We start from the raw sequence: 109,051 nt of genomic DNA, 5'->3' as shown, positions 1-109,051 counted from the left end.
GTAAACATCCTGTTTCTCTAGTTTTACCTCTCATTGATTTTCTAACTCCATCATGTTTGTTAGTTGGCTTCTACTAAAAGGAAGAATTTTCCTTCTCCCTCATTTATTTATCCACATTATTTATATTAGTAAAGACTCATGGGTTAGCATTTTATTCAGTTAGTTATACTCTGTTACTATCATTATGTATTTTGATGCTCAAAAATGCTCCAATTTGGCCAGTGGGATATCCTTTAAGTAAGCTCCTCTGTCCTTTCACATATTCCCATTATTCGGATGTCCATCATCCTTACATTCTGGTGCAACAAGATGTTCCAAGCTTGTCTGGTACTTTCCCTGTCCTGACCAAGGATCTTTGCAAAGCTGCCAAGCAGCTCCTAAGTTCCTCCGTTTCCTACCCGCAGGCGGAACCTTAGAGTCTCGGGCGTGGGCCGGAGAACAGCTCAGCGGACCAACCTTTTCCGGTTGCGGCCGGAAGTCTCGGAGAGGGGCGACTCTGCGTCAGGTGACTGGAGTTCGCGTAGGAGTGATCCGAGGTCCAGGCCGATCCACTGACTGGGCGGACAGACCCGCGGAGCAGCCGACTGACGGAGGAGCTCGGCGGCGTTAGCTGAGCAGCGGCAGGTACCTGAGGGGCTGGTGCGGGGAGCAGCTAAGGGCAGTCGAGGTTGAGGGACACGGGCGGGGGACCGGGTCCCGCCTTCACCGGGCCACGGGCTGCGACACCTGAATCCAGGGGCTCAGAGACAACAAGCCTGGCTCCGCCTCAGGCCCTCCGCCCCAGAAGAGAGGTCGGGCTGGCATGTGGTCTTCCGTCCAGTGATTACAGTTTGGGGAAACTGAGGCTCCGAGAAGGGAGAAGGCTCCTTACGAGCTCTCCTTTCCAGGCAGGGACTCACTATAACTCTCTTTCTGTCCCCCGCTGGAGGCCATTTCTCTCATGTGGATGTGTTTTTAATAAGTTTGCCCCGAGTGGAGAGGCCGAGGCCGGTAAGCGTGGTGAACAGAGTTGGGCTTTGGGCGTAAGAGACCCAGGTTAGAGACTTCGCCGCCAGCAGCCAATTGTGCGTTCTGGGCCAAATCCCTTTCTTCTGCTGGACCTCAGTTTTCTCATCTGTAAAACAGGGCAGTGCTTCTCAAAATACCGTTCTCACACCATCTGCTTTGGAACGCCATAGGGGTGCATGCTTTCCCATGGGGGATTCAAATAAGACCTCTGATTTAAAATGTGGGTCGGAACTTGGGAAACTGCGTTTTGAACAGTATGGCTCGGGTGTCTTGTACATGCTGATGTTTGAAGCTCGCGATGTTTGAAGCCCACTGATTTTAAGTGTTTTCCTGCTGTAAGGACGAGATATCCATTCTTTGCTTTGAGGCAGCTGGAGCCTGTTCAGGGTCTTTGAAAGAACTGGGTGTTTATCCCAGGAAAGAGAGCAATGAAAGGGAACTGTCTTTAACAACTGAAAAAATTGTTATGGTGAAGAGCAATTCATCTTTGGGGTTGAAAAAGGCAGAACTAGGACCAATAGATGGATTCTACAGGAAGACAAGATTTTGATTTAATAGAACGTAATGCTGGTCAGAGGTGACCAGCAATGGAATGGGTTGCCTCCTAAGGTAGTGAGCTTCCGGCTATAGGAGGTATACAGGTGTTAGATGGCGGTCCTTTCCAATTTGAAAGCTTCTGATTCTGAGTAATTATTTTGAATCTTTCTGGAGCTGACTTCTTTTTTCTGCCCTTTTTTCTTGACACCTCCATTCCCTCAGCCTACATCTTCTTAGAAGTAAGGCGGTGGGTCTGAATGTAATGTATCTTTTGTCATCTCTTCCTGATTGTCCTGTGAACCATCCTTTTCAAGGACTTTGGAATGGCCCATCAGATAAAGACGCCTTAAAATGATTGCTGAATGAATAACCAAGCAGGGTCCCCACACCGTCCGTTTATAGCTTATTTTCTTAGAACAACTTGGAAATGCCTCTGAAGGAAGACTTTGTATTTGATCAGGAGAAGCCAGTGAACTCTTTGGATCACAGAATTGGATCACAGTCAGAAGGGTCCCTGGAGGTTGTTTAGGCCAGCTTTTCTTCCCTGGGACATAAGTCTCCCTTAATCCTCTCTCCAGCAGTGTGTTGTATAGATGTTGTGTCTACCAAGGGGATTTTTGCAATCTATGGTCTAACATTCCATCCAGCGTTTAAAACCGGTCCTTTTGTGGACTTGACATGTCAGTTCATCCTCGTTTATGGGTTATCTGCAGGTAATGCTTCTATATCCTATATCTTTAGTTTTCTAATCAAACATCAAAACTCCTATTTTGTGATTTATAAAACTCCAAGCAGATTGCTACTTCAAAGCCTGTTAGGATGCTTACGTTGCCCTATGGAGCAAAGATTCCATATTATGACCCAATTCTGCTGACATGCTTCCTACCCCCCAAAAGGTTGGGTTTCAGCCAAGACTTTCTGTCAGTGTTTATATTCCTGCCTTGTTTGTGTTTCCTACGATGTAAAAAAAATAAATTGCGAAATTCTTATTCAGGTATCATCCAGGTGCTAGGTAAAATGATTTTAATTTGGCGGTGTTTTTAAAACTTCTCAATCTGAAAATTTCTTTTTAAGAAAGTACCTAAACAGGTATTTACATAGTGCAGTCTTCAGGCCGCTAATCTGAAGAGACGCCTCCAAAAAAAAGTGTTCTATGGTAATAATAAGATTGTAAAAAGCTATATATCATTATCCCTTTTTGGAACTTCTCAGTGTATCGTACCACATTAAAGCCACTGAGACATCTGCAATAAATAAATGTGCCTAACCTTATTTAATCTAGTGTTGCCAAACTTAATTGATGTGAAGCACTTTTTTTTTTTTTTTTTTTTTTTTTTAACTGAAGCGCACATTGGCAAATTCTGACCTAGAGCAGGAGTCCACAAAATTTGGCCTGTGGTCCAAATCTGGCCTCACTTCCTGTTTTTGCATAGTCTGTGAGCTGGGACTGTTTTTCACAGTTTTTAATGGTGGGGAATACATCAAGAGAAGAATAATATTTTGTGATATATGAAAATTATAGGAAAATCCAATTCCTATAATTCCATAAATAAGGTTTTATTGGAATACAAATTCCAGTGTCCGAAAGTAAGATCTATACTCGTTAATTTACATGTTGTCTTTGGCAGCAGAGTTGAGCCATTGCCCCAAAGATCATGTATAGTCCACGTGTCTAAAGTTTTTACTGTACGGTGCTTTACAGAAAAATTTGCCAGCCGCTGACCTGCATCACATATGTTTTTAAACTTGTTATTTTGAAATAATTTTAGGCTTGCAAAATGAATATACAGACTTCCTGTATACTCTTCACCCAACTTTACCTAATGTTAACGTTTTACACAACCATATTAAAATTACCTAAACAAGAAATTTAACATTAATACTATACTAACTATACTATATTCACATTTTGCCACTTGTCCCACTAATGTCCCTTTTCTGTTCCAGGATCCAGTCGAGTTTCCCATATTGCATTTAGTTGTCAAGTCTCCTTAGTCGCTTTCAACCTGAGATTGTTCCTTGGTCTTTTTTATTTTTCATGACTGTAAACTTTTTTTTTTTTTTTTAAGATTTTGTTGGGAAAGGGGAACAGGACTTTATTGGGGAACAGTGTTTACTTCCAGGACTTTTTTCCAATTCAAGTTGTTGTCCTTTCAATCTTAGTTGTGGAGGGCACAGCTCAGCTCCAGGTCCAGTTGCCATTGCTAGTTGCAGGGGGCGCAGCCCACCATCCCTTGCGGGACTCGAGGGGTTGAACTGGCAACCTTGTGGTTGAGAGCCCACTAGCCCATGTGGGAATCGAACCGGCAGCCTTCGGAGTTAGGAGCATGGATCTCTAACCACCTGAGCCACCGGGCCGGCCCCAAAGAATAGTAATTTTAACTGTGAAAGCAATTTATGTTCGTTTTAGACATTTTGGAAAATGCAGAAAAGCTCCCGTTTCTTCCCACCCAGCACCTCTACCTCCAATTGCTAAAGAGAGCCTTTATTATAGTTGCTTTATTTCCTTCTTGTTTCTCCCCCACTGGGTACATTTTTAATGGTTGAAATCATTCACTATACATAGATCTAGAGCTTGCTTTTTTCTGTTAACATTTTAATGTTAATGTTTCCATGTTTTTGCCAGCCTCTTTTGTAAGTCATCTAATATATTTACTTAACCATTCACTTATTCCTTAAATCTTATTATGTAGATATAAGTACATAATAAGCACTCAGCATGTTCTTGATGGAAATCTAATTTTTCTTTTTTAATAGCACAGATTAAAACAAAACCTTGTAAAATATACCTAACAGAATTTACCATTTACCATTTTTAAGTTTCAATTCAGTGGCACTAAGTACATTCACAATGTTGTGAACCATTGCCACTATTTTGTTTCTAAGATTTTTCATCACCCCAAAGAGAACCTCTGTACCCTTTAAGAAATAACTCCGTGTTCTCCCCTTACCCTAGCTCCTGGTAACCTCTAATCCACTTTCTGTCTCTGAATTTGTCTATTGTAAATACTTCCTGTAAGGAAATTATGTAATAGATGACCTCTTGTGGAAGTGTAGGGATTTTTCCCTCAATTTTTCTTATTTTGGTAAAGTACACATAACATAAAATTTACTATCTTAGCCATTTTTAAATGTACACAATTCAGTGTTATTAAGTATATTCGTATTGTTGTGCAGCCATTACCACCATCCATCTCCAGAACTCTTTTCTTTTTGCAAAACTGAAACTCTATACCCATAAAATAATAACCCGCCATTACTTTCTCCCCCTCAAACCCTGGCAATCACAATTCTATTTTCTGTCTCATCTTGACTACTCTGAGTACTTCACGTACGTGGAATCCTACAGTATTTGTATTTGTCTTTTTGTGAGTGGCTTATTTCACTTAGCATAATGTCCTCAAGGTTCATTTATGTTGTAGCATGTCAGAATGCTACCACATTCTGTAGAATTTCCTTTCTTTTTAAGGCCGAATTGTACTCCATTGTATGTAGACACCACATTTTACTTATCCATTCATTTGTTGATGGACACTGGGTTGCTTCCACATTTTAGATATTGTGAATAATGCAGATATGAAAGGGGTGTACAAATATCTCCTCGAGACTCCACTTTCAATTCTTTTGGGTATATACCCAGAAGTGGAATTGCTAGATCATACGGTAATTCTATTTTTGATTTTTTGAGGAACCGCCATACTGTTTTCCACAGCAGCTGCACCATTTTACGTTTCTGCCTAAAGTGCGTAAGGTTTCCAATTTCTCCACCTCCTCACCAACACTTGTTATTTTTCTGGGGTTGTTGTTGTTATTGCTGTTTTTTCTCTTAATAGTAGCTGCGATACTGTGATTTATAAGATATTTGGTCTTTATCCAGAGTTGCTGGCTCACAGCTCAGAAAACTTGGGATTTCCTAAGTGTGGGATGGGGTGTCTTTTGTTATGCTAATGATGTGACTTTAGGAAAGCACCTCAGGATGGGAGCTGATTGCCAGTGGAGCCAACCATGTGATTACAGGGTTGGAACTTTCAGTCCCACCTCCAACCTGGGGGGAGGCGGGGGATGAAGATTGAGTTCAGTTGCCAATGGCCAGTGACTTAGTCAATCATGATTAATGAAGCCTCCATGAAAACCCAGGAAGACAGCTTGTTGGTCCTTTTTTAGAGAGCTTCCACATTTTGGAACCAGAACTCTGTGTGCCATTGTGTGGGGGCCTCAAACCAGGCCCCAAGCTCCGTGAGGACAGAAGTTCCTTTGTTTGGGACCTTGCCCTACGCATCTCTTCATCTGGCTGTTGATTTGTATACTTTAATATACTTTGTAATAGATAGTAATCTAGTGAGTAAACGGTTTTCTTGAGTTCTGTGAGTTGGTCTAGCAAATTCATTGATCCAAGGAGGGGGTCATTGGAACTTGTGATTTACAGTTTGTTGGTCAGAAGTGCAGGTTAAATCCTGGGCTTGTGGCAGGCGTCTGAAGTGTGTGGGGGGGCGGTGCGAGGGGGGAGCAGTCTTGTAGGACTGAACCCTTAACCTGTGGCATCTGATGCTCTCTCCGTGTAGTGTGAGAATTGAGTTGAATTCTTGGACACCCTGCTAGTGTCCAGAAATTGTTTGTTGGTGTGGAGGGACCTGCCCCCACGTTAGAATTGGGTCCGGGAAGCCTATCAGTAGCCATCCTAATTGGTGTGGGAGATATCTCAGTTTTGATTGGCATTTTGCTAATTAGTGATGTTGAGCAGCATCTTTTCACGTTGTTTTTGGCCATTTGTATGTCTTTGGAGAAATGTTTGTTTAACTCCTTTGCCCACCTTTGAATCAGATTATTTGTTTTTTTTGTTGTTGAATTTTAGGAGTTATCTGTGTATTCTGGATATTGAGCCCTCAGCTACATGATTTGTAAATATTTTCTTCCGTTCTGTGAGTTGCCTTTTTATAGTGTCTTTTGATGCGCAAATGAAGTCTGTTTTGTCTATTTTTTCACTTGTTTCCTGTGCCTTATCACGTCTTATCCAAGAAAACATTGCCAGAAATGTAGTTTTTAAAGTCGGGAGGTGGCTTCTGACTTAAGATTCTCAGAGGTGGCCCTAAATTGCTGCATGGCTAACGTGGACCCAATTTCTCTACTCTTCACATCAGCTGGGGATGACATGGATCTGTCTCTTCATTTCATTGATTAGTGGGGGCAAAGCACCACCGAGTGGGTGCCCTTATACCCCAGGTGGCCTAAGCACACGCAGAGATCCGAAGCAACAGGCCATGCCTGCCTCTGTGAAATGGACTAGGGGCCAATCTGCCCTGGGACCAGTCCCTACATTGACCCCTGTGGTAGTCTCTATAGCACCTGACTGTTTAATATCCGCACTCAGAGTTACTCCTCAGAAGCACCTTGTGGTTTAGGCATGTGGCGTTTTTTTAAAGATGGATAGCTCTCTGAATATTGGAGTAGATCCTGGGCAAAAGCCCAGGAAACTTGTTTTTTCTTAACAATATCATCTCTGCAAAGCTATTTTTCAGTGTGAGGTACTTTTTTAAAAATAGCAGTTAAATTCCAGTTAGACCATGGACTCCTTGAGGGCAGGAACCAGAACCTCGTCTGATTTATTTTCCTTATTGAGCCTAGTTCTTGGCATTCTTTAAATGTTTTCCAGACTGCACTAACAGCGTCAGGTGGCCTGGGACACCAGCCTGATTTTGATTTGTTAAAGTCAATATTAAAAATCATTCAAAATGGTGTCATTTTGGTTTCATTATTTTTGGCCATGGTTGGTCCATCTTACATATCCTGATGGTCCTCCTCTTGGAAGGAGAAGTGAGGTCATTGTTTTGTCAAGTATATGCTGGATGTTATTAAACTCTGAAACGTTTTCTCCTTATTTAGTTAAATCTTGTTGACCTTATTCCTTTTCTTTTTATACTGTACCTTCAGAGTATTTTAGAGGTCTTTAGCTCAACCTCAGGTAAAATCTGTAATGAGAGTTTATTGAATCTGAATTAATAAGGATTTAACTGACTGTGAATACAAAAACAAAACTCATTTTGAAAACTTTTCTGATAACAGAGGAAGGGCAGGCACAGTTAACAATTACCCCGTCTGCAGGTGAAGATCCTGCCTTAGCGAGTGGCCGAACTGAGTGTCAGGCTAGGTGCTCTGATTGTTCCTTGCGCTGTATTAGACTAGAAATCCACAGCTCTTAGCTGGGATCTGTCCAGTCCGAAGATCTTTTCTTTAATACTATGTTTTACCCAGTTATATTGGTTTGAATTAGAATTGGCAAATCCCCATCGTTCACGTACATTTATCGAACATTTACTTTGTTAGGCTTTGTGCATGTGGCTCTAGTAGGTGTCTAACTAGTGTAAGTGACTTTAGTGAATAATTTATCCTCTGTGTGAGTAGCGTTATCTAATATTAGAGGTGGGTACCAATTTGGGAAAACGCGACCTTTTTCTGGTTGCAGATCCCTGATCTTTTTTTTTCTTCCTTTCATTTGTTTAAGAGTTTGGGGCAATACTTTTAAAAAAATTATTCTAAAACAGTTATGTAAATTTCCAGTTCTGAAAAACATCACTGAAGAATATCTTGTTCTTTTCAGATACTGATTTCCCACCCCTTCAGTGGGCTAAATTGATTCATATTGAGTTGTACAGTTGTAAGTACTCCTGGGCATCAGACCCATCAACCCACCTACATTTATGAGGTACTCTTGAGGTGCCTGGCCCTGTTGAGTAAGGCACCTGGAAGGTGGGTCTGAGTTTGAGGAGACAGACACATGAGCAGGTCACTGAGGTCCTGTCAAGCACATTGGCTTGGGAGTTGGGAAGCTTTGCCTCTGACTGGCTCTGTGACCAGGGGCCAGTGACCTAACCACTCTGAGCCAGGGGAGGCGAGCAATGGTATTGTGGGTTTACCTCAAAGGCAGGCTGTAAAGATTAAATGAAATAATCCATGTGGAGGGCCGAGAGTGTTGATGTTATTGACAGAGATAATAAAGAACGGGTGCCTCCAGATTTTAACACTTGGGGGGAAATCTGATTTGCCTGGCTGAAGCTAAGCGTGTCCCATTCCGGATTTCCTCATACACGGTTCTGATGGCTCACCTACTATGCCTTCAAGGAACGATGCTCATTCAGAAAGGGAAGTCGTGACTCATTCATTCAGCACATTCACCAAGTCCCTGCTGATGTCATAGCTCTGTGGGGCATGTAAAGAAGAGACCTTACGGGGACGGGGTATTAACAGTTCTTGAGCCCTTCACTGTGTGCCAGGTACTGTGCCAGTCCCTTACTGTTCTCTTTCTTTAATCCTTACAGCTATCCTGTGAGTACAGCAAGGGCTCAGAGAGAAAATAATGTCTGAAGTCACAGAGTCAGCAAGGGGCAGAGCTGAGATTTGAAACCAAAACCATCCAATTCTTCTGTGCCATGCTAGTTTTTAAGGACAAAAGTCCTAAGTAAAAAGTTAAGGAACATTTTTAAGGCAATTATATAGGAATGACAAAAGGCAGCCTCTTCGATGACTCTTAAAAGCTCGTGCCAGGGCAATCCAAATCCTCTTTGCCCCTTTCTTATGAAATCGGTTAAGCTTTAAGAGAAAGCACTGAAACGTAAAACAAGAAAAAACCCTTTCAATTCAGAAATGGTGGAAGAAAATGTGACCAAGTAGGCACAGCTGACCCTGGAATTCCCCCACGAACGTGAAGGGCATTAGGCCTTTTTCTCCCTGTCTCAGTCGCAGCCCTTTCTGCCCTGCCACCGCCATGTGTGCCCTGGGCTCCAGCCATACTGAACTTGACACACTGAATTGTCCACTTGTCCTGTGTGCCGCGTCTGTGTCCTCCCCCGCATGCTCGGCCCGCACACACTCCACACGCCTCTGTCAGCGGCCAGCACACTGGGCTGCTTTGCTCATTTACTTGTCTGTGTCCCCTTTAGACTTGAATCCTGTGTCTCTGTATCCTGAATCCCTGGCCAATAGGATCTTTAATCCTTCAAGATAGGAGAGGGGTTAGTTGAACAATTAGGGAGGTTAGAGAGTACCAGAGAAAAGGACCAGTGTAGCCCCCAGGAAAAGAGGTCCGTCTTCTCAACCTGCTCTGTCCTCCTGGGCCTGGAAGGCCATCCCTGCCCTTGGTTCTGTGTTTGAGGGCCAGGCCTCTGTGAGCTAGTCTCGGGACCTGAACTCCACACTGGCTAAACATTTAGAGCCTCATTTCTGGGTGTTCCAAGTTCCAATCGACTTACTCAGATTTCTCCCCACCCCAACCTTCTGTGAGTGTGATGTAGACGTTCTTGGAATGTGGGTCCCGTCTACATGTGCTCCAGTCACAGCTGAATGAGCAGCAGACAGGTGCAGACACACCCCGGTTCTTGGCGTGTATGAATAAGCATGTGCCCAATGGAACAAGACCTCTGCTGGGTCCCGTCTCGGATCCTGCCAGTCATTTATCACCCAGATTTGTAATCCACAACGAGGATTAACATTTCTTGATGCCTCTGTACACCCCGGTCCAGGAATTCTTAAAGGAGAAGAGAAGGCAGATTATGAATACCTGCAGTTCTCTAGAACCTGAAGATTTCTTCATGAGGGCGAGTTCCCTGGTGATTCCTGCAGGGATATGGAACTTGCACGTCCTCTCCCTGGCCCAGTTCCTGTGAGGTGGGACAGGCCAGCTCTGGCAAGGTAATAGGAGGAAGGGTGCTGGGTCAGTTCACTTTAGCTTCCAGGCTCTGTATTCCGAAGGGATCGTGAAGCATTGCATTCATCATTAAGCCTCTGCCTTAGCTCCAGAACCACATGTGCCACCCTGGACATCTCAAATTTAGGAATGTTTTTGGAAACTAGGTGCGAACTGGTTTCATAAGTGGTAAGCTCTTTCCTGGATGGACCAGGTGATGGCTGATCTGAGAGCTCAGTAGACTTGTTCCTCACCTCCCAAGTTTGTCTGACCTCTCCGTAGTCCCTGTGGACGGCAGCTGGGGGTTGTGTATTCCGAAGTACAGGCCCTGAGGTTACTGTGCCTCCCAAACTCTGTGCTGTGTTGTATTGCTTTGTGCTTTTGGTAGCGTTCTCCCCTGTTTGAGAGCTGGGTTTCCAAAACACTTCCTCAGAGAATCATCTGGAATGGAAGGTGGGAGACACTTATTTAAAGATACCAGTTATTGGACCCTGTCCAGGTCTAGATTCTATTTAAATCCCTGAGAGGGTCTAGGAACCAGATACCGGGGAAGGCTCCTTGTTTAGGAAAAACGGGCAAGTTTGATGGAGTCCCTTGCTAAGAATCCATGTGTCTTCCTTAGCTCCCGTTCTAGACTCCAGAACTTCAGCTTGGCCTTGCTGTTCTCTCTGACCAGCCCCTCCCCCTGGCCGTGAATATAGTTGGTACTGGAGCTGTTGTTTGAATGCATAAATGGATGAGTGGTGAGTTTGCTTTGCACTCACTTCAACGAGCACAAAAGTTACAGCATTGCACAATGAATTTGAAGGAAAACAAAGACCAGGTGTTTAATTTTGTAAAGCTGCACGTTGAAGGGGTAACCTGTAAGAGTGAAAAGAGTCCTGGTGTTGTGTTGAAAGTCTGGGTTTGGCACTGCAGATGGCCTGGCCTTGGGCAAATCCTCTAACCTTCCTGGCCTGATGTCCTCCTCTGTAAAGTGGCGTCAAAAGTGGTAATAGATGGGAATGTTTTGAAAAGTAGAAAGCAGCTTCAAATCAGGAGTGAAGAATAGTCAGGGGAGGGACGGGCACAGAACCAGCCATACGGTTGCTGTTTGGTCAGGTCCAAATCCTTAGGCTCTACAGGGACCAGGAAAAAATTTTAGTAGGATGGCTCCTCAGGCATGCTCAGGGCCTGCTTCCCTCTGTCTGTTTCCTGAGCCCACCAGGGTCCTCTCTCCTCCGAGCCACTGTCCCAGTCCTGTTGGGCCCATGAGGCTGTGGCCACAACCTGACTGTCCCCTTATGCCCGTGGGTAGGAGTATGCACCATGCAGAGCCTTGTTGGGTCCAGGGAGTGGAGAGGCAGCCGACCAGGACAAGTGGCATATATGTGCGTCTCCCCAGCAGCAGCTCCCACCCACCGTGCTGTGTGCTTCAATCACTGTGTTACCGTGTCTCCCCGAAAATAAGCCCTAGCCGGACAGTCAGCTCTAATGCGTCTTGTGGAACAAAACTTAATATAAGAACCAGTCTTATATTATATTACATTATATTACAAAGACCAGGTCTTATATTATAGTAAAATAAGACCAGGTCTTATATGAATTTTTGCTCCAAAAGATGCATTAGAACTGATTGTCCAGCTGGGTCTTATTTTCGGGGAAACACGGTACCTCATAAGGCCACAGGAGCAGCCTTGTAGGAGGCATGAGCACCTGACTTCTCAGGTGAGAAAACCAATTGAAGCCATCAAGGTATTTACCCTAAGCCACATGGCTAGTTTGTGGTGGAGCCAAAACTTGAACTCAGAGCTTTTCAGGATTGGAGAAATTTTAAAAACATGTACTGTCACTGTTCTGTCTGATTTCAAAATTAATACATGTACTAATGTCAGTTTTATGAATGGGGAGGACTTAGAAAGTATGTCACTACCTCTAAGCTCCCACCAATACAGAGATAATCACTATTAACAGTGTGGTGTGTTCTTCCACATTTTTAAAGACATTCAATAATATTTATATTCATTATTGTAACAAGTGTAATATTATACATACATTTTACAATTTCCTTTTTTAAAAATGTTATTATAAAAGTAATACCTGCTTGTCACTAAATATTAAAACGGAGTAAGAATATAAAAGTCAAAGTTCCCCAGCCCTTATAATCCCAGAAAGAACTGTTGATAGTTCAGTGTGTGCCTTCCAGACATTTTCTTTGCGTATGTATGTGTGTACATTCATTTGTATACTTTGTTTTTACTCATTCATATACCTACTCTTTTGCAACCTGACTTTTAGAAATAATACCTTTCATTGTGGGATTTTACAAGCACACACACAAATAAATGAATACAGCGAATCCCTATTTGTCATCCAGCTCCAACAGCCATCGGCTCCATCAACTTTCCTGTTCTTAGTTCATCTTTTCTCTCCGCTTTCACTTTTCCCCCTGGAGTGTTTTAAAACAAATTCCAAACGTCTTATTCCTTCACTAATACTTAAGTATGTATTTCTAGCAGATGAGAATTCTTCAAAAACATTGCACAATACCATTATCATACTCAGCAAAATTAACAGTAATTTCTTAATATCAACTAACATCCAAGCTAAATCTAATTTTTGCCAGTCATCTCACAAATGACTTTTTATAGTTGGTTTGTTTGAATCTGGTTCCTGTGAGACCCTCACACTGCCAGTTGGTTTGTCTCAAGTCGCAGTGTAGAGCTCCATGCCCCACCCACGCTATTTAGTTTTTGGAGAACTTGGATTATTTGTCTTAGTAAAAGTCCCACACGGTGGAGTTGCTGATTGCATCCTCCTGGAGTTAACACACGCAGCTATGCCTCCTGTTTTCTCTAAATGGGTAATTCATTTTAGAGGCTTGGTCAGAGTCTGTTTTATTTTTAAGGCAAGAATTCTTCACTGTTGGTGCTGTGTCAGGATTGTCAAGATCGGTCCTTGCACCTGACTTTATGGTTGTCTTTCCACATCTGTACACTCAGTCCTTCGTTTTAAAAGATTTTTTTTTTTTAAGAACAACGTGTTGGGTACTTGAGCTAGAAGAACAAAGACAGGCCATACTGTGGACGTCACAGGCAGCCCCCATCCTGAGGAAGAGAGCAGATGTGTATGGAGAGGAGGAAGCATAGGGTCCTGGGGAAGGGCCTGGAGCCGAGGCCAGCAAGGCACGGAGCTGTTGGCAGCCAGCTGTCCTTCTGGGACATTACGTAAAATGATGTAACTGCGTGAAAAAGTGGCAGTGAGCCGCCCTCCTCTCCCTGCTGTCACTGAGCTGCTGTCGTGGTGGGGGATGCTCGTGAGCCCAGAGTCCTGAGTTGGTGGGAAGGCTTCTTGGTCTAAGAGGACTGTGGATTTGGGGTCCTTGCCTCGTACTTTGGAAGCTGAAGTCAGGGTGGTGGTCTTGTGCTCCACTGGTGAGTCCCAGACTTGTGGGGGGGGCTACCTGCTTTGGAGAGAGTGGGTGAGGTGACCTGGAGAGACACAGTTTCAGAGCTGGAAAGGGCACCTAGGAGACCATATAGTCCAGTGCCACAGTTTCTAGATGAGAAAACTGTGGCCCAGAGAGAAGAAAGGAGGTAGGTTCCCAAAAACACCGATCGGCTGGGTCCAGCATCCAAGTCTCCAGTTCTCTGACGGGTAGCCAGCCAGCATTCCCTGCTTGGAATTTCTGAAGTGTGAGGGTGGTCAGATCAGGCTCTTGACAGATTCTGAATCTGCCCCCAGGATTTCTGAGTATCCTTTGGTGTTGGTCTAGTTCTCGTTGTTTGGCGCCTGGTAGGTTCTTTAGTTTGGAGGTGGTAGTGAACAACAGCATTGGTGGCTGGCCCGGTCTGTGTGGGCACAGTGGCTTAAATACAGACCAGATGTCGTGGGTCCCAGTCTCAGCTCCACGTTAGTCAGGTAGCCAGTTTCTTAAGGGGATTGGACCAGATCAAGTTTGCCCAAAGCCTGGTATGAATGGGCCAGCCAGATGGTTTCAGGTGGTATGAGGATAAGAGAGGTTTCGGGTGTAATGAAGGAAACTTCATTACATGTATATTTATCTTTCACTTACAGTAAGTAATACTGGTTTTCTATTTTCAGCAGTGTCAAAAGTCTCCTTTTTAAAGGTATTGAGGCTAAAAAGTTGATAGATTTAGACAAAATAAGACAGGAGGTATGCTAACCTGGCAGAAGGCGGAATGTAAAAGATTTCAGTGTGGAACACATTGGACCAGATGACTTTTCTGGTCCTTCCTAGCTTCCAAATCTTTCAGAGTCACATATACTTTATATTCCGGCATATACTAGTCGTAAACTTTCTGGCCTGAGCAGGGTCACCTGCCAATAGAGAGGCTGTCCAAAGTTAGAGGACAGCCTGTGAATGTTCATTTCGGTGGAGCATATATTTATCACCTCGGGTGGTTATCTGGGAGAATGGAAAGACAGTGACACAGCGTCCCAGGTCCTTTTTAGAGTTGTCTGGAGGCTGCTTTGTATTGGTGCAGTTTGTGTATTTGCGTGGTACATTCTGGGCTGTGTCTGTGGGAAGTTTATGAGTCATTGCTATCTGGGTATTGCCCCATGACTGTCATCCTCTGCAGCTCCTGGGACATCTACTCAGGGGTTCAGTCATAATCTGAACTTCTAGAGCTGAGAGAAGATGGGGGTATAGGCATGGAAGCCGGGGGCAGTGGGCTGCAGAAATGGGCAGTCAAGGGTTCTCTGCCTTTCAGGATTTCCCCTGAGTGGGGAGAATCTTCACTCAAGAGTTTGCTGACAGCCAAAGATGGCAAGCAAGGGGCCCTCGGCCTCTGCATCCCCTGAGAACTCCAGTGCAGGAGGGCCCAGCGGCAGCAGCAATGGTGCTGGTGAGAGTGGAGGGCAAGACAGCACCTTCGAGTGCAACATCTGCCTGGACACAGCCAAGGACGCTGTCATCAGCCTGTGCGGCCACCTCTTCTGGTCAGTACCCTGCTGCCTCCCCGAATGGCATACTGCCAGATTTCAAAAGCTCGTAGCCCTGCCCAGCTTTGGAGGTTGCCCACCGCTTTGGGTCCTGATACACTTGGGCCCAAGGGCAGGCAACCTGGGTCCTCATCCCAGCTCTGCTGCTGATGAGCGGAGTGACCTTGGGCAAATCCTGTCCCCACCCTGGGCTCCGTATCCCCATCTCTAAAGTAATAACACACCATTTAGTGAGCACTTACTAGGTGCCACTTACTGCGCTGAGCCGAGCGGCAGTGTAGCACGATGCCTGTGAGCGAGGACTGGAGCCGGACTGCCTTTGCCTTGTTAGTAGTCCCGACTCGGCCACTTTTCCTGCTGGATGACCTTGGGCAAGTACTTGCACACACTCTGCCTCATTTTATAGGTGGCTTGTGAGCATTAAATGACTTGAAACAGGAGGTTTAGAAGAGCGCTTGATAAATATTGTGTTAGCCATGAGCCTAATCATTGTTACCACATTTTACATAGTAGATCAAAATGAAGTGGCCGAGTCAGAGTCCATTCCAGCCTCAGGGGTTACAGAAGCCCCTCCTGGCTCTTGAGAATCTGAGTGAACGTTGAGATCTTATTTATTTTTCTCTTAGTTTTGAGCTGGACCTTGAACGGTGAATTGGGGTAATAGGAGGCTGAGAATGCCAGGTAAGGCAAAGAGTGTGTGCCACCCCAAGGCAGGCAATTTCTAGGGACCAGCACTGTTGGGTTCATCTGAGACCCTGAGGCTACTCTGTACCTCAGATAACACCCTGAGTGGGTGCTGTGGGCTGGGCAGTGTTAGATGGTTAAGGGAGGGTTAGGCCAGACTCTCAAACGCAGATTTGACTGAGTAGGACACAGAGCTATTGGATAGTAAGTGGTGTGAAGAAAGGATCATTTAAGCAATATTTAGAGGAGTTTAACTGGGCAACAGTGGAAATGATAAGTTTATTGGTAAATGAATAGAGTGGGGCAGAGATTTTTGCCCTGGAGGCTCTTGCCCTAATCGTTAAGTTTTATGCAGAAACTGTTGTCATCAGCCCTCTCCTAGAAATTGGAGATACTCCAGTTTTACGATTGAGGTATCATAAAACCAGGACTTGAGATGAGTGACAAAATTAAGTCAGGGTATCAATGGAAAGAACACAGATTCTAAAATGAAACAGATGCTTCTAATTGGAGCGGCAAATCTGCTATTGTCTCTGTTCCCCAGTTTCCTTATCTGTAAAATTGCACTTCCTCAAAGGTTAGTGTGACTATCCAATGACATTAACAAATGTAAAGCTATTCAGCCACAGCCTGGCATACAGTAATTGCTTAATAAATGGATTGATCATCATTATTGTTATAATCCTGAACTTTTCCCCTGAGGAATAATTGCCTCTACTTCTCCGCACCTCCCCCCCACACACACACACACACTGCCTTTGCGGGAAGTAGCCAGTGGAGATCTGCCATGATTTAGGGTGTCGCTGGCTCAGTTTGGAACGGCATGGCAAGGTTAATATTGGAGTCAGATGTCAGGTGTCTGTATGTCCAGGGAGATCGTGTATCTAGATTGTGAGGCTAAACTGTGGTTCAGGAATTGGGAAAGGAATTATCCTCTGAGTTCAAATTTTATTTAGCTAGAGGAGACATGTTGTTTGAGGGACAAAACCATATCCACGTTTTCCACTGTCCTGACACGTAGTAGGTGTGCAGTAGGTATTTGTTAGTAAAATGAATGAATTGAGAGACAAAAGTTCAAAATCTGGCATTAGAGTGACTTTTCCTTCAATTCTGTAAATGTCATTTTTTTGCACCCAGTGCTAGAAGGGACAGTAAACTGTAAGTCAGGAGACTTATTTTTTTAGTCCTGGTGTCACAGGAAAATCATTTCATGTTTCTGAGCTTGGTTTCCTCGTTTGAAAAGTGAGATATTGAGTCCCAACCTCTGTAGTGTAACTCACTCAGCTGAAGGTAGCCCCTTCTGCCAAGCAGCACCCCTATCTTTCCTGTTACTTACAGGTGTTTTTACAGTATATCTGAACTTGGAAGCTATTACTGCCAGCCAAGCTCTCAAGGCTGCGGACAGCCTGAAGATTTTGTTAAGCTGGATCTATATCCACACGTTCCTTGTGAGTCCGAGGAGGCTATGAACCCACTGAAATTGACTCTAAAATAGTCTGTGTGTGTGCATGCGTGCGTGGACAAGAGCATGAGAATGCCCCCATGAATTTTTCTGCACCGAGCGGCCTTAGCTTTTGTTGGATTCTTTCAGAGGTTGACCTGTAAAGAAGCTGGGTCTCGGATGGTCTGCAACCTGGGGGTCTTCACAAGCAGTGGGATTCCAGGGGTAGAGATTGACATCTTATCTCCCTGGCCTCATTTTTCCTGTGACTTTAGCCCAGGCTTTTCTAATTTCTGGCACCAGTGGTCCCCCCAGACCCTCAGTGGGGTGGCAGTGCCCCACAGTTTGATCCTGTTTTCCCACTTTTATGCCCCCACCTCAGTGTTTCTACTAATGAAAGCGTTTTTCTTCCTTTCCCCCTTTCTTTTTCTCCTTGATGGCTGGTTGCCCTGGGGACTCTGACAGTTGGCCGTGTTTACATCAGGTAAGGTGCATTTCATTTTACTTTGTCTTTCATCAGCTGTGGTTGCACAAGACACCCCTGGTCTCAGGAGACTATAGTCAGAAACTGCAATCTCCCCTGCTTGTGGGCTCATTTGCTTGCTTTCCCCCCACCCCCATTATAAACTTGTTCACTGACAGCACTTGATGAAACAAGGGGTCAGCGTAATACCAGGATGGTCCTGACTGCTACCCATGGCCTTTGTGGCCTTGGTACGCCACTCCCTCCCTGGGTCTCAGTTACTTATTTGTAAATTGGATTGGATTTGATAGGATGTTAGGTTCTTAGTTTTGGGATTGTGCCTCTATAAAAAGTACTGCCTATCTTATCAATAAAACCCTTAAAGGTCTTGAAAATGTTAAGAGGGAAACTTTTTTGGTCTCAACAGAGAGCTTTTGTGAGGGCGGGGGAGTCTGTTTTCCCAGTTTTAGATTATTGTAAAAACCAGTAAGTATCACCAAGACTCAGCTGCTCTTTGGTGAGACAGTGGGGCCTGGCGTTCATAACTGGCTGTGAATAATCACAGAGCTGGCTGTCTCCACGGTTGTTGGCAGTAGAGCCCCACATAGTATGTGGTTTAGGAATGACGTTCCAGACCGGGAGAGCCTCGGAATCTGGATGGGAGAAAGTGGGGGAAATTAGAGGGGTTCCTGCTACATTCGGGGCTGTGCACGCTGACCCCAGTGGAACCTGGTGGAACATATCTGCTGTAAATTTATGAAGAGCACATGACATAGAAGTTTTGGAGCTTTTGACAGTAAGATAAAGGAAATAGGATGTAAACTCATTAAATGCTGCCTTCTTGGCCCCGAAGTCCTAGATTCACATTTATATAATAAACTTTGTATCATTGGGTCTAAAAATTAAATTTATATTCCAAGATAAATGTTGAGAATATATATATTAAATTATTTAATGTCTACAGAGACACTACAGGTAACATGTTTTTAAGAAAGTTAAACAAAATGTTTTTAATATAACGAGTGAAAGGGCCTGAGAAATCCAAACCAGGATTCTGGTGTTTTTAATATTGGAAGAAGTAGTGGAATGCAAAAATCAGTGAAAGCACATAAAAAACACTAAGCAGATTTAGGTAATGAGCAAAATCTATACTTTAGCACATTGTAAATCACTGGAAAATGGTCTGCTTATGTCCAGATGCTACTGTCTGGGATACAAAGTTGTTGAGGAAATGCTGTGAAAATGAGAAAACACCGAAATAAGTATCTGACTGCCAGGGTAATAGAACTGGTCCATCGGAGAAGGTGGAGATGTAAAGTTCATTATACCTACACCCACAGCCTAAACTGAGGCTGGGTTTGCCAAACCCTTTGACATAGCTCCAGGCTTGCAGTTGCTTCCTGCTGTATTGCTGGGAGCCCCTAGAGAGAACGAAGCATGAAGAAGCTTTTAATTATGATGGTATTTAAAGGCAATTTTGATTTCACTACTAGTAAATATTTATTGAGTGGCAGGAGCAGGAGTCAGAGAGTCGGGTGCCTTGAGGTACTCCCTGCTGGTGCTGGTGTTTCCAGTTTAAGGCCTCTGGTCTGTGTTCTGCTGGCTCTGACTGACTGCTCTGTGGTGGGCTTGCACCATTCATGAGTTTTTCTCTCTTGCTTGCAGTGGTTGGAGACCAGACCTAACAGACAGGTGTGTCCAGTGTGCAAAGCCGGGATCAGCCGAGATAAGGTCATCCCCCTCTACGGCAGGGGCAGCACTGGGCAGCAGGACCCCAGGTAAGGCCGTGGGGAACCTCCCACACCCACTCCGCCCCTTGGACATGAATTCACTTCCATTCAGCACTGACTCACCCATCCCTTTACTTAGTGCTGGTAGACCCTCAGTTCTGAGGCAGTTGGGATCCAGATGGGAGCCAGCCAGGAGGGGAGGGGAGCCAGATTGCCGCTTGCTGAGCTGTAGTGCAGCTCTCCACTGAGCATCTGCCAGTGGGCAGGCAATGTGCTGGGCATGGCAGCACACAAGGCATCACAGTGCCATGTGTGTGAAGTACTGTAAAGAGCAGTCTGGGAAGCAGGTTCTAGCAGGAGAGTCTGCAAGGAGGGGTTGTTGCAACAATGATGTATGAAGTATGGGGGGAGGAGAGGACAGGGGGGTTGTGAGGCTTTGTGGAGTTTGAGATTTCTGAAAATGGAGGTGTGGGTGGGTCTAACATTCTGACACAAACACAAGTACTGAGAGCCCTTCGTGGTGTGACACACACACATACCCCATCTCACCCCCTAAACTCCCCAGCACTGTCTCGGACCTACTCCCACCCTGCCCTGGGCCCAGACATATTGGACTTCTCTTAAAGGGACTTACCCTTTCACATCCATGAGCCTTTCTTTGTATTTGTTTTCCTTCTGCCTCTTCTGCCTTCCCCAGCTCTTCCCACCACCTCCTCAAACTTCTCCTCATCTTTACCTTCTCCTTGAAGTGGCCCTTCTTCCCCACATTAGTTGCTCTCACCCATGCTCCCACCCCATTTAGTTTATACTAAATTCTATTAAAGAGCTCCTTTCCCACACTGTATTGTGATTGGTTGTAGCTTCCTTTAAACCATGAACACCTCAAGCGTAGTCTGTTATCAGTCTTAGTATTGGTTTCATCCTGCCTTGTGCATGATGGGTAATGAGCCCTCAGTCCAATATTTGTGGGATGGATGATGGATGGGGCCGGGACCCAGAGACAAAAAGCATAGTGTGGATACTTGCCCAAGAGGACTGGGAGATAAAGCTGAAGTTAATAGGGACAGATCAGAGAGACCCTGAATCTCAGCCCCCTCTGCTGACAGGCCATCCTCTGTTTCAGTTTGGATTTGGGTTTTTTATTTTTATATCCATGACCCCTGTATCACACAGGTCCAGGGAAAGGTGTCTGGCTGGCATTCATAACCAATGTGAGTGGGGCTCTCTGAGAGGAGTAGGCTGAATGCAATCTGATGAACATCTTGTAACAAACTGATTTTCTGCTTGGTTTTCCATGGGTAGGAAAAAACAATTGTAGGCAGAGCAAAGAGTTATTTAGTATCTGGTCTATTTTGGCATAGGTCCATCAGCTGGGCAGGAAAGGGGGTGTGGCCCTGGTGAAGAATCCCCACTCTACTTGGGGAGCAACTCAAAGCATTTTGTCATAGACCTATTTTACACTTTCTGTTTCAGAGAGAAGACCCCTCCCCGTCCTCAAGGACAGAGGCCAGAGCCGGAAAACAGAGGGGTGAGGAAAATTCTCAGAGAAGCTTCTAGAAATGAGCCCACGGCTTTAGAAATTTCTCTCTTGGCCCTATATGTTTTCCTCCTTGATTATAAAACTAAAGGGAAAATTGTAAAGTATGGAAAAGATGGGGGAAATAGAAACATTTTAGTCTATTTTCCTTAGTATTTTTCTATAATTATCTATACACATAGAAATTTTATAGATCTATTTATGTATGTGTATTTTATAGATAAATATGTATATATACATATCTTTATTTAGTTTTTACAATATTTGGCTCCTGTTTTGTAACTCTTAAAATTTTATTCATTCTCTATGTAAGTGCCTTCTGTGTGTCTGGCTGCCATTCTAGGCACTAGTGAGCACAGCAGCAAAGATCCTGCCTTTATGGAGTTTACATTGTCAGAGAGAGGGAGATATTCAGCACGTCAGTCATATTTTACGTGTCTGTTTAGTGTCCAATATATAGACTTCATATAATTTATTTAATCTACTGTTGGACATTTAGCTGTTTTTCCCCCCTTTTTTTTACTGGGATAAATTCTTAAAAGTAGAATTGCTGGCTCCAAAAATTTGCACATTTAAATCAGATGTTAGTCTTTAAAAAAATTTCTTGTTAAAATATTAAAGAAATTTTGGGTGGCTGGTTAGCTCAGTTGGTTAAAGAGTGTGGTGCTGATAACACCAAGGTTGCCGGTTTGATCGCCCCATGGGCCATGGTGAGCTGTGCCCTCCTTAAAAAAAAAAAAAAAAAAATTGAAGAAATTTTAAAAGCAAAATATTTACTTACACTACTAGAATCCCACAATTATCTCTTTATTTCCCCATCTTCTCTTCATCTGTATGCCTTTATGTATCCATTGCCATTTATTTATTTATTTTTTTTTTTCTGCTTTAAATTTTAATTTTGGCAGTATTTTCCATGATGGTCTGTAGTGTCCTCTTTATTATTTTTGAAGGCCACATTCCATTGACTATTGAAGCATTATAATTTAGGTTTTCCGTATCAAAGGACCTTGTATTTACTTCCAGATTGTGTTATTATAAATAGTGCTACAGTGACCATCTTTGCACATATTTTTTTTTCTCATTTGAATTATGGCATTTCCTTAGGATTCCCAGGGATAGGATTATTGAGTCAGGGATCTTGATAGAAATTAAGGGTCTGATCTCCAGATTACCCTCAAAAATATCAATGAACAGTTGTCAAATGATTATTATATGAAAATAACTATATACACAGGGTTTAATATGCACACTCTCGTTTAAGCTTCACATTAGCCATTTAACAGAAGAGCATACTGAGACCTAGTAGGTGAAGTGACTTGTCCAGGACCTCACAGACAGGCTGAAACGCACATCTGGCTGTTACTGAGATCCCTGCTTTTGATGACGAGGCAGTAGCACTTTACCCTTCACAGGCTCTGGTTCCCAATGGAGTATTAGCTCCTAACCCAGGAATCAGAGGCCCCAGGAAGTCACAAGCCCAGGCCTTGATAAATGCTGTGTGTACCTCTAGCATTTGTAAGCACCTGCAGCCACCAGTGATGCTTTTTTCCTACTCTGCCCCAGGAACATAAACCCACCAAATGTGAGGACTTGCAGGATTGTATAGACGTTTTGCTAAAACGGAGGCCGGGGGTTCAGTCGTGGGGATTGCACTGAATGAAGTAGTAGTTCCTGATGAAACAGTTGCACCGTTCTGGGTAAGGCAGCCTTAGTCCCAGGAGCCCACCGACTCTCAGCCATGCTGGGTCTGAGTGGGAGGCATTTCTGCATTGAGATGGAAACTGGTTGTTTTCCTTCATGTAGGTTTACCCTCGTATTAAATTGACCGTGAAGCTTTATAGTAGGTAGTGCCGCCCAGCAAGAAGTTTGGAGTTGGATGCCAGTCTGCTCAGTACGAAGTCGGGAGCAGTCACTTGCGTGACTTGTGAAAGACGCACAAATGAAGGCTGTGGAGGGCAGTTGACCCAGTCATTTTTCTTCTTTTTATTATTTTTTAATAATTTGTTCTAAAGATCTCCCAAGGCCTGTGAGGGAGGAGAGAAATATTTTGTAAGATGTGCACAATAGTTAAGAGCATGGGGCTTCGGATCACATTGACTTAGTTTTAGACCTAAGCTCTCCCCGCTACTCCCTTGGTCAAGTTAGTTCATCTCTCTGAGTCTCAGTATGGTCATCTGTCAAATGGGGTGATGCTAGTGTAAGAATTGTGACTCCTGTATCCTACTGCTTCACATGGTGCAGGCAGAGTTAGCACTTAGAAAGTGGGAGGTACTTATTCACAGTATCACGATGCCCATGGAGTCTTTCCATGTGAAAGACGACTCGGTGTAGAACGTGTGTAGGGGAAAGCGCAGGATGGCACACCGAGCTGCCGACAGCCGGAGGGGAGGGGTCGTGAAATGGAGGGTGCGTGAGGAGTCCGCTAACTTTCCTCCAGTTATTCCTGTAGTGTGTGAATGTCTTATAACAAACGTGTATCACTTTTATAATCAGAAAAAAGGTGTTTTGAACTTTTAAACTTCTCTGTAACAGTATTAAAAGAAAGTTTTAAGGGAAAATGCTTCCCCGTCTCTTGTCCACATAAATACATAGTGTCTTGTCATGTGCTTGTCACCATGGTGTTCAAACAATTTCATCTGATAACTCGGTCACGGAGCTCTTCTATGTTGCTGCATAGTCAGTGTAATGGTCTTTAGAGAGCATGGATCAAGATTTTCATCATGACCTCCATTGTTGGCTAATTAATTGGAGTTGCATTTTTTTGCTATCACCAATAATGTGTAGCTTGTACTGACGTTCCTTTGTAATTTGGTATAAGAGGTATTGCTAATTTTGCTGTTGTAAAGCATGTAGAAAAATTTACTGGCTAGCAAATTTTGGGACTCTGGGAAAGAACCTGGAGCTCTAAGAACCCTGACTTGCGTCAACAGAGTGTTTTACTTTTGGTCAGAGCCAGTTCCTTCTGGCACTCGTAACTCCTTAGATGGGACCCTTGGAGGCTAGAAGGGGAGGGCAGCCACCAGGATTTCTCTGTGTTGGAGTCTAAATGGGAGGAAAAGGTTCGCCTTTGGAAACAGGTGGCGAAGGGTAGGAAGGAGAGGTGGGTACCACATATAAGGTGACGTGTTTAACAGGTGCAGGAGAAACCTGCTTGTTCTACTTAATTGCATTTTTTTCTACACAGGGATTTCAAGGATTTGGATTTGGAGATGGTGGCTTCCAGATGTCTTTTGGAATTGGGGCATTTCCCTTTGGGATATTTGCCACGGCATTTAACATAAACGATGGGCGGCCTCCTCCAGGTGAGACCCTGCTCCCTTGATAATCCTGTTTGAAGGCTCCTTGGAATCTGGCAGTGTGTAGGTTTCAGAGAATTGTTACTACATAGATAATCAGCCTTTTCAAAACATGCTACTAAACTTTTCCGAGTGCAGATAGTCACGCTGCTGATAATGTTGAGAGGGCTTTCTCTTACAAACTCAGGGTCCTCATGATAAGCCTACGGGACAGACGTGTTAGCTCTGCTTTGCAAATCAGAAAATGCTCAGTAATGTTTCCCAAGACATACCCCAGGCCCATAAAATGAAAAAGTGTAAACCATACCCAGCTGAGGAAAAGCTGAGTCCTGCACATGTACCCCCAACTTTGACCCTTGGGGGCCAGAGGGGCAAGGTGACCCACAAGGAGTCAGGACCGCTGTATTCTCTGGCATATCTGTCCAGCTTCCCTCAGGGCACATATGTGGCTGGTTCCAAACCCTAACCCTTTGGGAACTCTGCCTAAGCCTGCCACCTGCTGCTACCTTTCTCCCCCCACCAGCTTGAGCGTGCCGGCTGCATTTGGTGTAGAGCAGGGCAGTGAGCTGGGTACCCTGTCCTCTTATCACAGACTGACACCCAGGATCCTTACCATGGAGCGTGCAGAGCTGCCGAGGGCGGTTGAGCTCTGCTTGCAGTCGCTGGAACCTCATATCTGCTAGCACAGTAAAGACCAGTGCATGGTTCTTGGCCGGGAGCTTATGCTCTAGGGACAGTAACCCACTCCTGGGCCATCCTAGTTGTCCCCTGCCCCCACCCTGGTGCTTGGCACATAGCAGGCAATCAGTAAGTCTTTGTTGACTGCCTGCCTGCATGAAGCCATCCGAGCACCTAACGGGAGTAGTACAGCACCGGGAGGTCTCGGAAATAGCCTTCCTCACCTCATCTGCCTCAAAGGTTTCTCCTCTGTTCACGTTTTCTCTGAGGAAGGAGACCCCAAAGGGCAGGGCATGCTCTGCTGTGAAGGAGGGACAGGGCCCCACGGAGGCAGCAGGAAGCTGCCTGGTAGCTTGCTTCCTTCCAGCCAGGTCCAAGGCTCACCTTGGGTTGCCCAGGTAAACAGTTCCACAACCAGGCTGGACTCTGGATTATTTTATCCTCTTGCCACAATCACAACTTTACCTTGTTGTGTTTGGTACAATTTGCCCAGCGGGATGTAGATTCTATTCTCTTAACTCTCCTTCCGCTGTAGTCAGGACAGGGAGCTCTATATGGTGGCTTTTCTCAGAGCAGAGAGGCGTGGAGACCCAGGTTCTCAGCCCACTGCTGCCCCCAGTTTGCTAGGCAGTGAGCGAGACAGGACATTTTTCCTCTCTGGGCCGTGGTTCTGTCTTCTGGTAAAGGAAGGCCCTCCATCGGGGCTCTCTGAGACCACTCCCAGTGCCAGCATCTGGAGACTCCGTGCCTCAGAAGGCAGTGTGCAGAGAGGCGGGGAGGACAGCTGTGGGGCTTTGCGACCATCTGGTGATCACCTCAGACCTGCGCTTCAGTGTCTTCTTACAGAAACGGGGGATGATAACACCCACCAAACAATAACGTGTGTACAAAACACTTAGCACACAGCAGATGCTTAACAAACTGCAAGCATCTGCTGCAGTTTTATACTTTATTTGCACCTGCAGGCCAAACCCTCTTAGGATAAATTAGAGACCTTGTCGTCATGGTTATATTATTCCACATGTTTTCATAAGTCCAATTTTGTTTTGCCTGGTATAATCTGCGGTTCGGAAATCTTTTTAGTGTGAAAGATTCTATTGTAAACAGATGAAGGTTCATGCTCTCGATTTCTGGCCCGAATGGGCAATGTGCATAGCTGCAGTATTCTGACAGCCTCTTTTCTCCCTGTGTCTCCAGCTGTCCCCGGAACGCCCCAGTACGTGGACGAGCAGTTCCTGTCACGCCTCTTCCTGTTTGTGGCCCTGGTGATCATGTTCTGGCTCCTGATTGCCTAATACCGGGCTCCCGGCCTATGTCCAGGGCAGGACCTCTGGACTGGTGACACGCCATCCCCACTCGTGATGTTCAGTTTCCTGGCTAATTCTGACCCATGGAATCAGTGGGGTCAATAACACATCAAGGAGTCTTGCTTCTCCATCTGAGATTTGGGGCTCAAGACCAGCTGTCTAGGACCCTGGAGTACGGCCACTGCCGTAAACACCTTGCTATAACCTTAGACCTCGGCATTGAGTCATCTCATGGTGATTCCATGAGATCCTATCCCAGCCAGCTCAGCAGATCCGGACTGCACAGAGAGGAGGCAGGAAGAGAGGAACTGTCGGTGCAATTCCACCTGAGTTTAATCTTACAAAAACAAAAGGATGAACCAAATGGTACTTATTGCAACCTTCTTTCATCTCTGAAATACCCCTTGGTAAGTGGCCTCCGAAGTGAGTGAGGCTCCTCATGCAGAGAGGTTCCTCTTCCAGATCCCAGTGCTGCTCTGTCCTATTTCTTCCCCTTCCTCTTCCCCTCCTTCCCCTCCTCTCTGTCCTCCTCCTCCTCCTTCTCAACAGAGATGCAAGAAATTGCTGTCCTATAAAGATGATAATTGCAGCAGCTGAAGCTGGAGTCGCTTCATGAATTCACCAGAGACCCAAAGATCTTTTATTGGCTCTGGGCTGCACTCAGTGTCTTTGGCCCCAGAGAGTGGCTTGAATGACCTCCTTGTTTCCTGGCATAGATGATCTCTGGAGACATGTGGCTTCGTTCACAGATTTTCCATCAGTTTTCCCCCCAAACTATGTACATCTTCCGCTCTGCTGGAGGGCACACAGCCTAGACTACTGCTGAAGCCGGGACTGACTGCTGCGCGTTAGGAGAGACCTGCATTTGGGACTCTGGTAGGATTCAGAGCTCTGATGCAGGAATAACTGCACAAGCATCCTGTCCCCAAGGCTGCAGAAGCTCCGCGTCCATCTTCAAGACCCGCCAAAAGGAAACGGGGGGCTTTGTCAAGGCAGTCGGCTGCATGTTGAAAACCACCTTCCTCAGAAGCCAAATTGTCCTCAATGAAGAGGCAGGAAAGGGGGAAGACCCTAATTTTGATGTGGCTTGATGGGCTCCCCTGAAAACGTGTGTGTGTGCTAAAACCAAGGAAGATGTGACTCCAGAGCAGGCAACCCCTGATGATTTATAAATCCAGGCAGTGGGCCTGGGGAGCCTCAGCACCGTGATATGATGGGGTCTTCCTGTGGAAATCATTCTTCCCAAGCCCTTGATTTGTTTATTGATTTCATAAGCTGCTTCTCCAGATCTGACTGAGGGAGCGTGGTGCCAGGCAGGAGGACAGTTCACTTGGTGGAATGGCTCTTGCTCTGCCTGTCAGGCCTCTTCCTAAAAATCCAGCCTCTTCTCAGAGACCTGAGAGTGGGAGGAGATGGACTTCCTATGGGGCCTGTCATTTCACTAGTCCACACTGTTTCTGGCTTACCCCCAGCAATAAGCCAACAAGTGGTAGAAAGCCCCACCTCGTGTTCCTTTCCAGATATGGCTCTGCATAGCGTGTGGAAACCAAGGCGTTATTGTCCAAGATGAGGGCAGCCCCTCTCCACAGCCCTTATCCTTCCCCCCTTGTACCTGTCAATGCCAGAGTTCAGTGTTTCAACAGACAAAATATTAAGTATTGAATAGGTGGTTTGTTTGCCGAATCGATTTGGTAGGAATAAGCCACCAGCTTTACAGTATGCCTGATGGATTTTAAACATCCTTGGGGGCACCCATTCAAGAGTGCTCTTTTTATCACCTAGAAATCCCCAAAGTTTGAGGGGTCCCTGAAGTTTGTCAGCTTGAGAGGATTGGCGGGATCCCTCAGTGCAGTGGCTCCACCTAGTGGTGGGAGAGAAGACTTCAGTCAGATGGGCCCAACAGAAATGGGTTTCTAGAAGATTAAAAGAAGGGTTGTGGGTAGGAAGACAAACCACTTGGACTGTACAATGGAGTGAACCCAGGAGAGCTCCACCAGCAAAGGCATCCCAGGAAGCTGTTGGCAAAGTCGTGTTGGCCACATGCCCTTTGATTTTGAACTTTACAGGTCTTGACTCATCCTCTGCCAGGAGCTGGAGCAAGAGAACCAACTTGGGATTGCTGGCCCCGCCCCGATACGGAGCCCCCTTCCCACGAGCCCTCTGCAGGCTCACCACCTCACCCCTCTGCCAAGGCAGTTTTCCCTTCTTTTGTGTGTGTTTTTTATGTTCTTGGCCTCCACCCCGCTCCTGCCACTTTTGTGGATTAGGACCAGGTCCCAACCAGAGTCAGAAAATGTCACCATATACAGTGGCACTACCTTAACCAGTCACTAATTTTCACTGTTGTGAAAGTGATTTGACTTAGAATTAAATGGTTTTACATTACTGTGAGCTGTGGACTTCTTGTTTGTGTCATAGGTCAGGGGGGTTGGGTTGGGGAGTAGTCACACTGGTCTGGCCTCTGGGAAGCACCTGTGTCTGTGGAAATGTCACACTAGGATGAAAGTCTTCAAACAGCCGTTGATAATTAGAGATGAGAGGTGTAGGCTGGAGGCCTGGCCTCGTACAAAGCTCTGCCCAGGGTGTGACCTGTCTGACAGGCAGCCCCAGTCCTGACAAGTATGTGGAATTCCTGAGCTTGCAGGCTGCCCAGTGGAGCTTAGCTTGTGGCTGATCAGAGCCTTGAGGACAGTCACAGGTTATTCACTGTCAGCGTCTCCTCCGTGTTCCATGACAGGGCAGGTGGGCCCCTGGCAGGGGGTGCTTCTCCAGGAGGCTCATCAGGAGCAGAGTGGGAGGTAGAAGACGGCGAGGTTACACATCTGGCCCAGCCACAGGCTCCCCAGGACGCCAGAGCTGCAGGTCCTCCCTCTGAAAGGAGCTCTTTTGTCCCCTCTTACACTTTGACCTAATAATTAGCAAGTTGATTACTGCCAAGATATAGTAGGAAATGCAAAGGTAAGGGAACTCCAGGAACTCAAGCCCAATAAGAAAAGAACAGGGTTTTTGTTTCCAATGGAAAACAAAACACATAGAAGCAGAATAGGACAATAAAGCCTCCACAGACCAATTGCCCAACCCCAATAATCATCAGCTCATGTCCACTCCTCTTTCCTCCCCGTGCTCACCTGCTCCTTCCTCCCTACCTGGACTGTTTTGAGGCAAATTCTAGTCATATGTCATCTATAAAGTATTTCAATATGCATCTCAATAAGGATTTTTTTAAAAACCAAAATACCATTCTAGCTACCTTAAAAAATCAGCGATAATTCTTTAATGTCATATATCCAGTCGTTCAAAATTTCCTAGTTGTCTATAACTTTTTTGTGTAGTTTGAATTGAGATCCACATCAGATGTATACATGGCTATTAGATGTCTCTTAAGTCTCTTACATCCACAAGTTCCATTTCCATCTCTTTCCTTTCCCTTGTAGTTTATCTGTTAAAGACACCAGTTCATTTGTCCTGTTGAGTTTCCCACAGCTTCAGTTTTGCTATTTGCATCACTGTGGTGTTAACAAGCTCCTCATACTCTTGTATTTCCTGTAAATTGGTTGTTAGATCTAGAGGCTTGACCAGATTCACGCTTGATTTTTTTTTTTGGGGGGAGGGGTGAGCTTATTTCCTAAATGGTAGTGTATACTTCTTGTTGCCTTGTATCAGGAGACACATAATGTCTGGTAGACCCTCTTTGTGTCGTTAGCAGCCCTTACTGATCATTTTCTAAAACAGCACTCACTACTGTCCAGTAGAATTTTCTGCCATGATGAAGATATTCTCTATCTGAACTGTCCATCTCAGCCACCAGCCACATGTGGCCGTCAAGCGCATGCAGTGTGGCTAGTGGGCTGAGGAACTGAATATTTCTATTTAAATGTAGCTACATGTGGCTAATGGCTATGGCATCGGACAATGCAGGTTGAGATTAACTCATAGGGGTTGCAAAATGGTATAATTGAAAATAACAATGTGCTAAGAGTTTTAAAACAAGACTGCACTTCTGGGCAGAATGGGACAACAAAATTACAGAGAACATGGGGGTACTTGCAGGTAGTTATAGGAGTGACAGAGTGGTAAGAGGGCAGAATGTGTTCAGGAAAAAGCAGAGTCCTGGGGTGAATGGAGTAGAGAGAGATACCACAGAGTGAGATGTAGTTAGCTCATGAGGGCCAGGTTTGGCCTTTATTTCGTAGACAATGGAGCTATTGAAGGTTTTGAGCAGAGAGGTGACAGAAACATAATTTGGGGAAATTTATCAGTCCATCTTAGGTGGGATGATTCAGGGAGGGGAGAGAGACTAGAGGCCAAAGACTGGCTAAATTTGAAGCAAGCGGTAGTGGCACTGAGGTCTGGCTGGGGACCAGTAGATCAGTTCTCTCAGGATGGCAGATCCTGAACTTGAAGGTGGTGGTCAGGGTTCAGGTTCTATTTCCAGGGAGTTGATTGTGAGTCAGTCGAGGATCTGGTCTCAAGCCATGGTCAGGTAAACTGGACAATGGGCTTGGGTGTTGGAAACCCAGTAGGTCTTTTTCCTGCCCAGGCCTTTTCTGTCCTCCAGAAGTCTCCCTCAAGTTCACAAGTGATTTTGGAATGTTTAGGGGTCCATATTGAAAAGACATCTCTTCATTATATCATTTCTTCAGACTGCTGTGCTCTTCCTTTACATTTCAATTTGCATTTCTCAGAGTTACCTGAACTTTCTTGGGAGGAACTAAGTGGAAGCACACCCTCCTGGTGAAGACCATGAGGCTGGAGGGAAAGAAGGGGGATGAGAGAGAGTGAACAGGCAGGAGACAGACCTGGGTGCAGAGGGAGAGGGAAGACACCTAGGGGTCTTGGTTCCAAGGATACCAGTGCCTGGGTGTCTGGGAAAATACAATGGAACCTCTTTACAAGTAAATAACATCTCCACCCCACCCCACCCCCTCTTTTGCTAGCCATGAGGTGGCTTGGCAGAAGAGTTCCCTGGGTCCCCGTCACTTTAATTCAGTACACAATCTTACGGTTACTATTTATAATCATAGCAGAGATTTCCTCAGAAACTAAAGCCGACTGCTGAAGAGGGTTCCCAGGAATTAATAGAAGTCAGGCACACTGCCCCCACCGCTGCCGCCGCCCCCTTTCACCACCCCCACCCCCACCCCCAGCGTTTTCTGCATGTTCAGGACATCAGGAGCCACCTGCCACACCCAGAGGAGAAAAATCTGACCTGCATCCGGTTTGGACTAAATGGTCAGGGCAGGAAGAAAGAGAATTGCACTCATACTTGCTTATTTCAGTGCTGGGACCAGAGGCAGCTGGGTTGACCTTTGTCCTTGGTGGAGGCGTCATGATCCATTTCCTTGGGCCCCATCCCTGTCCTTTCCTGGTCATTTGGACACTTTTCCCATGACCTAAATCTGATCTAAGGAAATGAGTTCCCAAAGATCCAGCATAAGAGAATCAGATGGGAGGGACCTCAGGGACCAGATGATGTGGCCAACCCTTCATCACATGGAGGACCCCAATTCCCTGCCAAGTCCATGGGGGGGGATGGTTCTCAGGGCCCCTCAGCCAGCTAGCAGCTTCCAGAAACCAGTGTGCTGTCCTAACTCCTCGTCCAGTGCTCCCTCTATAAAGAGGAGCCCACGGGGCAAATCCAGTCCACAAGTGTGTTTCCTTTGGCCTGCATGGCATTTTTCGACTTTTTGCATGTTACCAACATTTTTGAAAGTGGGAAATGTCACCTAAATATCAATTTGGGGCTTGTTTTGAAAAACTGGAAGATCTGATGTGCTGAGTTCATGTATCTACCTACTTGGCCTGGCTAAGGAACTGCCATTGAATGGTGGCTGCACCACCTCCATGCCATCTTTGACCTAGAGATTACCTACTGAGTGTCATCTTAATGGCGCAGAGAAGTGGCATCTCTGAACTGGAAGCTTCTAAGAAAAGTCCACCCTCAACCCCCACCCAACCCCCTCAAGCTATTTTGTGGGGTAGACCTTGTTTTCCCATATTCATATTCTTGATTCCAGACATTCTACTTTAAAGAGCTTTAGACTGGGAGTCAGGAGACCTTTCCATCCCAGCTCAGCTCCCAATGAGCTTTGCCATTTTGAGATAATCGAACTTGTCCTCTCTGGCCCTCAGCTGTCCCCATCTGTAAAATGGGTTGAGGGTCCTCTGTGCTGAGGCCTCCGGCCTGCGCAGAATCATCCTTACCAGCTCTGGCGGCCACGGAGGCAGAGCTCGCACTAGGGGGCGCCAGGGCCACCGCAAAGCCCAGGCGAGGGGCGGGTCCGGGTCCCCGGGGCGGGACGTCGGCAGGGTGGGGCGTCGGCGGGCGGGCCCTGGTGCCAGGTGCGGTTTGGTCCTACCCGGGTCCCGTAGGCGTCGCATCCCGCTGGTGCTCGGGGCTGAGGTTCTCCAGCGCCCGAGGCGACGGCGGGACCTGAGAGGAACTGCTGCGGTCCCCGCCTTCCCCTCCCGATTTCCGCGCCCCCGGGACCATGGCCGCGCAAGCCGGTAAGGAGGGGCCGCGCTATCCTGTCCCGCCGTTACCTCGGAAGCTGGGGCCCTGAAGGGAGCCGGCGGCCTCGGGGGCGTTCGGGTTGAGTGAACCCCCATGGGTCCCGGGTCCTTAGGAGGAGAATTTGGGGAGTGAGCACCGCGGAGCCTCGGAGGTTGTGGGGCTCCGGAAATTGGGGAGCCGAAGTTAGAGACTCCAAGGGGCATGCGGGTGGGGCGGCTTCCCGCGAGTTGAGGTCCCCGGGAGGAAGGGATGCTGGCTCTGCCAGGGGACCAGCGTTTTTTGTGGACCTGGCGGCGACCTGGCAGGTTCCCAAATTAAAACCCTTTCTAAGGAGAGCATTTGAGAGCTCGCTTCCCAGCATGTCATCAGCTTGTCTCAAACTCGCATAAAAATTCTCCAAAAGAAAAAAAAAAAAAGAAAGAAAAAGAAAAACCTTTCCAAAGAAGCTGAGGGGTGTGGGTTCACGTGAAGTTTGGGTGTTTTGGAGTATAGGGATTGCGGGATCCTCAGCGTTCGAGATAATTGTGAGGGGATGGAGAGTGACCCCAGCTTCTGAATTTGCGGTGAAACATGGAGGAGAGTATCCCTGACAGGATCCAAGATGTCTCGCAGATATCTTGGTGCCAGCGGTCCCCTGGGTCTTGGGGCTCTTTGCAGGAAATAGGTGAATCTGGGCTCTTCTTGGGGAAGGTAGGCCCCTTGGGATTATGGGCCCTCCCATGGCAGCTGGGTCCTCCGTTGTCGTCTGTCGGACAGAAGAGGAATGTGACCAGACACCTCCTGGAAGAGTGTTCCAAGGGCGCAAGGGTAGCTTCGGGGTTAGCTTAGCTGGACCTGCCAGGCCTCTCCCAGTTGCCTCCCACACCACCCTGCAGGTTCCTGCCCTGCTCCGTTGTCTCCCAGCAACAAGGACTTTTTGTTGCTTGTGTTTCCCAGCCACCTGTGTGAGTGGCCCAGCCTCTAGGTGACCAGGGTCAGCGTCCAGAAGCTTTCTAGAGGTGGCAGGAGGGAACAGTGGAGGAGGGAGGCTGTCCTGGATATGTGCCCCCACTTCCTGGCTTTCAGCCTTTAGACAGTCACTTCCTCCATCCTGAATACAAGGACCAGGCCACGAGTGGGTCACTTCCTCACCATGGGAGTGTGGGATTTTCTCCTTATTCTTGGAGGGCTAGCGGTAGAACTGTATCCTGTTCCTTCCTTTTATTTTTTTTAGCTTCCAGAATTCTTCAGCTGACATGATTTCTGATGACTTTCTAACCTCTGTGTAACATAGGTTCCCTGTCTTGAACCTCGATCCTCAGAAACTTCTAAAGGGTCTTAAGGGTGCAGGAGTGTGGATTAGGTTTTCTCTGAGTGAACCCAAGGCCGGCTAGAGGCATCAATCCTTGAGATGCATTAGTTGATGCATTCTTCCATATGTATATTTGTTGGGTACTTCTGTGCCATATATTTATTTAGCCAAGCACTGTGGACGATAGTGATGAACAAACAGACAGTGCCATTTGCCTTTGTGGTACTTACAGTCCTAGAGATGGACGGTGGGTAATTGAGGTAACAAATGAGATAAATGCTATAATAATTAAACAATTGAAGTAAGCGTTATAAGAGTGCCCTCGGGGTGAGGAAAGTGAATAGGGAATACTTTCCTTTAAAAAGCATACTTTTTATGCTGACCCTTAAGGCTAAGTAGAAATTAGTCCAGCAAAGAAAGGGCAAAGAACATTCCAGGTTGAGGGGAGACCCTGAGGTAGGAAGGCATGTAGTACCTTTGAAGAGCTGAGAGAAAGCCAGTGTGGGGAGGAGGCTAAGGCTCAGAAATCACTTGTTCAAGGTTCCATAGCCAAATAAATGGCAGTGGTCAGAGTTCATATTTTCTAACTTCAAATTCAGTGCTTCATCCTCTCTGTATCACAAACACCAGAATGAGGTTGCCCGTGGAATCAGAGAAGGAAGTGGGACTTAAACTTTTACTTGTTCTGGCCAAACTGTTCCAAGACAACTCCGATGCCTGTGTAACAGGAGAATCAACAAAGAAATCAAATATTTACTGAGTGCCTGTGATGTCTAAGACATTGGGTTGAGACAGGTTTTACCTCTTTTTAACAGATGCTAGAGCCAGGAGACACTTGAGATAATGTAACTCTCCTCATTTTACATATGAAGAAACTGAGGCCCAGGGAGGAAAATGAATTTGTGCAGGATCGTTCAACTAGTGGTAGAGCCGGGATTAACCTAGGACTTCTCCAGCGCTCTTTCTTTTCTTTTCTAACTTTTTTAACTTTTTTGAATTAAAATTTATTGAGGTGACGGTGGTCAACAAAACTACATAGGTTTCAAGTGTACAATTCTGTAATACATCATCTATATATTGCATTATGTGTTCACCACCCAGAGTCAATTCTTCCATCACCATATACAGAGGGTGCCAAAAAAATGTATACACATTTTAAGAAAGTAAAGAACTGTTAAGATTGTAATACTCAATATATACCGATAGCAAAAGATGACTACAAGTCACGTTTGGCTTCTGCAATTACAAGAGGTGCTCAGAGTAGTTACCATCAGCGTCCAGACACTTCTGATGACGGCGAACTACTGCTTGACTTGTTTCTGTGCGAGGCCTCAGGATCTTCCCTTGCGCACATCACACACAGCACCATGCGTCTCAGACTTACCACGAATGCGTGCAGTTGTTAGGCGTGTTGGAGGTTCTGTTGCATACTCACGCCTCCATTGTCATACTTTCACAACGTTCTCGAGTTTCCATTACCACTTCAAAATGGTCTTGCGTTCCTCCAACTACAACTGTGCTTCTGCCATTTTCCTTGACTGTCCTGCCTGTTGCGTGGTGATGCTAGCATTCATTTGATTCACGCCATCTTTTGAGCAAATGTCATACTACACTGCTACCATAATTCAGTTCAACTTCGAAAAGTTATACATAGATAACATTGCTTAAAATGGGTATACATTTTTTTGGCACCCCTGGTATTTGACCCCCTTACCCTCTTCTACCATCCCCACTCCCCCTTTACCCTCTGGTAACCACTAAACTGTTGTCTGTGTCTATGAGTTTTTGTTTCTTTGTTTGTCTTGTTCCTTTGCTGCCTTCAGTTTTATATCCCGCATATGAGTGAAGTCAGTTGGTTCTCGACTTTTTCTGACTTACCTCACTGAGCATAATAATCTCAAGATTCACCCATGGGATTGCAAATGGCAGTATTTCATCTTTTCTTATGGCAGAGTAGTATTTCATTGTGTATATATACCACACCTTTTTTATCCACTCATCTATCGAAGGACACTGGTTGTTTCCATGTCTTGGTCACTGTCAATAATGCTGTAATGAACATTGGAGCACATATATCTTTACGGATAAATGTTTTCAGATTTTTGGGGTAGATACCCAGGAGAGGGGTTGCTGGGTCATATGGTATTCTATTCTTAATTTTTTGAGGAACCTCCACACTTCCTTCCATAACGGCTGCACCAGTCTGCATTCCCACCAACAGTGTATGAGGGTTCCTTTTTCTCCACAGCCTCTCCAACACTTGTTACTACATATTTGCCTTGTTGATGATAGCCATTCTGACTGGGGTGAGGTGATATCTCATTGTGGTTTTTATTTGCAGTTCCCTAACAGTGAAGTTGAACATTTTTTCATGTATCTGTTAGACGTTTGTGTGTCTTGTTGAGAGAAGTTTCCGTTCTCCAGCGCTCTTTCTAATATTCCAGGCTGCTTGAGGCATACAGGGTCTGCCACACAATAAGCCCTTAATAAGTACATATGGAAATGAATAATACATGGTTTGTGCCTTCGAGAAATTCACTGTCTGCTTAGAGTAATTAAGAAAAAAAGGATAAATCAAGAACAGCTATATGAAGTCTGCAGGTGATAATATTGTGGAATTTCAAAGGTGAGGGAGAACTCTGTTCATACACTCATTCTACAAGTATATATTGAGTTCCTACTATGTGCCAAGCACTTTTAGGCCCTGGAGGATACATCAGGGAACAAAGCCCAAATCGCTTCCCTCATAGGAATTATGTTCTGGTGTGGAGAGATAGGCGATGATTAAATATATGAATATCGTACATCAGGGATAAATGCTCTAAAGAGAAATAAAGTAAGGGCACAGGAGCAATGGGAGGTCAGGGAAGCTTCTCTGGTTAATGACATCTGAGCAGAGAATACAAGCAAGGGATTGAGCCATTTGGATGTCTGGGTGAAGAACATTTTAGAAGAAAAGAATGAACAAAGGCTCTGAGCCAGGAATGTGCGTGGCATATTTAGGAATAGCAAGGTGCCCAGGCTGGCTACCAGGTTTGGTCAGGGAATGCTGCTTGAAGGAAGTCAGATTTGAAAAGTCTTACGTCGGTTAAAAAAAGGACTGAGGGCATGATATCTTGCTAGGGAAGAAACTGGGAGTGGAATTCAAAGCTGGGCAAGTTTCAAGGTCTTCGCCAGGGATGTTGAATTGATACATGTGGGAGAGTTGTGGGAAGTAGAAGGTAAGGCCGAGGGTGGGGGAAGCCACACTGTGGAGGGCTTCATGCGAGGCGTGTGGAATTTTCCAGTCTGCAGTAGAGACTGTCATGGGCAGGGCAGGGTGACTTGGATAGCCCTGGATATAGGATGGGGGGAGCAAGGTAGGGTCCAAGAGGACCATAAGGTTTAAAGCTGACTGGAAACCCACCAGGTTCAAGAGGCTGTATTAAGCTTTCCACATTCCTGATGGGATTTCTGCATCTTTTGGAGGCTGGGTTGATTCCCAGTCTAGGGCTAGCTTCTCGACAGTGCAACCGGGCGGGGGCATAGGGAGGGGTGAGGCATCACTGGCCTTTCAGTGAGAAGACCTGGAGCTGTACCCGTCTCTGGCAAGTCTATCTTCTCTCTGACTCTAGACCTTTCTTTATCCAGTAGCAAGAATTACACTCTTTTACCTATTAATTTACATCCAACAGTAGCTAGATCATGAACCATCGCTTGGTTTGTATACCTTGAGCGTCCACCCTGGGATTCTATTTGGTCAGGCTTTCTGCCTGTAATTTATTTTTCCAGGAAAGAAAGTCTAAAATGTAGTTGAAGACATAGACTTTGGGGTTAGCGGACCTGTGGTCTAATCCCAGCTCGGCCACTTGTTGGTTGAGCATTTCATGTTCCTCTTCAGTGAAATGGGAACAATAATAGTCCTTCAATACTCGCCCTTACCTCATGGGATCTTTCTATTTGATTCTCATTCATGCTTGCATAGTGCTTAGGACACTGCCTGGCACATAATAAGGACTCAAAGTAGTTAAGAGTTTTTTTTCTCTGTCATTGACAATGGGTAGAGAACTGCTGTCTGGGATATATGAATTGGTTAACCAGTTTTCTGATAAAGAGATTCTTTGTAGGCCTTCCTCTCGATAAGAAATTGCGAACTCATTCACAGCTAAGTCAACTTACGGTTGGAAAGGAAAACCTGAGTGTCCTAAAGCCACAGGAACCATCTGTCTTTCTGTTTTTCTACCAAGTATCTTATTACTCTGCCAAGTTTGCCCTGCCCCCAACACCTGATTTATCCCTCGCTGATATTTCTGTGTATATCCTTGACCCTCACACCCCAGGAGTTCTCACCAAGGACTCCAGCAGTTCGTGGCGGCCTACTCTGTGTCTTGCACATGGGCACATAGAAAACATTTGCCGAATTTGTTTTGAAAACGTTCTCTTCAGAATTTAAAGGTTAGTGTACTCAGCTCAGCCTTTTCCCCGGCCAACCCCCTGGATATGCATGAAAGACAGAAGAAAAGCTACTCACAATTCTAAGTGCCAGGTATCGTGGGAGGTATATTACATTATTTCTCTAATCTTCTTGGTAATCCTGTAAGGAAGTGGTATTATCCTCTTATTAAAGATTAAGGCACAAGCTCAGAGAGGTTAAATAATTTGCCTAAGGACACAGAGCCAGGTTTCAAACCCAAGTCTAACTTCAATTCTTCTGCTTGACCCTTACAGATTTTTCCTAGTAAATTAAAGTGCAGAAGAAAACAACAGCAAGGATGAAACCTTCTGAAATGCCTCTGTCTGTGCCTTAACCTGAAAAATGAGAGGCCCCTGGTTTGGTGTCACAGCCTCTCAGAGCTAAAAGGAATAATTTGATCCCTCCTTTTGTAAAGGAAAAATCTAAGGTCCAGAGAAGTCCAGAAGCTCCTTTAAAAATCAGCCAGGGGGTGGCCTGTTAGCTCAGTCGGTTAGAGCATGGTGCTGGTAGCACCAAGGTTGCGGGTTCGATCCCCGCATGGGCCACTGTGAGCTGCGCCCTCCTTAAAAAAAAAAAAATCTAATCTTTTTTCCTTAGACACTCCCTTTGGTAATATTTGGTAAGCTAGTGAAGAGGAAAACCCTTTGGGATACAGGGGAGAGTATCTGGAGGAACATTAGTCATTACTATTAGTCTTGTTGATAGTCACTTCATTAAAATGTGATCTTTTCTCTCTTGGCTGTTTCCCGCCAGTTGCTGCCCTGCCCTCTGCTTCCTGCTTTATCCTGGAACAAGTGGGATTTATACACCTGACCTGCCAGTTCCCAAGAGGCCCAGCGGTTAATATGCTTGTTGTTTTGTGCTACACTGAATTGGCTGGGTTTTGTTCCTGGTTCTCATTGTCTAGTGGAACATGAGAAGCACCAGAGATTTTTCTTAAATGAAAGGATAGGATCTGTGCATGTTGGTTCAGTCTAGGCTTTATGGTCTCATGAGCTCTCAGCCCTTGGGGATTTCTCACAACTTTGAAGTCTGAAAAGGACTAGTTTGCAGAAGCTCAGCTCTCAGACCAAGATTAAGGTGAATGGTAATGTCTTGTGGGAAATGCACTGGCACTGAGCTGGGGTACCAGGCCGAGCCCTTCCACTGAATAACTGTGTAGTCTTGAGCAAGTCTTGCCTTGTCTGAAACTGCATTGGGTAATAAAAATGCAACTGATGGGGTAGTCTCAGAACTCGGGTTTGAGCCCCTCCCAGACCCGCTTTCTCATGGTTAGAAAACTTGATTCTCCTTCTCCAAGCCCATTTTTCCTGCAGAAAAATGAAAGGGTTGGATGAGAGTAGATGATTTTTAAAGGCCCTTCCAACCTTACCATCCTGCCATTCTAGTGCCTGCCCAGTGGATTCACAGATTGGCTGAGGATCACATCATCAATTATTAAGTTGGGAGAAAGCAGTGTATGTAAACTGAACGTATTTTGTACCTGTATCCAAAAGATCCTGAAGGTGAGAACCTTTGTAATGAGCCATTTGTTACAAGGCTTACCGTGTTTGCATTGCACACTTCCCACTTAAAAGCAACAAGTTCCCATAATGAAGGCACAGTTTTCTGATTATTAAACACCTAATAAAGGCCCCTTATTGTTTGAGGCTGCTGGGGACATTTACTTATTCAAGCTCCCTTTCTGGACTCTGACAGTCAGTAGCCACTGTTGATAAGTCTGCAAATACGAGAGAAAAACACAGTAGAGGGAGAGAGTAAACAGCCTGGTACGATGAGATATTTTCCTAGAGGAAGAATGTCCCAGGCAGACTGGGCTGGACTCTGTGTAAGATTGGTCTTCCACTAGACCTCACAGGAATCTCCATAGACTTTGTATTATTATATTTATCTTACATTTCTAGAATGAAAGTTGTAAGAGCTAGGATCATCAGCTTTCAGGGCTATGAGAGAGTTGCAGAGACCAAGAGTATTCTTTTGAAGAGTGTCTGGGCTTGGGAGGCTGAAAGCTCTGGGTAAATATGTTTGCTCGGGTGCAACATGATAGATGAGGCCTGTGCATCTACATGTGACTTTACCTGTAAGTGGTCACCTGGGAACCAGAACACTTCTCGTGGAATCATCCCTGCCGACCGTTGGAGCTTATCTTTGAAAATTACTGGCAGTTGGCTACAGCTTTTCAGTTGGATTCACCGCACAAAGGAGTGTTTATTCTGCACCAGGCGTTATGCTAGGCCCTGGAGATCTGAAGGTTTTCAAGATGCAATCTTTGCCCCTTAGAGCTGGGAGCGGGCGGGAGGGCAGAGAGGGAGGGACCGAGGGAGACAGAAATATACTGAACTGTAATTACAGAGCAAATAATATAAAATACTTATAGACAAAGTAAAACAAACACTGCCTGCCTTTGGGGGACCATCAAGGAAGGATAGAAGTTTGATTGGGGCAGAAGGTGGGTAAAATATTCTAAACACAGAATAGCTTGAGGTGTGACTGTTAGGATGTAAGAACATGAATGTGTGTGGCAAGAATAGAAAATAGATCAAGCTGTGACTAGAGCATCCCCTTGTAAGGGGTGATGAGATGTAAAGGTTCTTTGGGGCCACTCTGAGGAGGGCCAGGGACCAGTCGTGGGTCCACTAATGCTTTGGAACTGATAATAGTTCCAACTTTTAATAGTGTGAGGAGTTTTCACTCCTGCCACAGGACCTTTGCACATGTCTCTCCCCCCATCCCAGTCTCCAGTGATCCTTCCCTCCTCCTTTTTGCCTGGTTAATTTATGTTCATCCTTCAGAACTCAGCTTGAAAATTACTTCCTTTCAAATGTATGGTGATGGAAGGAGAACTGACTCTGGGTGGTGAACACACAGTGGGATTTATAGATGATGTAATACAGAATTGTACACCTGAAATCTATGTAATTTTACTAACAATTGGCATCCCAATAAATTAAAAAAAAAAAAAAATTTGTATCTTAGGAAAAAAAAAAAAGAAAGAAAAGAAAATTACTTCCTTAAGGAATACGTGTTTGCTCTACCCCACCGCCATTTTCCTGGTTATGAACGTGATCTCTCCATACCATTTGGCCCAATTATAATTAACATAATTATGTTATTATTGACTCCCTGTTCTATGTATAATCTCGCTCTTGTTTGCTGCTCTTTCCCCAGCACGATGTTAGACATGTAGTCGGCGTGCAGTAAATATTTGCTGAAAGATTAACTGAAGCATGTCCATTGAATTTAGCAATAAGCGGTCACTGTTGACCTTGGTGAGACGGTTTCAGAGAAATGGTGGGGGTGGAAGTCAGTTTGCAGTGGAGTATGAGGTAAGTGGGAAGTGAGGAAATGAGGGCAGACAACTTTTAAATACATGTGGCTGTGAAGGGGGAAGCAAGTGTGGTAGCTAGAGGAGAAAATGGCGTCCAGAGTTGTTGGTTGTTTTTTTTCCAATGGAAAAGACTTGAACTTGTTTAAGTGATCATTGGAAGGAGTCAGGAGAAAAGAGAGGGGTGGTGGAGATAACTGAAAGCGCACCTCTTCTAAGAGGTGGGATAGGATGGAATCCCCCACAGAAGTGCCATGCTAAGCAGTTGAGCCTTCGTTCACTAGACATTGGGGAGCCTGGGGGAACCAGCTAATGAAGAGAAGCAAAGACCTGAACCAGGGCTGCGGTGAAGGGCGGGGAAGGATTGGAGAGACATCTGGGAGGTAGAACCGGGTGGATGTGAGAGGAGAGAGTAGGGGTCTTGATTTTTGTGCCCCTCGTGCCCAGCACAGAGCAGGTGCTAAATAAGTGTTGAGTGGCTTGGAGTTTCTCAAGACTGGAGAAAACAGGGCAGGCTCTGAAGGACCCAGCAAGAACCAGTTCTCTTGAATATCCTCATAGTGGAAAGTCCTGATCCTTTGCGTGTTTTGGAAACCCCCCAGTCTTTCAGAGCCAAGATGTTGAATTGTCGAGTAAGTGGGTGGTCAGGTTAGAAACCGTGCCTTTTGGGTTAAAAAGTAAAAACAAGAAACATGGTGTGGCTTCACATAATGAGATTTGCTGGGGTGGGGCGTGGTGGGTCACAGACGGACTCTGAAAGCCCTGCAATGTAAGCGTTCCAAACATGTTTCACACGGGTACCTCCAGAACTTGGGAGATTCGTTTGGACGTCTGTGTTCATTAAAACCCTCTCACTAGTTCAGTGTCTCGCCCACTGTCCATAACCCAGTTGAATGGGTCTCTCGGGCTTTCTGCCTTGGAGTTTGTGAGGAGGATGGTGCGCTCTCAGGCCTCTACCACCCCCCAAACAAAAAGGCCCCTCGTGAGAGTCTGAGAATTTGAGATCTAGGAGGTGAGGGGTATATATATATGCCCTCTCACTGGAACTAGAAGAGACGAGCGGGTGGATGGAAGCTTTCAAGCCTCTGCCAGCTAACTGAACTCTCTCGTGGGTATAAGGACAGCTTCTGCGCCCTGGCTGCCCCAGAATGCTGCTGAACAATCTTGAAGTGCCTTGGGCTGTGCATTGTCTATTCATGGCCCCTGTGCCTGTGAAACGGGGGATTGGTGACTGTCACTGTGCCTGTGGCAGTCTAGAGTTACCCAGAGAGAACAAAGCTGCATACACGGAGCACACAAGGGAGTCTTGTAACAACCTTGTCCCGCTTTCTAGGGCTGAGGCAGGTACCACAGCTTGATCTCAGCTGCCCTCTTTATTTCAAGAAGTTGGCATCTGAGCCACCCAGGAGTATTGTGTTTTGTCCCTTTTGGAGGGACATGGACCGACTCGGTGCTATTGTCCACGCTAATATCTCAGCCTACATAGCCCTTCCCCAGCCTTTCTCAGCCTTTGGTAAATCTTCACCATCTTTCAAGGCTCAGCTCAAGTGTCAGCTTCCTCTCCAAAGACTTTCCTGGCTCCCCAAGTGGACCAAGTAGGAATTAACGTAGTGGAGAGAGGGATGAGCATGGGCTTTAAGAACGAGCCAGACTTGAGTTGGGATCTGAGATCTGCCACTTGGCCTGGCACCCCTGGCCCCAAGTTTCAATTCTCCCGTCTGTTAAATGAATACAATAATATCTGTCTCACAGGATTGTTTGAGAATAAAATGAGATTGGGTCTGGGAAAGCACCTAGCACAGTTCTTGGCATATGGGAAGTATTCATTAAATGTTTGTTCTTTCCTTGCTATACCTGTAACTTCTTTCTCTGAACTAAAACAGCACTTCACTTCTACCGCTGGAAGGACATCTAAGCGAAACATGACAATATGGAAGAATTGTTTCTTTTCCAGTGCATTTGCTCCCTGGGGAACAGGGATGTTATCCAATAGTCCCCAATGTAGAGCTTGTAGAGGACTCATGGGTCCAAGGAGAGGACCCTGGACGAGGTGATGGCAGGTCTGCACAACCAGGACTTTTGAGGGATAGGAGAAGGAAATCACGTGATTAGCCCAGAGAGGAGACGTTCCTGGGTGCTGGTTGGGAATAGTTGTTAGGAAGGGCTGACCTGAAAAGAGACTTTGTTCATGTGTCTACTCAAAACTGGAAGCAAGGACTGACACTTCTAGAAATGGCAGGTTTTGTTGCAGTAGCAAAAAGAATGATCAGAACCATGTTGTAAAAAATGGAATGAGACTACTTTGGAGGCCATGAATTCCCGGGCCCTGTGGCCGTGAGCAGGCCCCATAAGTGCTTACCAGAGAGATCTTGTGGAGGAGGGAATTGTGCATATAGCAGGCCGTTGTCCCAGCCCTTTCAATATGAGGGTCTGTTAACTCGAGTCTTATTCCACACGGTAGGACTCCTGTCCCTCTGCCCCATGCTGCTTCCCGCCCCTGAATCCCTTGGTTTTGTGTGCAGGTGAAGATGCCTGGAGGTGTCGCGGCTGTGGGGACCATGTCATTCCGAGCCAGAGGCGATACAGGACTGTCAACGAAGCCTGGCACACCTCTTGCTTCCGGTAAGTAGCTCTGTCCTGTTTTTGCCAGTTACAGGCCAGGAACTGTTTCATTTTCTGGAAAACAAAAATAAGCTTCTGCTGGGAGACTTTCCATTTCAGTGGGTGTGGGGTGGGGAGAGATGTGCCAAGGAAGAGCCCGTGAGCAAAGTGAAAGTGGAACAGCCACAGATGGGTTTGGTACAGGTGGGGTGGGGGGATGGGAGGAGGCCTTTCCAGGGTGTCCCAGCACCCTCACTTTATAGGTGAGGAAACTGAGGCCCACAGTGACTTTCTCTTGCCCGCACCACTGATGACGCAGGTGCCGTGAAGGTTGTTTTTCAGTGCAGTTGGCAAAGCCGTCTCTTCACTGCAGGATGCCTCCCTAGTTTCCTGCTTTTTGTTATTAACTTTATTGTAGCACTTACTGTTTTGAAGCAGCTTGGTTTCTTGAAAATAACACCAACTTTAAAGTCAGATTTGTTCCTGTTGTCTGAGGTTGTTTCCTCATCAGGAAAATACAGATGTTAAGGATCTATCTCGTAGACTCACTAAGATTGAATGAAATAATAGGCCAATATATGCCAAGGGCCCAGCCCGTGGTGAGCCCCCACGGGATGGTTGTTCCTTTCTTCTGTGAGATTGGAATCCTCAAGAGTGGGAGCTTGTCTCTGCATTTTCCAGAACATAAAACAGTGTCTGGCCTGTAGCCATGACTCACCAGAGGCTGGGTGGGCATGTGGCCCCCGCAGTCTGAGTGGTGGGGCTGTGCGCCCATCCCGAGAATGAGGCAGACTAAATAGGCACTACTTGCTATAGATTCCAGCTCCCACACGTAGCTCTTGCTGCAAAGCATCCCCTGTACTGATATCAAGTAATTTAATTGACCTTTAAGCACTTGCCTTCCCCCCTCCTTCCCGGAACTACATGGGGGGGTTGGCCGGGAGAGCGCTGGCCTCTGGAAGAATTGGAGAAGAACCAGCCTTTTCTGCCCTTTCAGCTCTAACTCTGCTCTCCAGTCTTCTCTGGATCCTGCCTTCGTTCCTCCTCCTTTCACCCTCAGGGAAGTTGATTTCTACCTTTACTGTGCGTTTTAGTTAAGCAGAGTATGAGAGCTGTAAAGCCTTGGGCTAGCATTTCAGAGCTGAGGCTAACCAGCAGCATCAGAATCAAGTAAATTTCCAGGCTGCGGCTGGCCTTGGCATCTAACCCATAGGGTCATATTTGTTCCTGCTGTTTTCCTATTTGTATGAATATTTCCTATCCAAAATAAGCAGGAGCTGGTAGAACAATCTAATCTTTGGAATTTCTGGATTCTCTTATAACCAAAGCACTTTAGGGACCACCTACTTATGATATAACCCCTTCATATCAGAGATGAGAAGCTTAAAACCAGAAAAACAAAAAGAGTTACACAGACAGGCGTGGATGACAGGAGGTGATCTTAGAACTGAAGTCTTGGGTCATTTGTAGGCCTGGGCAGATGCTAGCTTATTAGAGAGCACTGTGTGTGTGTGTGTGCGTGCGTGCGTGTGTGTGTGTGTGTGTGTGTGTGTGTTGCAGTCAGAGAGAGAGAGACAGACAGAGCAGGGACATACACACAAATACATGCTTGTAAAGAAGTTAGGCACGTTATTGTGGCAGATAAGAGTGCAGGTTATGGATTGAAACTGTCTGGTTTCGAATCCTGGCTTTGCAATTTATTAACTGGCCTTAGGTGACTTTCCTGAGCTTCAGGCACCTCCTCTATAAAATGAGAATAGTACTCATCCCACGAGGTTGTTGGGGAGAATTAGGTGTGCTGACCTGTATAAAGTGCCTAGCGTAGCACCTGATACATAAAAAACCCTTATAATCTGTAGCTGTCACTTGATATTATATACTTGCTCATGCATACATTTATTTCTCTTATTACATACTCATTGGCCATTTGATGTGGAGCCTCTGGAATTAAATTTAACTTTGAACTACCCTGGCACAATTAAACCAAAGATAATGCCTGTGGGGGAAGTAGAGCATCTCCAGGTTCGGTCTCCTACTTACGGCTTTTCCTCAAGTACATTGTCTCTCTAATCCAGCTCTATTGAAGGCGCGATCGCCTTATTCCTGAGCTTTCCCACACAAACTGGATGACACGGAGCCTGGTTTGCAGCCTGGTCCTTTGCCCTGGGGAGAATGGCTGCTTTGCAGCCAATCTGACTTTTGCCCAAACGGGAGTAAAATCTTCAGGGCAGGAAAGGACTGTACTTGTCTGACCCCAAAAGTAACCTATGTGGTGTGGAACATGAGGCGTCAGCCTGAATGGTCTTTTTTTACAGTCTCTCCCACCCCAGCTTATCTGTGATTCGCTGATGAATTCAGAGTGACTGGCTGCAGGCCTGCAGGACGCTCCCTTCATGCCACCCAAAGAAATTCATTCTTCGTGACTCCCTTGCAGCCTCGCTGTTACCCAGCTGGCCTACAGTTACAATAAAGGAAATGACTTTTCTTATCCCTTCCCCCACACCTTTGTTTTCCTAGTCACAGGCTGGGGCTGGATATTGAATGGAGAAATTGCTGGGGTTTGGCCCAAAGTCCTCCCCTCAGCTTCTCCTTGTATTACCCCAGTGCCTGTCTGTAGCCACATCCGTAATCCTGCCTCTTAGAGCCTTCCGCCAGTTTCTAGGTGCCTGGGACAATAGGAAGCCACTTAAGGCTGGAACCATAAGTGGAGGCCAGCTGACAGATCGCCTGGAAGTAGCCCAGTCTGTAACTGTGCTGGTGCAGCTGGGCACCTGGCCAGGATCCCTCTGATCTCTGGGCACCTGGCTGACCAACCCTCCTGTTTCCTCTCTCCAGCCTCACAACAGGCCTGTTTGGACTCTGAAGTTCCCTGTAGCTTTCGCTTTCCTTGAGCAGTGCCATTGGTTCTAGAGCTGGGGCCATTCTCTCTGAAGCTCTCTGGAACTGGCTCTCTCTCCTTGGGGGAGGCCGGGAAAGGAGCTGGACTGCATGTCATTTGCAGCTGAGGTTCAAGTGTGCAGCTATGAATATTGACCTGGCCTGGTGGCATGTTGGCAAACCAAGGAACCTTAACAAGTTTTCTGATGATTGAGTTCTCACCCTCATTAGAGGTGTTTGGCCCAGGAGGAGGGGCTGTGGGAGGAGGGAGAAGCTGTCTCTGTTCCTATCTGGGGCTCTGTTTGCTTGACCTGGTTCCTAATAGCATTGTCAGAGGGAAAAAACCACCATTCTTAAGACTCCTGGGAAGTGTCCAGGGCCTCCTTTCTCAGGATCATAAACACGGACTAGTTGAGCTTTCTCTTTTGAAAAGGGATTTCTCATGCCTGTGTTCTAGAAAAGGGGTAACGCAGACAGAAAGCCATTGTCAGTTCATCAGACAACAGACCATTTCCGCCAAAGTTGTGACTCCAGGAAAGTCCAGTGAAGAAATTACACACGTGGCCACCAGAGACTGTGGTGTAATAGGCTGGCTGATGACAGTGTTTTCTGTGACACTGAAAGCCATGCTCATTTTCTCACCCACACCCCTATCTAAACCTGCGCGATAGAAGCGTAATTACAGTAATAGGTTCCATTTATTGAGTGCTTGCTCTGCATTAGACACTGTCCTAAGCATTTTACATGTGTTACCTCATTTAATTCTTATAACAACCTAATAACTGTAGAACTGGTCCTAACCTATTTTACAGAGAGGGAAATGGAGGTTACCTGCTCACGGTCGCAGAGCTAGTCACAGAGCTGGGATTTGAACCCAGGGATTCTGACTCCTTACCTAGAAGAGTCTCTTCGCATTCCTGAATATGGGCATGTCACATAACTTCCCTGAGGCTCTGTTTCCTCTTCTGTAACTTCAGGGTGAAAACACTCGCCCTGCCTGCCACATACTGGGTGTCAGATAACACTGAAGTGTATTGGTTCATGAACTCTCAAGTGTCAATAGAAGTGCTGTTAAAACGTCTCCTGGATCTCTGGCTCCTGGCGTGGGAGTCAGTGGATCAACCCTGCCATCTGCTGTTGATGTTGCTGCCGCATTTATTGACCCAAACCTTTGATTCTGGTTTGCTCGTTTGTCTGGTTTATCTCTAAGGAAACAGCCAGCCAGCAGGTCATTAAGTCTAGCTGTTGGACAGGGGGCTGGGGCCTTCCTGACAGAGGAAGGGAAGGACAGACACCTGGGCCTTCCTCTGCCCCCACGAGGGACTCCAGCATGAACACAGAGTAGGATTCCTGGTATGTAGCAGCAGCAGCATGTAACGTGCAATGTGTCTTAATCCTGCTCTGTTCTTTGGGAGGAGAGAACTAAGACCCTATAGAAGCTCCACAGGTGCTGTTCAGCGCAGAGATGGAGAGGCGGGGGGGGGGGGGGGCAGGGGTGGATGATATTATTTATTAAGCATTGTTTAGCGAGCTTCACTTAGATTATCTGGTTCAGCCCTCACAATGACCCTGCAATCCTATTTTAGAGTAAAACAGGAAGGCCCAGATAGGTGGAGTAACTTGCCCAGGGTCACACAGATCTGACCTTTGGACTCAGGTCTCCCCAGCTCCCAAGAAGGTTTTCTTCGCACTGAGACTCCCAGGAAAGAACAGTAAACTTGGAGTCAGAAGACCTGAATTTGAGCCTTAGCTGAGCCAGGCCAGCTATGTAACTGGGCAAGTTTCTTCGCCACTGTGAGCTTCAGTTTTTTTATCTGTAAATTGTGATGACAGTAACCCACTTTGTGGAGGAGTTGTGAGGGCCAAGTAGGTAATGGAGAGGGAGGCACCCTGAAAACATGAGAATGGTGTCATGTAAGGGGTTAGCAGCAGCACGTGGCAGCTTCTCACACTAAGCGCTCACGTGTAACTGTGAGCATCAGCTGCTATATTACGGGCACCAAATTAAGTGCCATTGTGGATACAGACTTGATGTACTGGCCTGGTCCCCTAACTGGCTCCCTCAGACAGCTGCAAAACAGGTAACAATGTGGAGCCTTCCTAATAGTGGGCTCTAGTCTGGCTTCCATTGTGTCTCGCCCCTGAAACTACATACATTCTCTTACTAATATTCCAAAGACAGTGTCATCAGTCGGTCCACAGGCTACTCTTCCGTCTGCATCTTATATGACCTCCAAACTGCACTAAAAGTAGCAGAGAAAAGTGAGTCAGAGTTTAGAGTCAGCTGCTTGAATTTTCATCCCAACTTCTCTTACCAGCCACCTGACCTTGAGTTAGCTGCTTAATCTTTCTCTGCCAGTTTCCTCATCTCTAAAAGGGGAAATAGTTCTCGTCTGAAAAGGTTGTTGTGCAGATTAAATGTGATCATATATTCAAAGCCCTTAGCCAGTGCCTGGCCATAATTAGGATTTAACAGATGTTAGCATTTATTAGTGGTGTCTTTGTCACTCTTGAAACGTTCTCCTCCCTTGGCTTTCATGACATTCCACATTCTCCTCCTTCCCCCGTCACTTCTCTGGTCGTTTCAGTTTGCTTATCCTCCTCTATGTTGCTCTGAGATGTTGACATTTCTCCAGGTTCTCTCTGGGTTTGCCCCCTAGGCAGTCTCCCCCACACTGGTGGCTTCTGTTGTCCTGATGACCCCCAAATCAATATCTTCCACTGATCTCTAGACCTAGCTGTCCTGCTGTCAACTTCCCATGTCCATTTGAATGTCTTCCAGGCATCTCATACCCAGGTGGGCTTTCAGTCTTCCCCCCAAAACTGGCTTCTCTCCCATCGTAACCTGCCCCGTTGAATGGCAGCACCACCCACCCCCTGCTGAGCCAGCACCTTGGAGCCCTTCTCGATGCCTCCTCTCTCTCGTCCTCCAAGCCTCCAGGCTGTGTTATCTCCAGGTTCTATTTTGAGTGTGTCCACCTCTTTCCATTTCTCCTTCTACCACCCTGTTCCCGGCTACCGTCATCTCACATGGATGACGGCAGCAGCCTTCTGTCCATCGTCACTCTGTACCCCGTAATCCAGCCTCCACAGGGCAGCAAGAGGGAGTGATCTTTAAACAAAAAAAATCTGACCACATCACACTCTGTCATCTCTCTGTCCTTACACGTTTCCACAACTTTCTAGCGTTCTGGGATAAAGACCAGAGCCCTTAAAGTGGCCAGCAGGGCCCCCCGGGGGCTGGCTTCTCCCCACAGCCTCCTGCTCTCTCTCTACTTCAGCCTCACTGCTCTTCACAGGGCCCAGAATACACCCTTCTTCCTTCTGCTGTGGCCTTTGCTCCTGCTGTTCCCTCTGCCAGGAATGTCCCCTCTCCCTCTTTTGGCCTAATTAACTCCTGTCCATCCTTCACATCTTTACCTGGATGTCTCAGGGAAATAGTTACAGAACAGGTCACGGCCCTGTTTTATGCCTTCCTAGACCTTCCCTTTGAAACCTCTTTTTGTGCTTTTAATTTCTTGTTTATTTATTTCATCCTCTCCTTAATGACATCCTGAGACCTCAAATATTCTGTAAGCATAACTTGGTCAGGGACAATGGGGCATTTTGCCCCTCATTGAGTCACCACTGAACATATTGTTGGCATGGGAGGGATGTTTGTTGAAGGAATTGCCGCGGTGGCCAAGAGATATGATGTAAGCGAGGCCTTTCCCTGCCTTTCCCCTCCCCCACATCCTTCCCTTAGCAGCCACCATGGTACAGTTACTGTAAATGGCAGGGAGGAATCAGTTCCGCACATTGGGTTGTTTTGGAAAATTGCCTGCAAGTGTCGAGGTGAGAAGTTAAAGCTTTGTCTTCTGCCCCCAAATGAGCCAGAGAGGCTGACCCAGGAGTCCTGTGAAGCAGCAGATCCGGGGCTGTGCTTTTCTGTCGGTACCGTCCTTGAGAGAGTCAGTAGAGGAAAGAATGACGTCAACCTCTGTAGCCCAAACGAATCATGAATTGGCCTGAAAGCTGACAAATCTCAATTCTAATTGTAAGTTTGACTGATTGATTGATTGACTGAAATTTTAGAAATCTTCGAAGGATGGCATTAGCTAAAGATGCTCATTGAGTATAGAGGGGAAGAAATGGGATACTTACATAGTATCTTTTACTTACAGGTGATTTATGGTGGGGAGGAGGTGGATAGGTTGGTGATTCCACGACGAACTTTGAAATGGAAGTGTGTCCTGTGGGAGTTCAACTAGCTAGATCTACACGTTAGGAGAGCAGTCGTGTGGTGGTTAAGAGCGCAGCCTCCAGAACCAGATTGCTCAGGTTCAAATCCTGGCTCTGCCATTTATTAGCTGTACACCTTTGGCAAGTTACTCACCCTTTCTGTGCTTCATTTCCACGTCTATGAAATGGAGATACTGACCTATGGCCTGCCTCCTAAATGTTATCGTGAGGGGTAAGTGAGTGAAGTTGTGAGTAGTACTGGGTGGGAACGGGCCTCCTTGCACAGAGTGAGCGCTCTTGAGTACTAGCCATTTGTTATGAACTGCTAGCGAGCGCCGTGTCTCCCAAGGCTGACTAATATGTGAATTTGCTGATACATGTTTAAAGAAGTAATGATTTTTGTCAGTTACAAACTAGTTTTAAGAAACAGTGGAACAATGAATGGCCAGCAGTGAAACCGAAAGTGAAAGGTTAATGAGGCAAAACCAGTAGTGTGTCTCAATAAAGATACTGAATCTGGATTTGGTCACCAGTAGGGGTTTCTTTGCTGTAGGCGGGGCTGGTTTGTCCGGCTCCTGCCAGAATGAGATTTCTCTCCATGGCTTCTCATTTCCCCTTCTTTTAGGTCCATGCTCACAGAGCAACCTTCTGACGCCTAGTTCAGCTTCCTAAGACTCTTGATAACAGGAAGGGTTGGGAGGTAGTACCTGTAGAGGGGGTGTGGGTGTTCTGATTTCAATTGTCAATTCTTAAATGGACAGTGGGATTGATAAATGTTAAGGGGAACCATCCTTGAACGTCTGCACCTGTCTGGGCACTGTGAAGTCCTGTTTCTGGACCTAAAAGACCAAAAACGAGGCCTGGATTAGGATTGTTCACCAAGGCGACACAAGCCTCAGGGTGGTCGGCCCATCAGTCTTTCTCTGACCATAGCCGCTTCCTCCTGGCTTCCTTCAGCATTGACCTACTGGTATGGAATTTTGTATTCACCTAAGTACGCCTTCCTTGTACAGAGGAAGAAATGGAAGCCCAGAGAGGTTTCACGGCTTACCTCAGATCACACAGCAGGTTTGTTATTAGCCAGGTCACATTTTCAGCTCTTCTCTGCCAGGCCCAGGCTTTTCTGGCATTCCCCGGAGATTTGTTAAGGTATCCAGCCAGCCTTTTCCCCCAGTGCAGCCAGGAGGAGAACGTCTGTGTAAACACAGCATTTGACACTGAATGTTGCGCATTCGATTTTCTAATATTAGTATCACAGAGCAGCCGTGGATGATTATATACAAGGGGTTGTGATCCCATTCTGCCGCCCATACAGACAAATCTCATCTGTTAAAATGACCAACTCACTAGAGACGTAGCCTGAGGACGCAGCCGTAGTCTGCTGATAGTGGATACGTGTTGGCCAGCAGATGTCACGTGGACATATATGCCGCCAGCTGTAGACTTGAGAGAGAGAAACTGGCAGCTGAAGACCAGTGTTTGCTTTGGTGTTTCAGGCTTTACAGCCCATTCATTGGGAACCTCTGCTCGTGTAAATACCTCCAATAATTGTTCACTGCCTATGGGCGACTCTTCCACCTGGCAGACCCGGCCCTTGGTGCTCTGCCCCTGCTCTCTTCACCGTGTCAGCCTCCTCTCTGCTCACTCCTCACCTGTGCCCCGCGCTGCAGCTTGCGGGCCAGATTCTTAGGCCCCAGTGCATTGGCTCCTGGTGTTCCCTCAGGCTGAGATGCTAGTCTGCCTGGCTCTCAGCCTGTTAGATTCAGCCAATCCGTCCTGTCCTCTGTGGAGGAGCCTCCCCAAATCAGCCCTCACCCTTCCCCAGCAATAGAGGAGACTTTTTCTCTCTGCTATTCTCCTGTCTTTGTTACAGCCCTGTCATTATTTGTTTACACCTCTGACGTCACTCTTAGAGTGTGAAATTCTGTCAGTATCTAGTTCGTAGGGGATGGATTTGGGGCCGTATCTAGTTCGTCTGTATCCCAGAGCTTAGCGGAGTGCCTAGAATGCGGTGGGTCCTCAGTGTTTGTTGGACGAATTAGGTTTTTGTCGTGTGACCACCTTTCTCTTTAGACGCTTGGATCATGCCCTTCCAGTATGCATCACCACGATCTCTGCTCTGCAGTATTCTCCCAGGCAAGAGCTTTTCTTTTGAAGTGGGGGCAGGGAATAAGACCTCTGTCTGCAAATGTCATTCCCAAGTCTACAATCATCAAAACTAGGGCCTTCTGCACTGCCTCGGGGTGCTGATTTGCCTTGTGTTTTTCCCCCAAGCATTAGAATCCCTCCTCCCCTGGGCAGTGTTGGAGGGGTGCTAATTAATTCTCTTTCTCCACATTCCTCACCATTACCAGGAAAAACTTCCAAGTCCCTCAAGGCTGACTTGAATGAGGGTAGTTTTCTTCTGGCTATGCCTTCCTGAAGCTGCTCTGTAGTGGTCCTGCTCAGATCGGAGGGTTGCGTGGCTGGGCTCCGTTCCCCTCAGTAGCACTGTTTCTGAAGTTGGCTAATGTCAGTCCTTGGGTTTTGTTTCTTTAAACTTGTTTCAGTACCAAAGGCGGCCTTTTCATGAGATGACCCTATATTCTGGAGTCACCTTTTCCCACTGTACCCTGAGCACCAGCACAGTGTCACTGAGGAAAAGAGAGAGGCAGCTCCTGGAGGGTTACAGATGAGTAAGAACAGCACCGGGAAGGTGAAAGGCCCCCACCAAACATTTACTCATTAAGCTGTGTCCAGAATAAGAAGATGAACAACCTATCTTGTAATCATTTCCTCATTTGTATCAAGGGGATAAATAGTGATCTATCCTACCTGCCTCGCAGGGTTAGTGTGAGAGTAGAATAAAATCACGTCGAAGAGCCCATAGGAAGGAGTAAAGCCGTGGTTTCCATCATCGGTGTACATCAGAAACACGGGGTTTGTTTCAAATGCAGATTGTAGGATCAGAAATATTCATTTTTCAGCAAGCTGCCCAGGGGAGTGCAATGCTGCCATTCTTTCAGCCACACTTTCAGAAATACCAAAGTAAATCAGACAGCAAATGTAAAATAGTTATTTTTTTTTTATTCTCGTAATGTTTATTAAATCATCCTGAATTCAGGAGTTTCAAAACAATATAACTCTTTAAAGAAGGCACTTTTGAAAATAGACACAATTGCATACATAATGGCCCTCTCTCTCAACATTTTAGTGTATATTTCCCAGGAAAAAGTATATTCTCTTTTGTAACTACTACTGTGTTTACCCGAAAATAAGACCTAGCTGGACCATCAGCCCTAATGCATCCTTTGGAGCAAAAATTAATATAAGACCCAGTATTATATTATATTATATTATATTATAAGACCTGGTCTTATAGTAAAATAATACAGTAATCCACTTCAAAACTTTAACATTGATATTTTATTCTATGAATCTTATTCTATGAATCATATTCTGATTTTTATCCTTCATGGTACTTTTTTCTTTGAGGATGGGGTCCAGGGTCACATTTCGCTGTCATGTTTCTTTGGTCTCCTTTGATCTAGAAAAATTCCTTCGTCTTTCATTATTTTTCATAACATCGCCCACCATTTTTGAAGAAGCCATTCTATTTTATAAAGTATTTCTTAATTTGGGTTTGTCTGTTTCCTCATTATTTGACTCAGCTTATGCATTCCTGACTTTTCTGAGGATTCTTCATGCTTGTGGAGTGGCCATTATTCTAAAGGACGTATGGAAGCCGCCTGGCCAAGGAAACAGATCAATTCTGCTTGGTTAGTTAGCCTTCTTGTTTTAGGCCTTCAAAGCTCCTGACCTACTGGACTTCAGGTTCCCCCTTTGCCGTTATTTTTTAAGTACTTTTATGACTGCATGATAGCTGACCTATTGATAAATCTGGAACTAAAACTCAGTTTTCCTGACTCCTCGCTGTGCAAGCCTTCTAGCTAACTCCGTCTCATTTTGCAATGCTTTCCGAGAAGCTCTCCTGTTATCTCACTCTGAGGCAACTTTAGTGTCTTGGACCTGGAATCCAAAGTCTGGGTTAAATCCCAGATCTGTGACCTGTACGACAACCTTCACTGTGAACCTCAGTTCCTCATATGTACAAGAGATGACAACCCCAACCTCAAGCATTATGAGAATTAAATGAAAGCATATGTGAGTGAGCCCACTGGAGTGCTTGGCTCATGGAACAGGCAGGGTTTTCCAGAGTGGGAGCTGAGTGTCCACGACTGCTGGAAGGTGGTGTCATGTTCACGAACACCAGGCAAAAGACACTGCTTGGCGTCCTTTTAATCAAGTGTCATGGAAAGCTGGATAGAACCTTAGAGATTTAGTTGAATCTTTTGTTTTACAGCTTATGAACTTGAAGCTAGGAAGGAAGCTTGGGAAGCCCAGGATGTATGAGGGTACCCGGCAATGTGTTTAGATTTTCAGACTTGAAAAATTATGTCCCAATATGCTGGGGGAAAAAAACTTACCGTGACAGTAATGGAAGCACTGTTAGTAACTTTTGAGAATCCATGGGGAAGGCAGGTAATACCCCAAATATGAGTATTTGTTCCACACCTACTATATACCAGGCACTGGGGATCCATTAGTGAAATAAAAATGGAGATGGCTAACAGGACCAGTTTTCATAAAAGGAGGTAAAAGAGATCCTAGAAAAAGGATCAAGTCATAATCCTTTTGACTTGACTCCTTCACAAATTTCTGATGGAATTTTGTGAACCGATTCTGAGGGAATGCTGTGGAATTTTGCAGATGATGGACTTGGTGGACAGGGAGTTCTTAGAAAAGGAGCTGGCCTCTAGGATTCGGCAGCAGTGAATTCGTCAGCAGTGAATTCATCGTGACTAATCAGATTTGACTTCGTGTTTTCACTGGGTTGCTCATCATGAGACCCTCTCTTGATTTCCACAAGGCATTTGATTAACTCTTTTCACGATATCCTGTAACAATGTGGGCAGAACATCTAGAAAACTCAGATGCAGGAGTTCAGCATACCCATCAGTCTGGGGCCCAGTCCTGGAGAAGTGGGATTCCTGAAAGCCTCGTAGGGCTCATGTTGAGGAAAGGGCATGAGATTTGAGCTCAGCAAACCTGGATTTAATCTCAGTCCTACACATCCCAGTAGTAACCTTGGATGAGCCACCTAACATCTCTGGGCTTCCCTGACCCTTCCTGTGCTGTAGATGCTCCTCACGGGGTTGTTGCAGGGACTAAACCAGATGATGAGCGTAAAAGCCCTTTATAAACTGAAAACCTTTGTAAACGTTAGTTCTCGTCACCATTCTAGTACTGTAGTTGCTCATAAAGGGTCTCCTGAATCATGTCTTTATTTATATCTGCGGATGCCAGGTGTAGGCCTGGTGAGGGCCTCACGTAACTGATCTGGTGGTAGACAGGTATGGGCTTAGAGCCCTTCCTGTGTGTGATGTGCTTGGAGACACGTAAATGGAACCCTTTCCAGAGGAGATTGATTGAGTGCTCCGTTGAAGGTGGGCCTGGAAAAAAAGGAAGAGGAGATAGCCACCAGCTGTAGACATAGGAGGCTACAGAAGGAGCTAAGAGAGCAGACTTAGGGGGCTGCTGGGGAGAGCCTTCTGTGATGGGTCAGGAACTGGAGTGGGGCAGGAGGTAGCCAGAGTGGTCGCCCTCGTGGGGAAGCTGAAGAGACAGCCCCAGGGGTCGTGAGTGCAGTATACCCAGGCAGGCTTTGCCTTTGGACAAGAGCACTAGGAAAAAAGTGAGAAGGAGGTGTTCACTCTCAATCATGGGACTTCCTTTTGTTGTCCATTTATCATTTTTAAAAGTAGCACTTAAGTGTAAGAAAAAATGTAAACAGTATCAAAACAATAGAAAATGAGTGCTTTTTCGTCCTGGCTTCTTGTCTCACTACTCTAAAGAGAAACTGATACTAACCATGTCGGGGAATCTTCCAGATGGTCTCTGGATTATGTGCAGAGACTGTTTAAACGATGGGACTGTACTATACACTCTTTCTGACGCTTGGATTTTTCACGTGACCCCTTACCCGGCAGAATTTCTGTTTTAGTACCTAGGATTTACCTTCTTGTTTTTCACAGCTGCATAGTATTCTGTTGTAGGGATGGGTTATTGTATTTAGTCCACCCCTGTTGTTGGACCCGTGGATTGTTCCTAATCTTTTAGTATTAAACAGTGCAAGATGCATGTCTTGGCACACTTGTAAGAATATTTCTCTAGGCAAAATTTCTAGCAGTGGAATTGCTGGGACTCTCCTTTTAGAAAGACGACTACTGACGTAGTGAAGAAAGTGAGTTGGAAGAGAGGAGCAGAGGCAGGAAAAATGGTGAGTCATGGGGGTGGCAGTGCGCACCTTTCAAGGTTCAGAAGTTGCAGCATCCCCAGGATTTGCCTTCCCTGGTTGGAGTCCTCCCAGCCAGTAGAGGGCCCCATATGAACACAGTTCCCTGGGCTTCAGATTATCTGACTGGAGCCGCCTTGTAAGTAGAGGTTGGAGTGATTCATTCATTCGCTGCTCCTCCCCAGAGCTTTCGCTTGGGCCTGCTGGCCGTGCTGGCTGTTGTCTCCAGCCTGTCACAGCCGCCTTCAGGCCCTGTGTCTCAGCTGGTTCCAAGGAGTCAGTTTGCTCGGCTTCCAGCCAGTTTTCCAACTTGTGAAATGTGCAGGAGATTAGCACCTCTTCTACCATCTTATCCTGTCTGTAGCTGCCAGTCCAAGGGTCCCTGCAGTTGCCTCTGGCAGCTGTAACTGCCGAGTCCTCTGCCAGCTGCTCTGGGGACCTAGAAGAGAAGCTTTCTACCCAGGAACAGTATCCAACGGCAAGAGGGGGAAATATATCCTCCTGTGTGACCTTTCTCCTCCCAGTTCTGGGTGGTTGGGCCCTTCAAAGTTGGCCCCGAGGAACGACACATTTGGCGCTGAGTGGCCAGCAGTTTATCACATCTGATGTGGTTCCTCCTGAAGTCTGGATTTATGGGGGTTAGATGGATTCCACCTCGGAGGACCTTCCGCTTCAGCTCAGGACACAGGGAGACCCCCCGCTGCCCCTCTTCCACGGGGAGGCAGTTCTCATGGCAGTGAGAAGTCCTCTCACTAGTTCCCCACACACCCGCCCACCCACCCACAGAGTCCTTTGTAAGGAGAGTGGGGGGAAAGGAGAACGCCCGCAGCCTCCTGCTCACATTCCTAGACATCGACTCACTGCACCCGCCGCCTCTGGAACAGCAGAGCTGTGTGAAATGTCAATAGGAGTTATGCTCACGGGCTCCCTGGCCCCGGTCTCTTTGTGGCTTGCATTTTCTTCCATCCGTACTCTGTTCATCAGATGGAAATCAGAGGGTGCAATTGGAAGATAATTTGCTTGTTCCAGGCTTAATTTGGGGCCCCCTTCTTGCCTGATCGAATTACAGGGAACATAATAGATTTTTGGTGAGAAAGAGTTGGCTCTGTGGCTGGGAGAAAGAGAGCTCCTGGCTCTCCAGCTGGGCAGCCCTTTCAGGGTCCTGTGTTGTTGCCCCCCTTCCACCCTGCTCCTCTGTGGCTCTTGTGTGGTCCCCACGCCAGGATCCTGATCCCCCCAGGACAGGCTCAAGAAGTTTAAACTCAACTTGAGACCCAAGGAAAATAGGGAGCCCCCTGCAACCTCAGAGGGCTGAAAAATGTTGAAGCTGGAAGCTATTTAGAGACCTAATCAAGGCCCAGACAGAGGCAGCGCCTTGCTGAAGGCCACATAGCTAGCCCATAGTGGCGGTAACAATAGTCTTAATGATATTAGCAGCTAACATTTATCAACCCTTAATGTGTTCCAGCCTGTGTGTCGAGGGCTTACGTGCAGTGCATTGTCGCATTCAAACCCAGACAGTTTGGCTCTGGGCCCAGGCGGGGCTCCAGCATAGCAGTGGTAGAGCTCAATATGCACAGCCTGGGTTCGAATCCTGACTTCACCTCTCCCTGATACAGCTGGGTGACCGCAAGCAAGCGATTTAAACCCTCTGCACTTCCGTTCCTTCCTCTAAAAGGCGGGACACCCCAGCACTACTGACTAGTGTGGGTTAAAAGTTCATTCATATGCGTTAAGTGCTGCGAGCAGTGCTTGGTGCAGGGTGAGCGCCCGTGCTAGGGCTCACTCTCCGCTGCTTCTGGGGCTGGAGTGTGGTGTCTGTGTGGCAGTCGATAGATGTGGCTGAGTGCTGCACGAATGCCAAAAGCCGGTCTTTACTATTGGAGGCAGTAAACAGAGTGGGTGAGTGCACTGGCTCTAGAGCAGAGTTAGCAGACTGTAGCCCCAACTCTCATTTTTGTACATCTGTGATTTTTACATTTGTAAATAGTGGTGGGGGAGAGCAAAAGAATATTTCGTGGCGCATGAAAATTAAATAAAATTCACCTTTCAGTGTCCATAAATAATGTTTTATGGAAACACAGCCATGTCCATTTGTTCACGTTTTAGATGTGGCCACTTTTGTGCTCCAGTGACAGAGTTGAGTAGCTGTGACAGAGTCTGTATTTGTATAGATCTGCAAAACCTAAAATATTTGTCCTCTGGCCCTTTACAGAAAAAGTGTCCTAACCCCTGCTCTAGAATCACACTTACTGGGTTCGAAACCCAGCTCCACCACTTACCAGTTGTTTGTCTTCAGGCTAGTGACATAACCCTTCAGAACCTCAGTTTCCTCATCTGCTAAATGGGGACAATAACATCTAACCCATATATCGGCAATTTAAGTATGATAACAGATGCAGGCCTATGCAAGTTTGAACTATTGTCTGTCACCTGGCCGCATGGCCTAATGGATAAGGCATCTGATTCCGGATCTGGAGATTGAAGGTTCAGGTCCCTTCGTGGTCATTGCTGGGCTTGTTTTTCTACCTTCATTTTAAAATTTCCCCCTCTTGGTACTGTGCCCTACCCAGGCCTGGGACCCTATGGCTGTGCCAGCTACCTGCCTTCCCACCCCTCCAATGCAGTCCTGTACCTGCAACCATGGAGCTTGGGACACAGGGCCAAAATTGCACGCAGGGCGATCCCAAGGGCGCTGCTGGACCAACGCTGACCAGACTCGGGCAGACTGTGGGTCCTGAAGCCACTGACCCCAAGTCTCGGGAACCCACTGGGGATTGGCTACATGAATTAGAGTTCAGGCGAAGAGAACTGTGACAGATGAGGGGTTGGACTAGGGGGTGGAGGGTGAGAGAGTGGCCCCAAGGGGTTCAAAGGACAGGTGCATTTTAAAATATAATAGATTATTGTGATGAAAAAGGTTTGGAAATAGTGGTGATGGTTGTACGATATTGTGAATGTAACTGATGCTACTAAATTGTACATTTAAAAGTTTAATGCCATACGTTTGTGTGTGTGTGTGTGTGTGTGTGTGTGTTTACCACAATAAAGATATTTTCAAAAATATAGATGCAAGGAACTTAACACCGGGTCTGGAATGTATTAAGTGTTCAATAAATGGTAGCTTATAATTGGGTGCAAACACAATGTCTCTTACCACTTTCATTGTTATCCCTGTGCCCAGTCAGAGGAATAGAAAAGGGCTCCCTTGTAACCCAGCCACCACCTTTGCCACAGACTTTCCTGTCACAGTGACAGGGTGACTTTGGGGAGAGGAGTGTGTGCCTGGTGGGAGAGAGCTGGTGTCACTCTCTCAAGTCCAAAGGTGAGGTGTGCACCTGCCCCAGTCTCCTCCAGCAGCCTTGCTTTTCCCCTCAGTAGTCCTGCAGACGGGGGATGGGGTCTTTTTCAGTGGTGGGCTCTGGTGTGGGCATCCCTACAGCTGGGCTCCTCGGGCCGCCTCCCCCTCCAGATACCGAGGCCCCTCATCCCTCGGCATCCAGCCCTTGTCCTCCATCAGGCCCCGGTTTTTAGTTTGAGCAGCCTGGTTACCATGGACACAGTGGAAAAAGCACCACTGCCCACTGAGGCTGACAGATGGCATTCTGGTAGTGAACAAATGAATGACAGAGAGGGGACAGGTGACTTGGTCTCCAGTCCCTGTGCTCTCTCCTACTTGCAGAAGGGCTTTGAGGGAGATGTTTCCCTTTGAAGAGGCAGAATGAAGCTTGGCCTGAGAGTTCCGGCTCTGGAATCACATGGACCTAGATTTAAGTCCCACCCCTGCCACTGACTAGTTTTTTGGCTTTAGGTAAGTTACCTAATCTCTCTGTACCTCACTTTCCCTGTTTATAAAGTGGAGATAATTCCCATCTCAGGGAAATAGGAGCGTGCTTACACAGTACTTGCCACATGGAGAAGCGTGAGGTGTCAGTTAACACTCTGGGCCTTGTTCCCTCATCCACAGTACAGCTCTGCCCAGAAAAGGAGTGGCCGCCCCCATTGGCCAGCTTTTGGGGCTGTCCCCAGGCCAGGCAGAGGGAAGGGATGAATGGGAACCCCAGTGCCAGGACCAAGTTGATGCTTGCCTGGAGCAGGGAGCTCAGAGGGCAGCTCTCCGGACCTGGGTCTCTGGACCAGCCTCTCCTGCCAAAGAGCCCTCCCTCCCATTCTGGGGGCGTGGCTTGGCCTGGAGCTGGTATCCTGGGCTTTTCTTCACCTCCCAGCAGAGTTACTGGCATTTGGGCAGCTTCTCAGGCTGGGGACCCTTGGGGGCAGATGTGCTCACTCCTCTCTCCTCCCCTGCCCTGCCCTGAGCTCAGGGATGGACGCCCTGCCAGCCCTGACTATTGTCTGCGGTGCTGCCGACAGCCTCTCTCCAGCCCAGCTCCACCCCTTGCCTGCAAGGTCTGTTTTCCTAATAGCTGCTCCAACCACACACCTCCATTCCGGGAGGAGCCCCTCCTCTTCCTCCCTCCCTCCCTCATCAGGGGTGGGACTGAAGAAGAAGGCTAACTTGACAGCAGCGCTTCTTTCTTAGCTAGTCACCGGCCCCTGCCCAAGAATGCTTGTGTGTGTGTAGCCTCCGCAGAGGTGGTTCTCCCGGAGTCCCGAGGGGCCGCGTGAGCTTCCGAGAACCAGGGAGGAGCCATTCCAGCCATGAGCCCCTTCGGGAATCTGCCGGGGGGCAAGTGGCCCAGAGTCCTCATGCCCCTCCGGCTGCTCCGGAGGGAGAGGTGAGCGCCGGAGAAGCCAGCCTGCAGTCAGAGGTGCCGGGAGCCCCGGGCCTGTCATGGTGGCCGTCTGCAGCCAGCCTGAGGCACTCCCAGACGGGTTTGCAGCTGAGCTTGTGTATCTGGTGTGTGAAGAAGATGGGGAGTTACTTGTCCATCCCGGCTTACTTCACCTCCAGAGACCCCTTTCGGTGAGTTGGGCTCTGAGTCCCCCTCCCCATCTCCTTCTGACCCCTGGTCCTGAGGGGAGGGCAGAGCCCTCCCTGAATCTACTTCTCAGATTTCATTAGTCCTCTGACCATCGGTTCTGTTAGGTAGAAGCCAGCAGAAGCCGTTCCCAAGCAGAACCAGCCTGGCAAAGGCTCTCCACCATGTTCTGGGAATGGTGAGGTGAGGGATCTGCCCAGAAGGAGGCTCCTGGGGAACTCTGGCTCTCCTTCCTTCCTTCCCAGACACACCTGGGACAGCCTCTGAAAGATGCTGCTGACCGGCCTGCTCTTGGTGTTACTGCTTCCGGGGGAAGAGCACAAATAGGGTGCTGTTCTTCCAGCTCTCACATATCTTACCTGCAGGCTGTGCTGCCTCCCCGGGAATTTGTCTCAACAAGCAGGATGGACAGGTTTTGCCAAACTGCATGGAAGCTGACACGGCCTGGGTGTGGGCAGCCTGGTACACAGTAGGCATTCTTCATGGCAAGCACATTTGCCTCTGATGAGTTCAGGTGCTAGGGAAAGGCCTGTGCTGGTGCTTCCGAGACTGGGGCAGTTGGCCTTGGAGTGTTCCTGAGCTGTAGGGCCAGCCCCCTTGCATGCCAGGCCTGAGTACTCCTGGGGGCCTCTTTTTGCAGAGCCTCTCAGAGGGAGGTGTGGAAACTTTCTCACTACCTCAGACCTGCCTTTCTTTGCTCTCTGCCCCACCCTACCTCCAACAGAAACTCCCCAGGGGGTTACTGGCCCTCAGGGTCCCTCCTGAATGGAGTCATTCCTGGCTGGGGTGGGGCTTGTTTTCATTCTTTGGGAGCTGCCTGTTGTTCCAAGGGCTGCCTCCTCCTCACCAGTGGTCCCATCCCGCTTGAGGTCTCCCTTCTGGCTTCCCCAACCCAACCCCATGCCCAGACCTCGGTGCTGGTATACTAGGTCAGGTGGCCAGGCCTTGGGCAGAAAAGCAGGACACCATGTAGTTTCACGGAATTGCTGGACCCTGGCAGAGAGGTGGGAAGCCTCTGGATTTGGGGGACGGGGGAGGGAACTGGTCCTCAGTCCGCACCCCACTCGGCATCCTGCTCGGCACGTTATCCTTTGATCTCTCAGCAGCCTAAAGACATTATGTATCCCCATTTTTCAGCTGAGGTAACCAGATTTAGCAGCGTTAACACGTGAGGTCTCTCTGGCCAGCCTTTCTGTCTTTCTGAGTTTCTCTCATCCTTCAGAAGGCTGTACCTCCCCCCAGGGGTGCCCTAGGTTTGGATTTTCTCTCCCATCAGAGAAGGCAGGAGAAAGACCCCCAGAGTTTGTCTGGTTGGCAAACTGGAAGGAATGACAAAGATTCTTTTCTGAGGAGCCAATGGGCATTGATCTTGAGTGTAGGAGGCAGGTTTTACCACGTGGACTCGGGATGCCAAGTGTTTGAAGTCTGAAGTAGCCACTAGTTTAAACCAGGACCTCATTAATCCGTTTTACTCTTAATCCTAGAAAGGGAGATTGGCGGTGGGGTTGTTCCGCCAATCTGGAGCCAGGAATGCTGTGCCCCTTTTAATCTCTGGGAGCAGGACCACACTTCTCTGGAGCTACAGCAGATAATGAACTCTTAACCTGGACCTTTGAGGGCCAGGCCACCAATGCCGCCCTGGCCTTCCTGTCCTTTGTCTTGTTCTGCCCTGCCCCTCTGGGGAACCTGTCAACCCCCACCTAGCTCTGTTTGCCCAGCTGGAGTCGGGGGTACTGACTCACTCACTCTAAACCCTCTCCCTTCCCCCAAATTGGAGGCCACATTCCTGAAGCCACTTCTGAAGAGATAGCCGGCACCCTGGGCTCTGTCCCACTGGAGGGACCACCCAGACCCTCTGCTCTCCCTCCCAGGTATTAGTCTAATCAATCACCACTCACTGCCTGGTGGTCAGAAAGCTGCTTCCCCCATCAGCCCCCTCCTTTATTACAGGGTGCCTCCAAGGCTGCTGTCTGACCAGCCAGGTGCCTGTCCCCTGCCGGGCCTCAGTTTCCTCCTCTGCAGAGCACAGGGGCTGAACTTCCTGGGGTCCTGAACACGACCCTTGCCAGATTCTGTGGAACAAATTAAATCCTTGACCCCAGGTCTCTGGGGGAGTACAAAGTCCACCGGGAGTTCTGAAGCTGTGGTTGTAGGGAAAGTGACGCAACCAGATTCCATGGGGACATGATCAGGCGTGACAGCAGCAAAGGAGGGAAGAAGGAGCAGGGAATGAAGAATGTAATTTCTGTGCCCTGTACACCCCTGCCTGACAGGCCGCACTCCACAGAATGCACTGTCTTCCTCTGCCAGTGCCACTCGTGTCAGGGGTGAGATGCAATTAAGGTGTGCTCCCAAGAAAACACCTCAAACTGGAATTTACATGAGGGAAATTAAGAAGTGACTTTTATCTGACATCTTTAAAGGGTTTTTCTTTTTATAGAATTTCCCTTAATGTCCAACATTGATTTAATGGGTTTGGTTTACACATTGTCTCTTGAAGAAACAAGTGCATCTTTGTAGTCTAAAGCAACCCATGTTTAAAGGGAAAAATGATTCTGAACCCTGCCCAGCGTAGCAGTAACTTTTGGCAGCTGCTTTAGGTCCTCGGGGATGCTTTTCCTCTTCATCTGAAAAATGAAGGGCTTGGATCAGGTGAATGGTTCCCAACTCCGCAACTCCTGTGGCTCCTCAGAGACACACAACCTCTTTTCCCTTTTTTCCCAGTAACGGAGGCTCTACCCTTAACTGCAGTACAAACAGCACAAGTTACTTGAAACTACATAACCTAGGTTGGAACTGAATCAGTGCACTCTGGTAACACTTATTTCTTGTTGACCAGAGGCTCATTATGCGTTTGGTTAATTTTTAAAAACAAGATACCAACATATTCCATAATAATCAGAGCTTAATTGAAAGCCTGTTTCAATGTACAGGGTCTGCAGGAAGAAGGAGTGATAATAATGGGCTCTTTGGTGGTAGAAGACAGGGCTTTGATGACCAGAGTCTTTATGCCCCTGTTTTATCTGTCCCTCTGCGCCCTGGGGGAACAGTTGGCATTTCATCCCCCGTCATGACACACCCAGGGTGAGCATGAGCCAGACCTTTACCGGGACGTGGGAGGGTTTGTGCTTTAACCTGCGTAAATCCACTGTAATGGTGACTGTTTGATTCCATTACCACGTAAGGTTGACAATTTAGCCTGAAGAATTTACGGGTGAGCGAGGGCTGGGCCTCTCTTATCTCACGTGGTGTCTCCCCATATAGTACCTTGCCTGTTTGGTCTTGCACATCCAAGATGCACAGTAACTGTTTCCTAATTGATAGGCATTGATTAGGATCTGTTGATTTTCTCATTGATTAGATAAATAATTCATTTTAGAACCTTTTCTACTCCCCAAAGTCTGTTGGGTTCTGGGCCGAGAAGCAGGTCCATATTGCTTGGACACGGGGGAAAAAGGAGTCCGTCTTCTTTCACCCTTGGTGTTCTCAAGCTAAAGAGGAGAGAGAGAAACGTGAATACTTACTGGGCACCTGCTGTGAGCCACAGTCATGCTAGGCCTTTGTATTCAATCTAATTCTCATAAGCCCATGAGTTTTTATCATCACCAGTGTGCAAATGAGGAAACTGAGGCTCAGAGTCATAAAGTTAACTGGCTCTAGGTGACATATAGTAAATGGCAGAGAAGGAACATGGACCTGGGTCTTAAAAGAGTTATTTGCGAGAATCTCAACCGATTTATCTTTTTTTTAAAAATCTGTGTGTTCCCTGCTGACTCAAAAGACATCAGTTTAGATCTGAGCTGCCCACTGAACTGACTGCCAGTGTTCGGTTCACTGCGTAGCTACCCAGACCCTCTGGTGCTTTGGAAGGAGTATTGGAGGTCGTCTCAATGCACATGAGCCTCAATGATCTCCCCTGGCTGGAGGGTTTCAGCTCTGTTCACTCTGGCTGTTCCAGCGCAAACTTGGACTTTCAGTTGAAATATTCAAAAATGGAAAGCTGGAAAATCTTTGTCTTTGGGAAGAACACATTGTAACCAGGGCCTCTGAGAATCTGAGGTGGGATTTTTGTTTGGGAGTAGCACCTTACATTTCCAGAGTGTGTTTTGGGTTCTTAAAAGGGCAGAGATTGCTGGAGAAACCAAATGCTGTAGAATAAATGCAGGAGGAAAATCTTGCCATTTAACATTCGGTACTTGGGCTTAAGGAAAAGCCTCACGCAGTGTAACACTCAGGGGACTTGAGCTCTCAGGGCTCCAGCCTCCGTATTTTCACAGATGCGAATCCTGAGGCCCAGCTTAGCAGACGTGCCGCCTTAGGCCGGTGATGCAGTACAGTGGGAATGGCTTCCTAGCCAGGTACACTCAGTTCAGATTCCAGCTCCGTCAGGTATTAGGCAACAGTGCAGAAGCGACTTGACTCTGCGTTTCAGTCTTCTAGTCTAGAAAACGCATGGGGTAATCCTGTCACCTTGCAGGGTGTGGTCAGGTTTGGAGATAATGTAAGTCTGTGAGGCACCTCCTAGAGTGCCTGGAATGTGGTTGGCACTCAAGTAACCAGTAACAGTAGCTGTTGTTACTATCAAAGCTAGGACTGTATGTCCTAGGAAGGCGTGGCACTTTCTCCAGTGGCCAAAAAACCACTTGTGTTCTGTAGCAAAACAGCTTGGAGACCCCTAGCCCTCCCATCAGCCTGTTCTGCGCAGATAGATACCAGTGGTGATTGACTGGCTGGTTCCTGGCCGTGCCTTGCAAAGGCATTCCTTAACATAGATGTGCATTGGTGATGTCGCTCTCCAGCCAGGTGCTCTTCCCAGCAGGCTGGCGTGCCTCTTGCCTACATGCCGACACTCGTTTCTCTCCCCGCTCCCTCTCCTGGGCCTGGCCAGGGCATTTGCAGCAAACAAAAGCAGGATATTGGCAATGGAAAGGAGGACGTGTCCTGGTGCTCCCGTGCCCTACAGCGCACATGCCATTGCAAGGGCGTCACAGGGCCCAGGTCTGCAGTTGGGTCCACATACGTCTGTACCAGGTGTTCTCCACTGCAGACAGAAGCGTGACCCGGTGACCATGAGCCCCCGAGCCCCTGTGCTCCCACCTGGACTGCTGGTTCTTGCCGCTCGCACCATGTTTGGTTTGGAAGCATTTGCTAAGGGCTTACTCTGCCAGGCCGTTTGCAAGGTGCTGATTCCACCAAGACTAAATGGGACACTGTTCCCATCTTTAGGGAGCTCACAGTCTAGTGAAGAAGAAAGACAGGTACCCCAGAGCTTTAAGTCAGAAGGTCGGAGATGAGAAGGGAAGCCCCCGCTTCTAGCGCTGGCCCTGTGCTGGGCACCTCACAGCCATTCAGAACCTCATTGAATTGTACCCCGCAAGTCGGTGGTGATGGTGCCGGCTCACAAATGAGGAGTGAAGCAGCCGATCACTTAGGTGTAAGTGGTGGTGCTGAGATCCGAACCGTGGGTCCTCTAGAGAAAAATGTCCATATGCACAGAATTGAGGAGGTCTGGGGTATAGCCAGTCTAATCGTGTTCATTTCACAGGCGGGGAAACTGAAGCCAGAGAGGGAAAGGGACTTGTCCAAGAGCACGTAGCTCCGAAGAACCTGAACAGAGAGGAATCCGAGCTGCATGCCCAGAACAGGGTCATCTCCTCGGCCTCTTCTAATTTATGGTTCTCACTGCCCCGTTCTAGGCACTTCGTATCCATACTCTTGATGCGACACTGAGCTCTTACGACCCTGTAGTTCAGCCTCCATGGGACAAGCAGGAAATGATACAGGATGGGGGTGGCCGATGACAGAAGCCACCTGTTTGTTGAGCACCTAGGGGAACTGGACACTCCAGAAGGAGGGATTCTCAGAGTCCTGCTTCTCTAGACTTCCCTAGCTCCGCAGCTTCCTCCCGTTCCTTCTTCTCCACAGCTGCTTCAATTCATCCCTGCCTCCCTCCTCTACCCTGCCTCCTATAGCACTTGAAGGCAGTAGCACTCATGGTGGCCTCTCACCTTGCATTATGAAGTTTTGTTTAGACATTCTCTTCAGCTCATTGTAAGCTCTTGGAAGGTGGAGTAGGGGACCTTGTATAGCTATCTATCTTTTATATCTGCAGTGCCTAGCAAATTGCTATAATAATATGCTTGCTTTGCCCTTCACGGTTTGCAAAAGGCTTTCCTCGTACGTTAACTTATTTATATTATCACCATTTTCGCGGTGGCTCTTTATGGGTAGGATGCTATTGGTCTCTGGAATGGGCTGGCAGAGAGAGGTCACATTTTGTCAATGAGGAAATGCTACTGAGAGTTGTCCAGAGCTACCCAGCTAGTGGCAGTGAGTGGCCGATAACGTGAGCTCCCGTTAGTATCATCTGTAATAGTTAACACTTACTGAATTCCTACTGGACCAGGTCTTTTATATGGACTATGTGTACTTTCATACATACGATTTCACTTTCACAGTCGTCCATTTTACAGATGAGGAAGCTGGGTCAGAGAAGTGAAATCACTTGCCCAAGATGATGTAACTAGTAAGTGGCAGGGTCAGGATTCAAACCAAGAGGCAGCTGCTCTCTGTCTCAGAAGCAGAGATGTGGCCACTGTGGGTGGTATGAGGCCTTGACAACAAGAATAGAGAGTCTGTTAACTAGAAGAAGAGGTGGCACGGGCTCAGCAGGGCAGGGAGCTCTTAGCCTGGGTGTTGGGAGGCTCAGAGATGAGCAGGAGCTCGTGCGTGCAGACTTGGCCTGAGAACACACCTGACCGGACTGAGGTGGAGATTCACACCCAGGACTGGAGGGAAAGGCACTGTGGTCTAACATACACCGTGCACAGTGCTAATGGAGTTTGGTTTTTCCCCCCAATGTTTTGTTTTAAAATTTTCCAAATATATAGAAAAGTTCACCTAGATTCATCATTTGCCACTTTATCTGTCTCTACACACATACACACAATGTGTTTATTTTTGCCAAACTGTTTAAAAGTAAGTTGTAGGTATCTTGACTTTCGCCCTTAATTAATATGTTTCTTGTAAGAATTCTTCTATGTAACCAAAGTACTGTTATCACATCCAAGAAAATTGACAATTTCACAATATACTCTAATGTATAGTCCAAATTCAAATTTCCTCAGTTGTTCGAAAAATGTCACTCATGGCTGTTTATCGTTTTCAATCCAGAATCGAATCCAAGGTTTAGGTGCTGAATTTAGTTGCTATGTCTCTAGGCTTTTTTAATCTCTGTGCCTCCCCCCAACCCCCCCGTGACATTAACATTTTGGAAGAGTCTAGACCAGCTGTCTTATTGAATGACCCGCATTCTGGATTTGCCTGATTGTTTCTTTATGCTTACTATTTTGGGGGAAAGAATGCCATATCAGTAATGCTGTTGGTGAAGGGGACATTTTGAAGCGTACAAGTGTCTAAGCTTCTTTGGTTTGAGATATCTCTCTAGACCAGAGGTTCTTAACCGAGGCCATAATTAGGCTTCAATTCTTAACCCACACACACACACACCCCATAACTAAATTACAGGCACCTTTTCCTTGCATATGCATTTTTCTGGGAGAGGCTTCTTGACTCTTACCAGATTCCCCAAGAGCTTCAAGACCCAAAGGGGTTAAGAAACACTGGATTCCGGAGACATCTGAATCCCGAGGATCCAGGAACGTTTGTTTTCATCTCGTCTTTCAGGTGTTCAGAATGCCAGGAGCCCCTCACCAACTGGTGCTATGAGAAGGATGGGAAGCTGTACTGCCACAAGGATTACTGGGGGAAGTTTGGGGAGTTCTGCCACGGCTGCTCTCTGCTGATGACAGGGCCCGTCATGGTGAGTGGAGTCCTCCGCCTCTGCCCCTCTTGGTCATCAGAGTCCATTGAAAGTGTCTCCAGGTCCCCATGGCCATGCATCTTCTGGTCTTCCCATCCGCGCTGGCCTTGCCCTTTTATTTAACCATTGAAAAGATATCTGTTGAGCACCTGTTAAGTGCCACGTAAGATCCTTCCCTCAAAGGCTTAAGAGTCTGACGTTGGGCGTGGCTGGGTAGGCAGGTGGGGAGGAGACACAGCACAATGGGATGCAGGCCTCAAAGGAAAGCATTACAGGTAGAGAGGAGGATACACCTAAGTTGGGTTCAGGGAATCTGGAATGAGCTGGCAGAGAGAGGTTCCGCCTCCCCTACCTGCTCTAGACCAAGGGCTGCAAGCCCAGTCACAGACTTGCCAGCCCTGTGTGTCTTTCTAAGGGGGAGATTGCTTCTGGGGATTTGTTCTCATGGCTGAGACCAAAACAGTTTTTTACAATCTCAGAAATGATAGGGAGGCAGCATCCTGACACTTCCTCTGGAAGCTCTAGGGCAGGAAGGAAGTGCAAAGGTACATTATGGTCAGGGTCTGTAGATCCTTGATCGGAGGTCACTCACCCACCCCTACCCTCCCTGCAGTAACAGTGACGACTCACTTTCTTTGTCCACCCTTCTCCCCGCCTGCTCACAGGTGGCCGGGGAGTTCAAGTACCACCCGGAGTGCTTTGCCTGTATGAGCTGCAAGGTGATCATCGAGGATGGGGACGCATATGCCCTGGTGCAGCACGCCACCCTCTACTGGTAAGATGGTGGCCCTGTGTCCCTCCTCCCCTCCCTACAAGAGCGGCTGAGAGAGAGTGACAGGGGCAGCATGAGAGGGGCAGAAGGATTGACTACTGGGGTATCAGAGCACTGGATTCCTTCCTATCACAGCAGTGCTCTTAACCAGCTCTATAACCTATAAGCAGAACGATTAACATTCCTCTGGCCTCTGGCCTTACCTACTGGGAGAATAACAACACTCTGCCCTGCGACCCTCCCAGAGGGAGAGAATGGCTGGACGGTCCTTCTCAGAGAAGGATCCCAGAGCCCCTTAGAGTCACTCAGTCCAACTGCCTTGGTTGACAAAAGAAGTCAGGCTGAGGCCCAAAAGAAGTCAGGGAGGGGGCTGGGTTCTCAGTGGGTCAGAGAGAACCCAGGCCACCTCACCCCTGTCCCAGCCCGCCCCAGAGAACCCGGGCTCCTCCTCCTGAGCAGCCAGCTGCATTGTGGCAAGGACAGTGAGAGTGACACTAGGGGTCGTGTTACTTAAAGCCACATGGTGTGGTGGTTGCTGGGGGCTTCCAGGTGGGGCTCCGTGATCTTAGCCCCTGTATGCTTCTCTCCCCAGTGGGAAGTGCCACAATGAGCTGGTGCTGGCCCCCATGTTTGAGAGGCTCTCCACGGAGTCTGTTCAGGACCAGCTGCCCTACTCCGTCACCCACATCTCCATGCCAGCCACCCCCGAGGGCCGGCGGGGCTTCTCTGTGTCTGTGGAGAGTGCCTGCTCCAACTACGCCACCACTGTGCAAGTAAAAGAGTAAGTATCGCGAGGACCCGGAGCAGGGGTTCTTGAGCAGAGTCCGTAGATGGGCCCCAAGGGGCTCAGAGCTCCCAAGTCTTCGGTGGAGCTCCCTCCGTCCTCATCTCATATCTTTCATAACCACACCTGGGATTTGGCCCTTACCGTTCTCTCCCTACGCTGCTTCCCACCTAAGATACTTAATGCCGGAACTGCTCACCTTTCACGTGTCAAGTTTCAGATCATGTTTGCTCTTTGAAATTCTCTGGCTTGGTTATGTGTATTGGTTTATCATCTGACCTCCGCACGAGTTCCTTCTGAAACTTAGTCGTGTTCAATACTGCGTGCCCTGGGCCTAGAACAGTGACTGGCATCCAGTAGGTGTTCACTGATTCTTGTTTTATTGGCTGAGTGAACGGAGGAAGGAGGAGCAAGAGATTAAGATTCCATCCTAGGTCCAGGTCAGAGGCCAAATGGGGAAAGAGTCTGTGTCCACCTCAGTACCAGTAACGAGGCACCTCTGGCTGCCAACCCTGTAAGTCATGACTGTGCACTTGCTGTGTGCTGGGCACGGGGTGCTTGCAGTGTAGGTGAGAGGTACTAGGGTTGGGGGGGCAGGAAAAGGGGAGGTCTACTGTAGATGAAGAGGGAGGCACTTGTGTTCAGGGCAGAGGTGGGACTCTGCGATTGTGTCTGGTGGCGCTCGGGGGTTGGGAGTAGCCAGAGATGGGGCTGTTAAGTCATGGAGGGTCTGGATTCTGAAGATTTAGCAGGACTTTTGAGGGAGTGAAGCAAAAAAGTGACTCGACCAGGTTAGCTACTTAGAAGGATCGCTGGTGTGGAAGTTGGTGAGAGGGGAGCGAGCCCAGAGATGTAGCGACCAGATAGGAGGCTAGATCCAGATAGGTGCAAGATCCAGGTGAGCGATGTTGGTAACTACGGTGACGGAGAGACGGCAGGATTCTCCAAGATGGCGAGGGTCGGGGGCAGTGAGGGAACTCTGATGGGGAGGATGGCGTCCAAGTTTCTGCTGGGTGAGTGGCCTTTCCCTGTGAGTGGCCTGGGCCCTGAGGGCCAATAGGGGCCTGGGACCTGGTGAGCCTTCCTTGCGCGAGTGAAATTGGTCCAGCATGTGTTTAGGATGCCTTTGCCCTACCTCATCTCTCGTCTGGCCCAGGGTCAACCGGATGCACATCAGTCCCAACAACCGCAATGCCATCCACCCGGGGGACCGCATCCTGGAGATCAACGGGACCCCCGTCCGCACACTCCGAGTGGAGGAGGTAGAGTGTGTGTCCAGTCTGTTTTAAGGGGGTGGGACATGAAACAGACCCTCTGGGAGAGCAAGCTGTGGTCTTTACCTTTCCCCACCCCTAGTCTATCTCTCTGTCTGGCCACTGAGCCTGTGACCACTGGTGAACTGCTCTGTCAGCCTGGCATGTTCCCCAGGCAGTAGGGATGGCCTCCCAGAGGGGGAGGCTGACAGGATGCCAGGCAGAGTGTACTGTGGGGCAGTGGCAGCTGGAAGTCACCATTAGCCAAGTTAAGCATCGGCCACACTGGACCTGGATCGTCTGGGCTGGCGGTGGGCAGCCGGTCTGGGGCAGCCTGTGGGAGCCAGCCTGACACTGCTTTTGGCCACAGGTAGAGGATGCGATTAGCCAGACGAGCCGGACGCTTCAGCTCTTGATTGAACATGATCCCGTCTCCCAGCGCCTGGACCAGATGCGGCTGGATGCACGGCTCTCTCCCCACATGCAGAATGCTGGACAGTCCCACACCCTCAGTACCCTGGACACCAAGGAGAATCTGGAAGGGACACTGAGGAGACGCTCCCTGAGGTGCCACCTTCCACCCTCGCTCTGTGCTGTCCCATGCCCGTCTCAGATGAGGCGGAGCTGGCTTTCGGAAGCCAGCAGAGTTAAGAAGGGAACCAGCTGGCCAGGGACAGGCTATGAGGATTGTGCTGACCCAGCTCCCCCCACGGAGATCACAATTCATATCCAGGACCTGTGTGTGAGCCGACCCAGCTGTCTGCCAGGTTTCCCTAGAAACCAGGGGGTCAGCCTCTGTCCACTGAAGTCCTGAGCTAGACAGGAGGCAGTGACATGGGACCCTGAAAGGCAGCATGGCGTGTGGGGGGAGCGTGCGGCTCAGGCTAGAGTAGGGGCACAGATAGGATTAAGCAGTATAAATAAGGACGTGGAAAACTATGAAGCAAGAGATGAACCCAAGTTATTTTAGACTTGAGGGACCAACACCTGAAACCTCAGAGTTGTCCAGGTGTGTGGGGAGGGAGCAGGTGCCGAGTCGGGAGACAACGAGTAGGAGTCTGGCACGCTGGGTCTCTAGGCAGACACACCCACATGGCGCCCGCCTGTGAGCTGAGCTCCCTCCCTCCCTCCACAAATCACTCGCCTCTCCTAACCTCTGTCTGCATCTGTGAAGTGGAGTTGCAAGATAAAGTTGGCTATCTCACCAATTATGCAAGGATTCAGTGTGGGAACGGATGCAAAGTAGCACAGTGCCATCCCAGGGTCAGTGCTTGGGAATCAGGTTCTTTACCTGCCCTCCTGACCAGATAGACTGAATCACACAGGGCCCTCTTGGCTGACACCTGGTGGAAATAGGGCCCTCCCCACAGGTGGCTCCTGCCACCCCTGACTGCACTCTTGGCCTCAGTCTGCATGAGTGAGCTGGTGGAGGCAGGGCTCCAGAGGGCAGAGAAGGCCTGGGGCCAGTGCATGGCCTGGAAGAGGGAAGATGTGAGTGGTGGTGGCCAGAGAGCTGTCGTGCAAGAGAGCGGGCAGCTCACCTGGTATACTCCATGGGCACACTTGGCAAGAGACTGAGCAGAAGAGCAAGGGCTGGGCAGCTGCAGGCAGTCCTTTCCAGGTCGCCCAAGTGAAACGAGCACACCCAGAGAGAAGGGGGAGGGGTCACAGCCCACCAGCAGTGCAGTGGACTTCAGCCACCTTGTCCCTTCTTCAGGGAGTCAAAGTAACTAACAGTCAGCAACCATTACTATTACTGTTGCTTTCAAAAATGTAAGCATAGTGGATTTATTGCTGTACAAATTATACATGCTTATTATTTTAAAGTTTGGGAAATGTAGACAGGTACAAAGATGTGCAGAATATCCAAAATCCCATTCGGTCGTTTTTTGGCTGGCAGTGGGCCATCACTCTGACCCAGTTAGTACCTTGAACCCAGCAGACACGGAAGGTGGCGCACGACCTACAATGCTGTCACGTATTGAGCACTATAAGCCAGAAGCATCTAGTCAGTTATTCCAAATGAGATGTACACAGGGTTCCTGCTTTGAATGTGTTTTGACTACACTTAAACTGATGTCTGCAGCCCCCCAAAGGGCACATCGGTCTGATATGAGCCCTCCTCCCCCATCATAGCCCCTGAACTACAGACATTGGAATGGATGGGTGGCCCTGAGGTTCCTGCCCCCAGAGTTTTCTGGCGGGTCTCTGAGGACTACCCTATCCTTACCGCCTCTCTCTTTCCTCATCTGCAGGCGTAGTAACAGCATTTCCAAGTCCCCCGGCCCCAGCTCCCCAAAGGAGCCCCTGCTGTTCAGCCGAGACATCAGCCGCTCAGAATCCCTCCGTTGTTCCAGCAGCTACTCCCAGCAAATCTTCCGGCCATGTGACCTGATCCACGGGGAGGTCCTGGGAAAGGGCTTCTTTGGGCAGGCCATCAAGGTAAACACAGGCAGCAGCTGCTCTGCTCCTCTGCCCCCCATCCCTCTCTTACTGGTTTTTGGGGAGTTCTTATCACATGGTCTCGCCCTACACCCTGCAGGACACCAGGCCTCCTTCCTGGCTGCAGGTGACGTGGGGCTGCACCCCTGCCCTCCCAGGCCGCCCACGGGCAGCGTTGCTGTTGCCGTGAGCTTAGCGAACCTGGAGACCGGGGATGGGGTGAGCTGTGCCATGGCCCTCCCACCTCCAGTCAGTGGGTGTTTTAGGCGCCCAGAGGCCTCAGTGCTGGGCATACCACAGGGAGCACACAGGGGAGTGGCTCCTGCCTCCTTGATGAAGTCTTGGGGACTAACCTCTCTCTCTTTTTCTCCTCCTCCTCCTCTACTGAGAGCTGGGAGGGGGGGTCAGGTAAGCCATGTGTCTCAGCTTTCGGGGCATTGGGGCTGGAGAGCTCACCCCTGGCCCACCAGCTCCCTGGCGCATGTCTGTGGCACTGACCTTCCTGTCCCCAGACTTCTGTTCACTCAAGGGACATTCCTGTGTCAGATGATCAAAGCCCCTGCTTGGCTTGAAAGCGTCCCCTCCTGCCTCTTTCCGCACGTCCCTTTTCTGGATTCTTACCTCTCCTGTGTGCATGCCCAGCCAGCTGTCCAGAGAAGAGGGCGTGCTCCCTTCTGAGAGCCCTGTTGCTCTGTGCTGTGTCTTCTACACGTGAACTCTGTCCATCTGATCCGGCTCAGTGTCCTCCAGGGCATGGGATGGCCAGCTGCATAGATTTTCACACAGTTCTCCAGAACTGCCTCTGGTCTCTGCACTCATAACCATCGCCCTCTTTGCAGGTGACACACAAAGCCACAGGCAAAGTGATGGTCATGAAGGAATTAATTCGGTGTGACGAGGAAACACAGAAGACTTTTCTGACTGAGGTAAGAAGGTGGGGTGGTGTTAGGAGTTTGGTGTCACTGTTGGAAGAGGGAAGACCTTACTAACTCATGGTTCCGAGAGGAAGCTTAAGTTGAAATCATTTTCTTAAAGGCTGAGCCGAAAAGTGTGCTAGAGGAATGTCCCTGCCCCTTGAATTACAGCATTATTATTTGCTCCACGAACACGTACTAAAGACAGGGCCTGGGTACAAGGGATGCAGTAACAAATGAGGTGTGGTTCAGAGGCACTCACGGATAATGGGGTGACGCACATGAAAGCAGATCATTGTAGTACAACTAGGTACTGGAATCACTGCCTGAGCAGCCTGCTAAGGGAGCCTGGAGTGGGGCCTCCCAGAGAACTGACAACCCTTGAGCATTTTCAGTTTTTCCCACCTCTTGCAAGGTGCTCCATTAATTTGGCTGGGTACGGCTGTGGTCCAGGTGCTGTCCTCCAGGCCTCTGTGCACTCTTGGACCGTTCCACTCCAACATCCCCCCGTGCACTTCCTAGAAAGGCAGGCTCCTGAGGGTAAGGCCTGGGGGGCCCTTCCCACCCATGTGGAGGTGTTCTTCACCATCACATAAGATAGGAGGCAGGAGGTGCAGGTAACACTGGTCAAGCTGACCCCTGGAGGGAAAGGGTGAGGAAGACATAGGGGGAAGTAAGCGCCCGCCTTCCTTGGCCTCCCCCACCCCCAGGTAAAGGTGATGCGCAGCCTGGACCACCCCAACGTGCTCAAGTTCATCGGCGTGCTATACAAGGACAAGAAGCTGAACCTGTTAACAGAGTACATTGAGGGGGGCACGCTGAAGGACTTTGTACGCAGTGTGGTGAGCATCCCACCCCCAGAGTCCCCAAGAGCCTTGGTGGGTTGTCAGTTGGACCCCGATATCACCACCGCCCTGGAGCCACGATGGCCAGAGAGACTTGCTGTTTTGCATGCAAAGGGCCATATGAGTGGGACTGGGCAGAGGCAGGGAGGGTTCGCTGGCAGATCGTGCTGACCCATGGAGCCTGGACCACGAGTGGGACAGGGCCCAAAAGCCTCTGATGGACATTCCTCATCTTGCAGGACCCGTTCCCCTGGCAGCAGAAGGTCAGGTTTGCCAAAGGCATTGCCTCTGGAATGGTGAGTCTTGGCAATAACTTTGCCAGCGGGTTACGGGAGAGGGAGGAGGTCGGGAGAGGTACAAGGATTGCAGGCAGGCATTGGAACGCAGAGACCCCACCCCAGGCAGCGTGTGCACTGGGTCATTCAGCAGCTGTGTACTGAGCTTCTCTGTGCCAGTGAAATTGACCCCAGATGGCTGTTCTCAGCTCACAGCCCTACTCTCAAAGCATCCAAATTTTCAAGGGCAAACAGGGCATGCATGAGCAAGGCAAGCTGGAGAAGCAAACTAGCACAAGGTGGCCTGGCCTTACTGTCACAGAGTTGTCCAGGGTCTTCAGGGTCTTTGGAGCAAGCAGAGAACCTCGCTGCCTAGGAAATATGAGAAGGGGGAAATGCGTTCTACTTGAGCCCTGAAGGATGAGGCAGAATTGGACAAAAGTTCCTCTTGGCAGAGAGACCCCAAGGTTGAAGAGAGGACAGCAGCAAAAACCTGGGAGGAAACAGTGTTTTACCTGGGAAAGAATGCTACCAATGATAGCAATAATAAGTGACAATTACTGAGTGCTTTCTAAGTGCCAGGCACGAGCTGAGGGACTAACATGCATGTGCCTGTGTATTCCTCACCACAGCCTGGTTTCCAGATGAGAAGCTGAGGCTAGAAAGGGACAGAGATAGGAGCTTGGGCTAGTCAGTCCTGAGATTTTAATCACTCTTCATGTGGGGTCCGTGAAGGCAGTATTAGTCTGGGGGCATGTGAAGGCCCTGTGTTTTTAAGCTGAAGTGTCTGGACTTGATTTAGGAAGCCAAAAAGACATGTAAAAAAATGTTAAGCAAGAAAGTTTGATGGCCAGAGCTGTGCTTTTTTGCAAATGAGTCTGGTGTGGTCAGCAGGTTGGGGGGGAATTGGAGGATACTCAAGGCAGGATGACATGAGGGGGGTGCTAATGAAACCTCAGGTTTCTGAATTTAGGTATGACAGGGAACAGAAGATGGGGAGGCAGTGGAGTCAGGTTGGCAGTGAGGGAGCAGAGGTAGAGGGAGGAGGGGTTGGGTGGCTTGAGGTGCCTAGAAGAATGATGGCGTTCAGGGGGTGGCAGTTATGGTAGGGAAATAGGTTTGGGAAGAGCTAAGATAGGTGCCTGCTGAGGCTGACGTGTGGTTCATGGGGTCAACACGTAACAAGAAGGTGGCTTCGAGAAGGGCTGGAAAGAAAAAGCAGGCACGCAGGTAGTGTGGGAGAGGTGTGGGCAACCTGTGTGGAGGGGATGGGCAGGGAACGAGGTACAGCGATTCAGGAAGTGCTCCCTGGGTGTGAGGGCACCTCCAGAAGCCTAGGGAATGAAAGCAGTATTGCAGGGGCCTGGGGAGGTGGAAGTGGCTTCAGAGTAACAAGAGCCAAAGGTGGAGGCCTGGAGGAAGGAGATAGCAAACAGACCTGTTTGAAAACATTTAGGTAGGAAGAGGGAGAAATCAAAGTGCAGACAGAGAGCAAGGAGGGTCCCGAGTCTCAGGGGAGGGGAATATGAGGAATACAGAGCCAGCTGGACCAGGAAGAGGTCAGTTCTTCCCCTGTCACAGGCTAAAGGGACCCAGGGTAGCTGAAGCCAGAGAGTTTGGGGTGAGGGGACCAGGAGCTGTGCATCTGAGGGCACTCACTTCAGCTGGCCTGGTTCTAAGTAAATGAGTAGAAGGGAGGGGGACATGCTAGGGCCTGGGCCCAGTATGTTGGGGACTTCAGGAGGTAACAGGAAGAGAGAGGAAGCCCAGGCAGCCTTGGCTTTTTGTCGGTGTTAGGACAAGGGAGTGACAGCAGGAGGACCTGGGCTCCGGAGTCCAGGTTGGATTCTGAAGCTGGGTGAGGATGGCCTGGGAGAAGAGCGGGTTCTGTGGCCCCAAATCCAGAGTCAGCGTCTGGTTGATTGACTCCGCTCACCCTTCTGTTCCAGGCTTATTTGCACTCCATGTGCATCATCCACCGGGATCTGAACTCACACAACTGCCTCATCAAGCTGGTATGTCCCACCACTCTGGGCCTCCCCGGGGCCCAGCCTTTCTGGCTTCCTTGTCTCAAAGGAGACTGACCTGACCCTCTTGCTTTAGACCAGAGATATGGCGTAGGGCTCCTATCTTGCCCTTCTCAGTCTTCTAGGGGCTCCCAGACAAATGCAGACACAATTCCATCTCCTTCCAGTAGCAGCCTTTGAAATCCTTTAGTTAGCATGGATTTCAGAAGTTCCTTACCTGAACTTAGAGAGCCCTGTCAATTTTCCTGGTTTTGCCCCATGATGGTCCTGGAGAGCAGCTCACGGTGGACTCCATTTTACAGCTGCGGCACCTGAAGCCACAGAGCTAGTGATTTTCAGTGACAGGGTTGGGGCCAGCATTTGTCCCCCTGGCCGGTAGGCTCCAGTTGTTACAATGTTATTCCTCCTGTTGACTTGCAGTTAGGCTTCCTGGGTGTCCCCTGGCCCTGGCTCCACCCTCTGGACTCACACCAAACAATCTTAATCCCTTTTCCACATGACATCCCTGTCGCTATCTGAAGAGTTTATCTCCCCCAAATCCCCCACTGACTGCCTCCACCTTGCCTTTTTCTATCTTATCCTGGTTCTCGCCGTGGCCTTAAGCCTTTGGGGGAATAAGGCAGGATGGGGAACAAACCAAAGAGAAGAAATCCCCTGTGCTGCCTCTGAGTTCCACTGTCCAGGTCCCAGATCGCTACTCCTCCAGGCTCCACGGGCTCTGCTGCGAGTGCCCCCAGGTCTGGGGAATCTGCTGCTGTGCACTTGATACCAGACTGTTAGAAAACAAATGCTGAGCCTCGTCCGCCAGAGCTTTGGCTGTGACTCTCCTTTGCTACTCACCCTTTCTCCCCTTCTCAATGGCTTCTCTTGGAAATGTCCCCACCGAGTCCTGACCTGGCCCTGTCCTACCAGGACAAGACTGTGGTGGTGGCAGACTTTGGGCTGTCACGGCTCATAGTCGAAGAGAGGAAAAAGCCCCCAGTGGAGAAGGCCACCACCAAGAAGCGTACCCTGCGTAAGAATGACCGCAAGAAGCGCTACACTGTGGTGGGAAACCCCTACTGGATGGCCCCGGAGATGCTGAACGGTGAGTCCTGGTGCTCTGAAGGGGACATGCCCCCAGAGGGGAATTGGGGGCCACATCTTACAGCAGAGCCCTGCTAGCTCCGGGGGACGCCTGTGAAGTGTAACGCCAAATACCCAGAGCTGAAGTCGATCTGATGGTTATCGCTCGCCAGACTGGGCCGCTAACTGCTCCCTGAGCCCAGGCCTACCAGCTGATGGGTGTTCCATCCTGGGCTTCGGGTGAGGTGGCTTTTGTGGCTCAGCGGTACGTGAGCGCTCAGGCTGTCTGTTGCCTGAGCCTTAGCCTTTCTTCTCTCTCCGTGCTGAAGTGTGGTGCCCCCTTGTGGATAATGCTCAAACCAACCACCAGAGATGCTGCTGGCTGGATCTCTGGAAACACGAGGTTGTGAGGCCTCAGAAGTGGCCTGATACAACCCTTTTTGGGATCTGAGGCCCAGAGAAGCTCAGTGCTTTGCTCAAGAGCACACAGCTGGCTAATGGAACCGTCCAGATGAACCCTGGTCCAGTTCTCTTTCATTATCCCACGCAGTTCCATCATGGGCAGTGTTGGTCCATAAGATCTTTCCAAGGCAGCCCACCCAGGGCTTAGGAAAGCTAGTTTTCAGATGGTACCGGTCCTGGGAAGCGTGTGGGGCATCCCCACGGAACCTGTTCTAACCCAGTTCTTGGCTATGGCCTGGCCTGGCCCTAGACTCAGTGCAGGGCAGGTAAGGGGCCAAACCTAACCCACTGCTCTCCTGTGTTCCCCAAGGAAAGAGCTACGATGAGACGGTGGATGTCTTCTCTTTTGGGATCGTTCTCTGTGAGGTGAGCTCCGGCACGTACGCGAGGCCCGAGGCAGCAGGCTTAGGAGCTCTGCCCTGCCTCATAACTGGGGCCCCTCCTAAGGATGAGTAACTCGCCATGAAATCAACACGATTGTAGGGTTGTACAGTTCATCACACAGCTGTTGACACATTCGAGTCCCATTGGTCCCATGATAAGGACGAAGTAGGCTTTTTTCAGGTGAGGAAACAGGCTTAGAAAGAGGCAGTGGGGTTGGCCAGTTAGCTCAGTTAGTTAGAGTGTGGTGCTGATAGCACCCAAGGTTGTTGGTTTGATCCCCACATGGGCCACTGTGTGCTGCACCCTCCTTTAAAAAAAAAGAGAAAGGGGCAGTGGCTTGCTCTTAGTCACATGGCTGGTGAGGGGCAGGGGAGACTCGGAACTCCACCAGGAAAGGCAGGAGATTGTTCATGGTGCTGTCCCTCTAGCTCTTGGGCCAGATGCAACCTCCTCCTTCCAGGCCCTGGTGGTGTCCCTGCCCTCAGCCTAGAAGTGGAAGTAACCACTCCAGGAAGTACCAGCCCATCTGACACAGTGCTAGGTACTGTGGGGTACAAAGTGAGTCTTGGAAAGATTCATGCCCTTAGGAGCTTAGCTCAGTCTATCTCAAAGCATGCAGTCGAACATATATTTCCAGAGGCTTCTGTAATCCCTGCAAAGTGGTGAGTGATAGAGGAGAGACGGGGACACTTGGAATATTGAAGGAAGGTTCTTTTAAGAATTGTTTTGTTTAATAGAGATCAATTGAACATTTGTGTACAAAGCACTAGGCTGGCACCAAAGGGTTTCAGACATGAATCCGACACAGCACCTCACTTCACAGAACCTGACTTCTAGCAGGGGACACAGGGACACACAGGGTGGGATGTGTGGGAGCTGCCCCTCCAGATTTGGAACACTGTGCTTCGGCTACAGTGACACCTCTTCTAAACCCTCTTCAGTAACCAGACTTTCAGCTGAGAGACAAATCTGGATTAGCCAGATTTAGAGAGAGAGAGTTGGGGGTCAGCTCTCTGACCTCGGTTTTTATCTCCCTCTCCTGCCCATCCTTCCTGTCCATGAACCAGCATCCCTCTCCCCTGCTCTGTGGCTGCACCCGCCATAGTCCATTCCTGACCAGCCACCTTCTCACCTGCAGATCATCGGGCAGGTGTATGCAGATCCTGATTGCCTGCCCCGAACACTGGACTTTGGCCTCAACGTGAAGCTTTTCTGGGAGAAGTTTGTCCCCACAGACTGTCCCCCAGCCTTCTTTCCCCTGGCTGTCATATGCTGCAAACTGGAGCCCGAGAGCAGGTTGGTATCCCACCCCTTCCCACCAGCTCACAAGGTCTTGGGATGCTTGCTCCGGCCTTCGGCCATCCCCAAGCCTTCGGCCATCCCCAAGGGGTGGGGCAAAAGCCTTGAGCTCAACCACTGAAGGCACCCAACAACTCTGACGTGCCAGGTGGGGGATTGGGGTGGGTGGGGAACAAGGGCATAGTACCACGTGACCTGGGTATAACACAGAGACACGGCCGTTAAAAGAAACTTTAACAGAAGAAAACTCACCCAAACCTATACCATTCTAACAGAATAAGGTCTTCATGTCTCCATATTCCCCTGTCCATGGCCACACACATTTTTTTATAGTTATGATCTGAGAGAAAAGTTTTATATTTTGCCCTGCATTTTTTTTGTTATTACCCATTCTTCCTGTTTATCATTTTTGTTGACTACATGAAATTCTATTAAGAGACTCTAAACGTATTATAATACATGTAATGTAAATGTTTAGTTTTTTTTCCAGTTTCTCTTGGTAATATGTATTACCACAGTGAGTGTCTTTATACGTTTAGGTAATTTTCTCCTTTAAAGAAATCTTTTTACAATTATCTTAATTCTCTCAGGTTATAGCTTTTATTATTACCAGTTTCCCCAGGTCTTTACAAGTTTGTGCATTAGAAAGCTAAAATCTTTGTGCTTTTTTCTGCTATCAAAAAATTATGTTTCTTTTAAAAAAACAAATTGAAACATTAACAAAATACAGAGGGTGCCAAAAAAAATGGATACACATTTTAAGAAAGGAAAAAACTATTAAAACTGTAATACTCAATATATACCGATACAAACCAAAAGATGAACACAAGTCACGTTTGATTCTGCAATTACAAGAGGTGCTCAAAGTGGTTATCATCAGCGTCCAGACACTTCTGATTACGGCGAACTACTGCTTGAGCAACATTGACCAAAGTGTCCACTAGTTTACATTTTTTGGCACCCCCGGTTTATAGCACGGGAAGTGTACGTCTTCTCTAGTCTCCTAACCAATATGCCTGTCAACACTCTCCTGCTCCCCAACTCCATCCCCCCAAGGTAACCAGTTGGCACATAACCTTTATTTTAAAATGATTTCCAAAGGTCCACCGTTGCATCCAGACTGGCTGGTGGAGGGCTTTATATTCATGGGCCAAAGGACCGCAGTCCGTCAGTAACACCGGAGTAAGAGCATGAGGAAAACATGTGAAGCTGCACAATATCTGTTTGCTAAAATTCATATCCCTTCTCAGTCATTCTAAATGTCTGTCTTTAATTCATTCAAAAATATCTACTGAGTGCCTCCCATGTGCTGGATACTATGCTAACTACTTGGGATACATCAGTGAACACAACAGATGCCTGCCCTCCTGGAACTCACATGCTAGCAAGGAAAGATGATAAGCAATAGATAAGTGATATTGAATACAAGAAAGTGACAAATGCTATTAAAAAATGTAACGCCGAGGAAAGAGAATTATTTAGGGTACAAGTCGTCGTTTTAAATAACAGTGTTGGGGTAGCTGAGAGGGTGATAAGATGTTGAAGCAACAACATGGAGGAGGCAGGGGAGAGAGGAGGCTGAGATGTCTTATTATTCCAGGGCACCTAAGCTGTCCCTGTTTGCTTTCTCCTTGGGATGAGCTGCTGAGTCTCTGAAATGCCCCCTTCCCAGGCTGATCCATTGATGTGGAAACGGTCTGAGGACTGGAAAGGAACTTTAAAATGGCACTTAGTCCAGCCCGACCTTTGATAATTATATTTTCTCTAAGGCATACGGAGGAGGAACTTTTTTCTCCTGGACTTTCTTTTTTCAAGCTACCCCCTGGAGCAAGGCCAGCCTTCTCATAGTATTATCTCTGATCTTTCTAGCAACTCTATGCAGTAGCAATAGCATTATCTTAACCCCATTTCCCACAGAAGTGCAAGGTTAAGAGGCTTTCCTGAGGTCCTACAACTAGGAAGAGGTTGAGCCACAGGCCCGGGTACCGCCCACACCACCCCATGGCCTGCCCATATTTTACCTGCCTCCAACTCACCCCTCTTCTTTCTAGACCGGCGTTCTCAAAACTGGAGGACTACTTTGAGGCCCTCTCCCTGTACCTGGGGGAGCTGGGCATCCCGCTGCCTGCAGAGCTGGAGGAGCTGGACCACACTGTGAGCGTGCAGTACGGCCTGACCAGGGACTCGCCCCCCTAGCCCTGGCCCAGCCCCCTGCGGGGGGGCGTTCCACAGCCAGCATTGCCCCCTCTGCGCCCTATCCCTGCTGTGGGCAGGGCCATCTGGGTTTCCTGTGGATTGGCGGCTTGTTTAGAAGCAGAACAAGCCATCCCTACTACCTCCCCAGGAGGCGAACGGGCGCAGCACCAGGGAAATGCATCTCCACAAGTTTTGGGGCCTGGTTACTGTCTGTAAATCCAACACTCTCCTGAAAGCTGTGAAGAAGACAAAAAAAGCCTGGCTCCTGGGCCAGGAAGAAGCTGTTACTCGGGACCACTGGGGAACTACCTGGCAGTGGGTTTCCAGGAGACTCTTGCTTACACTAATCGGCGTGACCTGGACCTGCTGGGCAGGATTCCAGGGTGAACCTGCCCATGGACTCTGAAGTCTCTGGTCCAGCTGGGGACAGGTGGACTTCAAGTGGGAGTGTGGACAAGAGGAAGACTGGTGGCCAAGTGGCGATCCAAGGATGTGAAACGAAAGTGGTGCTACCCCCCTGCCACTCCATGTCCCGTCCTCCCCTGGAGCAGGGGTTGAGGGAGTAGATTTTGAAGAGTCCCTTAGTTTGTGGTGGAACCGGCCAGGAGTCGGGAAGGAAGGGTTGGGTTCTGTTCACCTCCCAGGCCACACCTGTGTGAGGGGAACTTCCGCCTAGTTCTCAAACTGTACTGCTAAAGACTGGCTGAGAACATCTGGGTGGCATCCTCTCTGCCTACAGGAAGTCACCCACAGTGCAGGAAGAGGCTGGCGGATGGAAAGAGGCTCTGCCCTCCAGAAAACCCATATCCTGCCAGCTGTCACTCATACCCTGATGGGCACCTCAGTCAGAAGCCCGAGACACTTGCTATAGCTAGATGGGTTCTGGAGGACAGTGTGGCTTGTCACAGGCCCAGTGTGTGAGGCCGGAGCCGTGGGACTCTCAGCCATCTCTTGGCTTTGCGGCAGCTACTGCTCACCCTTCATGCCTGGTCCAGGTACCAACGTGGGCAGGAAGAGGTGGTGGCAGTCCCAGAGCTTAGAGACAGCTCCCTGAGCTGGGCCTTCTGGCTTCTACGTCCCTCGTTGGCTGGCCCAGCTCACTAGCTCCCGGCTGCAACCTCCTGAGCCACAGCCATGGGTTGGAAAGCCCTGGGGGCAGCCTCCACCTTGGCTCCCACAGTTCCAGGGACTCAACACAAATACTAGATTTGCCTCCTCCTAAGTGTCTGTGTGCTTGCGCCATATTTAACAAATTGGGGATGGGTTTGGGATATTATTGCGATGTGTGGTGGTTGTATTGGGGGTGGGAGGGAGGAGGCGGGTGGGAGTGATCCAAGAGAGTGGTTGCTGTTAATACTATCTTGTTGTATCTGTTGGGTGATATGTGAAATACTGTTCATAGACCTGATGAGTTGCGGGATTAGATGTCATCTCTGGCTATGCTATATAGGCCATACTTATGTGTGAGTGTGCAGGCTCGTGGGGTTGAGCCCTGGGCTCCCAGCAGCAGCAAGGTCAGCATTGTATGGCTGGTTGTGCCTCAGCTGTCCCGCAAGCTTGGGAGTGGTGGGTCCAAGCTGGGCCATTGAGCAGACCAAATAAATTAAGCAGTTAACAAAACTGGAGATACTGAGAGTGTGACTTGGGACATGGCTCAAGGAGATGCATATGGAGGGTTTGCTGGCCTGTCTGCTCCCTTCTGGGGGAATGCTACTGGCCAGGCCACATGACTCCCCAACTCTAATCCCCATTCCTTACAGAACATGTTGTCCATCCCACCTGCGGCAGCCCAGGCCTTAGAGCAGGGCTGACTCCCACCTGCCAGCTGGGTCGTTCCGTTGGAGCCCTATACTCCCCCCCTCTAATACACGTGCACTCCTGAAGCCTGGATATCCTGGAGTCCTGTCCGCAGGGCTGGTGCCGCCTTCATAATGGGAAGAAAGGAAGGCAAGTCACCCCCAGCCCTAGTGCTTGTGAGAGGAAAAGACGCAGTTCTTGCCTCTGCTCGTGGGGGTGTTGTCGAGGGGTAACCTTTGGGCAGGATGATGCTATCTGGTGTGCGGGACCCTGAGCACAGTACACATCCATCTACCCAAAGGTGATTTCTCCAAAGCCTGAGGAGCCCCAACTTAAGGGCAGAATCTGATTCCTGGAAAAACTGAAGTTGTAGGGTGCCTCTTGCAGATAGAACTATAGAGCGGTGTCTGGGCATGGGCAGAGGTCACCCTCGGTGTTCCTACGGACTAAGAACGCTGAAATCCCTTGCTAAACTCTTAACAAACACTCCCATTGTTAGTTGCTTTCGGAGCCCTAGGAGTCACCTGGCAGGGTCCTTCCTCAGCTCAGAGTTGTTCCCGGCAGCCCAAAGACCCACCCTCCTCTGCACACACACCCTTCCTCTGGCTGCTGCAGCCCCACCACCCACCAGTTGTTTCCAGCCCCAGCCAAGCGCTGCCTGCATGTCCATTTCAACTACCCGCACCTCAGAAAGAACGCTGAGGGGGAGAGGATTTGCAGTGGCCAACAACCTATTGAGACGCCCGCACACCCATCTTGCTTGCAGCTTCAACCTGAAAGATGCCCGGTGATGACAGACGGAGGCTGCAGTTACCAACCATTCAACTGTTGCTACCTCCAGGTTACAGGGCCAGGGTGAGGGAGAAAGCCAGCGCTTGCCACACAGGTGTTGACAAGGTAACCAAAAGCCTTCCACGTCATGGGAGCAGTGTTTCTAGCACCCAAGAAAAACTTGGCAATATGGCATCTTTTTTATTTATTTATTTATATAAGTCAAATGCAGAGCAGTTTCCTGCATTTTATATGCAGGTGTCAGAATGAGGTATATTAGACATGTACAGAGAGAAATGCTTTTATAGAAAAGTAGAAACCAGTAATGTTCTCTTCTTCAGTATCAGTAATACCAAGAGACCCCCTGAGGCATAGGTCCCAATCGGTACCACTGACCCCTGGGAACAGTCTGCTCAAGAGGATGGGCCCCACTAACTGCCGCCCCTCCCCCACCACCACCAAATGGGGCAGTGGAAGGGCTTTAGGAAGGAAGCTCTGGATTGGGAGCACTGCTAAGGCCTCCGAGTGTGACCTCAGGACTTGGAGGCCCTGCTGAGCCTTTGCCACAGGTAGCACAGTGGGAAAATGTACTCTCTTGGCCATGCCAGTAGCTTGCTCTATGGCCTCGGGTGTCACTTTCCCCCTCTGGACCCCTACGTCCAAAAGGCTTGAGGAACCATAAGGTCCCTTCCAGTGGTTCTATGACTGCTTTACAAGTTAGGGGTTGTGACCCTAGTCCCAGTGCCCTGCTGGAAGGCACTGGCCTAGAAGCCACAGAGCCACCTGCAAATTTAGGCCACTGCAGGGGTAAGCCCTGAAGCACTCTATTACCTTGCCTCTGAGCTTAGTTTGCAGGTTAGCCTCTGAGCAGCAGCTCACAAGGCCCCACAGTGTAATTCCCATAGGTTAGCTGGCTGGAGTCTTACCCCTGCAAAACGGAGAGAGGTCACTGAAGAGACAGCATCTGGAGCACTCCAGCTCATCTCAGGTCCTGTGGCCTAAGGCAGTCGCGATCCTTCTCTACCCTAAGTGGAATGTTCAGTGCGATTCTTCCGTTCCCTTCCTTTCAAAACAGGAAGAGTCCCTGGGCCCCAGCCCACTGGTATCAAGGCACATCTCTGCCAGCAGGCTGGTACACACCCAGCGGTCCCCAGCCTAGATCCCGTTCTCAACCCACAGCTCAGACTGCTAGACAAACGCATTTCCTGTTCTCAGAGGTCAGTAGAGCGTTCCACCCCAAATATTTAAAAAACTAAATATATTTTCTTAAATGCCACCTCTCGACCTGCTTGACCTGAACTATGAATAACAGTGTATGCCACTCAAGCCCACAGAAAACAAATGGAAGGGCGGACACCAAGGCCACCTTAGATAATAAAGCACAGAGGAGCCCAGGGGCGCTCCCTGTCCGTCCCTGATTCAGTTCTGGGGCACAGGCAATGTTTGGAAGCCCTTGTCAGCAGCACTGCTGTGAGGGCTGCCACGGTCTCCATTCACGGGCAAACTCCTGCTCCAAGAAATGGAGACAGAGCATTGGTAGGACCCTACCCAGGACTCGCCCTCAGCCCACAGTGTCACGTGCTTCTTATGATTCACCAAAAACAAAGAAAAGGAGGGGAGGGTTTTAACCACAACAAGATGTGTCAGCCCTCCCAGCTGTAGGAGGGCAGGCCATCCTGCACCAGTGTCTGCATGGGCTCCTGCCCACTGTGCAGGGGCTCAGGCCCCAGGAGTGCCTGCCTGGCCCATAAGGGGGACGCTGCCTTCCTGAAGGTCCACTGGAGTCTGATTGGTGTGGACCACGACAGTCTTCTCATCCACGATCTCACAGGTGGGGTTGGTGAAGGCAGACAAAGGCAGGGTGATTCGCTGCATCTCCCTCTCACACACTTTCTGCTCATGCTGCTCTTTCAGGTCCTTCCCCCTGGCGAGAAAAGAGGGAAGCGTTCAGGCTGTGCCTCTTGCAGGCTTGGCTCATTAGATAGTATCTCGAGGCCTAGGCAGGGCAGGAGCTAGCCGTGGTCCCAGCAATAAACAGGGATGTCCTAGATTTCCGTTCTGCCAGACCCTTAACCAGGAGCTCGTACACCTCTGGTCTCTGCTTCCTTCTCTGTAAAATGGGGGTGATAGTGGCATGTCCCTCACAGAGCTAGTGGGCTTCCGTGAAGAGAATGTAGAGGAAAGACACTTCGAGTAAGATGCAGTTTTGTTCTTTCAGCCTAGGACTCCAGGAGACCCAGAGAGCTAGCTCAGCCCTAACCCATAAAGTCCATAAAGCTGACCCGACTATCCTGTTCTGAGACAGTTGTCTTATCCTAAAGTCCCAGAAGATGTGAACCCCAGCTGGAAACAGGGACAGTCCTCAACCCACGCAGATGGCAAAAGGTACTCTGAAGGCTGCTTAGCTCAATTGGGAAACAAGGAGATAATGACCATCAGACCCCTCAGTTTTCACACGCCTTTGAATTTTCATAGTGCTCAGTGACCCGATCAGGCCATGGTGTTGCCTCATTTACTTACGTGGAACATTGACTCCACGCTAAGGACTTTATGTACATTATCTCACTTCATTCTCAGCTGAACTCGAAGAAGTAGATCTTATTCATTTTATAGATGAGGAAATGGCCCAGAGAAGTTAAAGAACTCCCCAACCACATGATGGGCTCAGACTGAAGTCTTGAACTCTGCTGATAACTCAGAAAAGTTCACCCCAAAGAAATGGTGGGGCAGGGACTCAAGCCCAGTGTTCTGGCTACACATGTAGGGCCATCCCCACTGGCCCAGGCTACCCGCATGGCAGGCCAAAGGGCTTGGTGAGTGCCTAGCACACTGCACACCAGAACCAGCACCCAGGACCCAGGTCAGCATCCTCCAAAGCCAGCAACTAGATATGTGGGATCAGCTGCCAGAGGAAATCTTCCTGGAAGGAGCACCTCCCCCAAAGAGGCCTTGTAACAGGCAGCTGATGGATGACTTGGTGAAACAATACGAGCCTACTTTAGACCTCCTCACAGAGATGGCTGAGATCTGAACGATTACGTATCTGTCACGATGTGAGATGCAATGACAGAAGTTTCCAGAGACAGGAGACTATTAAGAAAATAATAGGTGCTGGAAGGGGAGGAGTTTGTACACGTGCCTCAGAACTGTCTAAATCAACCAGTTCTCTTTACTCATGTTCTAGTACCAACAGCCTTGGCTGTGTGACACTTGGCAAAACACTTAGCCTTGCTGAGCCTTGGTTCCCTTATCTGTGAAATGGGGATAATATCTGCCTCAGAATAAGATAATGAATGTGAAAGCATTTCGAAACCAGTGTAACTGCTACTATAAAACTCATAGGAGGTTATTATGATTTGTCCTGAATATGACTTGACTCACCAAACAATGTTATCTTAATCTGGTTTCCCAAGGAAACTCTCCTACTGACCAGCCAAGGCTAGTATTGTTTACGTGACCTCAGCAATTCCCCTGCTCTCTGGGCATTCATTTCACCCTCTGTAAAACAAGGAGATGGACTACAGCCCCCAACACTCTGTAAGAGAACTAGGGAATCAGAGCATGAGACGTGCTCTGATTCCCTAGTTCTCAGTGTAAGGTCACAGAAGGCAAATTTGTGAGCTCATCTCCCTGAGTCACCCTGGATGACTGAGTTTCTGGATGTGCAAGCCTGAGGCTCCTCCCCTAGCCTTCTCACTAATCTCTGTACTGGACTCCACCAACTCCTGCAGCAGAGTAACTCCCAGAGCGCCCAGAGGAGAAACGGAGGGACATGGGGGAAGGGTCATTTAGACCAAGTGCATCCCCACTCACAGCCCGAGATTCATTTTGCCCCTGGACACTGTTCATCAGTTACAACTGCTGCCACATAGAAGGAAATACCTACCTCCAGAATAAAACAAAAAGCCAGATTCTTCAAGGTTGCCCATGTAGGGAGAATCTTGGAAGGTCTGGGTTTAATTTTATTATCAAGGGAGCCCCTAAGCCCGCCGAAGACCAAAAGGCAATTTTCAAAAGAAGTGGAGTGTGCAAGTGTCTTTTGCCCAGGCCTGAATTTCAAAATCTAAGGGGCTGGAGGGAAAGGGTTCTTACTGAGTACCTACTACGGTGCCAGGAAATGGCTTCCCATCCAGGATGAGGAGAGCTTCCTATACATCTCCTGGATGCCACACACTTTATGTATCATCTTTCATTTCCACAGCAACTTTGCAAGATAATATCCACATTTTATAGATGAAGAAACAGACTGTTTTCCTTAGCTACCTCCTTTACCAAACATCTGGCTGTGTCCAGCCGAGCTGTTGACAATGGTCAGGCTGCATCATACACGAGTCTTTAGGGGGGAAAAATCAATTTCGTATTAATGAGGCAGAGCAGCGCTGGAAGAGCAGCCAAGGATAAAGGAAGCAGATGCTGGGACTCATCTGGATTATAGTCTCATCCATTTAGAAGCCTCAAAACACACCCAACCCCATGTGCCTCCTGTTAACGGTACCTGTGTGTCCTGAAGATGCAGTGGCTGCCCCCAGCTCCCTTCAAGATCTGAGAGGCTACTAGGCCTGCTGCTTTGACCATCAGGCAGCTCAGCCCATTCTCACTGCCTTTCTTGGGGGTGGGGGCAGCCAGGCTGTTGTCTGGCAGCCAAGAAAGGACAAAAAGGCTTATTCACTGACTCAGCTCCTTTCCTAAGGGGGTAGAGTGGTGTTGACTTACAGTTTTTCCTTTGCCTTTTTAATCAGAAAAAAAGCGCTCCCTCCAGAGCTAGCAGAGACACTGACTGCGCTTGGGGCAGGGACCAGGGAGGGAGCTGCAGACTGGACGTCTGAACCTCGTGGCCTAGACAACCAGGACAAAGACCAGCCTGGCTAAGCCCTCACCCACCCCCACCTGCCGCCCTTCCTCCCCTGAGAGAAGTCTGGTGCCTACCCACCCTTCCCAGCCAGGGGAAAGCTCCATCCCATTAGCCTCATGGCCTTTGGCAGAGTTCAAGACTCTGGTAATTCTATCCCCCGACTGCTCCAGGGCCAGGATCGGGAGCTGGCCAGAGAGAGCAGGTGTGGATGAAGCTCCTGCCTGCCTCTCACATTTTTCCCTCCCGCGGGTGAGGTTGTGGAGCCACTGGAGACTACCTTCAGGCAACACAGGTGTCTTCAAATTATTACGTAACTCTGAACCATGGCTATTTTCCCAGTCAGCAGTGCTGTGCCACACGGCTCTCAGGAAAAGTTCCTCAAGGCAGCTAAGGTGAACACCAACTGTATGCCCAAACGACACTGTCTCGTTTCATCCTCACAACAAACCTGTATGGTATCTATTAGGATTTCTGGTTCAGAGATGGGAAGGCAGATGCAAAGAGATTAAATCATTTATTCAAGCAAATGGCAGAGCTGGGATTTGAACCCAGTACTGCCTGCAGTCACCAGCAGGTAATAATGTCTTTTTAGGAAATATTAGATCATCATATCTAACCTCCTGCCCCTAGACTATTTTAAGATGAGGAAACTCTGACAAAACCAGAGAAGGTAAATGATTTTTCCAGTGTCACACCCAGAATTGGTAGTAGTTCCAGCACTAGACCCTGGTTTACTTTATTTTTTTTTTTTTATTATTTTGACTTCTAAAGCCAGCTATTTTATTTTTAAAGTTTCTATTTTTCCTACTGTCCTTTGCAATTCAAAGCAAATTTGCATGAAGCTACTAGGCCTCTCTGGAGGTATGGGAGCTATTGATAATCTGTAGATATAGCTTATTAGCTGTGTACCTTGGACATCGCATGTAAAACAGTGTAAAAGCGATTCTTCTCGTGTGGCCATGAGGCTTGGGCAAGATCCTACAAGTGTTCTACCATTTACATTTACTATTTGTAATAATCTTGGGTGTGGGGGTGTGGGGTGGGTATGATGTGTGTGGAGGGAGGATATATCCCCATTTAACAGACAAGAAACCGAGGTGCACAGTGGCAGAACGTACACTCAACAGAACACGTGTTCTCTGACTCTGGGGAGAGCTTGCCACTAGCCCACATGTGGTTTCCTGTTGTATAGTGTTTTCAGAGCACTTTTGCGAGGAAAGGGTTGGTCCGGAGGTTAGTGACGGGGAGTCTGGTGACTTGGTGTCCTGCCCTGAGTTTACAGGGAAGCAAATATTAGGCTTCAGGGCAGTCTCATGACAATCTAAGAGTAGCAAATCTAGAAGAAAGGCCTGGCTTCCTCAATGGGCATAAGAACTGAGCTTGGAATTAAGAACGTTTAGTCAATTCAGGCGCCTGGAGGCCTGGAAACTGTCACAAGATTGGAGGAGAGTCAACTGCTATCCAGTGGCTGAGGAAGGAGGGTTAAACTCAGCTAACATGGTTTGGTTCTGACTACAAACTGTAGGCCGGGGCCACTACATCATTTCCTCTAACTCTCTGATATGAACAAGTAGGTGTCCCTCGACCTGCCATGTCAACCATCCCACTGGGGGCAACCACCTTGGACTGGGACTCAGGAGACCCTCTCAGGTCAACACTTCCCTTCTCTGAACCTCTGCTTCCTGAATCACGGAAAATTCGAGAAGGAACAGGGCTTGGAGCGCGTTAGTACAGTACCCACATTTTACAGAAAAGAAAAACAGCTATTGTTTGTGACCACCAAGCTGAGCAGTCACATGTCTTAGCTACAGCAATGTTCTGGAGTAGGAAATAGAAGCATCTTGCCCAAAGTCACACAGACAGCTTGTTAGGGGCAGGGTTAAAACTTGGTTCCACCAAATGTTAGGTGTGTGATCTCAGGCAAGGTACATATCCTCTTTTACCTCAGTTTCATAATCTGTAAACTGGGGATTAATACCATTATTTGCCTCATAAAAGTGATTGTGAGAATTGAGTTAAAGCACGCAACAGCTTGAGGCAGTATCTGGCATACGTTAAATGTTTGTTGCTGCTGCTGCTGCTAGTGTTGTTGTTGTCATTGTTGTTACTCAACACTTTCCCTTTTCCATCTGTAAAATGAGGAGGTTGACTACATCACCTCTAAGGACACCTTAGGTTTATTTAATGCTGGGTGATTCCCTAGGGCTGTGGGCTCAGACATGCAGGCCACCATGTCACTTCCCTTACATGAAGCCTTCTCAGACCACAGGAGAGAAATACCACAGAAAATCAGGGCTGGAGGTCAAATCCCCTGATTCTGACAAATCCCCCCAAATGGCAAATAATTTTCCCAGAGCCAGCCATTTCTATAAAAATGAATGCAGCTCTGGTTTATCATCATGCACCTGTCATATGACAGCCTTTGCCACAGGTTATCTCAGGGAACCCTCTCCAAATAAGCATTTTTCCTCTTGCTGTCTCATGACACAGGGCATGTCCCTGGGTTTCCCATGTAGCCTCTTGGCTTTCTGATATGTGGTGAGGGGTCGTAAATAGGCTCTCTGTCCTCCAACTCACTTTTTTCATCCTGTCCTAGAGGAGATCCTTATGGCGCAGGAAATTCAAGCCACAGTGGCAATAAGTGGTGGCTGCGGACCTCTTCTTATAGCAGAATTTTATAACTCACAGAAAGAATTCCATCTCTGGATCCCTGCAGTTGAGTGTCCAGCCTGATTTCTGCAGTGTCACTCACTTCACCCCAGACACACTGGCTTAGACCATCAGGGAGTTTGGTATCAAAAGAGCTGGGTTTGAATCCAGGTTCTGCCACTCCCAGGCAGTGACCTTGGGCAACTCACTTTACCTCCTGACAAAGGTTTCCTCATCTATAACATGGGGAACAAGAACACCTACTTCAAAAGGCTTTGGGGGGAGGAGTAAAGGCACCAAAGGAAAGGGTCTGTCTAAGGTCACCTAGTAAAGACTAGAACCAAGTCTCTACATCTTGAGCTGGTATTTCCTCTTTCCTCACTTTCTTTTTGAGTAAGACCCAAAGGAGTGTGATTTGACTTTGTGTGCCTTCCTCCCGTCCTCTCAGGGAGCCCAGAAGAGAAGCTACTAACCTCTTATAGGTGTAGCCCAGGACGATGCCAGCCCCAATGGCAATGATGATCACCATCATGGTAATGCCCAGCACGTAACCTGCCAAGGACAGGACACAAGGCCCCATTAGCCTCACCCCAGATAAGCAGCAACTACTTCATGAATCCCACAGGACAGGGCTGGGGCAGTCCTACCTAGGGTTCCCAGATCCTTTTTCTCCTTCGAGTTCACCCGCACCCGCTGGCTGATGCCAATCACTGGCTGAACAGCTGCCACCTCGCTCTGGGCAGGCAGGGTGTTGGCAGGGGCGAACACCTGCACCTCGTCTCCACCTGGCACTTCAGACGCCTCCTTGGTTTCTGTTGTGGAGGTTGGCGGGTCCTGGGAAGCGGTCTCTGGAAGTGAAGTCAGAAACAGCTCTCATCAGAGAGTAACCTGAGTGAATTTCACAATTAAAGCAGGCCTGAGTATTGGGGGAGCAGGGGGTGTCCACCTTACAATGCCCCATACACACTGAAATCAAACCCTGCCCCAGCGGCAAGACCAAGCCTGAAAGGGCTGTACCATTGCTGGGACAGGGAAATGTAAGGGGAAGGCCATAAGGCCTCTCCTGCCTCCCATGTCTTCATCTGTTCAAATCCTTGCCATCCTCTCCAGGGTGTCCCCCTCTATAACAGGAGACAGTCCCAGTGTCCCAGTCTTCTGGACAATTCACCTTTATTGAGCCCAAGCTTCACGCCAATCCCTGTTATATGCCTTACGTATTCCATTTAATCCTAGAGCACTGTCTTGCTGCCTCTGAAGCAACAAGCCTGCGCTCTGGAATCTAAGAAACTTGGATTCAAATCTGGACCCTGCCATTGCCTTCGGTAAATTGCTGAACTTCTCTGAGGCTTAGATCCCCCCGTTTCTTCCCAGGGAGCGCTGTGAGCATAGCCTAGCAGAGAGCAGATGATCCACAAACTGTCAGTAAACACTGAGGGGATCGCTAAGGGCTACCCCAGGCAGCGGGGCGGGCACAGAGCGAAGCCCCGCCTCCCACGGTTGTTTACAAGGCGGTCGCGTAGGATGAGCTCACTCCGAGAGGCTACAGTGGCCAATGAGCTTTGGGCCCCGCGGCCTGGAGATAGCCCTGGCCAATCGGACGGCGCGGGGGCGGGGCTGGGCCAGCGTCGTGCGGCCGCACGTGCGTGGAGGCTGTAACAGCCGCTCCCAGGCGCCCTGGGCTTGGGGGCGTCTGAGGTTCCCGGGGTCTGAGGCGGGTACCTGGGCAGCGCGTGTTCTCGCAAGGCCGCTTCTCGGGAGCGCCGGCCTCGCCGCTGACGTAGCACCAGGGCCCGCGCGGGTCCTGGTCTGGGTTCCGGCAGTAGCTGTGGTTGCCGGCGCCTGGGAGGGGAGAGAAGGCGCCATGGACCCGGGCAGGGGCCGCGACCGCGGCCGCCTCCCGCCCACCGCCCAGGGTGGACACTCACCGGACTCGGGGGTAGAGGCCAGGCTGCTCTGCGCATTCAGCCAGTTGAGGCAGCGGAGGCCCGGCGAGGGAGAGGGCTGGTCCGCCCTGTACAGGTGGCCGTTGTCCCAGAAGCAGCCTGTGAGGAACAGGAGTCCCCCGGACACTGAGTGGCGAGCAGGGAAGTCAGGGTCACTCCGGCTGGGAGACCCTAGGTCCTGCTGGGCTTCCCTGCCTCACGTGGAAAACCCCGCCGGTGCCCAGACCTCTTTTTTTATTTTTTATTTTTTAAGACGGAAAACACTGCACAAGTGCAAAGGGTTGTTATTCTGGTACCTGTGGCCCCTCCGGAGGGGGGGGGGGCTGGGTGTTTTGGGTCAGTGGGCAGCCAAGCCTGAAATTCATCCCTGTGTTGTAATTCCATGTTACGTAAACTCTGGTGTACCCTTTTCTGCGGATATGGCCAAACTTCCAACAGGCAACACTGCCAAAAGAATTCTACAAAAGCCTTGATAAGTTAGGCAAAAGATATCCTCAAACGGAGGGAACCTGCCTCATTAGCTGCCTGGATGTGATTCCAAACTTCCACTCCCCTCAGCAGGAGACCCGCGGGAAGAGGCTGGGGAAGGAGGGCCTATGCTCTGGCCTCACCATGCAAAGCCCCTAAAAAGAACAGGACTTAGGGAGTAGGGGTGATAAGCCCCCCCTCATGAGCCACAGGCAAGGAAAAGGAAAGAGAAAGTGGCTATTTGCCTTTGTTCTGAATAGCAAAGATGGAGCTCCAAGTCTCTTGCAGGGAAAGAAGGGAAAAAAGCTATCATGGGACAACAGAAACCACCTAAAAGCTTCGTTTCCTGTCATCTTCCTGTGGCGCCTGGCCATGCTTGGGAAAGGGGGAGCTTTCCCCTTTCTGCTTCCTTAAGTTGCTGCAGAAAGGAAAGATTGTAATCTTACCTCCAGATCCATAGACTTCTGCTAGGAGCATGTTGCTGAGGAGGAATGTTTGCATCCAGGCTAACAGCATCCTCACCACCTTCATCTTGCAGGTGATTGACCAACCAGTGTCCAACAGGAGTCCCCTTTGGCGGCAGCTCTGCCTCCCTGTCCCAGCCTTGCAGTCAGACCTGCCCTTGTTATGCTCTTCTGGTAAACAGCCTCTCTTTAGAACTGGGAGCTTCCCAGCTAGCTTGCTGCAGCGAGGTGTTTTTCGGCTGAAAGGCGCCCCCTGGGTCCTAAGCCTCCTATGCCACGCAAGATCACTAACCCTGAGCCAAGAGAGGAACTCTGCTAAATGAAGGGAGGCAGAGAAATTCAGGTTGTGCTTAACAGCGATCAGTTTGAAACCTGCACTGGCTGCATCCCCAGGGCTTTTCATTTCTTCTGTGTCCGTTTGTGTGAGTACAGAAAGTAATTCTGTCAAGAGGCATCATTGCTGGGCAGGGGGGTTGGAATTATAGTCACTAGGGCAGAACAGCTTAGGGAGGACATGCTAGCTGCAACAACTGAGAGGAACTCAAGACCACAAAGGGGGCACAAATAACCAGGTGGGAGTAACCCCTTCTTTTTTATTTATTTTTTTAAAGATCTAGTTTCCTAAGGTGGAAACTGTTTGCATGGATTTTTTTTTTTTTTTTAATTTTATTGGGGAAGGGGAACAGGACTTTATTGGGGAACAGTGTGCACTTCTAGGACTTTTCTCCAAGTCAAGTCCTTTCAATCTTAATTGTGGAGGGTTCTGTTCAGCTTCACGTTGTTGTTCTTTCAGTCTTAGTTGTGGAGGGCGCAGCTCAGCTCCAGGTCCAGTTGCCAGTTGCTAGTTGCAGGGGGCGCAGCCCACCATCCCTTGTGGGAGTCGAACCGGCAACCTTGTGGTTGAGAGGACGTGCTCCAACGAGCTGAGCCATTCGGGAGCTCAGTGGCAGCTCAGCTCAAGGTGCCGTGTTCAATTTTTAATTGCAGGGGGCGCTGCCCACCATCCCTTGTGGGAGTCGAGGAATTGAACTAGCAATCTTGTGGTTGAGAGCCCGCGCTCCAACCAACAACTGAGCCATCCGGGAGGCAGCTCAGCTCAAGGTGCCGTGTTCAATCTTAGTTGCAGGAGGCAGAGCCCACCACCCCTTGTGGGACTCCAGGAATTGAACCGGCAACCTTGTGGTTGAGAGCCCACTGGCCCATGTGGGAATCGAACCGGCAGCCTTCGGAGTTAGGAGCACGGAGCTCTAACTGCCTGAGCCACCGGGCTGGCCCCCTTTTTCCTTTTTTTTTCTTTTTTTTTTAAGTACCGCTTTCTTGAAAAAGAAAAGGGCCTTTGTGGTTACACGTGTTTATGAACATTGACTTTTTTTTTTAACTGTAACTGCTACGCTCAGGTCAGACATATTCCTTTGCTTATATTTGGAGTTTGGGGTATCATATATATATAGTAGGAATATAGAAGGAGTCTCTTTAGTTGAAAACACATGTTATGCAAACATCGGGACATTTGCTCAGCCATATTTAATAGTCTATCCTTTCTAACAGCCCTGAATTCATATAGAGGAAGTTAAATGTTTGCTTTTTTTCCCCCCACCCTGTGGGAAATCCATTTGCAGTGATTTATATCCATCATTAAACCTCACCATATCCATATGGCTTAGGCCTTTTGGAGTTAGGCAGAAGGGCCCTCTTCCTGTTTGGCTGACAGTTCAAGTTCCCAGGCAGCCTCAATAAACTGAGAGATAGAGCAGAGTGATTCGCCAAGACTACCTTGTGACTCAGGCAACTCTCAAAATAGAAATGGGAGACTGTTCCGTCTGAGAGTGTGCATCTTGCAGGAAGTAATTTAGAGAGGAGAGAGAGAGGAAAAAACTTTACTAAATAAATTTGGACATTTTATCAAGAAAGCTAATGTCAAATCCCCACTAACCTGAAGTGAATTTGAATTCACTGCAGTCAGATTTCAGACATGGAAAGGGCAGAAATAAATGTAGTTTACTCTTTAGAGAAATTTGCTGACAGTGATTGAGTCCTTCAGTCCTTTTAACAAGACATGTTGCTTTGTTTTGTTTTTGCAGTCACTCTCCTATCTCCTCACACAAGCTTCTGGTCCTCTGACTCCTGATTTGATCTATATTGGGAACTATACCACAGAGTCGGTAAATTTACTCTCTCACACACACGTATACACAGATAGGCCAAATTTTTAGAATTTAACAATTCTAACAATACATAGGGATCTTTTTTTAAACGCTTTTAATAAGTTTACAACATTTTTGAGACCCTACTACATGCTAGATATAGTTCTAGATACTGAGACTATATCTGTGAACAAAATATTTGAAATCTCTGCCCTCATGAAACATGTTCTAATAGGGAAAGACAAATGATAAATATATAAAATGTCAGGTGGTCTTAGGTGTTATAAAAAAAAGTGAAACGGTAAGGGAGAGAGTAACAGGGTATTTCACTTGCTGAGAAATCTTACACTATTTTCAGGGAACCAGTGAGGCTATTTCTACAGACAAAGGCTAAAGGGGAAGGGAGTTGCACAGTTTTCCTTGTGGGTCCTAAATACTCCCACACCACTGCAAGAGCTGTATGGATTTTGTTTCATTATATAAAATATATAGGCTTGAGAAAATGAGAATGCATTTTTAAATTTCAGAGTAGCAGGGGGTTCTTTTGGATTGATCGCTCAGCACCTGATCTATTGCCTTTGTATGCAGTGAGTGCTCAATTATTGTCTGATGAAATGCTGCACCTTAGACTCTGAAAGGCTACTTCTGCTGGATTATAATACTTTTCTCTCTAATTATGATAGAGACAGGCTGTCCACAGGCCAGCACTTGTACCATTTTCAGATTACATAGGGTGCCCCTGTAGGGGTGCCAGTATTTCTTCCTCAGGATCCCAAAGCTTCTTTACCTTTGCTGTTATCATATAATTTTTCTATTTAAGAAACTGCTATCTTCTCTAACTTACACACCTTGATACAAAGCAAAACCATATTTTGTGCCATGTGTCTTATCAGGAACATTTTTGCCTAGAGAAGATGTAAGACAAGCCAGAGGAGATTTTGTTCAGCCTAGTCATCTCTGCTTTTTCTCCTGTCTAACTAATAATATATTTATCAGTGTGATTTGATTTTTTTTTTCCAGGAATGATGGGCTTGTTACTCAGTCCTTCAAAGGCATATTCTATTATAATAGGTTCAGTACTTTCCTTCCTCAGGAAAATCAGATTTAGTTCAGAGAGGTGGCTGTCATCATCGCTGATGATGTTTTGGTCTTTTTCTCATGATCCAGATTTGAATTTTACTTCATTTATTGGTATAATGTGGCCATATTTTATGGCTGATAGTTACTCCAGACTTCAGATTTATTCTGGAAATATTGCTACAATAATATGATACAGCACTACTCAAATACTGATTTTGGATTGTTTATATTCCTGAAGACAATGCTGTGAAATATAATACTCATATTTTACTAAATATTTCAGGGATATTTGACTATTGGTTTCAAATTAAATCAGTACTAACCCAGACAGATAAGGCCAGACTGTTAACTCAGGAAATCGCCTCCAGAGCATTTCCCAAGAAGGATGGCAGTTCATTCTGATAACATGGTATGTCAGTGGGAGAGCTCTAATAAGGAAGCTATAAATCTGTTAAAAGGCATAAGAATCATTTTTGTTAGCAAAAGAGGGCCAAGGTATTGGTAAAAATCTTTGGAGTAAGATCTAATGACTTGGCTCCAGCTATTCTCTCCATACCACATGCTGTAAAAGTAGCCACTAAGATTTTGCTGAAAGATGTTTGGGTGTATGATTGCAAACTGAGCAGGAGATGATTTTATGAAGCTTGTTGAGGAAATAATATTGCAGTCAAAATATCTAAACCCCAAGGCTGTTTCTTTGAAAGTATGGCCTTCAGTGAGTTAGGTTATTTCTATTTTGGTACGTAGTTAAGTGTCTAATAAATGTTTGAAATAAAGGGAAAAGCAGAGTACTATGTAAGGAAAGGGAGTCTAATAAGCCTGCAGGGAGTAGTAATTTTTTTAAGAGTAAACAATAAAACAGCCAAGAAGGCTTGTGGATCACAGGTTCCTTTCAGAAACAAGACATTCCACACTGAGGAACTGAGGAACCACAAAAGCAGAGAACTTGGGAACATCACATCACTGGTTTTGAGAAATAAAGGGAAGCGTACATTCCTGAGAGAGGATTTTGGCTGAGGCCAGTCTTAGAAAACATGGCTTTCACGTTGAAACCCATATTTAAGGTAAACCAACCCAATAAGCTACAACTCTGCCTCTTTTGGAATCTAATATTCTCCAATCTTAGTAAATTGGATTTGCAGCTTTTAAAATTTATCAACACCTAGTATGAGCTTTAGCATTGACATTTAAAGCAAGAGAAGCAGTATGTCAAATAATTAAAAGACTTTGGAAAGACTTGGGTTCCAGTCCAGCCCAATACTGTAATATGATCTTGGGTAAATGACTTAGCATCTGTAAGTCTGAGTTTCCTTAGCCTATTAGTATAGTGTTTAAAAGTACAGGCATCAACGTCGGGATTCAAATCCCAACTGTCACTTACTAGCGATGTCATCTTAGGGAAGCTACTAAACTCTATGACTCAGTTCCCTCATATGCAGAGAGAGAGAGAGAGAGAGAGAGAAATAGTCCCTCCATCATTGGATTGTCGACATTCATTGAGCCCTGAATAAATGTTAGCTGTGTCAGTTTTTTCGTCAGTAACCTCTAATTTAGACGTACTGAGAATATTTGCTATCTTCTAGAAACTTACAGTCCAGTTATAAGCTCAGGCTAACACATATGAAAATAAAAGCAATATAGGGTTTTTATCAGTAGGTGTGAAAGAGTGTGATATAGACAATAAAGGTTTATTGATTCAATCATTATTTATTAAATGTCTACTGTGTACCAGGCAGGCACTAAGCTGAGAACTGAGGATACAACAGTGAATCCTATATGGGCCTTGTTCTCAAGAAGCTTACCATCTTGTGACAGAGCAAATACTAGTAGACAAGCAAAACAACAGTGAAATAAATTCTACAGCTGCGATTAGTACTGGGGTCTGTGGATGCTCACGGGAAGGGCATATGGCCTGGTTTTAGGAGGCCAGAAAAGATGTATCAGAAAAAGTAAAATCTAAAAGGGGAAGGAGTTAAGTGTTCTTGGCATATCAGACAATGTGCAGAAGCATGGAAGTGTAAGCTATCACTGTGGCTAGTGGAACATTCAGGGTGGTAATTAAAATGAGGTCAAAAAACAAAAACATGAAGCCAAATAGGTAAGTACTTGCTGACCAAGTTATGGAGGTTCCCCAGGGTGGACTTTATCCTGAAGACAGTGAGGAGCGAATGAAGAGTTTTAAGCAAGACAGTGACAAGAGTCAAACTTAAGTGAGATCCCTTGGGCCGCAGGATGGATTGGAGGAAGCCACGATAGAAAGCGGGCCAGGAGGCTGTTGCATGATCTAGGTGAGAGGGGAGTGGCCCTGGGCCCCAAACTGAGTCAAGCCACCTGGGTTTGAATCCTGCTCTGCCACTTAATAGCTGTGTGAGCTTATGCAAGTTACTTAACCACCCTGTGTCTCTGTGTTGTTTTTTTAACTTTTTAAACGATTTTTTACTGGGGAAGGGGAACAGGACTCCATTGGGGAACAGTGTGTGTTTCCAGGACCTTTCCCAAGTCAAGCTGTTGTCCCTTCAATCCCAGTCGTGCAGGGCGCAGCCCAGCTCCGGGTCCAGCCACTGCTGTCAGCTGCAGGGGCACAGCCCACGATCCCTTGCGGGAGTCAAACTGGCAACCCTGTGGTTGAGGACATGCTCCAACCAACAGAGCCATCCAACAGCCATCCGGGAGCTCAGCGGCAGCTGGCAGCTCAAGCTGCTGTGTTCAATCAGCGGCAGCTCAGCTCAAGCTGCTGTGTTCAATCTTAGTTGCAGGGGGCGTAGCCCACCATCCCTTGTAGGAGTCGAGGAATCGAACCAGCAACCTTGTGGTTGAGAGCCCACTGGTCCATGTGGGAATCGAACCAGCAGCCTTTGGCGTTAAGAGCATGGAGCTCCAACCGCCTGAGCCACTGAGCTGGCCCCCTATGTCTCTGTTTAAATTGGAGATGATAATAAAATTTACCTTAGAGGTTCATTGTAAGGATTAAAGCACTTAGAACACACCTGCCTGGCACATAGTTAGTGCTCCATAAATGTAGGCAATGAGGCTGAAGAGAGGCAGTCTAGGAAGAAGAATAAGCAAGACTTTGTAACTGTGCTATCAGGAGCGAGGAGGAGGAGTTAAGGAAGTTAGTTTCTGGTTTGGGAGCTTAGGAGATGGTGGTGCCATTCACTGAGCTAAGGAACAGGAGGAAAAGCAGGTTTGGGGAAGGCTGAGAAAATGTAGCCAAAGGTGAGTGGATTGCAACCAGGAAAGTACGGGTGTTAGAGAAGCTAAGGGTTGGGGGGTGGGAGTGGGGGCAGAGGGAGAGTGTTTCAGAAAGGAGGGAGTGGTCAGCACTGTTAAATGCTACCAGGAAGGTCCAGTAAGATAAGAGCTAAAAATAATCCATTGGTTTTAGCAACAAGAGAGCCACTGGTGACTGTCAGGAGGAATTTTGGTGGTGGAGGTGGGGGGAAGCCAGATGTATGAGGGAAAAGGAGAGGATGAAGGGAGACTGTGAGACCAGACAATACCTTCAGGAAGTTTAGCTGAGAAGGACGAGAAGTGGCTGGAGTGACTATGGGCACGGCTACGGCTAACACTGGACCCAGTAAACGGATTTGGCCTGATGGTGGGTGCGTTTCTGAGTGGCTGTGCATCCATTCTGATTGCTCAGTAGCCAGGGAGGTTAAGAAGTGGAGTTGATTTAGGGAAAAGTAATGGATTAGGCCCTACTGGTTTTGAATTTGACATAAGGGCAAGGTACGCATGTAGAAATGCCCAGCAGGCAGCTTTATAAGGGACTAATGGGCCAACTGGACAACAAAAATCAGAGTAAGACTCAGGTGAGTGGGATGAGTTAAGGAGACACAGTGGTACCTCGGTTTTCAAACATCTCCATTGACGAACATTTCGGTTTATGAACGCCGTAAATTTTATGGTATCATTAGATCTATGGTATCATTAGATAGTAAAATTCATGCTAAATTTGCAGTTTTAGGGGTTGATTTTAAAAGTCTGGAACGGATTAATCCATTTTGCATTACTGTCTATGGGGAAAACGTGCCTCGGTTTTCAAACGTTTCAGAACTCGAACGGTCTTCCGGAACAGATTATGTTCGAAAACCGACATACCATTGTACTAGCATAAAGGCAGGCTGGCAGGAAGGCACAAAGGAGCTTTGGGTCTCGCCTTAGCACTCATGAGCTCCACAGAGCCAGGTGCCGATAGGGTGGGAAATGGGTCTCAAAGTGGAGGTAAGAAACAAGGCCTCACATCCAGACTTTATAGCTTATCAAGAGCATTTGCAATAAACAGGTGAGTTCAGAGATGGAGCCCAGGAGTTCTAAGCTGTTAGGAAGAAGGGGCAAGAAAGGAAAGTCGTGGGTTTGGAGTTGGGGCAACTGACCTTGACCAGATGCTAGGCTTAATCTAGGCAGTCACAGGGCATGATGGGCTCTGTGGGTTAATGTTAGGAATGCAATGCTTTTGTCCTAATCTTTGCTATGTCTTCAAAATGTAAAACCTCTCATCTGTGTATTTCAGGTGTGCCAAGCCCTGAATTGTGGTGTTTGCCATAAATTACTTTTTTTTTTTTTTTAGATTTTATTGGGGAAGGGGAACAGGACTTTATTGGGGAACAGTGTGTACTTCCAGGCCTTTTTTCCAAGTCAAGTTGTTGTCCTTTCAATCTTAGTTGTGGAGGGTGCTGTTCAGCTTCAAGTTGTTGTCCTTTCGATCTTAGTTGTGGAGGGCGCAGCTCAGCTCCAGGTTCAGTTGCTGTTGCTAGTTGCAGGGGGCGCAGCCAACCATCCCTTGCGGGACTCGAGGAATCGAACTGGCAACCTTGTGGTTGAGAGGACATGCTCCAACCAACTGAGCCATCCGGGAGGCAACTCAGCTCAAGGTGCCGTGTTCAATCGCAGTTGCAGGGGGCAGAGCCCACCATCCCTTGTGGGACTCGAGGAGTTGAACTGGCAACCTTGTGGTTGAGAACCCACTGGCCCATGTGGGAATCGAACCGGCAGCCTTCAGAGTTAGGAGCATGGAGCTCCAACCACCTGAGCCACCAGGCCGGCCCCTGCCATGAATTACTTTTATCATACACAGTTGTAGTTAGCATTTGTATTTATGTAAGCTGTATGTAACTCAGATGTTGATCTATTAAATGTATCTTGGGTGGGGGAAAAACAGGTAGCTGGAAAAATACCTCTGTTCCACCTTTAGAATCCTGGCATTTCATTCTACTATTACTGTGTATGCTTCAGTCAGCAAACAGTTACTTAACCTTTCTGAACCTGTCTACCTTCTGTGTCAGGCACTGCTTTTCCTTTCATCATCTTAGTTCCCTCCTGGCCGTCTCTCCCATTGTGCACTGTCGTGTGGATTATTCTCTTCGAAACTTTCTTCACCCATCTTTTCGCATGGTTGATTCCACCCCATTTCCCCTTAAGAGAAATCCTTTAAAGAATGTGTATGTCAGGAAATACTAATTAATGTTATATCTTCTTCAGACTGTCAGAGTCAAATGGAGAAAGAAGAAAAGAATCTCAAATGAGATCATAGAGTGATTGTAGCTGGAAGAAAATGCAAGGACGAGAGAAATCAACATCTTATCACTGTGAGGCCCAGCCCTAAGATCTGATTGCTGCCCTTCTCACCCTCTGTGAAGCCCAGATAACAGAAGTGAGCAGTGCGATCGGGGGGTGTTATAAATGGACTCAGATTGGCCCCAGCATGGCAAGATCCTGAGTTCAATAATAGAAGGTTAAGTACCAGCTTCAAACACTCTCAGTGTGTTCTCTGAGTTCACAATGATATTTCTACCTGGAGCTTTCTTCTACATTTACTTTAATGGCTCAGTTGGAAGTCAGCCATCGCTGCTAAGTGTTCTTGAGTTTTCTGCAGTATTGGCAGCAGCTTCCTTATTATCCTGACATTAGAAATAAGAAATTCTGCCCCGCTGCAGCCAGGCTGTTTCTGCCCAGGCAGTGGTGGAACATTTCCACTTTCTAGGATCTTGTCCTCTCCCTCACTGAGTGGCCTAACCTTTTGTCACCTTCACGAGTCATCAGATTTATGAGAAAGCCTCCCGTTCCTAGAGTGACTCTGCCATCAGCCAGCAACATGCTTTTGCCCTGAGTTTCTGATCTCTTGGATATATTAGTAGGAAAATCTCCAATAAACATTAAATTGTTAATATATGTAAAACACTTAGAAGAGTGCCTCACACATATGAAGAACTTCTGCTGTTGTTGTTGTTACTGCCACCATCTAGAACCAGAAGCTAGAAAAGCCTGGCTAAACCTCTGATATTGCTCTTGTTATTGCTAGCTAAGCAAATCCAAATGACCTGGCTATAGGGTTGAAAATGTTCGGTTTCCTCTCAATTTTGTAACCATTGCCAGTTCGAAGAGTCTTACAAAGGTCAAACTGTTGTCACTTCAGTATTTTTACTTGGATTTTTCACATCCCCTCTTTGGATTCCTAAGAGACTCTAGTCCTGACTTGACAGGATGGATAATCTCGCAATCTCAGCATAGAATAATGTACATTTCATCCAGCCATCCAGTGTTTACCAAACAGCTCAACATAGGACAGTAATAAACATCATAACTAACATTAATGAGCACTTAGTATGTGCCAGATACTGTTCTAACTGCATCTTACCTATTTTTTATAAAAATCCTATTGTAAGCACTATTATTATTCTCATTTAGTAAATGAAGAAACAATCATAAAGAGGTTAAGTAACTTGTCTAAAGCCACAAAGATAATAAGTGGAAAAGCCAGGAGATGTAGTCAGGCAGTCTGATAACAACCTTACTGTGCTGGCAAGGAGAACCCTGGATTTGAGAGGCAGAAGTCCAATTCTGACCTCAACTTCTCCACTCCATCACTTAAACTGAATGATCTTGAGAAAGTAACAACCTTTCTGAACCTGTCTACTCATCTGTAAAATGGGGATGGTAATTAATATATACTTCAAAGGATGGTTATGAAGATTGTTATATGCCTTGCACTTATTAGGCATTCAGTAAATGTTAGTTTCTTCTCTTCCTACTCTATTCTAAGCACTACATTAGTGTCCAAGATGGAATAGGAGAGTTGTGCCGCCTTGTGGTCCTACTGTGGGGTGGAGAGGGAAGAGGGAAGAAGAGGACAAACATGGGACCAAACCATTACAATATAGTATAAGAAATGCCACTGTAGAGGAACATACAGAGAGAGGTACAGAGAAAGTAACATTTTCTGAGTGGGCGCGGAGTGAAGTTGAAGAAGCTTCAAGGCATCAGTGACATTTGTGCTGGGTATTGAAGGACAAGATAAGATTGGATGAGGTGGGGGCAGCCAGTCAGCTCAGTTGGTTGGAGCGCAATGTTCATAACACCAGGGTTGCTGGTTTGATCCCCGCATGGGCCACTGTGAGCTGCGCCCTCCCCAACTAAATTGAAACAACTACTTGACTTGGAGCTGATGGGTCCTGGAAAAACACACTTAAAAAAAATAAAAAA

General features: G+C 47.9%; 3 protein-coding genes and 1 non-coding gene across 6 annotated transcripts; 3 read left to right on the top strand and 1 right to left on the bottom strand.

Annotated features, from left to right (window-relative positions):
* Positions 1-464: 464 nt before the first annotated feature.
* On the top strand, positions 465-28,696 carry RNF185 (ring finger protein 185). Of its 2 annotated transcripts, XM_074321068.1 has the most exons (8): positions 477-624; positions 10,059-10,227; positions 14,938-15,166; positions 17,760-17,778; positions 19,423-19,535; positions 20,961-21,015; positions 24,209-24,326; positions 26,196-28,696. In XM_074321068.1, the coding sequence occupies exons 3-8, from the start codon at positions 14,991-14,993 to the stop codon at positions 26,291-26,293; spliced, it is 579 nt and encodes a 192-aa protein (XP_074177169.1). In that variant the 5' UTR covers positions 477-624; positions 10,059-10,227; positions 14,938-14,990; the 3' UTR covers positions 26,294-28,696. The 2 variants fall into 2 exon arrangements, with proteins under 2 accessions (XP_019609858.1, XP_074177169.1); XM_019754299.2 differs by lacking the exon at positions 10,059-10,227 and having other exon boundaries at positions 465-624.
* Positions 28,697-32,633: 3,937 nt separating this feature from the next.
* LIMK2 (LIM domain kinase 2) lies at positions 32,634-87,026 on the top strand. 2 transcript variants are annotated; one of them, XM_019754270.2, is made up of 16 exons: positions 32,634-32,812; positions 44,411-44,510; positions 70,548-70,683; positions 71,349-71,458; positions 72,048-72,236; positions 73,396-73,501; positions 73,863-74,059; positions 75,748-75,934; positions 76,774-76,860; positions 77,559-77,690; positions 77,933-77,989; positions 79,918-79,983; positions 80,908-81,082; positions 81,833-81,888; positions 83,045-83,202; positions 85,257-87,026. In XM_019754270.2, the coding sequence occupies exons 1-16, from the start codon at positions 32,797-32,799 to the stop codon at positions 85,399-85,401; spliced, it is 1,917 nt and encodes a 638-aa protein (XP_019609829.1). In that variant the 5' UTR covers positions 32,634-32,796; the 3' UTR covers positions 85,402-87,026. The 2 variants fall into 2 exon arrangements, with proteins under 2 accessions (XP_019609829.1, XP_019609830.1); XM_019754271.2 differs by lacking the exons at positions 32,634-32,812; positions 44,411-44,510 and adding an exon at positions 62,392-62,845.
* On the top strand, positions 39,035-39,108 carry TRNAT-GGU (transfer RNA threonine (anticodon GGU)). Its single transcript has one exon. It is a non-coding gene; the product is annotated as a tRNA-Thr (tRNA).
* A 1,133-nt stretch (positions 87,027-88,159) lies between the features above and the next one.
* PIK3IP1 (phosphoinositide-3-kinase interacting protein 1) lies at positions 88,160-98,565 on the bottom strand. The gene is made up of 6 exons (XM_019754272.2): positions 98,328-98,565; positions 97,396-97,512; positions 97,190-97,309; positions 96,118-96,318; positions 95,944-96,022; positions 88,160-89,893 (listed from the first exon to the last, which is right to left on the bottom strand). The coding sequence occupies exons 1-6, from the start codon at positions 98,410-98,412 to the stop codon at positions 89,689-89,691; spliced, it is 807 nt and encodes a 268-aa protein (XP_019609831.2). The 5' UTR covers positions 98,413-98,565; the 3' UTR covers positions 88,160-89,688.
* Positions 98,566-109,051: the final 10,486 nt, after the last annotated feature.

Source organism: Rhinolophus sinicus, linkage group LG16 (assembly GCF_036562045.2).
Source record: "Rhinolophus sinicus isolate RSC01 linkage group LG16, ASM3656204v1, whole genome shotgun sequence".
NCBI lineage: Eukaryota > Metazoa > Chordata > Mammalia > Chiroptera > Rhinolophidae > Rhinolophus > Rhinolophus sinicus.
Note: the sequence above shows the minus strand (reverse complement) of the source record. Positions and strands in the feature narration are given on the sequence as shown.

Bases quoted from the DNA above. Each gene is read 5' to 3' on its own strand.
- LIMK2 (XM_019754270.2), top strand. The intron at 70,684-71,348 runs GTGAGTGGAGTC...GCCTGCTCACAG, and splicing joins TGATGACAGGGCCCGTCATG to GTGGCCGGGGAGTTCAAGTA. The intron at 73,502-73,862 runs GTAGAGTGTGTG...TTTTGGCCACAG, and splicing joins GCACACTCCGAGTGGAGGAG to GTAGAGGATGCGATTAGCCA.
- RNF185 (XM_019754299.2), top strand. From the start codon at position 14,991: ATGGCAAGCAAGGGGCCCTCGGCCTCTGCATCCCCTGAGAACTCCAGT. The intron at 19,536-20,960 runs GTAAGGCCGTGG...TTTCTGTTTCAG, and splicing joins ACTGGGCAGCAGGACCCCAG to AGAGAAGACCCCTCCCCGTC. The intron at 21,016-24,208 runs GTGAGGAAAATT...TTTTCTACACAG, and splicing joins CAGAGCCGGAAAACAGAGGG to GGATTTCAAGGATTTGGATT.
- PIK3IP1 (XM_019754272.2), bottom strand. From the start codon at position 98,412: ATGAAGGTGGTGAGGATGCTGTTAGCCTGGATGCAAACATTCCTCCTC. The intron at 97,310-97,395 runs GTGAGTGTCCAC...CTCCCCTCCCAG, and splicing joins GGCCTCTACCCCCGAGTCCG to GCGCCGGCAACCACAGCTAC. The intron at 89,894-95,943 runs GTTAGTAGCTTC...TTTTCTCGCCAG, and splicing joins CTGGGCTACACCTATAAGAG to GGGGAAGGACCTGAAAGAGC.